The sequence below is a fragment of the Gopherus evgoodei genome, unplaced genomic scaffold (genome assembly GCF_007399415.2).
Source record: "Gopherus evgoodei ecotype Sinaloan lineage unplaced genomic scaffold, rGopEvg1_v1.p scaffold_62_arrow_ctg1, whole genome shotgun sequence".
NCBI classification, from domain to species: Eukaryota; Metazoa; Chordata; order Testudines; family Testudinidae; genus Gopherus; species Gopherus evgoodei.
In genome coordinates this window covers 771254-914778 of record NW_022060083.1, presented here as the reverse complement: position 1 = coordinate 914778, position 143525 = coordinate 771254, and the positions used below count along the sequence as shown (strand labels likewise).

Sequence of the window (143525 nt, the reverse complement as noted above, 5' to 3'; positions counted from 1 at the left end):
CAATCCTCTCCACCACAGCCGCCTTGCAGCAGTGCGGCTCCAGCATGTCCTGCCCTCTGTCCTGTGCTACAAGACGCGGGGTAGAAGGCCTGCAGAAACCTGAGCTGCTGCCCCTCATCCTGTACCCACCAGGAGTGGGGTATAACGGGAGAGAACCTGTTAGCTAGGGACCTTCCTGCCTCACCCACACCAGCTCCAGGGCTCAGGCCTCAATGGGGGATTGTGGGGACCCGCCTAGTGTCCAAATCTCCCACAACTCCTACACAAGCAGGACTGGGAACTGGGACAGTGCCTCTTGGGGCAGGAGACCTCGGCTGTTGTGGGACAAACACCCCCATCTTGCATCCGACGAAGTGAGTATTCACCCACAAAAGCTCATGCTCCAAAATGTCTGTTAGTCTATAAGGTGCCACAGGACTATTTGCTACCCCCATCTTGGGGGTCCCACATCAGGGATGTAAAAGGGCCCCATTAGGGGTGGTGGATCATCAAGGACAAGACCTTCGGCAGGGGGTGGGGATGCTGGGAAGGGACAGGACAATCTTGGTTCCAGCCAAGGTGGGGAACATTTGTACCTTTTCTCTGCGATGGAGCTGCTCTCTGATGACCTTGAGAGCAGCTTCATCTGTGGACATGTCCAGCCATTCCTCCTCCTCTGAATCCCTGGGGGTCCCTGCACCAGGGAAAGAAGGGAACAGTGTGATGTCTGCTGCCACTTGGGGAAGGACAAGGGCATGATGGGGAGAGCAGGATTAAAGACCCCCTTCCCACCTCAGGCACCCAGGGCAGATTGGGCCCCACACATCCCTCTCAGGGATGCCTTCAGCCCCCAACAGCTTCAGAAGCCCATTGCAGAGACCCCTCCGTCCTCCACTGTCCAGGACTCCATGGGATGTGCCGACTCCCCTAGCCCTGGAGCATCAAGGGACAAAGTGGCAGCAGCTCTTGATGCCCCCACCTCCAGTTCCTCTTGCTGCAGGGGCAGATGTGTGACTGCTGCTGATGTCAGTGGGGTTCACGTGGCTCAGACCAGACAACTGGGCTGGGGACCACCCCCTGCCATATCACCGGGAGAGTGTCTGGGCCCAAAGTGTTCACATCTCCATCCTCACCCCTCCCTGAGCCCAACCTGGCTCCTCGCCTGGAACAAAGCGGCAGCGTCCATTGGCGTTGCTGCTGCTAGACCCCCAGGCACTGCTGCTGTCCCGTGCTGAGCTGCTGGTGCTGGGGTTGGGATCTTCTACTTCCTGGCCTGAGGGGGCTGGAAGATCCTCAGTGACCGGGCAGGGCGATGCCCCCTGCTGGGAATGAGGGCTGGGCTCCTGGGGCCGCTGCTGCTCACCTAACAAGCCACAGAGCCTCCCTGCCCTGCGCCCCTCCTGGGCTGGGTCCTGGCTGCGAAACCGCATCCTGAGCCAGTTCCATCTGGGCTTGGTCGGGGTCTCTCCCAGCTCAGCGCCTCTGCCGGGAGCTGGTTTTGTTCTCCAGAAGGCTGGGCACTTCCGCCTTCTGGCCTGGATGGGAGCTGCTTCCCCACCAGAGGGAACAGAGAGGTGGATCGGCCCCTTGGGATGATGGCCGCTGCTTCCCACAGGCTTTGAGGCCACCTGCAAAACCTTCTTCCTGAACATCGTCAGGAGCCTGGCCATCTTGGAATCTAGCGGGGACCAGGTGTGAGTCTGGGGTCACTCATGGGCCTTTTCGGTCCCTCCTCAGCCCTGCTCCAACCACAGCAGCCCCTTCTCCCCACATAGGAGTGCAAGCTACACACACTGGCAGGAGTTCATTGCATGATCTGCTCCCCCTCAATGTTCCCCCTCGTCATCCCTGCTGCTGCAGCAATATCCAGGAAATCTCATCCTTTTAGAGCCATGGGGTCAGTCCCAAAGAGCATTGGTTACTCTGGACAAGCAGCCCCCTCCTTTCATCCCAGGCCCCGCCAAGACTAGAGAAGGAACAGAACCCAGGTGTCCAGACTTCTCCTGGGAAACCATTCCCCACGTCAAAGTCACAAAGACCCTAGGCACAGGAAGCCCAGGGACCTCCTCATTCCCCATTGATTTCCATGCTCAGCAGCTCACAGGGTCTGGCCCCGCTCAGAGACTCACAGCCTGGGGAACAGTGTCCCACAAGGGAAGGGCTGGGAGCCCCATTGCTGGGACCTTTCCAAACACACTGGAGACGGCTCTGGAGAAGCCCCTGCCCAGACTGAGAGTGAGGGGCTCTTGGGGCCTGTTTGCAAATTAAATCCCCCTTTGGATGTTCTCTCCCCCTCTTTCTGCCTCTCTCCAGACTGACAGGGGAAGCCACCGAGGAACCCTAATGTCACTCACTTGCTCTAGGTGATGGTACAATGGATGGCAGATGTTCAGGGTCAGCAGATGTCCTTCGCCCTCCTCCTCACTCTCCAAGCCCAAGGCAGGCTGGAGAGGGTGGTGACCTGAGGAGTTACCCTGCCCAGCCAGCAGGCAGGGTGATGATTCTAGGGCGATCGACTGGCTGCGAAAGCAAGAGTCTGTCTTATTGCCAGGAGATGGAGAAAGTCAGCCAGCAGCAGTGGGGTGCAGAACACTGCCCTAGTGCAGAGGTGACAGCAGCTCCAGGATCCTAACATCCCAGCACTTTACACACCTTCCTGGAGCCTCCCAACCCCCGTGGACTGTAGTGATGGGACCTTAACCCTACTGATGGTAAACGGGCCTCAGCTACCTGCTCAGGGTCACACCGAGTGTCAGAGCCACGGATGGACGCCTTCACTAACCACTGCTCCACACTCCCTCCCACAGCTGGCAATTGCAACCAGGCCCTAATGTCCAGTCCCCCTGCCTTTGAGAGGGAGTGTCACTCCTGGTTCCATTGGTGCCTATTGCTCTTTGGGACTGGGCAAGTTGCTCCCCCTCTCTATGGCTCTCTGGGACTCACATCCCAGAATGGGCTTTAAAAGAGACAATGGTTAAAGTTTCGCCCCAACTATTTCTTGTCTCTCTACACTAGCCATTTTAGCAAAGTTTAGAATTCTTGATGTCCAACACCTGGAAACATCCCTTTCTCCTCCATAGACAGGTTGAGCATCCCTCCTCACCCAGGCTCTCTGCTGCCTGGAATTAGAGAATAGACCCTATTCCCATTGGACCTACCCAAGGAGTCACACAGCAAAGCGGTGCCAGAGCTAGAAAGAGAAGCCAACAGTCCTGACTCCTGTTCTAACTAACAAACAACAATCCCCAAAGAGGCAGGGATAGAGCCCAGGAAATAAGGGGTGAAAATTTTCATGGAAACTGTTTTCTGTCAGAAAATCCATTCAGACTAAACCACTTTGTTTCTTGAAATCAAAACACATAGCATGAAAAATATTTGCAAACTAATCTTTGTTTGCAAAACGAGCATCTCCTGCTTCTCACAGTGAATTAAACTGTCTCATCGTACACAAAGAGAAGACACCGTGATCTAGAAAATTAGATAAGATGCTTCAGTCTGAGCTAAGTAGTTGCTGCCCTTAACAATTTCAAAAGAATAAAATACCAATAAAATAGAATATTACAGTCAATCCTGGCAATAATGCACCCCACCATAATGTGAAATCGCATATAACGCAATCACAGGTTGGCTCCCCTTTAAGGCATAATACAGTACGGTTCTGTACCAATGGTCCCCAACACCATGGTAGGGGAGAGAAGCTGCAGCCTCGCACCTGCTGGGGACAGAGAACTCTGAGGCTGCGGGCGCCGGTGCTCTCTGTCCCCAGCAGGCGCTGGGCCGCAGCTTCTCTCCTGCTTCTCCAGGGCTGCCGGCATCAGTGCTCTCTGTCCCTGGCAGGCGCGGGACCGAGGCTTCTCTCCGGCTTCAAGAGGAGCCGCGGCTCCCCACCTGCCAGGGACAGAGAGCACTGGGGCTGCGGGGGCCAGTGCTCTCTGTTCCTGGCAGGCACGGGGCCAAGGCTTCTCTCCCCCTTCAAAACAAGCCGCGGCTCCCCGCCTGCCAGGGAAAGAGAACTCCTGGGCTGTGGGGCTGTTCCCCACCCCAACTTCTGAGATAAGCAAACTTCTGGAGTGGTCTGCCTTTGCTTCCGGGGTGAGGGTGGAACCTGCTGAGCACTGAATGGGGAGGAGGTTCACCCACCCTTTAGAACACTAGTCACTGGCCCTAGCAATGGGAAAGTGGGATTCTCCCCACTCCCCAGATTCCTCACTGTCACTCCAAGAGGCTCTTTTCTCTCTGAGACCCATTTCCCTTGGCCCCAGTTATGATCCCCAGACAAAACAAGCCATGTTTCTTTCAACCCTCAGGCCAGAGATCAGAGGCCTCACCCAGGCTGAAAAACAAGATCCCTGCATCCTTCTTCCTTAGGGTGTAGAATAAAGCCCTCGAATAGGCTAGGATAGTGGCTCTCAACCTTTCCAGATTACTGTACCTCTTTCAGGAGCCTGATTTGCCTTGCATACTCCAAGTTTTACCTCGCTTAAAAACTACCTGCTTGCAAAATCAAATATACAGATGTGTCGCAGCATACTATTACTAAAAAAATTGCTTTCTTTCTATTTTACCATAATTAAATTAGAATATAAATATTGTACTTACATTTCAGTGTATAGTACACAGAGCACAATAAATAAGTCATTGTCTGTATAAAATTTTAGCTTGTACTGACTTAGCTACTGCTTTTTAATGTAGCCTGTTGTAAACCTAGGCAAATATCTAGATGAGTTGATGTACCGCCCTGGAAGACCTCTGCGTACCCCTGGTTGAGAACCACGGGGCTAGGCAACAGAGCCAGAGGCTCAGCTAGACTGAGTCAGCCTTGCTTGATTGGACTGGCCCAGAGAGTCTTTGAGGTTTCTTCTTTCTTCAGAGGACAAACACATCCAGCCCCTCCCAAGATTCAGTTACGCCTAGAGACAATCCTGAGTTGTCAGTCCTCCCTTCACAAGAATGCCAACTACTGCCAAGCCACCAACAACGCTGGTTTCATGGGAGACTAACCAGAGTCAGCAATTTGTAGACTCTTCTGGCAAGCTCTTTCTTCCCTGAATGCATGCCTCAGATATTGGACCATGCCTAGATTATCCTTAACCTCCATTCCATCCTCAGTGTTTAGTGGTCCCACTTCTTCTTTCTTTGTTTTCTTCTTATTTATATGGCTATAGAACCTTTTACTATTGGTTTTAATTCCCTTTTTCAAGATCCAACTCTACATGGCTTTTAGCCTTTCTCACTTTATCCCTACATGTTCTGACCTCAATAAGGTAGCTTTTCTTGCTAATCCCTCCTATCTTCCATTCCTTGTAGGCTTCGTACTTTTTCTTAATCACCTCTCTGAGATGCTTGCTCATACAGCTTGGTCTACAACTCCTGCCTATGAATGTTTTCCCCTTTCTTGGGATGCAGGCTTCTGACAGTTTCTGCGGCTTTGACTTGAAGTAATTCCAGGCCTCCTCCACCTTTAGATCCACAAGTTTTTCAGTCCAATCCACTTCCCTAACTAATTTCCTTAATTCTTTGAAATAAAAAACCCTAGTCCCAGATCTATTTTTGTTTATCCTTCCATCTAGTTTGAACTGAATTAGCTCATGATCACTTGAACCAAGGTTGTTCCCTACAATCATTTCTTCTATGAGGTCCTCACTAGTCACCAAAAACAAATGTAAAATGGCATCCCCTCTTGTTGGTTCTTCAACTATTTGGCAAAGAAATCTATCAGCTATCATATCCAGAAAAATCTCAGATATAGACTTGTCCTCCAGTCTATATCTGAGAAGTTAAAGTCTCCCATAATCACACAATTCTCATTAGTATTTACTTCATTAAAAACATTAAAGAGGTCTCTAACCATATCCAAATCAGATCCCGGCTGTCTGTAGCACACCCCAAGCACTATCTCAGATGAGGCTCTAGTAACTTTCTTTCCCAATGTGATTTTTGCTTAGACAGACTCTGTCTTATCCATTCAATCACTTCTTATTTCTTTACAGTTAACCTCATAATTGATATACAATGCTACTCCACCACCTTTGCCTTTATTTCTGTCTTTCCTAAACAGCACATAGCCTTCAATACCTGTACTCCAGTCATGAGTACTATTCCACCATGTTTCTGTTGTCCCTATAATATTCGGTTTCACTTCCTGCACCAGTAGCTCTAGTTCCTCCATTTTGTTACCCAGGTTCCTCGCATTAGTGTACAGACATCTTAATTTTTGCCATTTGGCTTCACTCACATTCTTTACCTGGTTAGGCACAGAGATTCCACCACCAGTATCACCAATTAGACTGATATCTACACTACCCTTCCTCCTTATGTCCACTCTTCTGCCCATGGTTGTATCCTCTCTTACTTTGTTTTCTTTCCTTTCATCTCCCAACCATCTCCCCCAAATTCCTAGTTTAAAGCTCTCTTAATCAGTTGAGCCAGCCTCCATCTTAGAAGTCTATTTCCCTCCTTACTCAAGTGAAGTCCATCCCGAGAGAACAGTCCTCTGTCCATGAAAGCTTCCCAATGGCCATACATCCCAAAGCCCTCCTTATAGCACCACTGCCTGAGCCATCTGTTGATCGCCATAATCTTGTCACACCTTTGTGCCCTTCTGTTGGAACAGGCAGAATCCCACTGAAGATCACCTGAGCCTCATTTTCCTAAAGCATCTTCCCCAGTCTGGCATAGTCTCCCTTGATATGTTCCAGTGAGATTCCAGCTGTATCATTCATTCCCACATGAAGGACAATTAGTGGATTCTTTCCCGTTTCCGTTAGGATCCTTTTCAGCCTCAGGTCCACATCTTGTATCTTAGTATCCAGCAGACAGCACACTCTTCTATTCTCTGGATCAGCTCTAGTTACAGACCTGTCTATTCTTCTCAGTAAGGAATCCCCAATCACATAGACCTGCCTTTTCCTGATGTGATTCTCCAGGCTAACCCCTGCTCCCACTGGCTGCAAGTCCTCTCCATTTATGTTGCCCCTTGCAATCCTCTGCAACCCATCCTGTATCCTCCTGGGGTTCATATTTGATGTTGTCTCCATTGACTTTTCCCCTCTTCCTATAGGACTAGCTGCTCTTCTCTTCTTCCTTGCCCTCTCACCTTCAGCAACCACCTGCTGTGCCCCTTCATTTTCCAACTCCACAACCTGTTCTTGAGTTCTATTTCTCCTTCACTGGCCCGTCTTTTCCTCTGCCTGGTTCTCTTAGTCACATGCTTCCACCATCCACTTTCCTCACCGAGCAGTCTCCCCTCATAGTTCTTTGGTCTTGCTTCCATCTGCAAGTCTGAGCCTCCTCATATCTTTGCTCCATCATCTTCTCAGATCTTTTCTTCCATCAGCTCTATCAGGTGACACTTCATGCAAACGAAACTCTTTTCAGGTACCCGCTCCAGGATCATGTACATGACACAGCTTCCACATCCAATCATCCTCATTGTGTCTTTCACTGCTGCCTCTGTATCGGTCATGGCCTTCCCACCTAAACCCTGTCAGTCCAGGAAACACAAACCAAAACAAACCTTCAACAGGCACCAGAACACTGGCAGAACACCATGCACTCCCTTCACTAGCCTGTCAGTTCCTCTGCCTAGGTCTCCAAGTCTCCTCCGCAAACTGCCCCTGCAAATTCCCCTGTTTACAGCTGTGTTTGCTGGCTCCTGTGCCACTGCAGCTGTCTATATAAAGAACTAAAAAAGAGCCACTGTGGCTTAATAACCATGTAAAAGAAGCAGTGCGAGATAAAAAGGCATCTTTTAAAAAGTGGAAGTCAAATCCCAGTGAGGTAAATAGAAAGGAGCATAAACACTGCCAAATTAAGTGTAAAAAAGTAATAAGAAAAGCCAAAGAGGAATTTGAAGAGTGGCTAGCCAAAACTCAAAAGGTAATAACAAAATGTTTTTTAAGTCCATCAGAAGCAGAAAGCCTGCTAAACAACCAGTGGGGCCCCTGGGCGATCGAGATTAAAAAAAGCACTTAAAGATGATCAAGTCATTGCAGAGAAACTAAATGAAATCTTTGCTTCAGTCTTCACGGCTGAGGATGTTAGGGAGATTCCCAAACCTAAGCCATCCTTTGTAAGTGACAAATCTGAAGAATTGTCAAAGATTGAAGTTTCATTAGAGGAGGTTTTGGAATTAATTGATAAAGTTAACACTAACAAGTCACAGGGACTTGACTGGAATTCACCCAAGAATTCTGAAAGTACTCAAATGTGAAATTGTGGAACTATTAACTATGGTTGGAACCTGTCCTTTAAATCAGGTTCTGTACCCAATGACTGGAAGATAGCTAATGTAACGCCAATATTTAAAGAGGTGATCCTGGCAATTACAGACTGGTAGTCCAACATCAGTACCAGGCAAATTAGTTGAAACAATAGTAAAGAATAAAATTGTCAGACACATAGTAGAACATAAATTGCTGGACAAAAGTCAACATGGCTTCTGTAAAGAGAAATCATGTTTTACTAATCTAATAAAGTTCTTTGAAGGGGTCAACAAACATGTGGACAAGGGGGATCCAGTGGACATAGTGTACTTAGATTTCCCTTGACAATGTCCCTCACCAAAGGTTCTTATGTAAATTAAGTTGTTATGGAATAAGAGGGAAGATCCTTTCATGGACTGAGAACTGGTTAGAAGACAGGGAGCAAAGGGTAGGAATAAATGGTAAATTTTCAGAATGGAGAGTGGTGCTCCCCAAGGGTCAGTCCTAGGACCAATCCTATTTAATTTATTCATAAATAATCTGAAGAAATGGGAACACAATGAGGTGGCAAAGTTTGCAGACGATACCAAATTGCTCAAGATAGTTAAGACCAAAGCAGACTGTGAAGAACTTCAAAAAGATCTCACAAAACTAAGTGATTGGGCAACAAAATGACAAATGAAATTTAATGTGGATAAATGTAAAGTAATGCACATTGGAAAAAATAACCCCAACTATGCATACAATATGATGGGGGCTAATTTACCTACAGCTAATCAGGAAAGAGATCTTGGAGTCATCGTGGATAGTTCTCTGAATACATCCACACAGTGTGCAGCAGCAGTCAAAAAAGCAAACAGGATTTTAGGAATCATTAAAAAAGGGATAGAGAATAAGACGAAGAATATATTATTGCCCATATATAAATCCATGGTATGTCCATAATTTGAATACTGTGTACAGATGTGGTCTCTTCATCTAAAAAAAGATATACTGGCATTAGAAAAGGTTGAGAAAAGGGCAACTAAAATGGTTAGGGTTTGGAACGGGTCCCATATGAAAAGAGATAAAAGAGGCTAGGATTTTTCATCTTGGAAAAGAGGAGGGCCTTGCGCTTGTTGCAGTCAGTTTTGGGGACACTCATTTTAGCAGTTCCCTGCCTTTGAACTGCTCTGTGCAGCTGGTGGATGCAAAGTGTATTCTGCCCTGCAGTGTCATGTGTGAGTCCCTTCTCAGTGACCTTTTCATAGGCCAGCCCCAGAAATGGTCTCATTTCTATCTATCTGCATCTCCTATTGCCCTTGCAACACCTTAGCTGGGTCAGGACTGTCCCTGTTGACCTGGGCTCTGAGTATGATTCCTTGTCTTTGCCAAACCTCTGGGCTTCCTCGGGCCTTGTGAGATGTCTGCAATTTCCTTACAAGAGCTGGTCATAGCAGGGCTTGGCCCAGATAACAGCAGTAAAGATCTGCCTGGTGATGTGTCCAGAGATCACTGCTAGGGCCTGGCAGTTTGTATCTGGCTCATGGGAGTGTAGCGAACAGTAGTTAGTTTACAAGGCCCATATGATGGGGATGAAAATAGCATTAGTTCAGATGTCGAAGATTTCCCGTGGTTACATGCACACGTATATTGAACCTAGAGAGAGTCATTTTTTGCCCAAATATTTATTTTGATGTAAAATGGCTTTTTCTGTCACAGAAATAAATATTTTGTGCATTTTTTGTCTCCATTCCAATTGGCTCCTGGCTAAACCACCATAATGGGAAAAAAGTAGGGCCACCTCCTATCCCAATCTTTCTCCTCAACTGGCAACACAGATTTGAGTTCCAGCAGGATTCTCAGTTGTGACTTTAGCAGTATACATGAGACTAGTGTAAAGTGGAAAAAGATGACTAAGACAAATCTGAGAGAAGAAAAGGGACAAATCTCATAGTATAATAAAAGTACACAATTAACCTGAGCTGGGATTTTCCAAGGAGCCTAGGTACACAACTCTTGTAAAACCCAGCCCTGGTTAAAACTTGAATTTTCTCATAAGAAATTTTAAGTGAATGATGTTCACCAGGTTTTGAACAGATCCAGAGAGTGGGATATCAAGGAAGCTTTATAAGAAGGAAGAAAAAAAAGATGCCAAAGATATGGCAAGACACAGCAACACACAGCAATCTCCAGTAAAAGAGTGGAGATATCATGAAGTTAAGCATTTTGCAGTATTATACAGAGTATCAAGAAAAGAAGACACAGTCCGGGCTGGACTGTCATCATGTGTGAATGATTCCATATTATTCTTAGGAGAGAAACTTCAATGAACACATAATCCTGTGGTATACAAACATGAATTGAAAGAGATGATATTGTAAATTTGGATCGGGTACAATAATAAAAATAAATATAGCCTACTCCAACATGTAAAAATATTTAGACACGTGCCTGTGACACCAGCACTGATTAAGCCAATTGGCACAGCCCGAATTAATTCTAAAGGATATATGCTAAAATAAAAATAATAAAAATCTTAGTAACAAAAATTCAGCACAGAACAATAGCTGAGATTTTCAAAGCCACCCAGGGAATTGAATGCACAGTTCTAATTACTCCTTCATGGTAAGTAGCAGAAACTCCAGAAAGACTTCTATACAGACATTGAGGCCACCTTCAGTGATTCCTAGACAATTCTTAACTGACAAGTCCTCAGTTTGAAACACAGCCTCCTGCACAAGGCAATCCGCAGGAAAACTATGACCATAGCCTGAAACACCTATAATCTCTCCTTAAAATGTTTCAGATCCTCAGCTGTTATAAATCCACTGAAGTCACTGGAGGTATGTCAGTTTTCACCAGCTGAAAAACTGGCCCTTAACCTTAAGAACAGAACGATTGACTCCACATTGTGAATTCTTTAATTAGGTCAGAAAAAAAAAGATTTACCTGGAAGTGATCTGAATTCTAACTTCAACTTTTGTGTTTTAATGGCTGATATTATCTGGAATTGTCTGGATTGAAGCTGGGATTTTAAAGTGGATTTAAGTGTGGTAGGTTCCCAAATTCCATAGACGTGAATACCTCACTCCTGTGAACTGCTCTGAAAATCCAGAAACAGAAGTGGGGATGTGCAGTCAATGTCAAACCATTAAACTTAACATGTTATATTTTGAGATTTCAAGGGAAGAGATTCAATCAGCTATGAACCATCCCTTCGTCCCTGGTATCTACTCACCAGGACACAAGCAGATTCTGTTGAACTAAGCAAGAGATTCTCATATGGGACCTACTCCAATGGCCACAGAACTTAGTGGGAACCTTTACCAATTCATTCCATGGTCATTGGATCAATTCCATACTGAAGGGAAAAGGTTCGAGGAAGGGCTGGAAAACTGAGAGGAAGGAGAAAGCACTCACCATTCAAGAAGAAGAAGAGACAGAACAAACATCTTCCCTCCGCTTCAGCATGCAGAAAGGGTGCAGAATTTGCAAAGACAGAGAGAGAAAGAGATGTATTAAATCATAGTTGATAGTTGACCCAATATATCCAATGTTGTCACATAGAGTCAAAAGTGTCTCTTGTGCACCTTTCTGTCAATGTCTGCATCCTGATGTTGCATTTACGTGTCATAATATTACCTCAAGTTAGCATTATTCCATGGCACAATCACTGCAAAGCAACAAAAGAGACCAGGATGGTAAAGCTTTTCTTTGCAGCTTTGTTCAGACACAAAGGGCCAGATTTTTAAAGATATTTGACACCTAGTGGGAGTTTCAAAAGCCCCTGGGCACCTAAAACCCATTGAAAGTCTGGCTAGGTACCTAAATACCTTTAAAAATCTGGCCAAAAGTGACTCTCGATTTCGTAATCTAAGATGTACATCTGCAAATCCACTGCTGTGTGAGATGGACCTAGACACGCTTTGCAGGATTCTAGATGTTTTACTTCTTTCCTCTCTTGTTACTAATGGTGGTTGGGGTTGCTTGGCAACACCATGACAGAATATCTTTGGAGATAATTCCCTTGGGGTCACTAAAACATATATAAGTAATTGCAGTATGGCACTTTGGGAATCCTGCTTAGATTGTGCCATTTGCTTCTATCCAGGTGAGTTAGGCAGAGATTTGTAAGGGGGAGATTGGAGGAAAAAATTCTCTGTTTCTTGTTTCCACTGCCATTTTTAGTAGATTAATTAATGGAACATGTCTGAATCAAATCAAAGCCAGCTGGCCAGATCCTAAGCACGTATAAAGCAGTACAGAAAATGCAGAACTCAATGGAGCTACACAGATTTATGCAAGCTGTGGGTCTGGCCCATTGAATCCAACGTAGCTATGGATGATTGACACCATCTGGGGACCTGGTTCAATATGATAGGGTGCGTTTGTTTGAGTTGGGGGCAGTGCATCTAACACATATCATTGTTTCCTTTCACATGTATTTTCATGTGCTTGTGTGTGGCTAGACCTGTATTGTCAGGAATTTGTATGGATGAGTTTGTAGATATGTGTGAGTGAGATCATATTTTTGTAGGTTTTTTTTGTTCATATGTTTGTGTGCATGATTCTGTTTGCAGCTTTCTATGTGTCATTGGGTTTTTATGATGATATCCTTGTGTCAATCACACCCGTATGTTCATAAGTGTGTGTCTGACTGCATTTGTCTGTTCAGCTGTGTCATTGTGATTGACTGTGGGTTTCTGTGCAAGATTGTCTTTTGTGAATGTATGTTCATCTATGTGTGTTTAATTGGTTTTTGAAAGGGATTTTCCGAAGAAACTAAATGAACAAGGAGCACAAGTCCCACGGAACCACCAGAGACGTGTATCTCTGTCTCTCCAAGCAAACCCCACCCAAAGTCTGAGGATGTGAGTTGGCAGATTGTGTCTTTGTGTTTGTGTCTGTTTGTGTGTCAAAGAATGATAGTATTGGCTAGGACCTTGAGAAGTCATCAAATCCAGCACCCTGCACTGACGTAGGCGCAAGAAAACCTGGACCGTCCCTGACAAGTGTTTTTCCACTCTCTTCTTATACATTTCTAGTGATGAGGATTGCACAACCTCCCTTGGAAGCCTATTCCCTGATTTAATGATAGAGACATGGTGGGTGAGGTAGTATCTTTTATTGGACCACCTTCTGCTGGTGAGAGAGACAAGCTTTCAAGCTGACACAGAGCTCTTCTTCAGGTAATTATTTCATGAGGTTATTGTGTTTGTATCTGTATGTTGTGCAATATGTGAAGGGTATTGGAATTGGAAAAGGTTCAGAAAAGGGCAACAAACATGATTAGGGGTATGGAATGGCTGCCATATGAGGTAAGATTAATAAATTTTCAGTTTGGAAAGAGACAACTAAGGGGGATATGATAGAGGTCTATAAAATCATGACTGGTGTGGAAAAAGTAAATACGGAAGTGTTATTTACTCCTCATAACACAGGAACTAGGGGTCACCAAATGAAATTAATAGGCAGCAGGCTTAAAACAAACAAAAGGAAGTATTTGTTTACACAAAGCACAGTCAACCTGTGGAGCTCTTTGCCAGAGGATGTTGTGATGGTCAAGACTATCACAGGGTTCAGACAAGAACTAGATAAATTCATGTAGGATAGGTCCATCAATGACTATTAGCTAGGATGGACAGGGATAGTGTCCAGTTTGCCAGAAGCTGGAAATGGTCAACAGGGAAGGGATCACTTGATGATTGCCTGTTCTGTTCATTCGCTCTGTGGCACCTGGCACTGGTCTCTGTCAGAAGACAAGATGCTTGGCTAGATGGACCTTTTGTCTGACTCAGTATGGCAGTTCTTATGTTTTTATGTAGTTTTAAAGAGGACAGGATCCATTGTTCTCCATGTCCACTGAGGACAGGACAAAGAGACATTGTTTTTATTTCCCGCTAGACAGTTTCAGGTTAGATATTAAGAAAAACTTTCTAACTAAAAGGATAGTTAAGCACTGGAACAGGTCAGCCAGGGAGGTTGTGAGATCCTCGTCACTCGAGATTTTTAAAAAACAGGTTGGACAAACCTGCTAGACTTGATCTAAGTTTAGTTGGTCTTGCCTCAGCACAAGGAGCTAGACTAGATGACCTCCTGAGATCTCATCCAGCCGTACATTTATGCAATTCTGTGTCTATTTATATTTGTGGATTTGTTTGTGTCAGACTATTGGGCTTGTATGTTTATGACTAAGCCCACAATTTTCAAAGGCAATGATTGGCCAGATTTTTAAAGCTATTTAGAAACCTAGTGGGATTTTCAAACATCTACGTGTCTAACACACATTGAAATCATTTGAACCTTAGTGATTTTGGATGTCTCCATTTTCAGTTGTCTAATCTGTGATGCCTTAAATGGGGAAGATTTTCAGAAACTACTGAGCACCCACCCGCTGAAAAATCATGTCCGTTTACTATGACTTAAATTGGGCGACTCTAATCTTTTAGGCAGCTTTGAAAAATCTTACTCAGAGGGGAAGATTTTTCAAAGGCACAAGAGATAGCTAGGTATCCAGCTCCCATTTCAAAAGCAGCCCATGTCTTTAAAAATCCTCCTCGTCCACCAGTGCCAACTCTGAATGCCATATTAAATATGTTATCTGGGCTTCTGCTCATCTGGGCAGCCCCATATTTTACAGTTCCCATCCCTCCCTTATGTCTGCCAGGCCTCTGCATCCCAAGGCAAATCTATAGTTTCTGGGAACTCAGTATAACTTAACTAACCATGTGAGTCAGGTCTTCTCTAAATAAACACTTAGTTTGCCACAAGCTGGGGTGTTCTACCATGCATAAAATATCTAAGTGGATGCTGCTGCTGTGCAATAATAGCTCCCAAGTACACTTTGAGCTGCAAAGCAGACTAGCTCAAAGCACATTAGGGGAACTGTTAGCATGTGGCAGCAATGTCCAGACGTACTCTGGGTACACAGCAGGCTAGTGTGGAGTAGGTTTACACCCCATCACTTAGTGTCCACATAGCTGCTCCCTCAGTGGTGGTCTGAAAGTCTTGTGGTTTGCGTGCTTTATAGCACAGGTGAGAGAGGGATATTAATTAGGTAAGGAAGTGAGAGTAGGGAGTGGCCCTAGAGAGGAAGGAAATAGCAAGTGGGAGAAAGAAAGAAAGAAAGAAAGAAAGAAAGAAAGAAGGCTAATACAATCCTGATAAAGATGGTAGATAGATAGATAGTGAGTGAGTGAGTGAGTGAGTGAGTGAGCAATTAAGAAGAGATGTGGGGAACGAGTTCATTCATTCTTCTACTGCTTAATAGTATTATTCAGTTTATCTATGTCATATTCAGTGATGTACCTGGGTATGAACCCAGGTGGGATGTAGACGAGGAAATGGTGTGCACTGACTGTCTGGGAGGTGGCATGGAAAATGCACAGAGGCGGCAGTGGGAAAGATTGGTATGAAAATGTTCCACACACCAGCCATGGGAGAATGTTGCAGAGCTTTTATGAATTTGGTACCAGATCTGTACAGAAGGACTGTCCTGAGACAGGATTCCTCCTGTTTGCCCAGCCCTGAAATGCAATAGTGTCCCACAGTCCTATAGATAGGGGTTAGTCTCGCCTAGATCAATGAGGAATTTGTCTGCAACTCAAAATTGTATTGAGTAGAAATAGCTAAGCACACAAAACCACAGACATGCACAAACATATGCAGACACAGAATCCACGCAAATATGCTACTGCACTTACACACATGCAAACACAATTAAACACACGCTGACATTACAACAAATACACACATAACACACACAAATACATGCACATTGAAATACACGTATGCAGATACTACCAGAATCACACACAAAAGCACACACAACTGATCAAACATCTACATACAAAGTAGCAAAAATTCATACCTGTTTGCAAACACAATTGAACACCAGTAAGCACTACCACAATCACACAGAATCACATATACAGTCACATATGTGAACAACACCACACACAGCACAACCATATCCATATACAATAGAAAACAGGCACTACTGCAATCACACACACAAAAACAAGCATACACCTAAGAACATAAGAACGACCATGCTGGGTCAGACAAAAGGTCCATCTAGCCAAGTATCTTGTCTTTGAACAGTGGCCAATGCCAGGTGCCACAGAGGGAATGAACAGAACAGTAATCATCAAGTGATCCATTCCCATTGCTCATTCCCAGCTTCTGGCAAACAGAGGCTAGGGACACCATCCCTGCCCATCGTGGCTAATAGTCATTGATGGACCTATCCTACGTGAATTTATCTAGTTCTTGTCTGAACCCTGTGATAGTCTTGACCATCACAACATCCTCTGGCAAAGAGCTCCACAGGTTGACTGTGCTTTGTGTAAACAAATACTTCCTTTTGTTTGTTTTAAGCCTGCTGCCTATTAATTTCATTTGGTGACCCCTAGTTCTTGTATTATGAGGAGTAAATAATACTTCCTTTTTTTACTTTCTGCACACTAGTCATGATTTTGTAGACCTCTGTCATATCACCCCTTAGTTGTCTCTTTTCCAAGTTGAGAAGTCCCAGTCTTAGTCTCTCCTCATACCGCAGCCATTCCATCATGTTTGTTGCCCTTTTCTGAACCGTTTCCAATTCCAATATATCTTTTTTGAGACGGGGTGACCACATCTGCATGAAGTATTCAAGAACTGGCATATAATGGACTTATACAGAGGCAATATGATATTTTTGTCTTATTATCCCTTTCTTACTGAGTACCAACATTCTGTTCTCTTCTTTGACTGCCGCTGCACAGTGAGTGGATGTTTTCAGATGACTGCTGGTGCATACTGAATGGATGTTTTCAGAACACACACAATCACATATATGCACAATAAAACTCTCTCACACACAAACACACACAACCAGATACACTAACAAACACAATTATGCAATCAAACACAAATACACACATGAAGAGACACACGGATTCACTTTTCTGCCTTTATATTGCACAATTTAAGCTGAAATTATCCCCTAAAGTGTTCTGTCTTACTTCATAAACAACCTAAATCTGAGTTTTTCAAAAACTACCTAAGGGATTTAGATGCCCAGTCCCCATAAACTGTAATAAGGTCAGGGCATCCAAATCCTCTACATTGCTTTGAAACCTCAGCCTCATTCTTTAAATGTATTGCCTTTCAAGTCATCCCTCTCAACTGTGAAGAAAATGGCAAATGAAACTGCCCCAACTGAGTTCATCATCATGGGGTTCTCCAGCCTCCATCAGCTGCAGTTTTTGTCTTTGGTGTCTTCTTGGTCACCTACCTGTGCACCCTGGTGGGGAACATCTCCATCAGCACCATAGTCTGCAAGGATGCCCAGCTCTGCACCTCCATATACTTTTTCCTGGGGAACCTCTCTTTCCTGGACTTATGCTACACCACCACCAATGTCCCCCAGATGTTGGTTCACCTGCTGGTGGACAGGAAGAGGATCAGCTATGCAGAATGCATTACCTAGCTCTATTTTTTCCTGGCCTGTGTGGGCACGGAGTGTATCCTCCTGGTGGAGATGGCTTATGACCACTATGTGGCAATATGCAACCCCTTGCACTACTTGGTCATCATGAGAAAATCCCTCTGCTTCCAACTGGCTGGTGCTGCTTGGGCCAGTGGCTTCCTCAACTCTGCAGTGCACACATTTTTCACCTTTCGGCTGCCCTTCTGTGGGGCCAACGAGATGAACTACTTCTTCTGCGACATCCCGCCCCTCCTCAAGCTCTTCTGTGGAGACACCTCCCTCAATGAGATTATCCTGCTTGCCGTCGGAGTCTTCATTGGGTGGATCCCATTCCTGTGCATCGTCCTGTCTTACGTCTACATCATCTCCACCATGTTGAAGATACGCTCCACAGAGGGGAGGCTCAAAACTTTCTCCAGCTGAGGGTCCCACCTGACCATTGTCCTGCTGTATTATGGGAGCTCCATCTTCACCTATTTGTCAGGCCCATATCCAGCTAATTGCTGGACAGTGACAGACTGATCTCAGTGCTTTACAGCATAGTAACCCCCACGTTGAACCCAATGATCTACACGCTGAGGAACAAAGATGTGAAGGGGGCTCTGAGAAAAGTTTTCATGGGGAAATTGTGTTTGCAATGAAAGTAGCAAATTTCCACCCATTGGTCTAGGGGGCTGCTCGATATTATCTGAGTTCTAAAGTTCTCTCCTTTGTGCTTTCCTATCTATGTTCAGTAGAATTGCTGAAAACACACAAAAATAAAATTTACATTAATATACAATAAAAACCTAGACATTATTTTAATTTGGAACATTTAAATAGTCTGATTTTTGTCTTTTTTGATTAAACTTTGTAATGTATTACTAATAACAGGGTTTTTATTTACAATATTTAAGTGAAATTGTGTTCAAAATAATTCTCAAAATGGTTAGCACAATTTTTCATTTACTGAAACTGCTTAGGTAAATATAAAAATAATAAACTATTTCAATAAATATTTATATCACAAAAATAATTGCAACCCCCCTCCCCTCCAGAGGATATATGAAACACTCAAATATGTTACTGATCAGCAGGGAAAGGGGAGGCTGTGAATATTTATGGGTTTAATTATTGACTCTCTATTAAAATTCTAACTTCATCAAATTTATAGTGCAGAGGTTTTGTTTATTTTTTTCTATGCACTGTTCATGGACTTTGCAGAGTGAGAAATCAAACAGTGACAGAATTCATTCTCCTGGGATTTGGGGATCTCCCAAAGCTGCAGATATTTCTCTTCCTGCTGTTTCTAGTGATCTACATTGTTACCATGGAGGGGAACATCCTCATCATGGCACTAGTTGTGGCTGATCAGCACCTTCACATCCCCATGTACTTCTTCCTGGGGAACTTGACCTTCTTGGAGACCTGCTACACCTCCACCATCCTGCCCAGGGTGCTGGCTAGTCTCTTTACTGGGGATAGAACTATTTCTGTTAACAGCTGCATCACTCAGTTCTATATTATTGCTTCTCTGGTGTGTACGGAATGTTATCTCTTATCCATGATGGTTTACGATTCGTATTTAGCCATATGTAAATCGTTATTTTATGCAGCCATCATGAATAGTAGGTTATGTCTACATTTAGCAGCTGGGTCTTGGATGAGTGAGTTTCTGGCTAGCACCATAGTGATAATATTGCTGTCAGAATTGACTTTCCTCAGCGAAAATGAAATCAACAGTTTCTTTTACGATTCTTTTGTGGTCAGCTGCACTGAACTCAGTGGGTTGAAGGTGGTGGCTTTCATATGCTCCTTAGCTTTTTCCCTGGTTCCGTTTGTATTAACCCTGACATCCTATGTTTGCATCATCAAGAACATCCTGAGAATCCTGTCCAGTACCGGGAAACAAATGGCCTTTTCCACCTGCTCCTCTCACCTCACTGTGATTACAATTTACTGTGGGACCTTAATAAGTGTCTATATGCTAACAGATACCAATGCACCAAGAGCCCTATACACAGTGTTCTCTGTCTTTTACATTGTCTTGACTGCTCTGGTCAACCCACTTATCTACAGCCTGGGACACAGAGAGGTCAAGGATGCCCTGAAGAAAGCTATCAGTAATATCATGGGTTTCTCAGAATCCAGATATTCAAGCTAACATGTTTACGGTAAAATAAAATACAAGGAGATTGGTCTGTGGTTCTTCCTTATTTATGCATGTGCCCCAGTGAAGTCACCAGACTCTGCATGTGAATAAAGATTATGCACGGGATTTTCCATGGAGCCTAAGGAAATTGAGTAGGCTCACTGAAGGCTTGTCTACGTGGGCTGGGTGGTGGTGTTGCAGTATGGCAGGTGGGAATTCTAAAGCACATTAACATGCTGTGCATTCATTGATCTCTGGAGGTCCTCTAGGATGCTTTAAGGTAATGCTGTTTGCTCTTTGACTCCATTACAAATCCCAACTTCTGCACATAAAACCCTCTAGAAGAGATGGACAAGGGTCCAGTCTGCAGGTGAGGGAGCCAGTGCTGCAAATTAAATTAATTTATAACATGCTTCTGCATTTCATAGCATCAGTGAAACTTCCATGAGTGTATGTAGAGCAGTGTGTTTGCCCCTTGTTATAAATTCCCAGATGAACGATCCCTGTGTACACAGTAAACGAGTTTGTACGTAACATATGTGAATATTTCTTTAATTTGTACGTGACTGCTATTACTACTACAAATAGATCTTCTCCCTTCTGGGCTTCTCCTCTGATATCATCCACCACCACCAGGCTTCATGTTCTAGGCTCCTCACTTTCTGGCCTCTTGTCCCAGTCTCTTAGGCCAGTCAGTCCACGTTTTCTCCCTGAATCCCAGAGGCTCATCAGATGTGTTTTCCCTCCTCACTGAACACTATCCCTCTTCTCCACTGGCTCCTAGTCCCAGACTCCTTGTCTAGTCAGTCCCACGCCCCTACATCCTCATTCATGTCATCTGATCTACCTGTTTCCTGCCCTTCATCAGGTCCCAATCCCAGTTCCTATTTTCAACCAGTCTTCCTTACCCAGCTAACAACCCCAGTCTCTCCCTTCAGCTCTCAGATCCAGTCTTCTTTCCAAAATCATTTCAGTCTCTCTTCACCACCTCCAACATTCCGGGCCCAACTTTGCCACAACTCCCAGGACCAGTTTCTATTCCCAGACACCACAGTCCCAGTCTCCATGTTCCTGCCTACTGCATTCCCTCATCCATGGCCTTGATCTTCTTCCCTATGCATTTGACTGAGATGATGTCCTCCTCCAATGTTTTCTTGGCTTAGTGGAGTGAGGAGGGGGGCGTCTATGAGAGCACAGGAGAGACAGGTTCCCTGATGTCATTTCTGGTGCCTGATATGAGTTGGGACAGACTGTTAAGCATAAGGGGTAAACATATTTTTGGGAGACCACTTAAAACAAAGTGGGCAATTGTTATGGCCTTCAAACAACCCCCCAGCCTCTCCAAATCATCATCAGAAGCATGTTCACCACAGACCAGGACTCACCAACTCAATGCAGCATCAGATTCCTCGAGAAGAGCAGATGCAAACCTGGCAGCCATATCTCCACTGCTACAATGATCAATATTCATAAATCTGTAAATCATGGACTCCACAGAGACACTGGTTTTATGGCTCATTGCAACAATTTGCAACACATCTCTCTGCCTGCTAATCCTTAGTTTCCCACTTAATATTAAATGGCCTCCCACAGCATGTGTAAACCTGTTATGCTTAAAAATCTGTCCTAACTTGTATTTAGTTCAGACACTCTTCTTTCCTTCCTCAGACCTGAAGAAGAGCCCTGTGAAGCTCAAAAGCTTGTCCCTTCCACCGGCAGAAGTTGGTCCAAAAAATATATTGCCTCATCCATCTTGTATCTCTCATACTCTGGGACAAACATGGCTACTAAACTACTGCAAACAGACAGATGGAGATAGTTTCCTCATTACAATTAAAAAAAAAAAGCAAAATTTGATCTAACTGAAAAGCAACACTGAGTAGATGATCCAGTCATGCCAGGTGCTAACTGGAGCTGCCTGGAAAAACAAAGTAACATTCGGACAAAATGTCCTGCGGGGGAAAATGTTTCCTCTTATTCACAGAAAAATGTTTTGATGGAAGTTTTTTTTTCCCTCTACCGGCTCTGATGCTCAGCCCTTCCTAAAAGGTGATGAGTGAGCAAAGAACCAGGCCACATGTCTGTTAAGCATTGAACAAAGGGTTAAGTTATGGATTTCCCTCTCCACACATGTCCATTATACACTGCAGCAGTTCCGCCACAGGGAGAGACTGCTGTGCACCATGGGAGATGTAGTGTGGCCAGATAGGAAGGCCCATGGAGGAGAATGAAAACATGTGGGACTTGGAACTGCAGTTCCCATGGGATACAGCAGCAACTCCGAGAGACACAGAAGACAATGTCTACCAACCCAAGTCTACGCAAAACATTCAGTTTAGGGTCAACAAATGGAAATGTATAATTTAGATTCCAGAATGTAGAAATCCTTTGAAGTTCACATATCAGTTGTGAGGGTTTTTTTGGTGTATGTGTAAGTGTGTAAAGGGGAGAGTTAACATCTTGTTCTGTGAACATTTTTCATATATTAATGGAACTGTCGTGCCTTCACTTGAGTTTCTCTTTTGTTGCACGAGCATAAGTGAGAATAAAATTTGGGCCCACTGATTTCATTAGTTATTTCTAATTCAAAGTGTGCTGTGTGAGTGGAGCATCAAGCTTCATGGCTTTCGGTGGTGTTACTCCTCCTTTACTACCGGATGAGTGACAGGAGAATATGACCCATTGACCTCAGTGTAGTCACTCTGGATTAACACCAAAGTGAGCCTCCGAAGAATCAGTCCCCTTGACTGTAATGGGATTACTGCTGTTATATACTGGGGCGAGTGAGAGGAGACCTAGACCCACCATACCTGTCCATGAGGGGTAAGTGAGATGAAAATCTATCTATACAGAAAGCTATTCAAATGTTGAGCTCTTTAGACTTCAGTGAATTTACTCTTGCTTTATATCCCATTGAGCTAAATCCTCAGATGATATAACTCTGATGGTTCACTGAAATCACTATCTGGGGACCTGGGCATTTGACTTCATGTGCTACTCTGGGTATATCCTGATATGATTATTTTCTCCACAGAGTTCAAATTTCATTGGATTCAGTTACTTGTCCTGGACAAATATTCTGCTTGGAGACCTGCTACAGCTCCACCATCCTGCCCAGGATGCTGGCTGGTCTCTTGACTGGGGACAGGACTATTTCATTTATGGAGTGCATCACACAACTGTATTTTTTGGGTTCTATGGTATCTGTGGAACGTTGCCTCTTATCAGCGATGTCTTATGATCGGTATTTAGCGATATGCAAACCTCTGTATTATGCAGCCCTTATGAATGGTAGTGTCTCCTTCCGCCTGGCAGCTGGGTCGTGGGTAAGTGGGTTTGTGGCTTGCATTATCACGACATCTTGGATATCACAAATTATTTATTGTGGCCCCAATGAAATTGACCATTTCTTTTGTGATTACGCCCCATTAGTAAAACTGTCCTGCAGTGACACCCGCCTGATGACTCTTGTGATCTTCCTGTTCACCTCCATATTAACACTACCTCCCTTTCTATTAACCGTGGCATCCTATGTGTGCATCATCACCACCATCCACAGAATCCCTTCCACTGCCGGGAGGCAAAAGGCCTTTTCCACCTGCTCCTCTCACCTCATAGTAGTGACTATCTTCTATGGGACCCTGATCATTGTCTATCTGCTACCAGACACCGACACACTGAGAGACCTGAACAAAGTGTTCTCTCTCTTCTAAACAGTCCTGACTCCCCTGGCCAATCCACTCATCTACAGCCTGAGAAATAGAGAGGTGAAGGAGACCCTGAGGAAAAGCTGCTAATGAGGCTATGAATTTCATAACAAATAGCAAACTATTTTGTATATAGTTATTGCACACTGCAATAAAGTCAAGATAATGGGAGCTCATCTCATTGTATGAGACTGTAAATCACAGCTTGTACAGACAGCTCTTACCCAGTAGGGCAGTTCTGTTAAATACAATGGGACCCCACTGTCAGGAAGAGCTATCTGTACAAATAAGGGCAGCAGAGCCAAGCAATTCCTCACTCTGGGATGGATGGACCCTAGATCTGCCTGGGGAAATGTGAGCTAATGGGCCAGAACCCATCCAGTTCCTACTGCAGTCAACTCCATTTATTACCCACTGACATCTATGGGAGCAGCAGGGGGTTGGAAATGGTGAATTTCCTCACAGTGTGGAGGGTCTACCTAACACATATGTGTCATTCATTTCCCCACCGAGGCCCTGTTTTCAGCAGTGAAGTGTAAAAGAAGTGGCCTATAGCCTTTATGTAGACCCTTTACCAAGGGGTGGATTTCATCCTCTCTCAGAAGTTGTCTTTCACTGGAGTTGTATCAGCAGCATCCGCTAATACTTTTTGAAGACTGATATTGACCTGTTTGTCTGGTTGATTTAAAAACAATATATGGTGGTTTTTTTAGGTTACCCTAATTGCTCTTTATCTCTCCAGTCTTGGAATCACTGGGGTTTAGAACAGCAGCATGTGTCAATAAAATTTAGGACCTCTCTCTCTCTCTCAGATTAATTTTGAAATAAAATGGTTTTTTTTTATGCTACTAATGGTGGTTTAAATTATATAAATATTATAAGATGTTATGTTAAAATGTAGTAATAATAATAATGCTTCAATTTAAACTTTATTTTTATTATTCTTATTATCCTTCAGTATTAAATCATGGGGATTTTCCTTAAACAAATAGCCTTCACAACATACAAGATCTTTAAGCTTAAAAAGGAGAAAGACTGTCTAAATGTATCCCCATGAGTCACCAATAAATGCTGACCACAAATCAACTCCATAGGTCTGGGTAGTCTGGAATTTTGTTAAACCCTCTGCAGAATTCCTGTGCTTTAGCTCTTGCTCTCCTTTGACTCCCCTTAACATTTTCACTGTGTCTGTCTTCAGGAGGTCACTGATCACGATGTCTTGCACCCCCAATGTGTTCTTGAGCAGCTAGTTCCTAGCCAAGTGCTCCAGTAATCACTGGGATCATCTTTGTTCTAGATCTCTGTAATGATTCCACTTCACACTTCACCTCCTTCACTTCTTGTTCCTTTTAATGTCTTTCTGCTGGGTTGGCAATACTAATAAACATGGGCTTGTTTGTCATAATGAGTTTTATTTGTATATTATTGAGCACAGAATCTCTCTCATTGACTCTGTGTGAAATTGGCATTCACACTCTGATGTGTTCTTAGAAATGCGAAATCAGAATAACCTTCCTGTTCTTCAAAACTAAGATCATAACAGCTATACCCTCATGTGACTATGTGAAGGTTAATACATTAAGATTCAGACTGGACTTTGTGTTTACTGATCATGATACAACAGCTTCCTGTTTAATGGCTTTGACTTTAGTGGGTCTACATCAGTGTAAAATCACCGGGACAGTTTTGATTTGCTCTCACTGTATGAGGCTGTGTGTAAATATTATGATAGGCGGCAGCAGGGTGCCTGGAATCTAAAGTAGGCAGCACATGAATGGCTTCCTTTCCAGTGAGTAGAATTAATGTGGACAGAATCAAATCAACAGCAGTGTAAACAGGAGGAGAACAATACCCTATAAACACATTATCTAGGTAAGGAACCCTCATGGTGCTAGGCAATTACCCATGAGGTCGGGAAGAAGCAATTCTTCCATCCCCTCCCTGCCAGACATCACAGAGTCTGGTTCTCCTCTCACTTATTGCAGTTTTACAGCAGTGTACATATGATGAATTCACTGGATTTACTCATAATTTACACCTGCATAAGTGAGGGATTCTCACTCCAACGAAAATCAGCAAGGAATCAGGTGGCACTTTAAAGATTAACAGATTTATTTGGGCATAAGCTTTTGTGGGTAAAAACTTCACTTCTTCAGATGCACGGAGAGATAATTTCAGTTGCAGCCATTATTATACTGACACATGAAGTGAAGGGAATTAGTTCACAAATGGAGAACCAGTGTTGACAGGGCCAATTTGATCATGGTGGATGTAGTCCACTCCCAATAATTGATGAGGAGGTATCAATTCCAGAAGAGGTAAAGATGCTTTTGTAGTGAGCCAGCCACTCCCAGTTCCTATTCAAACCCAAATTAATGATGTTAAATTTGAAAATGAATTTTAGTTCTGCAGTTTCTCTTTGAAGTCTGTTTCTGAAGGTTTTTGTTCAAGAATAATGACTTTAAAATCTGTTATAAAATGTCCAGGAAGATTGAAGTGTTCTCCTACTGGCTTTTGTACATTACCATTCCTGATGTCTGATTTGTGTCTATTTATTCTTTTATGTAGAGACTGTCCGGTTTGGCCAATGTACATGGCTGAGGGGCATTGCTGGCACATGATGGCAAATTATCTAGCTAGCTAGCTAGCTAGCTATCTGATGGCACACCAACCAGTCAGTTTAAGTCCCCAGGGCCCCATGATGACAACTATTGTGTCCAGATTCGGGCACCACACTTTAAGAAAGATGTGGACAAATTTGACATGCTGTGGGTGGGAAGGATCAAGGAATGGCAGAATGTTAGTTTCCAGTCCCAATGACCTGGCCAGCAGCAAATTACTGCAGCCAGGTAGGAAGGAGGGAGCAGAGAGGAGGGAACTGTCTTCTTGAGTCATAAATCCTTCCCTTGGCTATGTAGCAGAGACCCACCACCTCTCTGATGAAGCACGGGAGTGGGTAGCTGATGGCCATGGAACCCTGAATAACACTCACAAGGGTCAAGGCATGAATGAGAGCTCTTGGCCCCCCTGCACATTTACCTTCCCTTAATCAGTCCCTTCAGGTAACAGAACTGCACCATTCACATTAGCAGGAGATGAAGAGTGGGGATTGATTGATTTACCTCTGATGTCACCAGGGTCCAATTTAAAAGAGTCCTGAGCTATTCCTTTGGCCATGTGTATAATTTATTTTCAATCTAATGATTAGACACAACTTTTCTAAAAAAAAAATCTTCATTAAAACCTAATATCTTCACATGTAGCCTACTCTTATGTTAAATGAGGATTATTATTACGGATTGTAGGAAGGGTATGTTTTATTCCAGTTTTAAAATCACTCAGGAGAAAACAAGGAAAAGGCAAATGCTAAATTTCAAGCAGAGTACTTTTTAAATTATTTAATTCTCATTAATGCATTAAGGTATTGACTTTCAACGTCACTCACACTCAAAGAATGAGTAATCCAAGGTCAGGCAGATCATGTACTTGATACACCACAATCATCAGACCTTAAAGTGGGGTGGGAGAGGTATTTTTAAGGATTTGTCTTGTCCTTCCATGGATATGGATAGAAATAGCTATTAGTTTAAAATATCTGTATTCTTGTGAAAGAAAAAAATCTAACAGCTTTTCTTAAGGCTTCCCTCGCCTCCTGGTTTCTCAGGCTGTATATGAGGGGATTGACCAATGGGGTGTGGACACCATAAAAGACAGAGAACACTTTGTTCAAGTCCCTCAGTGCATCAGAATCTGATAACAGAGACACAATGACTATAGTCCCATAGAAAATTGTCACCGCAATGAAGTGAGAGGAGCAGGTGGAAAAGGCCTTTTGCCTCCCGGTGATGGAAGGGATTTGCAGGATCATGGAGATGATACAAACAGGATGCCAGAATCAACAAAAATGGAGGAAATGTGAATATGGAGTGATAATCAAGATGGCCCATTTCAGACAGTTGACAAAAAGGTGTGAGGATACTTAACATGGAGAAATAGAGTCAATTTGTGTAATGACCCAGCCACTCCCAGTCTCTATTCAAGCCAAAGTTAATGGTATCTAGTTTGCATATTAGTTCAATTTCAGCAGTTTCTCATCAGAGTCTGTTTTTGAAGCTTTTCTGTTGCAAAATTGCCACCTTTAAGTCTGTTACTGAGTGACCAGAGAGATTGAAGTGTTCTCCTACTGGTTTTTGAATGTTATGATTCCTGATGTCAGATTTGTGTCCATTTATTCCTTTGCATAGAAACTGCCTGGTTTGGCCAATATACATGGTAGAGGGGCATTGCTGGCACATGATGGTATATATCACTCTGGCAGATGTGCCAGTGAATGAGCCCCTGATGGAGTGACTGATGTTAAATATCCTCACACCTTTTTGTCAACTAAAGTCATCAAGGGCCACCAATATGGCTCACCCCAGGATGAAGCAGTGGGAGTTTGCTCAGAGACAGCGATCAAGGAACAGTGACCAATCATTACCTAGATCAGGGGCTCAGAAGAATATGGGATTCTGTAGAGACTCTGGCTGTTAGACCACTCTGCCCTGCACCAAAGGGTAGCTCTATAGCCCTTGGCCCCTAGGCCACTCTGCCCTGCATTGAAGGGCTACTTTATAGCCTTTGCCACTAGATCACACTACCCTACACTGACAGGTGCCTCTATAGGCTCCAGCCACTAGGCCACACTGCCCTGCACCAAAGGGTGGCTCCATAGATTCTGACCACTAGGCCCCGATGCCATGCACTGAAGGGCTGCTCCATAGACTCCAGCCGCTAGACCGCACTGCCCCACACCGAAGGGCTGCTTTACAGACAGTGACCGACAGGCCACACTGCCTTGACCCTAGGGGAGTGGACTGTCACACTGTCCCAGTGGTTGAGTCGAGACTCCATATAGCAGAGGTATGCTGGGTAAAATTTCAAAAGGGCCTATGTTAATTGACATTGGAAATGATACTGCTGCCTAGTATCTCTGTGGTTGAATACATCTCACCTTCAGCTTCCTGAACACGCTTCTTTGTTACATTAGCCACAAGGTCTGATATTATCATTGTAGGTTGAAGGAATTCTATTTCATTCCATTGGCTTCATGTGAAAACCTCAGATAAACACTGTTGCTGCTCTCATACCTCTTTTACCCATATTTCCACTGCAGAGTCCACCAGATTCCAGTGGAGTGGACAGTGAATCTGATTGCAGAAATCTGAGTTTTATTCCTTTCTCTTTCTTTCCCTGACCTTTGGCTTACAATTCCTTTCTCTGAGGCTTTGTTCCCGCCATTACAAAATAGCTGATGATGATATCACTTACGGTTTTCTTAAAGTGACTTGAAATCATAGAACTGAAAGGGACCTCGAGAGGTCATCTAGCCCAACCCTCTGCACTCGTGGCAGGAATAAGTATTATCTAGACCACACCTGACAGGTGTTTCTATAACTTGCTCTTAAAATTGTCCAATAAGGGAGATTACAGAATCTCCCTAATCAATTTATTCCCGTGTTTAACCTCTTTGACAGTTAGGCGGCTTTTCCTAATGTCCAATCTAAACCGCCCTTGCTGCTATTTAAATCCATTGCTTCTTGTCCTATCATCAGAGGTTAAGAACTATTGTTCTCCCTTCTCCTTGTAACAACCTTTTATGTACTTGAAAATTATTATCATGTCCCCTCTCAGTCTTCTCTTTTTCAGACTAAACAAACCCATTTTTTTCAGTCTTCCTTCATAGGCCATGTTTTCTAGACCTTTAATCATTTTTGTTGCTCTTCTCTGGCCTTTCTACATTGTGCCCATAACTTTCCTGAAATGTGGCACCTAGAACAGGACACAATACTCCAACTGATGCCTAATCAGAGTGGAATAGAGAAGAACTACTTCTTATATCTTGCTTACACCAGTCCTGCTAATACATCCCAGAATGATGTTCGCTTTTTTTTGCAACAAATAGTATATAAATTGCAAAAAAAAGTGAACATCACTCTGGGATGTATTAGCGAGTGTTATAAGCAACCCAGTAAATCCAGTCACACATAATCCCTAACCAGAACACAAATTGACGAAGATTTCTAACCATTAGAGGAGTAAGTTCTGGAACAGCCTTCCAAGAGGAGTAGTGGGGGCAAAAGACATATCTGGTTTTAAGATTAAGCTTGATAACTTTATGGAGGAGATGATATGATGAGATAGCCTAATTTTGGCAATTAATTTGGCAATTGATCTTTGATTATCAGCAGGTAAGCATGCCCAGTGGTCTGTGATGGGATGTTAGATGGGGTGGGATCTGAGTTACTACAGAGATTTCTTTCCTGGGTGCTGGCTGGTGAGTCTTGCTCACATGCTCAGAGTTTAACTGATCGCCATATTTGGGGTCAGAAAGGAATTTTCCTCCAGGGCAGATTGGCAGAGGCCCTGGAGGTTTTTTGCCTTACTCTGCAGAATGGGGCACGGGTCACTTGCTGGAGGATTCTCTGCAGTTTGAGGTCTTCAAACCACAATTTGAGGACTTCAATAACTCAGACATAGGTTAGGGGTTTGTTATAGAAATGGATGGGTGAGATTGTGTGGCCTGCATTGTGCAGGAGGTCAGACTAAATGATCATAATGGTCCCTTCTGATCTTAAATCTATGAGTCTATAAATCCCTTATTTACCACCCACACAAATCAACACAAATGTCCCAGTACAATACAATCCACACAGAAATCAACACAAACAAATACAGAGCTTCATCAGCACACACAATAAGCTTAAACATCACTCTGAACACCAGACTGTCTTTTGAGTCTGTATGACATGACGCAAAGAATGGTCACATGACAAGACAAGAATGGTTCAGAGCTCTGTTAGTTTCCATTAACACTGAGATTCATGGTCTGTTGTTGGCCAGTTTTTAAGTTCTCATCCATTTGGGGAGTTCTTTAATACACATGAGTTTCCAAATTACCCTAGTGTGACAGCACAGGCTTCCAGCTACTAGCGAATGAATAAGCCAACTTCCTGCAGTGATTAATGGATGAAAACTGAGATATCAGCATCCTTTCCCCTCCATGTCCACCTACCTCCCTCTTTTTGCCTCCCATCCAAATCCTTTAACTTTCTGATCTTTTTTGTCTTCTTTCCATTCTAGCTTTGTTCTGTGGGGGAAGTCAATACATCATAAACAAATCAATAAATATAAAGAAATGTGCTAATTTTGAAGGACATTACAATGACTGAGTTAACATGGAAAATAAATGTCTACTCCCCCCGTCATCTATTGATCTATGACTGAGTTAACATGGAAAATAAATATCTATTCCTTCCAGGGATAGAATCCTGCCCAAAAAACCTGGCTGACAGGGCAGCTAAAGAACAGGTGATATTTAGAATAAGAAAGATCTCACACAAATTTTCAATAATTAGCCTTAACTTAATAAAGGCTTTGATTAATCACTAATGGATGGAAACGGAGATGACACTCTCCATCCCCTCCCTGCCTGCCTTCCTCCCTCTGCTTCCCTCCCATCAAGATCCTTTATCTTTCTTTTCTTCCTTTCTTCTTCTTTCCATTTTGCCTATATTTTTGTTTCATGGGGAACATCAATAAAATATAAATAGAGAAATGTGCACACTTAAAAGTGCATTACAATGACTGGGTTAACGTGGAAAATGAATGAAGATTTAAGCATTTTAAGGAGTTGATAGGAAAACAATTCCTTCCCCACTTACCCCAGTGTAAATCAGGAATGGCTGCACTGAAGCCAAGAGAGATGCCCTGCTTGAAAACTGGGAAAAGTGAGAGGAGAATGATATCAAAGGAGAGGTGTCTTCTTCTTCTGTTGTATAATGTCCCTATATAAAGTCCTACCTAATGTAACTAACACACACAGATTATCACTTTCAAAGCACCATTCCCCATGTGCTGTGATGCAATCATATCTATATGCTTTGGTGCCCACATGGGAATTATTCCCAAATAAAATCTACTGTGGCATTGCCAGTCAACCTGAGCCACCTTGGAAACAAATGAAGAAAAGGTTGGCCTTCCAGAACAACACAAAGTTGTCTTCGGTGTCCATTAGAGGTATGAGTTTAGAATCACAGAGTCAGAAGGGATCTCAAGAGGTCATCTAGTTCAACCCCTGCTCAAAGCAGGACTGATCCCCACATTTCTATCCCAGTTCCCCAAATGGTCCTCTCAAAGACTGAACTCACAACCATTGGCTTAACAAATTAATGCTCAAACCACTGACCTATCCCTCCCCCAGCTTCAATCACTGGACAGTTTCAATCTGTGGTGACTGGAAAAGCTGAGACTGAACTGACTAGTCATGAGGCAAAGCAGTAGAGAGTCCTGATATGAATGTGGTTGCAAAGGCATGGCTTTGCAGTGACTGAGATGTAGAGTGGTGCCATGGTGCTGTTATGCGATGAGGACATGCTGATAGAGAATCAGAATGAGCAGCAATTAATCAAATTGGGACTTTTCAGCTTGGAGAAGAAAAGAGACAACAAAGGGGAGATATGATAGAGGTCTATAAAATCATGACTAGTGTGGAAAATGTAAATAGATTCATAGATTCTAGGACTGGAAGGGACCTCAACAGGTCATCGAGTCCAGTCCCCTGCCCTCATGGTAGGACCAAATAATGTCCAGACCATCCTTGATAGACATTTATCTAACCTACTCTTCAATATCTCCAGAGATGGAGATTCCACAACCTCCCTAGGCAATTTATTCCCGTGTTTAACTGCCCTGACAGTTAGGAACTTTTTCCTAATGTCCAACCTAAACCTCCTTTGCTGCAGTTTAAGCCCATTGCTTTTTGTTCTATCCTTAGAGGCAAAGGTGAACAAGTTTTCTCCCTCCTCCTTATGACACCTTTTTAGATACCTGAAAACTGCTATCATGTCCCCTCTCAGTCTTCTCTTTTCCAAACTAAACAAACTCAATTCATTCAGCCTTCCTTCATAGATCATGTTCTGAAGACCATTAATCATTGTTGTTGCTCTTCTCTGAACTGTCTCCAATTTCTCCACATCTTTCTTGAAATGCAGTGCCCAGAACTGGACACAATCAGTAGCGTAGCTGGTGGGATTCAGTGGAAGCAGCTGCTTCTGCTCAGGCCGGCAGGCGCAGAAGTGGCGCCTGCCGGCTGCATGGCCAGAGGAGCTGCAGGGCAGCAGCCAGGCGCAGAAGCAGCGCCTGCCGGCCGCGCTGCCCACTGCACGGCCGGAGGAACTGCACCTGCCGGCCGATACTTCCCACCGCACGGCCGGAGGCGCCACGGGGTGGCAGGCTGGCTCAGAAACTGAGCCTGCCGGCTGGCACTAGCCACCACACCGCTAGAGGAGCTGCGGGGCAGCAGGTCGACACAGAAGCGCAGGAGGGAAGGTGAGCCGGGGGGAGTCCAGTCTGGGGGCATGGCCAGAGCGGGGGAGCCAAGGGGATGTGGCCAGAGGAGGAACCAAGGGGGGGGGACCTTTTTTATGTTTTGTGCTCCCCCTAAGCCGAAAACCTGGCTACGCCACTGGACACAATACTGCAGTTGAGGCCTAAGCAGCGCAGAGTAGAGCGGAAGAATGACTTCTTGTGTCTTGCTCACAACACACGTATTAATGCATCCCAGAATCATGTTTGCATTTTTTTGCAACAGCATCACACTTTTGACTCATATTTAGCTTGTGGTACACTATAAACCCTAGATCCCTTTCTGCTGTACTCCTTCCTTGACAGTCTCTTCCCATTCTGTATGCGTAAAACTGATTGTTCCTTCCTAAGAGGAGCACTTTGCATTTATCATTGTTAAACTTCATCCTGTTTACCTCAGACCATTTCTCCAATTTGTCCAGATCATTTTGAATTATGACTCTGTCCTCCAAAGCAGTTGCAATCCCTCCCAGTTTGGCATCATCTGCAAACTTAGTAAGCATACTTTCTATGTCAATATCTAAGTCGTTGATGAAGATATTGAACAGAGACAGTCCCAGAACAGACCCCTGCCGAACCCTACTTGTATTACCTTTCCAGCAGGATTGGCAACCATTAATAACTGGTCTCTGAGTATGGTTATCCAGCCAGTTATGCACCCATCTTATAGTAGCCCCATCTAAGTTGTATTTGCCTAGTTTATTGATAAGAATATCATGTGAGACTATACCAAAGGCCTCACTAAGGTCTAGGTAGGTATACCACATCCACCACTTCTCCCTTATCCACAAGACTTGTTATTATATCAAAGAAAGCTATTCAGATTGGTTTGACATGATGTTTTTTACAAACCCATGCTGGCTATTCCCTATCACCTTACCACCTTCCAAGTGTTTGCAGATGATTTCCTTAATCACTTTTGCCAGTATCTTCCCTGGCACAGAAGTTAAACTAACTGGTCTGTAGTTTCCTGGGTTGTTTTTATTTCCCTTTTTATAGATGGGCACTATATTTGCCCTTTTCCAGTCTTCTGGAATCTCGTTTGGAAGTGTTATTTAGTACTTCCCATAACACAAGAACTAGGGATCACCAAATGAAATTAATAGACTGCAGGTTTAAAACAAAATTAAAGGAAGTATTTGTTCACATACTACACAGTCAACCTGAGGAACTCTCTGTCAGAGAATTTTGTGAAGGCTAAGAATATAACAGGGTTCAAAAAAGAGCTAGATATATTAGTGGAGGACAAGTCCATCAATGGCTATTAGCCAGGTTGATAGCGATGCAAAACCATGCTCTGAAGTGTCCCTAAACTCTCTTTGCCAGAAGCTGGGACTGGGTGACAGGGGAGGGTTAATTGAGGATTTCCTGTTTTGTTCACTCCTGCTGGGGCACCTGGTATTGGCTACTGTCAGAGACAGGACACTGGCTAGATGGACCTTTGATCTCATCCAGTATGGCCATTCTTATGTTCTTACGTAGAATGCAGATGTTGTAAAAGGTCAGCCAGCCTGGGGAACCCTAGTAATAGGTGACCCTCCATCAGCCCTATTTCCACCTTGGAAGCACATTCATTCCTCTTGTATCTCCCATGTCTCTGATGAAGTTAGACCTTCATTACCTCTTTCCTATTCCTTCTTTCCTTCAACATTTCATGCTCTCCTTAACCTTTTCTGTATGCATGAGAGAAGGTAAATATTACCTCTCTCTCTTCCTCCTCCTGAATGCTGCGTATCTTCATTTCCTCTTCATAGAATCATAGAATATCAGGGTTGGAAGGGACCTCAGGAGATCATCTAGTCCAGGGGTCGGCAACCTGCGGCAGACCTGCCAAACATGGCACGGGAGCCAATTTTGAGTAGCACCCAACTGCCTGCTGCAGTCCTGGCCTCAGCCCCACTCAGCCCCCTTGCTCAGCACTCTGGCCTGCCGGGGCAGGAGGCAGAAGCTTGGTTCTGTGGCAACCAAGCTTCCCCCTTCCCCGCTTCTTCCCCTAGCGTGATGCTTTCCTGCCCCATCCCCCACTCCTTCCCTGCGCCAATCAGCTGATGGCCCTAGCGAGGGGAGGGGGGAAGAGAAACAGCGTGCAGGCAGTTCCCTAGAGGGGACAGAGAGAGGTAGGAGCAGAGCCTTGGGGAAACGGGGAAAATGGGCTTATCTTTTCCAGCCACCTGCCATCAGCCACTCGGGGCAGGTGGCTGGGAGCATCCCTACGAGCCAAGCACCCCAGCCCTCTGCCCTAATCCCCCCCAACTGTCTTCTGACCTACACCCCCCACGCCCCCCAGCCCTCTGCCCTGACGCCCCACACACTCAGCATTCTGCCCTGCAGCCCCCATAACCCCCAGCCCTCTGCCCTGATCCTTGACCCCCCCACACCCAGCCTTCTGTCCTGCACCCCCCCACACCCCCAGCCTTCTGCCCTGACCCCCCCCCCACACTGAGCTAAAACCCCTCCAATGCATCATCAAGGATCTACAACCCATCCTGGACAATGATCCCACACTTTCACAGGCCTTGGGTGGCAGGCCAGTCCTTGCCCACAGACAACCTGCCAACCTGAAACATATTCTCACCAGTAACTGCACACCGCACCATAATAACTCTAGCTCAGGAACCAATCCATGTAACAAACCTCAATGCCAACTCTGCCCACATATCTACACCAGCGACACCATCACAGGACCTAACCAGATCAGCCACACCATCACTGGTTCATTCACCTGCACATCCACCAATGTAATATACGCCATCACATGCCAGCAATGCCCCTCTGCTATGTACATCCGCCAAACTGGACAGTCTCTACCAAAAAGGATAAATGGACACAAATCAGAGATTAGGAATGGCAATATACAAAAACCTGTAGGAGAGCACTTCAACCTCCCTGGCCACACTATAGCAGACCTTAAGGTGGCCATCCCGCAGCAAAAAAACTTCAGGACCAGACTTCAAAGAGAAACTGCTGAGCTTCAGTTCATCTGCAAATTTGACACCATCAGCTCAGGATTGAACAAAGACTGTGAATGGCTTGCCAACTACAGAACCAGTTTCTCCTCTCTTGGTTTTCACACCTCAACTGCTAGAACAGGGCCTCATCCTCCCTGATTGAACTGACCTCGTTATCTCTAGCTTGCTTGCTAGCATATATATACCTGCCCCTGGATATTTCCACCACATGCATCTGAAGAAGTGGGTATTCACCCACGAAAGCTCATGCTCCAAAACGTCTGTTAGTCTATAAGGTGCCACAGGATTCTTTGCTGCTTTTAATTTTAAATGACGCTTCTTATACATTTTGAAAACTTTGTTTACTTTACATACAATAGTTTAGTTATATAATATAGACTTATAGAAAGAGACCTTATAAAAAGGTTAAAATGTATTACCGGCACGCGAAACCTTAAATTAGAGTGAATAAATGAAGACTCAGCACACTGCTTCTGAAAGGATGCCAACCCCTGATCTAGTCCATCCCCCTGCTCAAAGCAATACAAATCCCTAGGATTAATTTCCAAGATCCTCCTATCTGGGGTGTGATCCCCCTACCACAATGCGTGAATAGTTCAAAGTGTGTTGTGCACTGTTGCCCTCAGGAATAACAAGGGTGTGGGTGGGATCCAAGTGGAACTTTTCTGTTTCTCCAGCACACCCTGAACTTTCCCATCTGTCACATTCAATAATAGTGATTGCTCCTCTTTGCCATTCATACATCACTCTTCCTTCATTCTACCACAGCCTGGAAAGAGCATCTCCAATATGTGCTCTCCATGACAGCCACATATGGCAACCCCCAAATCCTTGGAAAAGCCAATGCCACACATTAAGGGACATACTGAATTCTTACTGAGGCAAACTTCCAGGAAAGATATTTGAGCAACTTACATGAGTCACAATGAGGCCCGAGGTCTCACAGACAACTGAAATTTGACTTTATGCCCTAATCCTGTCTCCCTGAAACTTAACATGTAAAGATGTATAGCACAGGTTTGACATCCCTCAGCTCTAGAAACTTGTCCCACGGCTGAGGGCAAGTGGAATGTCTGTGCATGTTGCAGCCATGCTGACTCCCATCTCTCCTCTTTTGGTGGATCAAGAAGACTTCAGACAGCTTTGTGAATGTGGTGCCATAGTGTAAATATACCCCATTGATGTGCATAAAATTCTGTCTCCCTCTAGAGTCTGGACCAAGCATATATAGCAGCCTGACATTAATTTACATGTACAGATATTATTCCTTTAAATCCAGGGGAGGGCAACAAAAATGATTAGGCATCTGGAGCACATGACTTGGGAGGAGAGGCTGAGGGAACTGGGATTGTTTAGTCTGCAGAAGAGAAGAATGATGGAGGATTTGATAGCTGCTTTCAACTACATGAAGAGGATGGATCTAGACTATTCTCAGTGGTATTAGATGACAGAACAAGGAATAAAGGTCTCAAGTTGCAGTGGTGGTGATTTAGGTTGGATATTAAGAAAAAAACTTTGTTCTATAGGAGGGTGGTGAAGCACTGGAATGGGTTACCTAGGGAGATGGTGAAATCTCCTTACTTAGAGATTTTTATGGTCAGGCTTGACAAAGCCCTGGCTGGTGTGATTTAGATGGGAATTGGTCCTGCTTTGAGCATGGGGTTGGCCTCCTGAGGTCCCTTCCAACCCTGATATTCTATGATTCTATTATTCTAACACTTGGATACAGGAAGTTCTGATTCTGACAGTAATGACTTCAGCAATCACATAAAAATGTGTATGGGTTACTGACGTAGAATCACAGAATCATAATGTATCAGGGTTGGAACGGCCCTCTGGAGGTCACCTAGTCCAACCCCTTGCTCAAAGCAGGACAAACCCAAATAAATCATCCCAACCAGGGCTTTGTCAAGCCTGATTTTAAAGACCTCTAAGGAGGGAGATTCCACCACCTCCCTAAGTAACCCATTCCAGTGCTTCACCACTGTCCTAGTGACATTTGTTTTCCTAATATCCAACCTAAACCTCCCCCTCTGTAACTTGAGACCATTGCTCCTTGTTCTGTCATCTGGTACCACTGAGAACAGCCGAACTCCATCCTCTTTGTTACTGCCTTGCAAGTAGCAGAAAGCAGCTATCAAATCCCCCATCATTCTTCTCTTTTGCAGACTAAACAATCCCAATTCCCTCAGTCTTTCTTCATAAGTATGTGCTCTATCCACCTAATAATTTTTGTTGCCCTCCACTGGACTCTTTTCAGCTTTTCCACGTCCTTCTTGTAGTGTGAGGCTGAAAACTGGACACAGGACTCCAGACCAGGCCTCATCAATGCCAAATAGAGGGGAATTATCATGTCCTTTGACCTGCTAGCAATACAGCCCAAAATGCCATTTGCCTTCTTGTCCACAAGGGCACACTGTTGATTCATATCCAGCTTCTCGTCCACTGTAACCCCTAGTTTACATGAGTCAGAATGTGGAAGATCATAACCCATGACTGACTTATGTATATTGTGACATGTTCAGTCACAAAGACCCCTTGGAACTGTCACCTGATGAACTGAGACTATCTCTGAGCCTATTTTCTTTGTGAGTTTGGGCCACTATAACCCTGCCTTCTTGAGCCAGACACACCACTCTGCTCCAGCACAGACCCAGTGTCTGAACCACGCACTGAAAAGCTGCAGCCTTAACTGAAAACAGATTAAGATGTGCTCTTGTGTCTAGTACCCAAACACCCAGATCCCAATGGGACCTCAAACCCCAAATAAATCTGTTTTACTCTGTGTAAAGCTTATACAAAAATTGTCCACCCTCTATAACGCTGACAGAGAGATATGCACAGCTGTTTGCTCCCCCGGGTATTAATTATTTACTCTGGATTAATTAATAAGCAAAAGTGAGTTTAATAAGAATAAAATGTAGGATTTAAGTGGTTTCAAGTAATAACAGACAGAACAAAGTAAGTTACCAAGCAAAATAAAACAAAACACGCAAGTCTAAGCCCAATACATTAAGATACTGATTACAGATAAAAGTCCACTCTCAGAGATGTTCCAATATGCTTCTTTCACAGACTGAACTCCTTCCTAGTCTCAAACCAATCCTTTCCTCTTGTACAGTTCTTGTTAGCTCCAGCTCAGGTAGTAACTTGGGGATTTCTCATGACTGGAATCTCCTTTTATCTGTTCCTCCCCATTACATAGCTTTGACACAAGGCAGGAATCTTTTGTCTCTCTAGGTCCTCACCCCTCCTTCTAAATGGAAAAGCACCGGGATTAAGATGAATTCCAGTACCAGGTGACGTAGTCACATGTCCTATCAGATCCCAAGCCTCCATTCTTCCAGGCCTGACTCACAGGAAGGTTTGCATGTAAACAGAGCCATTTACAAACAATTGTCGTAGTTGATGGGACATCAAGATTCCAAACCACCATTAATGGCCCATACTTTGCATAATTACAATAGGCCCTCAGTGTTATATTTCATATTCTAGTTTCAGATACAAGAAGGATGCAATCATACAAATAGAATGAGCACACTCAGTGGATTATAAACTTTGTAATTATATCTTAAAAGAGACCTTTTTCATGCAGCATACTCAAGTTACATTATATTCACACATTAGAATATTTTCATAAAATAATATGGAATGCAATATCACATAAATATTAGCTTAAAAATTTGAATTCCTGAAAAAGACAAAAGATCTAAGGAGAGCTTTTCTCAAGGCTTTCTTTACCTCCTTGTTTCTCAGGCTGTATATGAGGGGGTTAACCAAAGGGGTCAGGACTCCGTAGAAGACAGAGAACACTTTGTTCAGGTCCCTCAGTGCATCAGAGTCTGATAGCAGATACACTAGGATCAATGTCCCATAGTAAATTGTCACCACAATGAGATGAGAGGAGCAGGTGGAAAAAGCCTTTTGCCTTCCAGCGGTGGAAGGGATTCTCATGATGTTGGAGATGATATAAACATAGGATGCCACTGTCAATACAAATGGAGGCAATGTGAACATAGCGCAAGATATTAAACCAGCAACTTCTACTATGTGGGTGTCAGTGCAGGAGAGTTTTGTTATTGGATGAAAACCACAAAAGAAATGGTCAATTTCATTGGGGGCACAGAACTTTAATTGTGACAACATAAATATAAAGATGGAAACAGACATAAATCCACCTATCCACAACCCAACCACTAGCTGGAGGCACAACCTGCCATTCATACATGTTGTATAATGCAGAGGTATGCATATTGCTAAATACCGATCATAGGACATCACAGATAAAAGCAAACACTCTGTCCCTGCCAGAGAACCAAAGAAATAAAATTGAGTGATGCAGCCCATAACAGAAATAGACCTGTCCCCAGTCAGGAGACTGGCCAGCACCCTGGGCAGTATGGTAGAGGTGCAACAGGTCTCCAAGCAGGACAAGTTCCCCAGGAAGAACTACATGGGGGTGTGCAGGTGCTGATCAGTCACAACAAGTACAATGACGAGGATGTTCCCAGCCATGGTCACAATATAAATCACTAGGAACAGCAGGAAGAGAAGAATATGAAGTTGAGGGAGATCCCCAAATCCCAGGAGGATGAATTTTGTGATGGTTGTTTGATTCCCCTCATGTATGTTTGTCATCAGTTTTATCTAGGGGAGATAAAAGAAATTATGCAATTGAGAATATCACTTCCATTACAAACGGTCATATTTTCTATTACATTTTCTTCCTGCTGGTAGCCATCCCAACAGTTGAGTCAAGATTCCAGAGAGTGAAGATAGCTGGGGTACAAATTTGAAAAAAATGCCAAAGTTAATTGATATTGGAAATGTAACTACTTCCTGGAATCTCTTGAATACATCTCATCTTCAGCTGCCTGACCATGTTTGTTTATTTCTATAGGCACAGTGTCTGAGATTATCAATGTAAATTATGATGAATTAAATGTCACTCCATTGGTTTTATATGGAAACCTTAGAAAAATCCTATTGCTGGGCTGATAATTCATTTACCCATATTTACACTGCAGAGTCCACCATATTCCAATGGAGTAACAAAATAGTTTGACTCCAGAGACATGGGTTTTATAACTGACTCCACCACTCCTTGACCATCAGTTCATCACTTCCTCTCACTGTGCCTCTCTTTCCTCCTTTATGTGATAATTGATGTTACCACTTACTGTTTTCATAATGTGACCTGAAATTTAGCCAACAAGAGTGCTCTACATATGCCTACAGGATCTTGTATAAAATTGAAATATGATTCTGAAGATACTGTACAAAGTTTAATAGTTTCATCAGTGAGTTTGCCTTATAATTTCTCAGTGTTAGCAAACTGCTGTGAAAATATGTATAACTTTCAATACATTCTTCGAAAAGAAACTAAACATGCCTCAATGTCATATTTCCACCTCAATCTCCGCAGATTTGGCATCAATTTTTTGTTTAAAAACACAGAGTTTTCAGATATTTCCTTTCCCCCAGCCCCACATGACAGAGAGCTCTCTCCCAAATCTGTTCTCAAGGTAATCAGATAGTAGATTTCTTTCTTTGCAAGGATTTGCCGCCTTCTTTTTGAGAGCTATTCAGCGCCTAACATTTATGTGTAATATTTCCCAAAGTGCCCAAGGCCAGTTTTTTAAATTTTTCCATGCACTTACAACTGCAGATTGGACTTTCTGTCCCTTTTGAACATCTGGCCCTGAGCTACCATGTGAAAGAACGTAGGATGGATCATTAGATTAAGGAGGTCTGCCAGTGCTTCCTTGGCTAAGGTTGCTGTGATATTTTGGGGAACATGTCCTTGTCTTTTTAATATTTTTATAAATTTTTTTATAATTGAAATTATCATTCTGGATCAGATCAACTCTTTCGGAAAAGGAAATATGGAATGGGTCATGGGTAAGCCATACCTCTGTTGCAGTGACAAGGGACATCAACACTGAATGTCGTGGAACCGTGGGACCGTCGAGATCCATATCTAGGAACATTGACCATCCATTACCCATATCCAAGTGCCTCAGCAGCACATGGGATTAGAATTTTGATCCAATAATAACAATCTAGTGTCTGTTTTGAGAAGGGAACTGGTCCAGGATGTTCTGTTTGAAGCTGGGTTTTCCTCTTGACTAATAATTGAAATTGTCCCAACAAATAAACCTATAGGGACATTCATTAATCCAAAGTGGTGAGTTTGTCTGTTTGTTTGTTGTGTGCTTGCTGCTTGACTGAAGTTATAGTGTGGTCTTTTTGGGGAAGCCATGTGCTGAACCTAGTGGCCTTTCCCAAACCCAAGGCTGAGAACTCTTTAATGAGGCTTTGATCCCTAAGCCCTTTAGCACCCATTAAGCCGTAAGCAGGGGGCAGGGCTACTCAGAACAGGGGTTTAGAAAGCCAGCTCCTAAGTGACTGGAGGAATTCACGATCAGAAGCAGCTAATGAGAGTTTTCTGAGGGAGTTTAGAGAGGGAGCGGAAGAGCTAGATACACTTCATTAACATTCTTTAAACATAAGGCAATAAACCTCCCCTGCCTCGTTCCTTCCAAAAAACCCACAAAGAAACAACATCTAACAAAAATAGCCGAAAGAGGAAAAAGAGAATGTAGGTAGAGGTCCAACAGCAGAGTAGGAGCTATCCAGTTAATTTCATATAATGCAGCATGTTTGATTATCTGCCTTGTGGGCAGGTGGCATATGTGCACATTTTGTGCAAGGACTTCCTGGCCCTCAGAGACCGAGTACAGGCTCTGGAGACCAGAGTGTCTGAGCTGGAGGGGCTAAGGAAGACAGAAAAGGGACACAGAGAAGACTTTCCGGGGCACAATAGAACAGTCCCAAACCCGGGTCTGACAGCCTCTGTGCTGTTGAGGAGGATGAAAATCCCAGGGAAGGGGAACACCAAAGTGGAACAGAAAGAAACTGTTCCATAGTTGAGACCTTCTCTCCAGATGATGTCATGGTAGTATCCTCTTGCACTGAGAATACCTGTCCTAGGGAAGGATCCACAGTTACTAGAAAGAGCCAGGTAACAGTAATGGGGAATCTAAAAACATAGATAGCACAGTTTGCGATGACTGGGAGAACCGCATGGTGAATTGCTTGCTATTGAGAAGACTGCAGATCTCTGAAGACCTCTAGATAGACTTATGTGTAGTGCTGGGGAGGAGTTAGTGGTCATGGTACATGTAGGTACCAGTGACATAGGAAAAGATAAGAGAGAGGTCCTGGAGACCAAATTTAGACAGCTAGGTAAGAGATTAAAGTCAGGGACCTTCATGGGAGCATTCTTTGATATGCTTCCAGTTACACATTCAGGGCTAATTGCACAATGGAACTGCAGGTTCTCAATGCATGGATTAAACAACAGTATAGAAAGGAGGGGTTTAGTTTTATTAGGAACTGGAGAATATTTTGTGGAAGGAGGCACCTTTACAGAAGGATGGGCTCCACCTAAACCGAAATGGAACCAGATTGCTGGCATTTAAAATTTTAAAAGGCTGTAGAGGAGCTTTTAAACTAAGGATGTCATAAACAGATAGCTAAGGGTTAATGTCTCTTTCACCTGGAAAGGAGTAACCTGAAACACCTGACCAGAGGACCAATCAGGAAACAAGACTTTTTCAAATCTGGGTGGAGGGAAGTTTTGGGGTGTGAGTTCTTTGTTCTTTGTCTTGTATCTGTACCCTCTCGGCTCGGAGAGTGATCTTTCTGTCTCCTGGCTTTCTAATCTTCTGTTTCCAAGTTGTAAGTACAATGATAGTAAGACAATAGGTTTATATTGTTTTTCTTTTGTTTTTACATGTGTGTAGTTGCTGGAATGTTTAAATTGTATTCTTTTTGGATAAGGCTGGTTATTCATTTTTTTCTTTTAAGCAAATGACCCTGTATTGGTCACCTTAATATAGAGAGACCATTTTTATGTCCTTTTCTTTCTTTTTATATAAAACTTTCTTTTTAAGACCTGTTGGAGTTTTTCTTTAGTGGGGACTCCAGGGAATTGAGTCTGCAGCTCACCAGGGAATAGGTGGGAGGAAGAAGTCAGGGGGAAAATCTCTTTGTGTAAGATTTACTAAGCCTGACTTTGCATACCCTCTGGGTGAGGGGGAAAGAGAGATTAGCTCTCTCGGTACTTGTGTTTCCAGGGCTGGAAACAGGGAGGGTGGAATCCCTCTGTTTAGATTCACGGAGCTTGCTTCTGTATATCTCTCCAGGAACCCAGGGAGGGAACACCTGGAGGGGAGGAGGGGAAAGGGAAATAGTTTATTCCCCTTTGTTGTGAGACTCAAGGAATCTGAGTCTTGGGGTCCCCCAGGGAAGGTTTTGGGGAGACCACAGTGAGCTAGGTACTGTATAAATCCCTGGCTGGTGGCAGCTTTACCAGGTCCAAGCTGGTAACTAAGCTTGGAGGTTTTCATGCTAACACCCATATTTTGGACTCTAAGGTCCAAATCTGGGAAAAAATGTTATGACAAAGGGTTTGGGAAAGCCAACAGGTACGTCACAGAAATTTGGTGGAATGATGATAATCAGTGGGACACTATAATACCAGGGTACAAAATATATAAGAACAACAGAGTAGGGCATGTTGATGGGGGGGTGGCACTATATGTGAAAGAAAGTCTAGAATCAAATAAAGTAACAATCTTAAAGGAATCAAACTGTACCATAGAGTCTCTATGGATAGTAGTTCCATGCTCTAATAATAAGAATATAGCAGTACGGATATATTACTGACTGCCTGACAAGGATGATAATAGTGATGGTGATTGTGAAATGCTCAGGGAGATTAAAATTAAAAAAAACCTTAATAATAATAATGGGGTAGTTCAACTATCCCCATATTGACTGGGTACATGCTTCTTGGAGCTGCTAGTCCTGGAACCCACAAGAGGAGAGACAATTCTTGATTCACTCCTAAATGGAGCACAGGATCTGGTCCAAGAGGTAACTGTAGCTGAACTGCTTGGTAATAGCGACCTAAATTAATAAATTTAACAGCCTTGTGTGGTGGCAAAAATCAAAGAAGCCCACCACAGTAGCATTTAACTTTACAAAAGGGGACTGCACAGAAATGAGGAAGCTCGTTAATTGAAAATTTAAATGAACAGTCCCCAAAGTGAAATGCCTGACAATTTCATGGAAACTTTAAAAAAAAACATAAGAATAAAGGATTAAATCAAATATTTACCCCAAATTAAAAAAAAATAGTGAGAGGATCAAAACATGCCACCATGGCTAAACAAAAAAGTGAAACATATTGTTAGAGGCAAAAAGATATCCTATTAAATTTGGAAGTTAAATCCTACTGAGGAAAATAGAAAGGAGCACTAACTCTAGCAAGACAAGTGTAAAAATATAATTAGGAAGCCTCCCTCACCCTCTCCCCCAAAAAGAAAAGAAAGAAAAGAAAAGAAAAGAATCTAAAGAGCAAATTAACCAAAATATAAGAGCAAAAATGTGTTCAAATGTCTAAGAGTCAGGAAGCTTACCAAACAATCAGTTGGGCCACTGGATGATGGAAGTGCTAAAGGAGCATTCAAGAAAAATATGGCCATTGTGGAGACATTAAATGAATTGTTTTCTTCAGTCCTCACTGTAGAGAATGTGAGGGAGATTCCTCATGCATAAGCCATCCTTTTTAGGTGACAAATCTGAGGAACCGTTACAGATTGGGGTGTCAATAGGAGAGGTTTTGGATATAGATACATTAAACATTAGTAAATCAACAGGATCAGATTATATTAATCCGAGACTTTGGAAGGAATTCCAATACGAAATTACAAAATGACTCTGTGTGGTATCATTTAAATCAGCTCCTGCACCAGATGACTAGAAAATAGATAATCTGACACTTATTTTTTTTTAAAAAAGGCTCCAGAAGAGATCCTGGCAATTACAGACTGGTAAATCAAACTTCAGAACCAGGGAAATAGGTTGAAATTATGGTAAAGAGAATTGTCAGACACATATCTATGAACATGATTTTTTGGGGAAGAGTCAATATGGCTTTTTTAAAGGGACATCATGTCTCACCAATCTACTAGAATTCTTTGTGGAGGTCAACAAGCATGTGAACAAGGGTGATCCAGTGGATTTAGTGTACTTAGACTTTCAGAAAGCCTTTGACAAGTTCCCTCACCAAAGGATCTTAAGCAAAGAAAGCAGCCTTGGAACAAACAGGAAGGTCCTCTCATACATCAGTTACTGGTTAAAAGATAGAGAAAAAAGGGTAAGAATAAATGGTCAGTTTTTAGAATGGAAAGAGGTAAATAGCGATGTCCCCTGGGGTCTCTACTGAGACCAGGGCTGTTTAATATATTCATAAATGATCTGAAAAAAAGGGTAAAAATTAAGGTGGCAAAATTTGCAGATGATACAACGTTATTCAAGATAATTAAGTCCAAAGCAGACTGTGAAGAGTTACAAAAGGACCTCACAAAACTGGGTGACTGGGCACCAAAAGGGCAGATGAAATTGAATGTTGATAAAAGCAAAGTAATACACACTGGAAAATATAATCCCAACTATACATACCAATGATGGGGACTAAATTACATGTTACCACTCAAGAAAGAGATTTTGGAGTCATTGTGGATAGTTCTCTGAAACCATCCACTCAATGTGCAGCTGCAATCAAAAAAGAGTAAAGAATGTTCAGAATAATTAAGAAAAGGGTAGATACTAAGACAGAAAATATGATATTGCCTCTATATAAATCCATGGCATGCCCATATCTTGAATACTGAATGCAGTTCTGCTTACCCCATTTCAAAAAAGATATTTTAGAATTGAGAAAGAAAATAGTGAAGGGAAACCAAAATGATTAGAAAGAATTTCCATGTAAGGAGAGATTAAAAAGGACTTTTCAACTTTAAAAGAGAGCACTAAGGGGGGATATGATAGAGGTCTATAAAATCATGAATGGTGTGGAGAAAGTAAATAAGGATGTCTTACATATTCTTTCACTTAACATAAGAACCAGGAGTTACTCAGTGAAATTAACAGGCATCACAGAGTCATAGAATATCAGGGTTGGAAGGGACCTCACATGCCTAGGTGACCCTTTCCAGTGCTTCACCACCCTCTTAGTGATATTTTTTTTCCTAATATCCAACCTAGACTTCCGTCACTGCAAATTGAGACCATTACCCCTTGTTTTGTCATCTGCTACCACTGAGAACAGTCTAGATCCATCCTCTTTGGAACCCCCTTTCAGATAGTTAAAAGCAGCTATCAAATCCCTCCTCATCCTTTTCTTCTGCAGACTAAATAAACCCAGTTCCCTCAGCCTCTCCTCATACATCATGTGCTCCAGCCCCCTAATGATTTTTGTTGCCCTCCACTGGACTGCTTCCAATTTTTCCACATCTTTCTTGACGTGTGGGACCCAAAACTGGATGCAGTACTCCAGAGGAGGCCTCACCAATGCCAAATAGAAGGGAATGATCATGTCCTTCAATCTGCTGGCAATACCTCTATTTATACAGTCCAAGATGCCGCTAGCCTTCATGGCAACAAGGGCAAACTGTTGATTCCTGCGTATCTATCACTCCTCCCCAGTTTAGTGTCATCTGCAAACTTGGTGAGGGTGCAATCCACGTCATCCTCCAGATCATTAATGAATATATTGAACAAAACTGGCCCAAGGACCAGCCCTTAGGGCACTCCTCTTGATACAGGCTACCAGCTAGACATGGAGCCATTGGTCATTACCCATTGAGCCCTATGATCTAGCCAGCTTTCTGTCCACCTGTGACCTGTATCGATTGGCCCACCGAGCTGCTAGGGGTTGTGGGGAGCTACTGACTCACTGGCTGTCCTGGGTCATGTCGTCTGTCACTAGGGAATTAGCGAAGGGAGGGGCACTGGCAAGAGTGTGTAGCCCCCCTCAGGCACTTAGAGATTTTTAAGGCCAGGCTTGACGCAGCCCTGGCTGGGATGATTTAGTTGGTCTTGGTCCTGCTTTGTGCAAGGGGTTGGACTAGATGACCTTCTGAGGTCTCTTTAGGCACTAATCTTCTATGAGTCTCTGATTCTGTAATAACAGGGTTCAAAAAAGAATTAGACATTTTCATGGAGGACAGCTCCATCAATGGCTATTTGCCAGGGTGGGAAGGGATGGTGTCCCTAGCCTCTGTTTGCCAGAAGCTGGAAATGAGCAACAGTGGGTGGATCATTTGTTGATTTCTCTTTTCTGTTAATTTCCTCTGAAAGTTCTGCCACTTGCCACTTTTGGGAAAGAGGTCCCTGGGCTAGATAGACCATTGGTCCGATACAGTATGGCCATTTTAATGTTATTAAGGATGAGAACAGACCTCTTGAAAGATTTGCTGATATCTAAAATCACCTACAAGACACAACCCTTCTGATAACCAGGAGAGATTTGCTGCTAAGAGTACAGCTGTCATGGTTGGTTATGTGAACCTCACCTTTTTTGTAATCACCTTGCTGATGTCAGAAAGCACAGACAGGGGTGAAATTTGGTAACATGATGTAAAAACTTAGTATATGTGGAAATATTCTTCATCGATTCAACATGAGTACAGACATAATGTGGCACACAGTTAATGCCCAGCCCCTATTCATGAACCCAGCACTTTAAAAAAATCAAGTATACGGCTAGAACCCAACATTTCAGAATTCAGACAAAGACTTTGGAATAGTGACACATACACACACAGAGGCGCACACACCCATATGCACAAATTACTCTTGTCTCACAGCAGAGCTTTTCACTTCCTAGTGAAGGACTAAGCCGATTGCCTCTAGAGATAGAACCCTGCCAGAGCAACCTGGCTGACAGGGCATCCAAAGAGCAGGTAACATTTAGAAGAAGAAAGATTTCATACCAGTTTTGAACAATTAGTTCTAACTTAATAAAGGCTTTGATTAATCAGTAATGGATGGAAACTTAGAAGACTCTTTCCATTCTCATCCTTGCCCGCCTTCCCCCCTCTGCTTTCCTCCCATCCAGATCCTTTACCTTTCTTCTCTTCTTTTTTTCTTCTTTCTATTTCCCCTAAACTTTTATCTTGTGGGGAACATCAATATAATATGAATAGAGAAATGTGAACAGTTAAAAGTGAATTACAATAACTTAGTTAACATGGAAAATAAAATGAAGTTTTAAGCTTTTTAAGGAATTAATTGAGAAATAATTCCCCTCTCACTCACCCCAGTATAAATCAGGAATAACTGAACTTAATCCAAGAGAGATGTACTGCTCGAAAACTGGGGTAAGTGAGAGGAGAATGACATCAAAAAAGAGTTGTCTTCGTCTTCGTCTTCTATTGTTTAATGTCCCTATATAAATTCTTGCATAATGCACCTGGAGAGATACAGATTATCACTTTCACAGCACCATTTCCCTTGTTTTGTGTTTTGGAGACCACATGGGAATTGTTCCCAAAGAGAATCTAGAGTGGTGTTGCCAGGCAACCTGATGCACCCTTAGTAACAAACGGTGAAGAGGTCAGTCTTCTGGAACAACACAGGATTTTCTTCTCCATCCAATAGAGGGATGGGTTTAGAATGGACAGCTTCAATCTGTGGGATTTAGAAAAGCTGAGACTGAGTTGACTGGTTATCAGACAAAACAGCAGAAAGCCTCGATACGATAGTGGCTGTGACACACTCTATATGATTTTATAAAAAATATGCTAATGAGTGTGAATATAATGTAAATGGAATATGCTTCATGCAAAAGGTCTCTTGTAAAGTATCAGTACAAAACTTATAATATACTGTAAGTGATCATTCTATTTGTATAAGTGTACCACTCTGGTATTTGAAACTAGAAATATGAAACCTAACTCTATAGGCCTATTGTAGTTATGCAAAGTGTGGGCCACTAATGCTGGTTTGGAATGTTGATGGCTCCCATTAGTCAGGAGACTTGTCTGTTGATGGCTTTGTTTTACTGGTAAGTCTTCCTGTTTATGTGTATGCTGGCAAGTGGGTAGTGAAGTCTTACAGTGACATGTGATCATGTCACCTGAATTAGAATCCATCTTTAACCTGATGCTTTTCCATTTAGAAGGAGGGGTGGGATCCCAGGGAGGGACAAAAGATTCCCGCCTTATGCAAAAGCTATGTAAGTAGGTGGAACAGAACAAAGAGGAAAGAGGAACCATCATGAGAAATCCTCTAGCTACCACCTGAGCTGGAACAAGGGTTGTACTAGGAGAAAAGATTGTGCCCAGACTAGGAAGGCATCCAGACTGTGAAAGAAACTTACTGATATATCTCTGAGGGTGCGATTTTATAGGTATTCAGTTTTAATACAGTATTAGACATACACTGGTGTGATTTATTTTATTTCACTTTGCTCTGTCTGTTACTACTTGGAACCACTTAAATCCCACTTTCTGTGTTTAATAAAATCACTTTTGTCTTATTAACTAACCCAGAGTATGTATTAATACCTGGGTGGGGAACAAACAGGTGTGCATATCTCTCTATCAGTGCTATAGAGAGCGAACAATTTATAAAAGGTCATTCAGCAAACAGATTTATTTGGGGTTTAGACCCCACTGGGAGTTGGGCACCTGAGTGTTAAAATCAAGAACACTTCTGTAAGCTGCTTTCAGGTTAAGTCTGCAGCCTTGGGGGCATGTGGTTCACACCCTGGGTCTGTGTTGGAGCAGACTGGCTTGTCTGGATCAGCAAGAAAGGATGCTGGAGTCCCAAGCTGGCAGGGAAAGCAGGGGCAGAAGTAGTCTTGGCACATTAGTTGGCAGTTCCCAAGGGGGGTTCTGTGATCCAACCCATCACAGTGGTTCCTAAGTCATTGCTTTGCAGTTACTGTGCTGTAGAGTGGTGCCCCAGTGCAGTAATCTGATGTGGACATGCTGATGAAGCATCAGAGTGTAGACGTTGTAAAAGGGGAGCCAGCCTGGGCATGATGGTTATAGGTGACCCTCCATCAGTCTTATTTCACCTTTGGGAGCACATTCATTCCTTCTGTATCTTCAGTGTCTTTGATGGAGTTAGATCTTCATTACCTCTTTCCTATTCCTTCTTTCCTTTCAACATTTCAGTATCTCCCTTACTCTTTCTCCAGGCAGGAGAAAAGGCAACTGTTTACTCTCTTTCTTCCTCCTTCTGAATGCTGAGTATCTTCATTCCCTCTTCATCTCTGAGCCCTTCCTGGAGTGTGATCCTCCCATCAAAATGCATGAATAGTTCAGAGCATGTGGTGCATTGTGGCCATCAGGAAGAAGAGGACCCTGGGTAGGATATGAGTGGAGCTGTTCTTTTTTCTTCAGCATACCCTGAACTTTTCCATCTATCACATCGAATGATAGAGATTGCACATATCAGCCATCACTCCTCCTTATTTCTATCGTGGCCTGGAAAAAGCCTCTCTAATACATGCTCTCCATGGGCAACCCCCAAATCCTTGGAAAAGTCAGTGCCACACATTGAGGGACTCACTGAATTCTTACTGAGGCAAACAACTGGTGAAGTTAATTGAGCAACACACATGGGTTACAATGATGCCCAAGAATACACAGGCAATTACATTTTAATCCTAAATCCTAACCCACTTTCCCTCAAACTCAGTATAAAAAGATTTATAGCACAGGTTTGACATCTCTCAGTTCTAGAAATTTGTCTCGTAGCTGAGGACAATTGGAATTTCCATGCATGCTCCGAGCATGCTGGCTTCCTTCTCTCCTCTTTGGGGGATCAGTAAGACATCAGACAGCTTTGTGAATGTGTTTCCATGGTGTAAATATACACCATTTACATGCAGAAAATCATTTATCCATCTCTTGGTCTGGACCAAGTATGTATAGTAGCCTGCCACTAATTTACATGTACAGACGTTATTCCTATAAGTCAGCTTATCGGCCAGAGTTTTTGTTACTGGTTATTCTGGAATTAATATGATGCCTCCATTTCATATAATATCTTTCTTGGACCATACACATGCATCTTATATAATAATTGTTATAAAATTTGGAGATGACACCAAACTGAAAAGACAAAAATAGACAATTTTGGCAGTACAATTTTAGTTTCCAGTACCATGACCTGCCAGAAGAAAATTACTCCTGCCAGGGAGCAAGGGAGAACCCAGAGGAGGAAACTGCTTCTTTCTGACTCAGAAATCTTTCCCTTGGCTGATCCTGGAATAGAGTAGCAGAATCTCACCAACCCTGTGATGAAGGTAGCTTGTGGCCATGGAAAATCCAATAACACTGATGAGTGTGGCGATATCAATGAGAACTCTTGCCACACCGGTTCATCTACTTTCTTTGTGCAGTCATTTCATGTAATAGAATTGAAACATTCAAATGAGCAGGAGAAGACAACTGGAGATTGGTTGATTTATGCCTGATGTCACCAGGGTCCCAGTAGAAAGTAATCTGATCTACTAACCTGATCATGAGTAAAATGTATTCCTAATCTGGCTATTTGACATTTTTCTTAACCCAGAGTTTCATTACCACCTAATGTTTTCAAATGTTTAACCTACACAAATATTTTAAATGAGTTCTAACATTAAAGAAAGTGTGAAGAGTATGATTTTGTACAGTTTTAAGATCACTTGGGACAAAACAATAGATGACAAATGCTAAATTTCTTAAGTATCTTATTTTAATTATTTTATTCTCATGAACTCATTAAAATATTTACTTGCAAATTCATTCACACTCAAACGAGAATAATCCCAATTCAAGGAGGATGCACAGCGTTCTTCAGACTTGAGTCTGGGTGTGAGAATGCAGTAAAAGTCTAGATGTACAACTCACTCTTCTAATTTTCCTCCAAAATAAATCAGAAGCCCACATGTAAGCAACACACAGACTTGACACTTGCATAAAGGAAGTTCTGATTCTGACAGTCATGAGTTCAGCAGGCACACAAAGATGAGTATGGGCTACTCATGTGAGTCAGAATTTGCAAGATCATGACCCCATGATTGGCTCATATATATAAGCTTAAAAATTTCAATTCTTGTAAAACACAAAAGATCTAAGGAGAGGTTTTCTCAAATCTTCCTTTACCTCCTTGTTTCTCAGGCTGCAGATGATGGGGGTCAACAAATGGGTCAGGACATAAAAGACAGAGAATACTTTATTCAGGTCCCTCAGTGCATCAGAGTCCAATAGCAGATAAACCTGGATCAATGTCCCACAGAAAATTGTCACCACAATGGGGTGAGAGGAGCAGGTGTAAAAAGCCTTTTGCCTCCCAGTGGTGGAAGGGATTCTCAGGATGGTGGAGATGATACAAACATAGAATGTCAATGTCAACAGAAATGGAGGTAGGGTGAATATGGAGGAAGATATGAAATCAGTAACTTCTACCATGTGGATGTCAGTGCAGGATAGTTTTATTACAGGATGAAAATCACAATAGAAATGGTCAATTTCATTGGGCTGATGGAACATTAATTGTGACAACATAAATATAAAGATGGAAACAGACATAAATCCACCTGTCCACAACCCAGCCACTAGCTGAAGGCACAACCTGCCATTCTTAAGTGCTGCGTAATGCAGAAGTTTGCATATCACTAAATACAAATTATAAGACATCGCTGATAAGAGAAAACATTCTGTGCCTGCCAGAGAACCAAAGATATATAACTGAGTGATTCATCCAGTGATAGAAATGGTTCTGTCTCCATGCAGGAGACTGGCCAGCACCCTGGGCAGGATGGTGGAGCTGTAGCAGGTCTCCAAGCAGGACAAGTTCCCCAGGAAGAAATACACAGGAGTGTGAAGGAACTGATCAGCCACAACTAGTGCAACAATTAGGATGTTCCTGGTCATGGTTGCAGTTATGAGAAACAGCCCAGGAATAGAAGAATAGGAAGTTGAGGGACAGCCTCAAATCCCAGGAGGATTAATTCTATGATGGTTGTTTGATTTCCCTTGTGTATGTTTGTCATCAGCTTCATCTAGGGAAAATAAAAGAAATTACGCAATTGAGAATCTAATGTGCATTATAAAAGAGTCATATTTTCAATACTGGTTTCTCCCTTCTGGCAGTCATCCCAACGATAGAGTCAAAACTCCAGATGGTGGAGGCCTTTGGGGTAAATGTTTTTCAGAATGTCCATTGGTTTCATAAGGAAAACTCAGAAAAATCCTGTTGCTTGGCTGATACATTTTTTAAACCATATTTACATGGCAGAGTCCACCATATTATTATGGAGTGGACACTAGAATTTGATTCCAGAAAGGTGGGTTTTCTACCTGGCTCATCCTCTCCCTGACCTTGGGTTTATCACTTCCTCTCACTGTGCCTCTCTTCCCTCCCTCATGTAATCGATGATGATCATACCACTTCCTGTTTTCTTAATGTGACTTGAAATTTAGGAAACAAGAGCTGTCTATATGTGCTCACATGCTCTTGTGTAAAACAGAGATATGATACTGAAGACACTGTACAGCATTTTAATATTTATGTAAATGAGTGTTGTATAAATTTTCAGTGTTAACATACTGTTATGAGAATCTGCATAAATGTCAATACACTCTATGAAGTGTAAACGTGCCTTAATGTCATATTTCCATCTGAATCACAGCAGAAATGCATCATTTTTTTGTTTAACTACACACAACATTTTTTAGACATTTCCTTTCCCTCCACCACATACTACAGTGAGATATTCCTTGAATGTCTCGTAATGGGAATCAGAGATTAAGTTTCTTTATTGGCAAGGATTTGGAACCTTCTTTCTGAGAGCTATTCAGTGCCTAACATTTATGGGTAATATTTTCCAAAGTACCCGAGGCCAACATTTTTTAAAACTTTCCATGCATCTACATCTGCAGAATGAACCCTCAGTCCCTTTGAACATTTGGTTTTGAGATACCGTGTGAAAGATCATAGGATGGATCATCAGATTCAGGAGGTCTGCCATTCCTTTCTCGGCTATTCACCCACGAAAACTCATGCTCCTAAACGTCTGTTAGTTTATAAGGTGCCACAGGACTTTTTGCTGCTTTTACAGATCCAGACTAACACGGCTACCCCTCTGATATTTGGGGAACATGTCTTCGTCTGTTTTATAATTACATTTTGATTTTATAAATGTCATTTCTAATCAGAACCATCATTCCAGATGGGATCAACTCATTTGTAGTAGGAAATATGGAGTGGGTCCTGGGGAAGCCATGCCTCAATAGCAGTGAAAATGTTATTAGGAGTCATCAAGACTGAATGTTTCACGCCCAGAGAAACAATGGGAGTTTGGAGATATCCATGTCTAGGAACTTTGATCTTCCATTACCCATATCCAAGTGTCTCAGCAGCAGGAGGGATTTAGAGGCGCGATCCACTCATAACAATCCAGTGTCTGTGTTAGGAAGGGAACTGGTCCAGGAGGTTATGTGTGAAAATAGGTTTGACCAATATTTGAAACTGGACCAACAAAGAAACCCACAGAGACATGTGTTAATCTAAAGTGGTGAGTTTGTTGTCTGTGAGTTTTTCTATATGTTCTTTGCTTGCTGCTTGACTGACATTATTTTTTTTTTCATTTTCTTTTCTTTTCCTTTTTTTGAGTGTGTGTGTGTGGCGGGGGGTGGGGGAGAATCTGTTTACTGAGCATAGGGGCCTGATAGACCAATCTGCAGTCTTCCTCATGAGACTTTGAATCCTAAATCCTTAAGCATCCATAAACCCTTAACTAGGGGGTGAAGCTACTGAGTGGGAACAGGGGTTTAAAAAGCCAGCTCTAAGTGATCAGAGGAGCTAGCGACCAGGAGCAGCTAAGAAGGGAGGTTTGCGAAGGAGTTTAGAAAGGGAGAGGGAGAGCTACATACACATGATTAGCATTCTCTAAACTTAGTGCAATAACTCTCCCCCACCCCATCCGTCCAAAAATCACAGAGAAACAATGCCCAACAAAAAAGCTGCAAAAATAAAAATAATGCAGGCAGAAGTCCATCAGCAGAGTAGGAGCTATCCAGTTCATTGCACTGAATGCAGCATGTACCAATACCTGCCTTGTGGGCAGGTGGGGTAGATATGCATTCGGTATTGTAGTGGGGCGGATGCCCCACTCCTGGAGGATTTAAGCTGCAGCAGGCCAGTAGGCCTGCACAGATAAAAAACAAATAGGAGAAGTGCTTATTGGGAGCCAATCAGGGCCCAGATTGGAGACAGCCAATCAGGGCCGGGATCAGCCCTATAAAAAGGCTGCCCAGGAATGGAGCAGGCAGTCTTTCCCAGGCTTTTGAGAGAGGAAAGTCTGTCTCCAGAGCTGGGAGACTAGTGCCTGGGACAGTGCAGTGCTGGGCAGACTCCGGAGAGCAGAAAGGAACTCCAGCCCAGTGTCTGCCAGGCTGCAGGCTCTGAGGGGAAGGACATAGCCAGTGCGAGGGGCCGAAGGGGAAGTGGCTCAGAGATGGGGACAGACAGAGGGAGAGAAGGAGAGCAGGATGGCTGCCACTAGAGAGTCCCTGGTTTGGGACCCAGAGTAGTGGGTGGGCCTGGGTCCACCCCCTTTCCCCTTGCCTTACACCTGGTTGAGGGGAGCGGCTGTCTAGAGCGGCACCAACCCCCTGCCAAGAGGGGTTTGACTTGAGGGGTACAATTGGCCACATTGGCTGGGGCGCAGAGAGACAGCTGATTGACACCCCTATTCCAGCTAAGGAGGTGAGGATGGACTAAAGGGCACTGCCAGAGGGCAATGGCTCGAAGAGGGTGCCAAGTGGGAAGCGACGCGGGTTCAGATGCCAATCAAGGGCAAAACAATGGGGGGGACACCACCAGGAGAGGGGGCTCCACTAGACTGAGCTAATTCCCAAGGCTGATCAGCAGGAGGTGCTATGGTGGTGAGTCCCAACACCCTTACAGGTATAAAGATCTTATGACTTTCAGACACCACTTATGGGTTCTGGACAGCAGAGTGGCTGAACTGCAGGAACTAAGGGAGATAGATAGGTCCATAAATAAGACTTTCTTGGGCACAGCAGAGCCATTCCACTCCCAGTCTGATAGCTGCTCTACAGTTGAGGAGGACAAAAGTCTTAGAGAAAGAGAACACCAAAGTGGAGCAGAGAGAAACTCTCCCATAGTTGGCACCCTCACAATAAAATAACTATATCTCACAATAACCGCAAACACACAATCTCTCACTGCAGCACTCACACACACAGATCAACCCAGACCTGCCAGAATATCACAACCTTCACACAAATCATTACAACCACTCATACCGCTCAACCAGCACACCCAATAAACACAAACATACATAGCTGCTAACTGGAACACAAATCCCTTATTTACTGCCCACATAAATCATCACCTTCATTTCACCTGTGGGAGCACAATCATTCCTCCTGTATCTCCCATGTCTTTGATGGAGTTAGAACTTCATTCCTTCTTTCCTATTCCTTCTTTCCTTCAACATTTCAGCCTCTCCCTCACTCTTCCTGCCTGCAAGATAAAAGGGAATTTTTTCCTCTTTCTCTTCCTCCTCCTAAATGAATGTCTCTGTTCTCTCTTCATTTCCCATGCCTTCCTAGGGTGTAATCCTTCTACCTCAATGCATGAATATTTCAAACCATGTTTCACGCTGTGGCCATCAGGAAGAACAGAGCCCTGGGCAGGATCTGGGTGGAGCTGTTCTTTTTCTTCAACACACCCTGAACTTTCCCATCTATCACATTCAATAATAGGATTGCTCCTGTTTGCTACCCATCCATCCATCCATCACTCTTCCTTCATTTTACTACAGCCTGGAAAGAGCCTCTCCAATACGTTCTCTCCATGACAGCCACATACAGCAACCCCCAGATCCTTAGAAAAGACAGTGCCACACATTGAGGAACTGACTTAATTCTTACTGAGGCAAACATCCAGTGAAGTTAATTGAGGGAGTCACATGAGTCACGAGGCCCAAGGATTCACAGATGATTGAATTTTGAGCCTATGTCCTAACAATGTAAAAAGATTTATATCACCAATTTGACATCCTGACAGCTCTTGAAACTTGTCCCATGGCTGAGGTCAATTGGAACGTCCATACATGCTGCAGCCATGCTGGCCCCCATCTCTCCTCTTTCATGGATCAATGAGACTTCAGACAGTTTTGTGAATCTGGTGCCATACACTATTTAAGATAGATAGATAGATGTATCCATGCTTAACAGAATCAGTATTTCTTGAATCCAAGTGTCCAGTCTGGGTGTTGCCTACCTGTGGCCATCTGACTCATTCTGGAGGAAAATTAGGACACCGAGCTATATCCATTAGCATTCAGTGAACCCTCACTCCCACACTCATGTCTGAAGAAACCTTTGCATCCTCCCTCAATTTGGATTATTCTCCTTTGAGAGTAGATGAATTTGCAAGTAAATATTTTAATTAATTTATGAGAATAAACTAATTAAAATGAGATCCGTCAGAAATGTAACATTTGTCATCATTAGCTTTGTCCCGAGTGATCTTAAAACTGGACTAAAACATACTCTTCACACTTTCCTTAATGTTAAAACTCATTTAAAATATTGATGTAAATTACATTAGAAGATATTAGGTTGTAATGAAGCTCTATGTTAAGCAGAATTTTGTCAAATCACTAGATTAGGAATAAACTTTACTCATGGCCAGGTCAGTAGCTCAGGCCATTTTATACTGAGACCCTGGTGACATCAGAGGTAAATCAACCAATCCCCAGTCTTCATCTCCTGCTAATTTAAATATTTCAGTTTTATTACATGAAATGACTGAATAAGAGATGGTAAATAGACAGCTGTGGCAAGAGTTCTCACTGATATCTCAGCCCCCATCAGTGTTATTCATAAGATGCCAGGGTAAACAGAAATGGAAGAAATGTGAATATTCTGGAATGTATGATGGCTGAAGCCTCCAGGCAGTGACCACCTAACTTCTATTTCAAAGCAAACAACATTTCAATTTCGGCTTTCCCCTGCTTATTGCCATCCCAATGGTTAACTCAAGACTCTGTAGGGTGGATGCATTCTAGGTACAATTTTTGAAAAGAGCCTATGTTAATTCATATTAGAAACATTGTTACTGTCTGGAATCTCTATGGCTGACCACATTTCACCTTTTGCTTCCTGTTAGGATATAGATATTCAGGCCTGTCTGCAAAGGCCTATACTTTAATAATGTAGGTGTAGTCTTGTCGCTTAGCTAGTTATAGAAGTATAAAAGAAAGAATCAAAGATCACTATCTGTGTAATGGCCTTCTCTTACTGTGCCAGGCTAAGGCCATCAGCTAAGATGTAGTTAGGCAGCCATAAGCTGGGAAGTGTACGGTCACATCCTCACATTCCAAACTAGTCACATTGAAATAAGGTGCTATTGGGCTATTAGTAATATAATCCTGCCCTGATATTCCTATCACCTCCAGAGAAATGGAAGAGCCTAGAAGACAGCATCCTGTCTGGCAAGAACTCACTTATCAATAGACACAGCTGGAAAACCCTTATGTCTGTATAGATGTAGTTGTGAAATTCTCGCTTCTGTATTGTTTTGTATGTTTATTTGCATAGTTTCTGTCTGGTTCTGTAATTGTTTGTCTGCTGTATAATTAATTTTGCTGGGTGTAAACCAATGAAGGTGGTGGAATATAATTGGTTAAATAACCATGTTACAATATCTTAGGATTGGTTAGTTAAATTTCAGTAAAATGATTGGTTAAGGAATAGCTAAGCAAAACTCAGGTTTTACTATATAGTCTGCAGTCAATCAGGAAGTAAAAAGGCGGGGCGGGGGAAATGAGAACAGGGACCGGGATGGGGGAATTAAAATCATGTCTTGCTAAAGGGGAAAATGGGAACAGGGAATAGGAACAGAAACAGGGACACAGGCAAGGCTCTGTGGTGTAAGAGCTGGGAAGGGGGACACTGAAGAAGGAAACTGGAATCATGCTTGCTGGAAGTTCACGCTAATAAACATCGAATTGTTTGTGCCTTTCGACTTCAGGTATTGTTGCTCTCTGTTCATGCGAGAAGGACCAGGGAAGTGAGAGGGTGAACATGCTTGTGTATTACTTTAATCACAATGTCTGAGATTAGCATTGGAGACTAAGGGTATTAAATACCATTCCATTAACTTCATAAGAAAATGCTAGAAGAAACTTCGGGCTGGTCTACACTACGGGGGAAAATCGATCTCAGATACGCAACTTCAGCTACGTGAATAAAGTAGCTGAAGTCGAAGTATCTAAGATCGAATTACTCACTGTCCTCACGGCGCGGGATCGATGTCCGCGGCTCCCCGTGTAGACTCTGCAACTCTGTTGAGGTTGGTGGAGTTCCGGAATCGATATAAGCGTGTTCGGGGATCGATATATTGCGTCTAGATGAGATGCGATATATCGATCCCCGAGCAATCGATTGCTACCCACCGATACGGCGGGTAGAGAAGACGTAGCCATAGTTGCTGGGCTCACACCTCATTTATCCATGTTTTCATTACAGAGCACAGCTGAATAAGTTGGAGTGGACCCTAGATTTTGATTCCAGAAACCTGGGTTTCATTCCCAGCTCTCCACTCCCTTCCCCTGGGCTTGTCACTTTCTGTCTCTGTGCTTCTGTTTCCTTCAGTGTAATGTCACTTTCCATTTCCTTAATGTGTTTTGAGATTTAGGAAACAAGTATTCTCTGCATATGCTTATGTTCTCTTATGTAAAATGGAGATAGTAATACTCCATCCACTAGGCAAAGTTCTTTAATATCTATGTTAATAAGTGCTATATAACTTTTAAGTATTATCATATTGTAATGAGACCAAAGCGATCTTCGAAGAGAAACCAAACATGGATCACAGTCACATCAAAGTTTTCTATTTGATGCTCAGTTTCTGCAGAAATGGCATCAGTCGTTTGATTACCAATACATAGTTTAGACGTTTTCTTTTCTCATTCATATTACAGAGATATATCTCCCAAATCTCTCCGAAAGGTAATCAGATAGTATCAGTTTATTTCTCTGCAAGGATACGCACAATTCTTTTTGAGATCTGTTCAGTGCCTAACACTTAAGGATAATATTTTCAAATATGCCAAAGGCCAAATTTGGAAAACTATCCATGCATCTAAACCTGCAGATAGGGCGCTCGGTGCCTTTGAAAATCTGCCCTTGAGATACCGTATTAAAGAACATACCATAAGAAAATAAAAACATCTCTACTGGGTCAGACCAAAGGTCCCTCTAGCCCAGTATCCTGTTGTCAAGGTTCCTTCCCCACTCTGAACTTTAGGGTACAGATGTGGGGACCTGCATGGACACTTCTAAGCTTAATTACCTGCTTAGATCTGGTATCGCTGCCACCACCCCCAAGCACTATTTTTCTTCCCTAGGTAGTCTTGAGAGACTTCACCAATTTCCTTGTGAACACAGATCCAAACCCCTTGGACCTTAAAACAAGGAGAAATTAACCATCCCTCCTTCCTTTCTCCCACCAACTCCTAGTGGATCCAGATCCAACCCCCTTGGATCTAAAAACAAATTAAAAATCAATCAGGTATTAAGAAAAAGGCTTTTAATTAAAGAAAAGAAAGGTAAAAGAAAACCCTGTGGGAGAGATTAGCATACCAGCTACTCTCACAGACAACAGATTCCAAATACAGAGGATGTTCCCCTGGGCAAAAACCTACTACACACAAGAATACCCAATTTGATAATTCCCTTAATGGTACCAAGACAAGTTACAAAGAAAATAAACATAAACCTGTTTATCCTTTTCTAAAATTTACTACTCTGATAAGAGGCTGATTCCTTGATCTTTTTCACTCTGGCTGAAACTGAAACTCTCAACAAAGGAAAACTTCCCTCCTTCCTTTTGAAATGTCTTGTTCCCCATTGGTTCCTCTGGTCAGGTGTCAGCTAGGCTAGGTGAACTTCTTAATCCTTTACAGGTAAAAGAGGCATTAACGCTTAATTATCTGTTTATGACACCTGTCTTCCAACAGTGGCCAATACCAGGTGCTCTAGAGGGAATAAACAAAACAGGTAATCATCAAGTGATCCATCCCTTGTTTGCTCATTCCAAGTTTCTGGCAAACAGAGGCTAGGGACACCATCCCTGCCTATCCTGGCTAATAGCCATTGATGGATCTACCCTCCATGAATTTTATGTTGTTCTTTTTTGAACTCTATGATAGTCTTGGCCTTCACAACATTCTCCGGCAAAGAGTTCCACAGGTTGGGTGTGTGATGTGTGAAGAAATACTTCATTTTGTTTATTTTTAACCTGCTGCCTATTAATTTCATTTGGTGACCCTTAATTCTTGTGTTATGGGAAGGAGTAAGTAACATTACCTCATTAACTTTCTCCTCACCAATCATGATTTTATAGATGTCAATCAAAGCTCCCCCCTTAGTCTTCTCTTTTCTAAGCTGAAAAGTCCCAGTTTTATTAATATCTCCTCATAAAGAAGCCGTTCCATAAACCAAACCATTTTTGGGCCCTTTTCTGAATCTTTTCCATTTCTAATATATTTTTTTTACCGTGGGACACCCACATCTGCTCGCAGTATTCAAGATATCCATGGATATATATTGTGGCAATATGATATTTTCTGCTTATCATCTATCCCTTTCTTAATAATTACCAACCTTCTGTTACCTTTTTTGACTGCCACTGCACGTTGAGTGGATGAGAGAATTATCCATAATGACTCCAAGATCTTTCTTGAATGTTAATAGCTAATTTAGACCCAATCATTGTATATGTATAATTGGGAGTATGTTTTCCAATGTACATTACTTTGCATTTATCAACAATGATAGCAGTTATCAATCATGTATAACTAAAGAGGCCTTCTTCAGTGGTTTGGGAAATACATTTTTGTCCAGTTAATTCCATTTGGTTTTGTGAATGTTATTTCTAATTGTAAGCATCTTTTTGGAAAAGATTATCTCTTTTGTAGCAGAAAATATGCCAGAGGTCATGGTAAATCTATGCCCAGAAATCAGAGGCACTGAATGGCTCATCTCTGGTGAGCAACATGAGTGTTGAGATCTCTGCCTCTAGGAACAGTGACCGGTCACTATTCAGATCTATGACATGCATCTGATGAAGTGAGTATTCACCCACAAATTCTTATGCTTCAAAACATCTGTTAGTCTATAAGGTGCCACGGGACTCTGCTGCTTTTTACAGATCCAGACTAACACAGCTACCCCTCTGATACCATACAGATCTAGAGGGCTCAGCAGCACATAGGATTCAGAGAATTAATCCAATGACTACTTCTCAGTGTCCTTTCAGAGAGGAGAAACAGACCAGGATGTTACAGTTGTGTGTAGGTTTCCACCATGATTAATATTTGGAATTACCCCAGCAAAGAAACCTGTTGGGATATTCAATATTCCAAAACATAGAAAGGGCTTGCTGATTTCTAAAGTCACCTATTAGACACAAGGCTTTTGATGACCATGAAAGATTTGCTGCTACAAGTTCAACTGTCATGGTTTGTTATTTCACTCTCACTTTTATTGAAACTCCATTACTGATATCAGAAAGCACAGATAGGGTTGAAATTTGGTAACATGATGTAATAACCTAATATATGTGAAAATGTAGAAAGATGTTCTTCATCCATTCAATGTAAGTACAGATGTAATCTGGCACACTGTTAGTGCTCATCCCCTATTCATGAACTCAGCTCCTACAAAATCACACACACAACTAGAACCCAACATTTCAACTTCCAAATAAACATTTGGGAATGGTTACACACATCTTCACAGACAGTCACACTCTTATTCAGGTGTGGATGCTCTAGTCAGGGGAAGCTAGTAATTTCCCAGTGGGTGCAGGAGAATGACTCACAGACAGTGAGAACCTGAAATGCAAGAAATGGGGCCCCCTAGAAGGAAATTTACACTGTTTGCAGTTTTTATTTCATCCAGAATGAAGGAGTTGACGTTTTTGAAATGCTTAAAATGTTTCAATGGGATTTATTCACTTAATTGTCAGAGATTTTTGTTTTTTTTCCAATGGTAAAAGTAGGGCAGTAAGTTGAAATTCCAAATATTGGTCATGATTGGCTTCGTTGAAATTGCAGACTATAAAACTCGAGGATTGTGTCATCCTGAAGTGTGTTCAGCCTGAAAATCAAAAAAGAGTCATACAAAAGTTGAGTACAAAAGAACAACACAAGCATGTCAGGACAAAATCAGAAAGACTATAGGACAAAATGAGTTTCACTAGCAAGAGATATGAGGAAGAAGAAGAGGAATTAGAAGTACATTAGGAGAAAAGAAAGATGAAAGAAAGTTTAGGTCCCCCATTTAGCAGGGAAAAAGAGTTAATCACAGATGAAATCAGGAAGGCAAAGAAATTAACACAACTACTCACACAACAACAGAACCACCCACACAATACCCCTGAGAATGCATAGCCTTTCTTCACAGCCCACACCCGCACAAATCAACCCAAATCTCCCAGCATAACACAACCACCATATAAATCAACATAATGGCAAAACAGTGCAGTGAGCATGCACAGTAAACCCAAATACACAAAAAATCCTCTCTGCAGCACAAACCCCTCACATGCCACACACTCAAATCAACATATGTCCCAGTACAACACAATCCACACACAAATCAACAACAAGCACTCAGACAACTCAACCAGCATGCACAATAACTGCAGACATGGTTCTGAAGCCCAGAATGTCTACTGAGTCCATACGAAATGATGGAAACCATTCCAAGAATAACTGATAGCTCTTTCTATTTGGAATAGCACCAGGTTCAATTATCATTGACATTCCCAGTCAGCAATCGGCCAGTTCTTAACTTCTCTGTCATTTGGGGGCTTTTTAACACACAAGTTTACATATTAGACTCGTGTGACAGCAACTAGACTAGAAATCAGCAGGTTGCCCTCAGGGAAAGAAGCGACCTGGCTGACAGGGCAGCTAAAGAGCAGGTAACGTTCAGAAAAGAAAAGGCATTAGACAAATTTGATATGATTAACTGAAACTTGCAAAAAACTTTGATTAATCCCTAGTGGATAGAAACGAGATGTTACTCTCCTTTTCCTTCCCTGCCCCTCTTCCTCCCTTCTTTCTCTCCCGATCCAACTCTGTTACTTTTCTGTGGTTTCTGGGTGTTTTTTTTTAATTCTTCTATTAGTTTGTTTTGAGGGGGGGGCAATGAAGAGTCATTAAGAAGCTAGTTGAAAGTGGCCCAGATTAACAAGGGGGCAAGCTCCAATGACTCAGAGTTCTAAAGCTGCCTTCCTAGGTTCTCTCAAATGTTTTCATTCTGGTGTCATCTGAAAATTTTATAACACTTAACATATAAGGTAGAGGTATATTAGGTAGATAGATACTATCTATCCTTTTATCTACCTATCTATCATGTCTGAATCCCTGTATTCATTTAAAAGACAAAAACTCTAAGGAGAACTTTTCTCAAGGCTTCGTTTACCTCCTTGTTTCTCAGGCTGTAGATGAGAGGGTTAACAAAAGGGGTCAGGACTCCATAGAAAACAGAGCACACTTTGTTCAAGTCTCTCAGTGCATCTGAGTCTGATAGCAGATACACAATGATGAGGAATACATAGAAAATTGTTACCAAAATGAGGTGGGAGGAGCAGGTGGAAAAGGCCTTTTGCCTACCAGTGCGGGATGGATTTCTTATAATGGTGGTGATGATGTGAACATAAGATGCCAGGGTCAACAGAAATGGAGGAAATGTGAATATACAGGAATGTATGACAGCCAAAACCTCTAGCCCGTGAGTATCACTGCAGGACAGTTTTATTATTGGATTAAAATCACAAAAGAAATGGTCAATTTCGTTGGGGCCACAAAATGTTATTTGTGACATAGATATTAAGATGGAAACAGATGCAAATCCACCTATCCGTGACCCGATCGCAAGCTGGAGGCACAACCTGCCATTCATTAGTGCTGTATAATGCAATGGTTTGCATATCGCTAAATACCGATCATAAGACATCACAGATAAGAGACAACATTCTGTGCCTGCCAGAGAACAAAAGAAATATAGTTGTACTATACAGCCAGTAACAGAAATGGTTTTGTCCCCAGTCAGGAGCCCGGCAAGCAGCCTGGGCAGCATGGTGGAGGTGTAGCTGGTCTCCAAGTAGGACAAGTTCCCCAGGAAGAAGTACATGGGGGTGTATAGGTGTTGTTCAGCCACAACTAGCACAATGATGAGGATGTTCCCGGACATGATCGCGATGTAGATCACTAGGAACAGCAGGAAGAGAAAAATCTGCAGTTGAGGAAGATCCCCGAATCCCAGGAGGATGAATTCTGTCACAGCTGTTTGATTTCCCTGGTGTTTGTTTGCTGTGGGTTCCATCTAGGGGAAAGAAAACAAATTCTGCCATTCCAAGTGTAGTTTCCATTGCAAAACAGTCGCATTTTCATTATGGCTTCTCTCTGCTGGTTGTCATCCCAATGGTTGAGTCAACACTCCAGATAGCAGAGGCATGCTGGGTAAACTTTTAAAAGGGCCTATGTTAATTGTCATTGGAAATGTTACTGCTGTCTAGTATCTCTATAGTTTAACCCATCTCACCTTCACTTCCTGAACATGTCTGTGTGTTATGTTAGCCACCATCGCTGAGATTATCATTGTAGATTGAAGGAATTATATGTGATTCCATTCTCTTCATCTAAAAACCTCAGATAAATACTGTTGCTGCTCTCATCCCTGTTTTACCCATCTTTCAACTGCAGAGTCCACCAGATTCTAGTGGAGTAGAGAGTCAAATTTGATTAAAGAAACCTGGTTTTATTCCTGGCTCTTTCTTTCCCTGACCTTGGGCTTACACTTCCTTTCTCTGTGGCACTGTTCATTAGTTGATGATCGTATCACTTACCGTTTTCTTAATGTTGAAATTTAGAGATTTCTCTATGTGTCAAATCATAGAATCATAAACTGACAGGGACCTAAAGAGGTCATCTAGTCCAGTCCCCTGCACTCATGGCAGGACTAAGTATTATCTAGACCATCACTGACAGGTGTTTTTCTAAACTTGCTCTCAAAAATCTCCAAAGATGGAGATTCCACAACCTCCCTAGGCAATTTATTCCAGTGCTTAACTACCCCGACAGGAAGTTTTTTCTAATGTCCAACCTAAATCTCCCTTGCTGCAATTTAAGCCCATTGCTTCCTGTCCTATTCTCAGAGGCTAAGAAGAACTAATTTTCTCCCTCCTCCTTGTAATAACCTTTTATGTACTTGAAAACTGTTATCATGTCACCTCTCAGTCTTCCCTTTTCCAGACTAAACATTTTTTTCAGTCTTGCCTGATACATCACATTTTCTAGACTGTTAATCATTTTTGTTGCTTTTCTCCGGACTTTCTCCAATTTGTCCCATCTTTCCTGAAATGTGGAACCCAGAACTAGACACAATACTCCAGTTGAGGCCTAATCAGCACAGCGTGGAGAGGAAGAATTCCTTCTCGTGTCTTGTTTGCAACACTCCTGCTAATACATCCCAGAATTATGTTCGCTTTTTTTGCAACAGTGTTACACTGTTAACTCATATTTAGCTTGGTGTCCAAATAATTTTATAACCCTTTCTGCAGTACTTCTTTCTAGGGAGTCATTTTCCATTTTGTACGTGTGCAACTGATTGTTCCTTCCTAAGTGGAGTACTTTACATTTGTCCTTGTTGAATTTAATCCTATTGACTTCAGACCATTTCTCCAGTTTGTCTACATCATTTGGAATTATAATCGTATCCTCCAAAGCACTTGCAACCCCTCCCGCCTGGTATTGTTCACAAACTTTATAATTGTCCTCTCTATGCCGTTATCTAAATCACTGATGAAGATATTGGTCAGAACTGGACCCAGAACTGAACCCTGTGGGATCCTAATCATTATCCCTTCCAGCATGACTGTGAACCACTGATAACTACACTATGGGAATGGTTTTCCAACCAGTTATGCACCCACCTTATAGTAGCTCCATCTAGATAACATTTCCCTAGGTTGTTTATGAGGTCATGAGAGACAGTATCAAAAGCCTTATTAAAGTCAAGATATACCACATCTGCTGCTTCCCCACATCCAAAAGGCTTGTTATCCTGTCAAAGAAAACTTGCAAGTTGGTTTGACACAATTTGTTCTTGACAAATGCATGTTACTGTTACTTATCTTATTATCTTCTAGATGTTTGCAAATAGATTAGTTAATTATTTGCTCCATTATCTTTCCGAGTACAGAAATGAAGCTGACTGCTCTGTCATTCCTCGGCTTGTCCTCATTTCCCTTTTTGTACATTGGTACTATATTTGCCATTTTCATCTCTCCCGTCTTCCATGACTTTTCAAAGGTAATTGCTAAAGGCTCAGATATCTCCCCCATGAACTCCTTCAGTATTCTAGGATGCATTTCATCAGGCCCTGGTGACTTGAAGACATCTAATTTTTTAAAGTCATTTTTAACTTGTTTTTTCCATATTGTAGAAACTATCCATCCATCCATCCATTCCCTATTTTAGCATCATTTTCACTGGTATTCACTATGTTAGATGTCCAACCACCACCAACCTTCTTGGAGAAAACCAAAACAAAGAAGTCATTAAACATCTTTGCCATTTCCACATTTTCTATTATTATTCCCCCCCCCATTAATTAAAGGGCCAACCTTGTCCTTCATCTTTCTCTTGCTTCTTATGTATTTGTAGAATGTTTTCTTGTTATCCTTTATGTCTCTAGCTAGTTTGATCTTGTTAAGTACCTTGGCCATTCTAATTTTGTCCCTACTTGTATTATTTGTTTATATTCATCCTTTGTATTTTGACCTAGTTTTCACTTTTTGTTGGACTCTTTTTAATGTTTAGATCATTGAAGATCTCCTTGTTAAACCAGGGTGGTCTCTTGCCATACTTCCTATCTTTGCTATGCACAGGGATAGTTTGCTTTTGTACACTTAATGATGTTTCTTTGAAAAACTGCTGTCTTCATTTTTTTTCCCCTTTAGACTTTCCACGGTCTCTTACCTACCAAATCTTTGAATTTGCTAAAGTCTGCCTTCTTGAAATCCATTGTCTTTATTTTGCTGTTCTCCCTCTACCAGTCTTTAGAATCATGGCCTCTACCATTTCATGATCATTTTCACCCAAGCTGCCTTCCACTTTCAAATTCTCAACCCATTCCTCCAATACATTCTGAGAACTTGCTGGATAATCTGGGCCCTGCTGTTATTTTCCCAACAGATATCTGAGTAGTTGAAGTCCCCCATCACCACCAAGTCCTGTGCTTTGGATGATTTTGTTAGCTGTTTAAAAAAAGCCTCATGCACCTCGTCTTTCTGATTAGGTTATCTGTAGTAAATCCCTACCGTGGCATCACACTTGCTTGTTAACTTTTTTTATCCTTATGCAGAGCCTTTTGACAAGTCTGTCTCTTCTTTCCATCTCAACCTCAGTCCAAGTGTATACATTTTAATATATAAGGAAACAAGTCCTCCTTTTTTTTTGCCCTGCCTATCCATCCTGAGCAAGCTGTACCTTTTTATACCAATATTCTAGTCATGTGTATTATCCCACCAAATTTCTGTGATGCCAACTATATCACAGTTGTATTTATTTACTAGCATTTTGTGTTCTTCTTGCTTATTCCCCCTACTTCTCCCACTAATATATAGATATTGAAGACACTGATTTGATCCCCCCACCCAGTACTCTCCTGTCTCTCCCTTAGCCCTGCTATAACAGCCCATGCTCCCCCCAAATTCCGACCCTTCACCTAGTTCTCCAAATCTTCACTAAAGGTTCATTTCTCACAATCATACACAACTGTCTTTTTGAAACCTGTCCAATATCTAACATTTATTGGTATTATTTTCAAAGGTGGGTGCCACAGCATGACTCACATACAGTGAGAATATGAAATACAGAACATGAGGCCACGGAGAAGATAATAAACCCATCTCCGAATTTTGACCAAATGCAGAAACTGAAGATTTTGAAATGCTGAAAGGTATTTCAATGAGCCATATTCATCAAATAGCCATAGAGAAATTTCAATGGGAAAAATGGGGCAGTTTGGTTGAAATTCCAAACGTTGTCCATGACTGACTTTGTGAAAATCTCTATAAGATTCCAGGATGGTGACTCTGTGTCATTCTGAATAGGGCCGGTTCCAGGGGTTTTGCCACCTCAAGCAGGCAAAAAAAAAAAAAAAAAAAAGAAGCTGTGATTGCGATCTGCAGCAATTCAGCGGGAGGTCCTTCAGGCCCAGCGGGAGTGAGGGACCCTCCGCCGAATTGCCGCCGAATACCTGAAAGTGCCGCCCCACTCCGGAGTTGTCGACCCAAGCTCCTGCTTGATAAGCTGGTGCCTGGAGCCAGCCCTGATTCTGAAGCATATTAATCCAGAGAAAACAAAAGGATTCCTGTAAAAGGTGGAAACATGGACAAATAGCTGAAGATGAGTACTAAAGAAAAGCACAAGCGCACAGGAAGAAAATCAGAAAGACTAAGGCACAAAATGAGCTACATTTAGCAACAGGCATAAAACCCATAAGAGTAAATATAAGTACATTAGCTGGGAAGGTGGAAAGTAGATGACATCAAGAAGGCTGACAAATGAAGACAATGACTCTCACAATAAAACAACTATGTCATACAATAACCACAAACACACATAGCCTCTCACTGCAGCACACATCCACCCAGATCAGTTAAAAACTGCCAGCACAACAAAAACACCACAGAAATCATCACAACCACTCACACTGCAACTCAACCAGCATACCAATCACACATAATCCCTAACTGGAATACAAATCCCTTATTTATCACACAAAAAAAACCAGCCCAAATGTCCCAGTACAACACAATCAATACAGAAATCAACACAACCAAATAGAAAACTAAACTGTTACACACAATAACCCCAAACATTGCTCTGAACACTAGACTGGACTGTCTATTGAGTCTGTGTGACATGATTGAAACAGCTGCAAGAATGGTTGAGAGCTCTTTCTGTTTAGCAAGTCCCCAGGTTCCATTATCCCTGGGATTCACAGTCTGTTGGACAGTTCTTATGTTCTCAGCGATTTTTGGACTTTTTAACACACATCAGATTCCAAATTACTCTTATGTGACAGCAGAGGTTTTAAGCTTCTAGGGAAGGGCTAAGCCGATTGCCTCCAGGGATAGAAGTGTGGCACAGTGACCTGGCTGAGAGTGCAACTAAAGAGCAGGTAACATTTGGAAGAAGAAGGTCCTCAGACAAATTTGGAAGAAATAGCTCTAATTTTTAAAACCCTTTGATTAATCACTAATGGATGGAAACTGACCTGTCACTCTCCTTTCCTCTCCTTGCCTGACCACCTCCCTCTTTTTCCCTCCCATCCAAATCCTTTAGCTTTTTGTTCTTTTTTCTCTTCTTTCCATTTTCCCAGTAGCTTTCTTTTGTATTGAAAATAAATAAAATATAAATAAATCAATGAATATAGAAAAATGTGCTCACTTAAAAGTTCATCAAAATAACTAAGTGAATATGAAAAATAAAATGAAGATTTAAGCATTTAAGGAGTTAATTGTGAAAGAATTGCTCTCTCATTTACCCCAGTATAAATCAGGAATAACTGCACTGAAGAGAGATTCACTGCTAGAAAACTGGGGTAAGTGAGAAGAGAATTACACCAAAAGAGAGATATCTTCTTCTTCTTCTATTGTTTAATGTCCCTATATAAATTCCTGCCTAATGCTCCTGCACTGACACAGATTATCACTTTCACAGCACTATTCCCCATGTGCCATGTTGCGATCACCTTTATATACTTTGATGGCCACAAGAGAATTTTTCCCAAAGATAATCTACTGTTGTGTTGCCAGGCAACATGAGCCACGCTTATTAACAAAGAATAAAGAGGTCAGCCTTCCTGAACAACACAAGGTTTTCTCCTACGTCCGATAGAGTGATGGGTTTAGAGCAGACAGCTTCAATCTGTGGGAGCTGGAAAAGCTGAGACCAAGTTGACTGGTTATCAGACAAAGCAGTAGAGAAGGCCGATATGATCCTGGCTCCTAAGGCATTACATTACAGTGACTGTGTTGTGGACATGGCAATGCAGCATCAGAGTGCAAATGTTGACAAAGGGAAATCAGCCTGGGGCATCATGATTATAAGAATCCCTCCATCAGTCTTATTTCCCCTTTGGGAACACATTCATTCCTCTTGTATCTCCAGTGTCTTTGATGGAATTAGACCTTCATTTCCTCTTTCCTATTCTTCAACATTTCAGGCTCTCCCTCTCCCTTCCTGCATGTGGGAGAGAAGACAGATATTTCTTCTCTCTCTTCATCCTTCTGAATGCTGAGTATCCTCTTTCCCTCTTCATTGAATCATAGATTATTAGGGTTGGAAGGGACCTCAAGAGATCATCTAGTCCAACTCCCTGCTCAAAGCAGGACCAATCCCCAAATCCCTCAAGGATTGAACTCACAACCCTGGGTTTAGCAGGCCAATGCTCAAACCACTGAGCTATCCCTCCCCCCCGTCCTTCCTGGGGTGCAATGCTCCTACCATAATGAATGAATAATTTAAACCATTTTGTGCACTGTGGCCATGTGGAAGAACAAGACCCTGGGTGGAATCTGGGTGGAGCTGTTGTGTTTCTTCAGAACACCCTGAACTTTCCCATCTATCACATTCAATAACAGGAATTGTCTTTCTTTATCATCAATCCATCACTCCTCCTTAATGTTACCACAGCTTGGAAAGAGCCTCTCTAATATGTGCTTTTCATGACAGCCACATACAGCAATCCCAAATCCTTGGAAAAGCAAATGCCACACAAAGAGGGACTCACTGAGTTCTTATTAGGGCAAACTTCTGGTGAAGTTAATTGAGTAACTCACATGAGTCACAATGATGATTGAATGTTGATTCCATGCCCTAACCCATTCTCCCTGAAACTTTACATAAAAAGATTTATAGCATTGGTTTGACAGCTAGAAACTTGTCCCATAGCTGAGTGCAATTGTCATTTCTGTTCATGCTGCTGCCATGCTGGTTTCCATCTCTCCTGTTTGGTGGATCAGTAACATGTAAGACACCTTTGATAATGTGATGTCATAGTGTAAACATACCCAATTTATAATAGATAGATAGTATCTATCTAGGCCCGTACACATGTTGCTTATATGCTAATTGTTACACCATTTGCAGATGACACCAAACTGAAAAGGGCTGCATGCACCTGGGAAGACATTTAGAATTCCATGAGTCATTGGAGTTTGCTTTGCTACTCTGGCCAGTTTTGATCTGAGTCAGTTTCAACTAGCTTTTGAATGACTCCTTATTCCACTCAGAGAGGAAATGACACACACACCTATGTCTCTTAGGTTGCCCTGAGAGCAAATTTATCCCTTTTTCCATGACTAGGTCATAGGGTTTCCAAGTGTCTAATCCCACGAACCCAAACACCCTTGCTCCAACCCCAGCCCCACACCTCCCAAAGCCCTGCCCTGCCCCGCCCCTTCTCTGAGGTCCTGCCATCTGCTCACTCCATTGTCCATCCCTCCATTGCTCACTTTGTCCCACCCAGACTCACTAAGGGTGGGGCAGGGGGTTGCAATGTGGGAGTGGGTCTGGGGTGTGGGCTCTGGGATGGAGTTTGGGTGTGGGCTCTGGGCTGGAACAGGAGTTGGGGGGCAGGGACAGGGAGGGAATTTGAGTGTGGGTAGTGGCTCAGGGATGGGGAAAGGCATTGGGGTGCATGCAGGAGGGGATATGGGCTCTGGCCAGGTGGAGCTTACCTCGAGTGGATCCCAGGAAGCAGCCAATGGGAGACGTGGAGTTGGCACTTGGGATGGAGGCTACAGGCAGAGACACCCTGACTAACTCTATAGCTAAGATCTAGACGTGCTACTTGCTTCCAGGAGCCACGCAGAGCCAGGGCATTCTGGGAGCCTGCCTTAGCTCGGCTGGGCCACTGAACTTCTAGTGGTATAACATCTCCTGGATTGGGTTCAGTAGCATCCTGCAGATCAAACTCGATTCTGGGAGACTCTCGGTCAATCTGGGAGGGTTGACAACCCTACTGAGTTGTTCTGAAACTTAGAGAGGAAAGTAAGGCACACATAGGCCTCATAAAAATATTACAAAAATTCCCACTTTGATAGAGGCAAATTAATATGTGCAGGTGATGAGGGAGAATTGTTCTGCTCTGGTGCTGGTGAGGATGTAGATGGAGTACTGTGTCCAGATTTGGGCACCACACTTTAAGGAAGAAGTGGACAATTTTGGCAGTGGTAAGTGGGATGGATGAGAGAATGGTAAAATTGCAGACCCAATGACCTGTCCAGCAGCAAATTTCTGCTGCCAGGGAGCAAGGGGGAGCAGAGATGAGAGACCAGGGAACTGCATCTTTCTGAGTCAGAATCCCTTCCCTTGGCTGGTCCAGGGGCAGTGTAGCAGAGAATTACCACCCCTCTGATGAGATACAGAAGCAGGTAGCATGTAGCCATGGAAGCTTTAACAATATTGATGGATGCCAAGTCATCAGTGGGAACTCTTGGCCCACCTGTCAGGTAATAGAACTGCCATAGGGAAATTACCAGTAGAGAAAGCATGAAGATTGGTTGAGTTACCTCTTATGTAACCATGGCCCCACTTAAGAGTGACCCTGGGCTACAGAGTTTGTCATATGCACCATCTATTCCAAAACTATTATTTAATCACAACCTTTCTTAACAATTTAAAATGTAAACTATACAGTATTTAAAATGTGTTCTAATTGAACTGTACTTTTTTCCACTTTTAAGATCACTCAGGACAAACGAGGAGCAAGGGCAAATGTTAACTTTCTGAAAGAGCACATTTTAACTTATTTCATTAGCATGAGCTAATTACCATATTTATTTGAAAGTCATCCGCACACCAGGAATAAGTACTATACATTCAAGGAGGATACACTGTATGCTTCAGAGATGGGAGTGGGAATGGAGATGCAGTGCATTTCTTAAGATTTCATATACTAATTTTTTCCAACATATGTCACACAGGCAAAGTAGAAAACTGCCAGGCTCTGCCGTTGGACACACAAAGTCCTGATCCTGCTAGTCTTGAGTTCCACTGGCACAGTAACATGAATTAGGGCTACACACATCAGCCAGAGTTTACAGGTTCATATATCTATGATTGCCTATTAAATATATATTATTAGCTTGAAATGCAGGTATTCCTGTAAATGACAAAAAAAATCTAAGTACAACTTTTCTCTATGCTTCCTTTACCTCCATGTTTCTTAGGCTGTAAATAATGGGGTTAACTAAAGGGGTCAGGACTCCATAGAAAACAGAGCACACTTTATTCAGGTCCGTCAGTGAATCAGAATCTGATAGCAGATACACAATGATGAGGGTTCCATAGGAAATTGTCAGAACAATGAGGTGGGAGAAGCAGGTGGAAAAGGCCTTTTGTCTGCTGGCGCTGGACGGGATTCTCAGGATGGTGGATACGATGTGAACATAAGATGCCAAGGTCAATAAAAATGGAGGAAATGTGAATATGGATGCATGTATGACAGCTGAAATCTCCAGCCAATGAGTGTCACTGCAGGACATTTTCATTATTGGGCTTGAATCACAAAAGAAAAGATCAATTTCATTGGGGCCACAGCATGTTAATTGTGACAACATAAATATTAAGATAGCAACAGATATAAAACCACCTATCCATGACCCAACCATTATCTGGAAGCAGAACTTGCCATTCATTAGTGCTGCATAATGCAGAGGTTTGCATATTGCTAAATAACGATGATAGGACATCAGAGATAAGAGAGACCATTCTGTGGTTGCCAGAGAACCAAATAAATATAATTGTGTGATGCAGATGGAAATAGAAATTGTCCTTTCCCCAGTCAAGAAACTGTCCAGCATCATGGGCAGGATGATGGAGGTGTAGCAGATCACCAAGCAGGACAAGTTCCCAGGAAGAAGTACATGGGGGTGTGAAGGAGCTGATCAGTCACAACTAGCACAATGATGAGGATGTTCCCAGCCATCATTTCAACAAATCACTAGGAACATCAGGAAGAGAACACCATGCAGTCCAGGGAGAACCCCAAATCCCAGAAGGATAAATTCTGCAGTGGTTGTTTGATTTCCCTGAAATTTGTTTTCTGTGGGTTTCATCTAGGGGAAACAAAACAAATTCTGCAAATTGATCATCTAAATTCTATTTCAAAACAATCAACATTTTAATTTCAGCTTCCCCCTGCTGATTGCCATCCCAATGGTTGACTCAAGACTCTGTATGGTGGATGCATTCTAGGTAAATTTTTTGAAAAGAGCCTATGTTAATTTATATCAGAAACAGTGCTAATGTCTGGAATCTCTACGGTAGAATACATCTAACCTTTTGCTTCTTGAACATGCTTGTGTATTATTTTAGCCACAATGTCTGAGATTATCATTGGAGACTAAGGGAATTAAATATCATTCAATTAACTTCATAAGAAAATGCTAGAAGAAACATTGTTGCTGGGCTTATACCTCATTTACCTATGTTTCCACTATAGATTGCAGCAGTGCAATGGACCTGAGTTTCATTCCTGCCGCTTCACTCCCTGCCCCTGGGTTTGTCACTTTATGTCTCTGTGCTTCTATTTCCTTCAGTGTAACACCGCTTTCCATTTTTTTAATGTGATTTGAGATTTTAGGAAACAAGTAGTCTCTGCATATGCTCGCATACTTTTGTGTAAAATGGAGACAATAATACTTAATCCACTTGGCAAAGTTCTTTAATAGCTACGTTAATAAGTGCTATATAACTTTTTAAGTATTGTCATACTGTAATAAGACCAATGCAATCTTCAAAGAGAAACCAAACATGGATCACAGTCATGTCAAACGTTTCTATTTGCTGCTCAGTTTTTGCAGGAATGACATCAATTATTTGTTACCAATAAATATTTTAGACATTTTCTTTTCTCATTCATATTACAGAGATATATCTCCCAAATCTCTCCTAAAGGTAATCAGATAGTATGTTTATTTCTCTGCAAGGATACACACAATCCTTTTTGAGATCTGTTCAGTGCCTATCACTTATGGATAAAAAATTCAAATATGCCCAAGGTCAAATTCTGAAAACTATCTATGCATCTAAACCTGCAGATAATGCCTTCAGTGCCTTTTAAAATCTGCCCTTGAGATACCATATTAAGAACATACCATAAGAACATAGGGACATAAGAACGGCCATACTGGGTCAGACCAAAAGTCCCTCTAGCCCAGTATCCTGTCCTCCAACAGGGGCCAATGCCAGGTACCCCAGAGGGAATGAACAGGTTATCATCAAGTGATTCATCCCCTGCTGTCCATTCCCAGCTTCTGACAAACAGAGGCTAGGGACACTATCCCTTCCCATCCTGGTTAATAGCCATTGATGGACCTATCCTACATGAATGTATCTAGCTCTTTTTTTAACCCTGTGATAGTCTTGTCCTTCACAACATCCTCTGTCACAGAGTTCCACAGGTTGACTGTGATGTGGGAAATAAATAATTTCTTTTGTTTATTTTAAATCTGTTGCCTATTAATTTTCATTTGGGGACCCCTAGTTCTTCTGTTATGAGAAGTAAATAACACTTCTTTGTTTACTTTCTCCATACCATTCTTGATTTTACAGACCTCAGTAATATCCTCCCTTAGCCATCTCTTTGCCAAGCTGAAAAGTTCCAGTCTTATTAATATCTCCTCATAAGGAAGCTGTTCCATACCACTAATCATTTTTGTTGCCCTTTTCTGACCTTTTCTAAATTCCAGTCTATCTTTTTTGAGGTGGGGTGACCACATCCAGGAGTCGCGCCAGGGTTTTTGCCACTCTAGGCAGCAGCGCTCCTCCTCTGAGCATTCGGCAGAGGTGGTCCTTCTGCTTATGTCTTTGGGGCACTTTGGCAGCGGGTCCTTCACTCGCTCCGGGACCCACCACTGAATTTCCACTGAAGACCCGGAGCGGAAGGACTCCCCGCTGCCGAATTTCTGCCAAAGGCTGCAAAATGCCACCCTCCAAATCCTGCCACCCTAGCCCACTGCCTAGGGTCGCCTAGTGGAAGCGCTGGCCCTGACCACCTCTGCTTGCAGTATTCAAGCTGTGGGCATACCATGGGTTTATATAGAGGCAATATAATATTTTCTGACTTATTATCTATCCCTTTCTTAATAATTCCCAACATTATGTTTGTTTTTTTGATTGCCACTGCACTTTTAGTGCATGTTGTAAAGGAACTATCCACAGTTACTCCAAGGTATCTTTCTTGAGTGGTAACAGCTAATTAATACCCCATCATTTTATATGTATAGTTGGAATTATGTTTTCCAATGTGCATTACTTTGCATTTATCAACAATGGATAGCTAGATAGGCCTCTTCACCAGTTTGGGAAATACATTTTTGTCCAGTTAATTCCATTTGGTTTTATGAATGTTATTTCTAATTGTAACCATCCTTCTGGAAGAGATTATCTCTTTTGTAGCAGGAAACATGCCAGAGGTCACGGGTAAACTATGCCCAGAAAACAGAGAAACTGAATGCTTCATCTCTGGTGAGCAATGTGAGTGTTGAGAACTCCACCTCTAGGGACAGTGACTAGTCACTATCCAGATCTAGAGGGCTCAGCAGCACATAGGATTCAGAGAATGGATCCAATGACTACTTTCCAGTGTCCTTTCAGAGAGGGGAAACAGACCAGGATGTTACAGTTGTGTGTAGGTTTTCACCATAATTAATATTTGGAATTACCCCAGTAAAGAAACCCATAGGGATAGTCAATATTCCAAAGCACAGAAAGGGCTTGCTGATTTCTAAAGTCACCTGTTAGACATGATGACAATGAAAGATTTGCTGCTACAAGCACAACTGTCATGGCTTGTTTTTTCACCCTCACTTTTTTTGAAACTCCTTTACTGATACTGGAAAGCACAGACAGGGTTGAAATTTGGTAACATGATGTAATAACCTAATATATGTGAAAATGTAGAAAGATGTTCTTCATCTATTCAATGTAAGTACAGATGTAATCTGGCACACTGTTAGTGCTCATCCCCTATTCATGAACTCAGCTCCTACAAAATCACACACACAACTAGAACCCAACATTTCAACTTCCAAATAAACATTTGGGAATGGTTACACACATCTTCACAGACAGTTACACTCTTATTCAGGTGTGGATGCTCTAGTCAGGGGAAGCTAGTAATTTCCCAGTGGGTGCAGGAGAATGACTCACAGACAGTGAGAACCTGAAATGCAAGAAATGGGGCCCCCTAGAAGGAAATTTACACTGTTTGTAATTTTTATTTCATCCAGAATGAAGGAGTTGACGTTTTTGAAATGCTTAAAGTGTTTCAATGGGATTTATTCACTTAATTGTCAAAGGGAAAGATTTTTTTCAATGGCAAAAGTAGAGCAGGTTGGTTGAAATTCCAAATGTTGGTCATGACTGGCTTGGTTGAAACTGCAGACTATATCATAAGATTCCAGGATTATGAATCTATGTTTCACCCTGAAGTGTATTAAGCCTAAAAATCAAAAAATGGAGTCCTACAAAAGGTGCAAACATGAAGAAATAGCTAAGGATGAGTCCAAAAGAACACCACAAAATCAGAAAGACTGTGGGACAAAATGAGTTTCCAAGAGATAAAGGCAAGAAGAAGAGGAATTAGAAGTACCTTAGGAGAAAAGAAAGATGAAGGAAAGTTTAGGTCCCCCATTTATCAGGGAAAAAGAGTTAATCACAGATGAAATCAAGAAGGCTGACAAATTAACACAACTAGCCACACAACAACAGAACCACCACACACAATAGCCAAAAGTGCGCATAGCCCTTCTCCAAGCCAACACCCACACAAATCAACACAAATTACCCAACACAACACAACCACCACACAAATCAATACAACTATCCACGAAATATTGCAATGAGCACACACAATAAACCCGAACACATATAGAACCCTCACTGCAGCACAGACTCCTCATATTCCACCCACACAAATCAACACTTATGTCCCAATACAACACAACCCACACACAAATCAACAACAAGCACTCAAACAACTCAACCAGCATGCACAATAACCACAAAGATGATTCTGAAGTCCAGAATGTCTACTGAGTCTATATGAAATGATGGAAACAGTTCCAAGAATAGCTGATAGCTCTTTCTATTTAGAATAGCACCAGATTCAATTATCATTGACATTCATTAGCTACTTCCCAGTTCTTAACTTCTCAGTCATTTGGGGGCTTTTTAACACACGAGTGTACAAATTACACTCATGTGACAGCAACAAGAGCAAGTAGCATTTAGAAAAGGAAGGGCATAAGACACATTTGAAATGATTAGCTCTAACTTGCAAAAAAAACCTTTTATTAATCCCTAGTGGATAGAAACTAGATGTTACTCTCCTTTTCCTTCCCCCCCTTCCACCCTTCTTTCCTTTCACATCCAATTCCTTTACTTTTCTGTGGTTGCTGTTTATTATTATTATTATTATTATTATTATTATCATTATTATTATATTAGTTTGTTTTGAGGGGAGGAACCAATAAAAATAAATAAATAAAATATGTGCTCATTTAAAAGTGCATTACAGTAGCTTAGTTAACCTTTAAAATAAAATGAAGATTTAATCATTTTAAGGAGTCAATTAGGAAGTAATTCTGCTTTCACTTCCCCCAGTATAAATCAGGAATAACTGAACTGAAGTCAATAGACCTGGACAGCTATAAAACTGGGCTAAATGAGAGGAGAATGACACCAAAAAGAGGACTCTTCTTCTTCCTCAGAATATCCCTTTCACAATATGATTCCCTGTGTCCTGTGTTGCAATCACCTTGATATATTGTATTGACAATGTGGGAATTGTCCCCAAATAGACTCTGCTGTGACGTTGCCTGGCAACCAAGTAATAAATGGCAGAGAGGTCAATCTTCCTGAACAACACAAAGTTTTCTGCTCCATTTGATACAGGGATGGGATTTCGAACAGAGAGCTTCAATCTGTGGACATGGAAGAGATGAGGAGGAGTCAATTGGTCATCCAAGAAAGCAGCAGAGAGGCACATGATTGTGGTTCCCTAGCCAGTGCTTTGCAGTGACTGTGCTGTAGAATGGAGCTGTGTTGCATGATATGGACATGCTGATACAGCATCAGAATCCAGATATTTTCAAAGGGCAGCTAGCCTTGGGGATCATAGTTATAGGTGACCCTCCATCAGCCTCATTTCACTCTAGGGAGACTATCATTCTTGCAGTATCTGCAATGGCTTTGATGAAATTAGTCCATCGTTGCCTCTTACCTATTACTTCTTTTCTTCAACATTTCAGGCTCTCCCTCAGACTTCCTGCATGTGGGAGAGGAGGAAGATTTTTCCTCTCTCTCTTCCTCCTCCTGAATGCTGTCTTCTTTCTGCCTTCATCTCCCAGCCCTTCCTGTGCTACTATCCCCCATCCACAGTGAATGAATAGTTTGAACCACTCTATACACTGTGGGAGGCAGGAAAAGCATGGCCCCTGGGTGGGATCTGGATGCAGTTGTATTGTTTCTTCACCATCCCTTGTCTTTCCCTGTGTATCACACTCAATAACAGGGATTACTCCAATTATCAGCCACACTCTACTCTGCCTCCATTCTGCCATCACCTGGAAACAGCTTCTCAATCTGTGCTTTTCCTTACAGGCATGGATGACAGCCCCCAGATCCTTCTAGAAGTCAATGCCTGTGGCAGAGCCAGGGGTTGAGCAGTGAGCACCCCCCAGCACATTGGAATGTTGGCACCTGTAGCTCCAGCCCTGGAGTCCGTGCCTATACGAGGATCCACATATTATCTTCTGAAGAGCCGCATGTGGCTCCAGAGCCAAAGGATGGCCACCCCTATGTTAGAGAATATGATCATACTCTTGCGCTTGTTTACGCAAGGGAAGGGCTTGTCAAAGAAATTCCATACAAATTCTTTGTGGATGGAATTTATTTTTTGACTAAAATATTTTCATGCAAATTGTCTGTGTTCTTCAAAAAATAAAATGTCATTAAGAAATAAAATAAAATAAATCAGTTTTTAGCACGTTTCAGATGAAACTTTTGATTTCCAAAAGTTTTATTGAACACCTGAACATTTTCAGTTTTCAAACATTCAACTAACAGTTTTGACAACTACTTTTTATTTTCATTTTTATTGAAAATGTACATAAATTAACAGTTTTCTGACTGGCTGTCCTCAAGAGTGTAGATACATAATGAAACATGTCTCTAATACACATCATGGACTCCTCTGTAGCCTGACCTATCTTGCTGCCTCACAACACAGGAAACAAACTAGATAGCTAGAGGAAAAGGCCCACAAAGATTTGCCAATGAGAAAAGAGGAAGGTGTGGCCTAGAGAAATATGGGAGGAATTGGGGAAAATCACTTTTAAACCTACAAGCTACTTTTGAGTTTGCACAGAATCTAGCACAATGGAACACTGACAATAAAAAAAATAAAGTCTGAGGTTTTTAATGGAGACACACAAAGTTAGGATAAAAATGCAATGTATCCACATATAACGATATTAACATGCAGCAGGGTAAATATTTAGGGCCTGATTTTCATTTACATTAAGGCCACTTTACAACTTTTTGGCACTGAATGCAACTATGATTATACTCACTTTACACATTCAGAGCAGAAGTAAAGGAAGCTTAGATCCCTTTGGAAATGATTTGCTAGGATAGCTTTGCCAGAATAGTGTAGAGACAGCTTACACCAGCCAAAATGTGTTTTGTTGGTATATCTTATAGCAGTTCCCCCAAATGAAATAATCTGGATCAGCAGAAGCTGATATGTCAATATAATTATGTATTTTTGTCAGCATAGACATGTCCCAGATAATCACACTCCTTAGCAACATTACTAGACCAGCTGAAGTTTCGAGTGTAGACCTGAGTTTACAGAAAATGAGTCAGGCTATCCATACTACTACGTACTTAACTAATGACTTTCAAACATCCTACTGATACTACATAAGGTACTGAGCATCTCTTTTGACAGTCTCAACGCAAATCATGGATGAGTATGGTCACTCAGAGCTTGTCTTCTCATTTATCTAGGTTGGGATTGACACCTACTCACTGGGCAGCAGAAAGAATCTTGTTTTGCCACTGACCATAATATGTATCTATTCATAATAATTATTATTATTTTATTTGTTTTACTTGTTGTACAGGGTTTCATGATGTGCTAGCTGCCTTGCAGTACAGCTGCAAAGATCCCTGAACCATTGTGGTTACAATGAATTTCAGGCAATACATGGTAAAGAAGTTAAAACATCAGTAGAGAGGGCAGGTGCATTGACTTGCATGCATGCACATTTGTGTAAATGATATTGACATAAAAATTGCAAAACCATGGGAAAAGAGAATGTCTGACTACATCACCTGCACTTGGCCCAGTCACCTGCGCTCTACCCATGTCCTCCCATAATTTTTAAATATTTGAAAAAAGTTCCTTCCAGAGTCAACCTGACAGAGAACAGTTACTTTCTTTCACCCTTCGTACACCATTTCTCCACTCCACCAGAGTAACACTGGGCAATGTTCCATTGCGCACCCATGACAGTTTGATGGTGGTTACTATTATTTATTGTTTTTGTTGCGTGAGCACCTAGAGCTCCCCAGCTGAGACTGTGACCTCATTGACCCAATGTGTTTGTGTTTTCCCCATCTAGCACCATGGAGGGGTGACAATAATGATAACAAAAAGTGAAAAACAGTCCACAAAGTTTACAGTTTAAATGGAAAAGACAGACAGAGCGAGGTAGGGGAAACAGACATAGAGCAGCAGATCAGAGGCAGAGTTGAGAATACAATCCAGTCCCCTGACACTTTGCGCAGGATAGAAATCTCCCGGTTTCACTGGAGGACACACTGCTATCCATGGAAGCGACCTTTTCTCTCTCTGTCTCTCTCCTTAGACACGCATCTATCTATCTATCTATCTATCTAAACACGTGTGGCAGATACACAGCCTGGTATTTTTAAAGGATCTTTATCTGACACAACCAGAATACACAGTGTGGTGGCATGGCATCACAATGTTTCTGACATGACTAGTCCCACTAAGGGATACTGGCCACTCAGTGAGCCCCCACCACTCAGCTGATTTCACTGAGACAGAAACGCAGTGATCTGAGTGTCTACTGAGGGTGATCTACCCATCTCAGGACTGTGTGGACATTGGCCTGGAAGATATAGGTTAATGTCCCTGCTCTGTCTGATCCAAAGCAGAATTTTTCATCCCGGATTACTGAGAATCTGAAGGAACAGGGACTGGGCCCTGGGCATCCCCCTACTCAAGTCATTTTCATAACCATGAGACACACAGAATTCCTTGGAAATGTTCTGACCAGCGCTAGTCATACTGAAAGGCAACCCAGACTTTGCTTTCTGATTCTGAAAGCACCAGCCCCTGGCGCCCTTGTTGCACATCCACCTCTTTCACTCCATTTTAACCTAGAAACATCACCTTCAATTTTGTAAATACTTGTGGTGAAGACAGCATTTTACTGTAAGCTTTCCTCAGGGCCTCCTTCACCTCTTTGTTCCTCAGGCTGTAGATGAGGGGATTAACGATTGGAGTCAAGACTGTCTAGAAGACAGAGAACACCTTATTGAGGCTTCTCAGTGTGTTGTTTTTTGGTAGCATGTAGACGATGACTAGAGTTCCATAGAAAATTGTCACCACAATGACGTGGGAGGAGCAGGTGGAAAAGGCCTTTTGCCTCCCTGTGCTGGACGGGATTCGCAGGATGGTGGAGATGATGTGAACGTAGGATGCCAGGGTTAATTCAAATGTTGGCAGCATGAACAATGAGGAGAAAATGACAGCTGTAACTTCCAACATGCAGATGTCACTGCAGGACAGCTTTATTATTGGGCTTAAATCACAAAAGAAATGGTCAATTTCATTGGGGCCATAGAATGTTAATTGTGAAATCATAAATATTGTGATAGCCACAGATATAAATCCACGTATCCAAGACCCAGCCACTAGCTTGGTGCAGAACTTGCCATTTGTAAGGGATGCATAATGAAGTGCTTTGCATATTGCTAAATACCGATCATAAGACATCTCAGATAAGAGACAACATTCTGTGGCTGCCAGGGAACCCAAATTATAAAATTGTACAATGCAATGTCTAACAGAAATGGTTCTGTCCCCAGCCAGGAGACTGGCCAGCACCCTGAGAAGGATGGTGGAGGTGTCGCAGGTCTCCAAGCAGGACAAGTTCCTCAGGGAAAAGTACATGGGGGGTGTGAAGATGCTGTAGGAGAAAAACTCAGTTGTCGCTTTTTGTTTGGGTGCAGCAGAGTCAGATACTTTATTATTTCTCAAGCAATTGCGATAGAGGGAGGGAGTGCCCTAGGACACAGGGTCGCCCCAGTCCCGGACAGGTCTCTCTACAGGTAAACAATTACAGCAAGCATTTATACCTTTGTTACAGACAATAACAAGCAGTAATACAGACACTAATAAGCAATAACTGCATTTTGTTTATACATAGGCCATCCTGCTATCTTATTTTTCTCACTTCTGGAAGGCACCAGTCTACATATTTGGTTATTAGTGCAAGGTCGTGACAACTTCTCACACAGTTCTTTTCCACTCGCCTCACACTATCCTCGCTTCTACAAGTCTCCCGTCATTAGGGTTACAGCTGGCCTAACTTTTGCTAACAAACTGACATGCATTAAGATCCCCTACAAATCCTTGTCAATTCTTTCCCTTCTTCCACAATGCTGATCAGTCACAATTAGAACAATGATAAGGATGTTCCCAGCCTTCATCACAATGTAGATCACTAGAAACAGCAGGAAGAGAAGGGTCTTCAGTTTAGGGAGATCCCCAAATCCCAAGAGGATGAATTCCGCAATGGACATTTGATTTTCTCCCATTCAGGTTTTTTTATGTGTTCTATCTAGGAAAATTGAACAAACTCATCAATATAATTTACAATATGAGAACTTGGATTAATACACAGTGTCAATATCTCACTCGTAAATGTCTGGCCTCTAGTTCCGGGCCTACCAGTCACTGTGTTACTTCGGATAAGTCACTCACTTATCAGCTGGCCATTTGTCCTATTTATGCCAGACAGTCCTGTTTTGGGAAGAGTTTTATCTTGGTCTGATGCCGGACATGGTTTTGTCCAGTATCATCAAGGTAGGTGCCATTTTGCAGAGCGCACTGCTCCACCCCTGCCAGCATGCATGTGAGGTGACACCAGAGGGGGTGGGCTTATGCTGTTCTGGAAGTACAGAAAACTTTGGTATTCTTGTGATGTGCCAGTGGCTACCCTAGTCACTTAATATCTCACACCAAGAATTGTAAAAGTATGTAGACATTACGCTGCTCAGTGCAAAAACATGTAAATGATTTAAGGGCTTAAGACTCATTTTCAACAGGAATTTAGGTCAAATTTTTAAAGGTATTTAGGCACCCAACTTCCACTTATTTCAAAGAAAGTTGCTTTGGAAAATCCCTCTAGGCAGCTATTTGTATCTTTAGGTGCCTAAATACCTTTGGAAATCCTGCCCTGGGTCACTTTGGAACATAAGACATAGTTATAATTGAAAGCGTTTAGGATTTTGCCAAACAACAGAAAACTTGCAACTATTTTTTTATTTCATTTTATTTTTGGTATTTTGGCACCTGAAAATTAACATTTTTTCAGTTTTTTTTTAAAAAACATCAGTTTTTAATTAAAACAAAAATAAAAAATTATATGAAAATGAAAAAAAAATTGGAATTTCTGACATGGAAAAAATAATTTCCTCACCAGCATGAATCATTATTTTTTATAATGGGACTGTGAGTTGCGTGGCCAGATGTTAATGTATGTTACTATATCTGTATGTCCATAGTTATATGAGACTCGTGTGTATTTGTATGATCAAGATTTGCACACAGAGCCTGCAAATTAATGGAACCAATATAAATTTCCATTTTTGGAGAAGATCCATTTTGTGTTGAAAAAATATTTCAGTAGAAAATATTTGACTGACTCTAATAATAATTACATATGGAAACACACATACACAATTCTATGCATATACATAATAAAACATCAATTAATATTCTGGGCCAGAAGCTTAGCTAATGCAAACTGGAGCTAACACCAAAAGAGTTACACTGATTTACACCAGCTGAGGATCTGGCCCACTTATGGAAATACATGGACATATATAAACATAAATTTGCTGCACACAGAAAACAGAAGATTCAATGACTTTTATTAAGTTCAAAGCAGTGATCGTGAAAGCATTTGAAAGAAATTCAGATGTTAATGTTACAATTTGGATGAAATTTCCAAATTAATGAAAATTTGGTCCACAGACCTCTTAGCATCTTTGAAAATATCAACCTTCATATGTAGGCTTGACAGAATTAGATTTTTATATATAATTTTGTCAGAAATATTAGTGTTTATTTTGAAGCATTTTTTCAAGGTTTATCAATTTAATTTTTCACAATTATGCAAAATTATGGGTGTTAAGCTTTTTTTTTCAATTTTTATCTATTTAAATTTTCACAGTTGCAGGAAATTGTGGGTAGGGGTGGGCAATGGAGAGGGTCAGACAATAATTATATAATGACAGTAGACAACGAGATATAAAAAGTTAAAGTTTTATAATTGTTCAAACACAAACTGTCAACATGACGTCAAAATATACAACATAAATATTCTTAAATGAAACTCTAATAAGTTGTCAAGTTACTTTGTCTATGTTTAAATTCTGATTATTATCAATGGACATTTTTTTTGTTGGCTTGTATGTGTTCGGTGCAATCAACATTTACCAATAAAATGCTAATCCATACAAGCCTAGATGTCGAGTTATGCATCCAAAAAACAAAGAGATAATTCTTTTCTTTTTTTTTTAATGCCACTAATACTAACAACTGTCTAACTTACCTGCTAATTATCTGCCATCACGTCAGCACAGTTGCCAATGTGCTACAAGGCAGTCTATTATATATCTAAATAATTTCTACTGTTGTGTTGCCAGGCAATGTGAACAGCAATTAGCAACAAGAGATGAAGAACTCAACCTTCCAAAATCACACTGGGCTCTGTCTGCCTTGGGGGTTGGGTGTTATCATCTTTGATCAGTTGGGTTTAGACCTGAAAAGATGGAGAGTCTCCTTGGGTTTGAACCAAGCTGCAAAGAGCAATGGTGCCAGTCTCACCCTTCTTTGAGATGGTAGGGTGGTGTCTGCCACTGTTGTGCAATACCATGAAACACTGATGCAACTTCAGCACTGATTGCACCAGGGATATAGCACCATGGGCACATTGGGCTAGCCCCACAATTGAGGCTGGGCACCTAGAAGCTTCAGAAAATCCCACTAGGGACCTAAATACATTTAAAACTCTGGCCCTTAGTCATGGCAACACTGAGAATTTCAATGCCCATGTTTTAGGTGCCCTGCCGCCCAATGGTGAACCCTCAGCCAGGCATGGGGAGAGTTAGGCACCTAAAAATTGGACTCTCAGAGTCTAGCACATGGAGCGAGGAGCTGTAAAACTAGCCAACAGGAAATGCCGATAAATGGACTACAGTCTAAGCCCCTGTGGTCCAAGGGAGTTGGGCACCTAACTCCATTCATAACGTGCGGCTGGCAGCCCTTTCATGGAAGTAGGTAACCTATTCATATTACGTCAGCTCTTTCTCAGGAAAAAAACTGAAAGAGAAAGACCCTCCCATTGGCTTATAGGCCACTGGATAGAGCACTTATCTGGCACATGGGAGATTTGTTTTAATTTCCCTGCTCTTCCTCATTTGGAACAAGGGACTGGACCTGAGCCTTCCATATCCCAGAAGAGGTTCCTGACCAGCAGGCTATGTTCTAGGGTATGACTTTTACAATCTCTTCTCTTGAAGCTTTTCCACCAATTAACTACTCATTGGAGCAGGACCTAGAGCACAGGTTTCCCACATGCCCGGTGAGTGCCCAAACCATGGGTCCTATCGCCATTCCCATTAGGTTTCTTTCACCCTAGTAAAGGCCTAGGACTGCATTTTGCTAAGCACTGCACAAACACAGAATTAAATAAAAAAAGTCCCTGCCTATTATTTATTATTTGATTGATATTAATCAGTGCCTAGGCAATAACCAAGATGGGAGCTCCGTCCTGCTAGGTGCTGTACAAAAAGAGTAGCAGTCAGTCTTTGCTTCGAAATTCTATCCATCCAAATGTCAGCAGTTCCTGCTTGCCCTGGAGGACACATGTGAGTCTCCTGCACTAGTGCACAGGGCAATGTCCACCTATGTTAACTGCTCACATTCACTGATGCTGTGGCTAGTAATTTCCCCCTATATTCCCCCTCTGCAAAATTCTATCCATGTGAGCAGGCAGCTCATAAATCTTGATTTAAAGACCTGTCTGAGGAGTAATCAGTGGGGGCCCCCATGGAAACAGAGCATGGGTACATAAGAACACACTGTGTCAGACCAAAGGTCCACCTAGCCTCATATCCTGTCTTCTGACAGTGGGCAATGCAAGGTGCTCCAGGGGGAATGAACAGAACAAGTAAACAGCAAATCACCTATTCTCAGCTTCTGGCAACAGAGGCTAGGGACACCATCTCTGCCCATTCTGGCTAACAGTCATTGATGGACCTATCCTCCATGAACTTATCTAGTTATTTTTTGAACCCTGTTAGAGTCCTGGCCTTCACAACATCCTCTGGCAAAGAGGTCCACAGACTGACTGTGAGTTGTGTGAAAAAATATTTCCTTTTGTTTGTTCTAAATCTGCTGCCTATTAGTTTCATTTGGTGAACCCTGGTTCTTTTGTTATGAGAAGGCGTAAATAACACTTCTTTATTCACTTTCTCTACACTAGTCATGATTTTATAGACCTCTATCATATCTCCCCTTAGTCGTCTCTTTTACAAGCTGAAAAAGGAGGAATATCCATAGGCCCAGATGTGATGGAAATAGCATCACAGCCTCAGAAGAAGGTAACACTCCTTATGATGGCCACAGGGAGCCCTGGGCTTTCTGTCCAAAGATGGATCAAGAGACCCACCTGTCATAAACAGACAGTTAAGGGTTAATTCCTCTTTTACCTGTAAAGGGTTAAGAAGCTCACATAGCCTAGCTGACACTTGACCAGAGGAACCAATTGGGGGACAAGATGTTTTCAAAGAGGGAGGAGAGAAATCAGTTTTTGTCTGTTCAGAAAAGTTTGTGCCAGAGTGAAGGATCCAGGAATCAGTCATCTAACATTTCTTAAAAGTAGTAAGTGTTTAGAGAAGGAATGTATTAGATTATGTCTATTTTCTTTTGTGACTTCACTTTGCATAAGAAGGAGAATCATATTGGGTTTCTTTTGTATAACTTAAATTTTTTCCCATTCTTTGACTTACATGGAGAAATCCTGGCCCCATTCAAATTAAAGATGAAACTCTCATTCAATTACCTGCAGTCAGAATTTCACCCTGTGTTTGCAAAATGGGGACCTAATCCTGACTGCTGCCTTTGGGTAAATAATAATAAAGCAGAGCATATAGTTGAATCTGTCTCCCTTTTCATCCCTCCCTGCTCCGGAGCAGGAGAACACTTGCACTATGTCTATACCAAACACAGCTCTGCGCTTCCTGACATGCCAGCCAAGCAACATCCCTGGGTGCACTGGTGGAAATGAGTGCAAACCACACCATACATCCCCTTCTACTTGCCCAACTCCATGAGTAGGGGGGTGTAGCAGTTCTGCCGTGTCATCTTGCTTCCTTACACTAGAATGCAGGACAGATTGTAATCTGGATTTACAAGAAGAAGAAGAAGAAGAAGAAGAAGAAGAAGAAGAAGAAGAATTGCTGCCCCAACACAGCCTACAAACAAATAAGAGATATAAATAATAATGGGCTTAAACATGGACCTACTGTAAGCCCTGCCCTTGAGTGGACAAAGAGGCTGGTGAGTGATCCCCTGCTACACCAGGAAAGGCCTTTGACTGGCATACCATCTGCTTCCCCTCCTGGCCCTCTACCATCCTCCTGCATGAGGAGGGAACATAGCCGCTGTGTAGGTAGCCAGCAGAGAAGTGTAAAGGAGTGCCTTGTGCCCTTCACCACAGCATAACCCAAGCCATGATAAAGTCAGCTACTTCTGCTGCTGAGTAGAATGGCAGTAGTAGAATCAGAGAAATGCAGGGCTGGAAGGGAGCTCAATAAATCATCTAGTCCAGCCCCTGCACTGAGATAGGACTAAGTAAACCTAGACCAGCCCTGACAGCTGTTTGTCCAACCTGTTCTTAAAATCCCCAGTGATGGGGATTCCACAACCTCCCTTGGAAACCTGTTCCAGAGCTCAGCTACCCTGAGAGTCAGAATGTTTTTTCCCCAAATATCTAACCTGAATCTCCCTTGCTGCAGATTAAGCCCATTACTTCTTGCCCTATGTTCAGTGGATATGGAGAAAACTGATCACCACCTTCTTTAGAACAGCCCTTAACATATTTGAAGACTGTTCTCAGGTCCCCGCTCAGACTTGTTTTCTCAAGACTTAACATGCCCAGCTTTAACATTCCTCATAGGTCAGATTTTCTGAACTTCTTATCATTGTTTCCTTTCTTCTGGCGTATCTCCAATTCATCCACACCTTTCCTAAAGTTTGGTGCCCAGAATTGGACACAGTATTCCAGCTAAGGCCTCACCAGTGCCAAGCAGAGTGGGGCAATTACCTCTTACATACAACAATCCTGTTAATATACCCCAGATTGATATTAGCCTTTTTTGCTACTGCAATTGTCATAAACAGATAAGTAAGAGCTAATAGAACAGAAGTATTTCATATCTCTTTTGCCTGTAAAGGGATAACAAGATCAGTGAGCCTGGCTGTCACCTGACCAGAGGACCAATCAGAGGACAAGATACTTTCAAATCTTGAGAGAGGGAAGTTTTTGTGTGTGCTGTTAGTTTTTGGTTGTTGTTCTCTCTGGGTTCTGAGAGTGACCAGACGTGCAACCAGGTTTCTCTCCAATCTCCCTGATACAGGTTCTTATAGATTCAAAATAGTAAGTACTAGGTAGATAAGGCGAGCTAGGGTTATGTTTGTTTTCTTTATTTGCAAATGTGTATTTGGCTGGAAGGAGTTCAAATTTGTATTTTACTGAAAGAATTTTAATTTGTACTTGTATACTTAGGCTGGGAGGGTATTCCCAGTGTCTATAGCTGAAAGACCCTGTAACATATTCCATCTTAAATTTACAAAGATAATTTTTACTGTTTTTTCTTTCTTTAATTAAAAGCTTTTCTTGTTTAAGAACCTGATTGTTTTTTTATTCTGGTGAGACCCCAGGGGACTGGGTCTGGATCCACCAGGGAATTGGTAAGGAGAAAGGAGGGAAAGGGAGGAGAAAGGTTAATTTCTCTCTGTGTTAGGATTACTTTCTCTCTCAGTGAGAGTCTGGGAGGGGGAGAGAGAAGGAGGGGGGAAGGTGAATTTTCCTCTCTGTTTTGAGATTTCAGGAGTTTGAATCACAGTAATCTTCCAGGGTAACACAGGGAGGGGAAGCCTGGGAGAGGCAACAGTGAGGGAAAGGGTTTACTTTCCTTGTATTAAGATCCAGAGGGTCTGGGTCTTGGGGTTCCCCGGGCAAGGTTTTGAGGGGGGCCAGAGTGTACCAGGCACTGGAATTCCTGGTTGGTGGCAGCGCTACAAGTACTAAGCTGGTAATTGAGCTTAGAGGAATTCATGCTGGTACCCCACCTTTTGGACGCTAAGGTTCAGAGTGGGGATTATACCATGACAGTAACACATTGTTGACTCATATGCACTTTATGATCCAATATAACGCCCAAATCCTTTTCAGCATTACGACGAGTCAGTTATTCCCCATTTTGTAGCTGGGAATTTGATTTTTCCTCCATAAGTATAGTACTTTGCATTTGTCTTTATTTAAGATCATCTTGTTGATTTCAGACCAGTTCTCCTATTTGCCAAGATGATTTTAAATTCTAACATCCTCAAAAGTTCTTGCAACACCTCTCAACTTGGAGTCATCCACATATATTATAAGCATACTGCCCATACAAGTCTTTAGTGAAAGCATCCAAGTCATTAATGAAAATATTTGAAAAGCACCAGGCCTGACCTCTGCACACATCCGCTAGATACACCCTCACAGTTCAATACCGAAACAGTGATAATGTTTTGAGTATGATCTTTCAAACGGTTGTCTACTCATTTAATGGTAATTTCATCTAGACCACATTTCCCTAGTTGGCTTATGAGAATGTCATGTGGGACTATGTTGAAAGCCTTACTATGCAATGGGATAATATCTTTGTGCATTGCTCCTACTCTTTTTACATAGACAGACTTTCATACATTACATTCCAAGTCCAGCAGAAATACTAAAATAGGCTTAGATTACCTTTGCGTCATCAAGACCAGTCCAGGCTACCACAGGTATCCCTATCATATAATCTCATTCATATTCCAGTTCCCCATATTACATAAGCTATTGTCGTGGAAAATGACCACCACCCAGTTGAGTTGATCAGACAGCCTGAGGCTCCTTTATTGATTAATCAAAGAATACAAGCATATGCAGGGAGAGACGACTAGTCCTCTAGCAAGAGGTAAGTCGCTCTACCTTACAGCAGTGATACCTGGGTTTATATAGCCAAAAACCGCACATTACCATATGAACTTATACATCCGAAGATACCATATTTGGTTAATACAATGACATCTTTTAACCATCTGCTAAAAATATATCGGTTATGAGCTAATTTGCAAGCTTGCTCTTTGCAACTTCCCCTTTTTACGAGTTTTTGTGTTTGTCAGGACTTTGACACCTGTTGTCCACCTACTTGCGGTTTTAGCAGCTGTGTTCCAAAGCAAAATTTTGAGGAACTTGGGTTTAAAAATACATGTTTGTTCCTTTGGCCAAGTTATTAGAGGTTATTTTTATGCGTGCACAAGCTACTTAATAAACTATAGTAACCTAGCAGTTGTCAGTCTATTTCGGCAGTGATGGATGGGTTATTTAAAGGACTTTATGTTAGTTTAACCCCTTAAAAGCAGCATTTTGATTGTTTAGCAGCATTTAATAGTATATGTAGCGTATTAAAGCCTCAGGCGAGTTAGTGATTGATTATTTTTCTACTTTTCTCTATGTTAGTATGATTGAGGCCTATTGTCTTGATTTAATTTTGGCAGCATCAAGACCTGGCTTTTGGGCCTGGAGTCGGCTTTCTTTATCACTATTCAAGCAAAAGGGTTTTGGGTTTTTTTTGCTTTTGTTTTTGCTGGTGTAATTGTGTCTATCCTAGGGGCTTGGGTGTTACAAAAATGTCTTTAAAATCAAAGCCCTAACCAATATTATTAAATCAGCAGCTCTTTCTAGTTTAGACCTGGCCTAATTAATGTCCACAAGAGCTAAGGTGGGTACATTTCAGGTGGGAAATTTTTAATAGCAGAACCATAGAGTTAGAAAGGACAACAATGCTTTGTGTAAGAGAACTCTTTCTTCTAGAACCACAACTTACACTAGAAAAATCAATAACCATTGCTACTCAGATTGAGTCAGCTGCAGCTGAAGTCAAAATAATGAGCAGGGATACAGGAGACACAATCCAGGCTGTGACTGCTTTGCAGAAAAGTTCATTATCGCTGCAGACAAACAATTGAAGGAGGAAACCTAATGAAAAGCCACTGAATCAGCAAATTCAAAGTACAGTAAAAGCATGCTTTCATTGTGGATCCCCACAACTCCTTGCAAGCTACACAGGATGTCCAGCAAAAGTAGCTCAGAGCAATCACTCCAAAGTGTTTGGGCATTTTGCTAAAGTATGTCACAGTAGCCAGTTCAATCAACAGGTGAATGCAGTTACAATACCTCACGTTACTGTGCTGAGCATGAACAAAACCACTACTGCACATATTCCAGAACAAGTAAAGTGCACTGTAAACGTTTCCGCCATATCCTCAGGCAAATCACACTCTATTCAGCTATTGCTGGACACTGGCTCAGCAGTATCTATACCACCTGATTCCATCTATTTGCATTTCTTTAAAGATGTGCCTCTGATGGGTTTCTGCATAAAGTTAAATGTGGAATAATGTGATGTCTGTACGACAGAAATTATGGCGCTTACCATTTTCAGTCAGAGAAGCTGTTTCAGAGGAACTTAGAAAACTAGTTCAAAATGACATTATTGAAGAGAATAATTTCTCAGAATGGGTTGCACCTATAGTAGTGACTCAGAAGAAGGATGGGGGCATTCGCCTTTGTGTGGACTTAAGGGAGCCAAATAAAGCTATTGTAATTGGAAGCCATATTCTTCCTCACATAGAAGAAGTATTTGCAGAACTCCATGGAGCAAAGATGTTTTCTACTCTTGATTTGCAGAGCACATACCACCAGGTTATGTTGCATGAAGATAGTAGAGGCCTCGCAGCATTTATTACACAGGAGGGACTATTACATTTTAAACGTGTTCCATACTGTCTCACATCAGTCCCAAATGCCTTCCAAAAAATGTCATTGATTCTGAAGAATCAACATGGAGTTCAGTGTTATTTGGGTGATATTATTGTGTTTGGAAATGCTACTGAGGAGCATGACAATAACCTGCAGCCTGTACTAAACAGCATCAGCAAAGCAGGTCTCAAGCTCAATAGGTCCAAATGCAAATTTAGACAAACTGAACTCTCTTTTATCGGGCATACAATTTCACAGGCTGGACTAAAACCTGATCCAGATCATATCCTGCCAATTTCAAATGCTGCTCCTCCCACAGATTTGCAAACCTTATGTTCCTTGTTGGGTCTTACATCCTGGTATGCAAAATTAATTCCCAATTATGCTTCTGTCTGTTATGTAAAGCCTCCGTTCAAATGCAGTTGTAAGATCTGTAACTTATATCAATAAGTTCTGCAATCTTTTTGCAGACTTTGTAACTTCAGCCATTGTTAGCATAGCCTTTTAAGTTTTGTAACCTTTGCAAGCTCTGTGGCCTTTTCAGGTTGCCACTTGTATGAACTTCCAAGCTTTGTAATATCCTATCCCTCAGAGAGAGTGTGAATTAGGGAGTGTGAACAAGGGAGTGTACGTGGGACTGGGCGGAAAGGAATTGCAAGGAGAGAGGAGTCCGGACACAGAAGCGAGGAGCCAGATGTGTCTGATATAATCTGCCCTGAGAAGGCAGTCATGAAGTGCTGTAAAGTAAAGAAGAACCTGGTATGCATGAAAGGAACTGGTCTGGGAATGCTCCTCAGTGATGGACACAGAAAGGAAACTCAGTGTACATGACAGGAGCCGCCCAGTTCCAAAATAAGAGGAAGAAGGCATGTACACAAGCCCCTGCTTCTTGACCCTCTCAGCAGCCTGGATTTGTGATCGCAGACAGACACACCAGATCTACCATGCTTCAGCTTCTTGGCCTCCATGCTGTATTTCCGTCACTCTCTCTCTGTGTAAGTGTGTGGGTGCATGAGGATATGAATGCTGTGAATGTGTGCTTGTATGAATAAGCTCCATCTCTTTTCTATCTGACCTAACAGCAGCATTGTAACAAAACTAATACAAGTGTGTCAAGATTTTTTCCCCCACTTTGAACTTTAGCGTCCAAAAAGTGGGGATCTGCATGGACCCTTCTAAGATTAATTCCTAGCTTAGATCTGATAATGCTGCCACCAGATAAAATATAGTGTTTGGCACACTTTCTGGTCCCCCAAAACTTTCCTTGGGGAACCCAAGACCCAATCCCCTTGGATCTTAAAACAAGATAAAATAAACCATTTCCCCTCCTTTCCCCCTCCCAGACTTTCCCCCTCCCTGGGTTACCATGAGAGGCTACAATGATCAAAAGAACCCAAGACCCAAACCCCTTGAGTCTTAAAACAAGGAGACATAAACCATTCCCCCTCCTTTCCCCCTCCCAGACTTTCCCCCTCCCTAGGTTACCCTGAGAGGCTACACTGATCCAAAGAACCCGAGACCCAAACCCCTTGGGTCTTAAAACAAGGAGAAATGAACCATTCCCCCTCCTTTCCCCGTCCCAGACTTTCCCCCTCCCTGGGTTACCTTGAGAGGCTACACTGATCCAAACTCCTTGGATTTTAAAACAAAGAGGCATTAACCTTCTCCTCCCTCCTTTCCCCCCACCAATCCCTGGTGAGTTCAGTCCCAATCCCCTTGGGTCTTAAACAAGGGAAAAAAATGAATCAAGTTCTTAAAAAAGAAAGCTTTTAATAAAGGAAAGAAAAAGTAAAAATTATCTCTGTAAAATCAGGGTGTAAAATGCTTAAAGGGTATTCAGATTCATACAGACTAGAGGGACTTCCCCCGCCCCCCAGCCTGAGATTCAAAGTTACAGCAAACAGAGGTAAAAATCCTTCCAGCAAAATACACATTTACAAGTTAAGAAAACAAACATAAGACTAATCCGCCTTTTCTAGCTAGTACTTACTATTTTGAAACATGACAGACTGATTCAGAAAGATTGGAGAAAACCTGGATGCACATCTGGTCCCTCTTAGCCCCTAGAGTTAACAACGAACAACACAAACAGCACAGACAAAGACTTCCTTCCACCAAGATTTGAAAGTATCTTGTCCTCCGATTGGTCCTCTGGTCAGGTGTCAGCCAGGTTCACTGAGCTTCTTAACCCTTTACAGGTAAAAGAGACATTAACGCTTAACTATCTGTTTATGACAAAGTGTGACCCTGGGTTGTTTTTTAGGGGAACTTAGGTAACACTGTCTTTGAACCATTACGAGAATTACTACGGAGAAGTTCAACCTTAGTGTGGACAACGAATGCACAAGCTAGTTTCGAAACAGTGAAAGACTTGATTGTACATAGTCCAGTACTTGCACACTCCAGTCCTGCATTGCCTACAATTGTAACTACTGATGCTTCCGACTGTAACCCTTCTGCCCCTCTGAGTTGGCAGCAACAAGGGCCGGATTCAGTATCCAGGAGTTCCGTTTCAATAACACAATGCATAAGTGGCTCGAGCCCCCAGCCAGTGACCTGGAACACTTACATAACACCCCCCCGGGCGTCTCTAGGAGGTAATACTTCCCCTCTTGCATGCACGGAGTCTGAGTGTAGCAAAATCCTTTTAATAAAGGAAGGAAACAATGCAGCATCACATTGGAGAAACATCACAAATAGGATTATAACACAAACCATAAGCAAAAGCCCACCTCCAAGTATGTTTGGCAATGTCCTTTCCCCCTTAGGGTCTTAAGTCCAATTACCCCAAAGTCCAACAACTCCAAAGTCTCTAGTCAGTTCCACTCCAGAGTTCAAAAGTTTATCTGCAGAGTTTTACTCCCTCTCAGCCTGGGTGGAAATGGGGGGTGGGCACACAGAGTGGTGGGGCCCACACAGAGTGGTAAGGGGCACCTTACGTGGGCCAAGGCCAACTGCTCCACCTCTCCGTGGAGGTCTGCTGCAGCCTTCACCACGACCAGCTCCACTTCACCAGCTGTGCCGCTCCTCCAGCCAACCCGCAAGCCACTCCAGCTGTCCCCACAAACCGCTCCACTCCACTCACTGTTCCATGGGCTGCTCTAACATGCTGAAAACTGCTCCACTCTGCCAGCCGCTTACCGATAGGTCTTCAGGCTCCCCCACTAGTTAGCACAGCACTCAATGCTCTCAGCTCAGTAATTCCAGCTCTTTAGTGATTTCAACTCTTAGTGATTTCAGCTCATAGTACGGGAGCCCTGGTGCTGGTGCACCATTGGTCCAGCATGAATTCAGCTCAGCAGCCTTTATATGGACTCCTAATGGAATCATAATTAACTCTACTTTTTTAACAGTAGAGAGAGGAGGATGTGCAATTGGTGTCCCAGGCCCTCAAAAGGGGCAAACACACCAGTCCCCAACCTCTCTCAATTCACTGGGTTTTGGAACCTATGTCCCTGATCTAGCAAGTACTACTTAATTTAGGTTGAGTCATTTCTGTTATAAAGCAGTCTCATAGTTCCTCATTCACATAATTAGGGTGACAACACTTTTTTTCCTCCTGCCCCAATAACAAAGAAATTGGGGATCCCAGCTGTCAAAATAACCATCCCAGGCTGCCGTGGGCTTATGCATAGGTGGGGAGGGTCTGCCAATGCAAATATCTGGAATTCCTTTTCACACTCCTTGAGATTCTTTCCACACTCCCCATAATTCACCACCAGATGTCAGGGTAGAGCTCATCCTGACTCTGCTTACTCGACTATGGACTTGGCGCTATCCTCACACAACTTCATGAGGACAACACAGAGAGGAATGTTGTGTTTGCTTGAAGGCCACTAAGTAATGCTGAGAGAAAATATTCTACAGTCAAAAAAGAAGCATTTGCTTGTGTCTGGGATACTGAAAAATGAAGAACTTAACTGTGGGGCCGCATGTTCAAGTTGTGCACAGCCCACAGCCCTTTGACGACATTGCTCAGTGCGAAAGGACTGGGAACAGCAGGATATCGTATTGCTAGATGCTCTGCAAGGCTACTTTCTTTCAATTATGAACTGGAATGTAAGCCTGAAAACAAAAATGTGGGAGCTGATTGCCTTTCTCGCCTGCCTTTGCCTTCACCAGATGGTCCACTGGAGGATGAGGATGTAGTAGTTGCGCTTATTACAAGCACTCTTACTGCAGTTACAAGAGAACAATTTCAAGCTGCTTGTTCAGCGTGTCCAATTCAACAAAAACTATGGGAATTTCTGGCAAAGAGCTGGCCCAGTAACCCTAAAAACCTTGACCCAGTTTTGCCGCCTTATTTTAGAGTTCGGGATTAACTTTATTTGCTCGATGGCTGTGTGCTACAAGGTACACACCAGCTACTTGTGCCAGAAGAATTACAGTCAAAATTCATACACCTGGCACATGATACTCATCAAGGAATTGTCAGAACCAAACAATGACTACGGGATCTGTATTGGTGGCCAGGGATGGACTCTCAAACTGAAGCACTCATAAAATCCTGTGTCACTTGCCAAATGCATGATAAGACAGCACTGACATGTACCCGTCCATTACAGCCTGTTCCTCTTCCTGAATCTGCATGGGAAAAAGTGATGATTGACATTGTAGGACCCTTTGATACTGCTCCAATTGATTGTTGTTAGGCAGTCACTTTAATAGACTATTTCAGTAAATGGCCTGAGGTAGCATTTACATTGCAAATCTCTCTTCAGTTTTTAGCAGGGAAGGTAACCCTGAGGAACTGGTTTCAGATAATGGTAGTCAATTTACTTCCCTTGAGTTTGAAACTTTTCTAGGAGAGAGGAACATTTTACACAGAAGGTCATCCCTATATTACCCTCGAGCCAATGGGGAAATCAGATGGTTTAACAGAAGTTTGAAAAAGAGTTTGCAAACGACTAAACTGGAAGGGCAATTGTGGGTCCCCTTCACTATTGATTTCTTGCAAGCATACTGGGCTACATGACATGCCACAAAGCAAAGATCACTTGCAGAGTTACTGCATGGGAAACAGATGAATACTAAACTGAATATTGCTGGATTGTTAAAGTCACGACCTGAGACCCTACCCGAGGATGATGTGAGAAAAACAGTTAAACAGAACCAAGCAAAGTATAAGGCTTTCACAGTCAAGCTGTGGGGTGCTAAGGAACCAAAGTTTGAGTTTGATTCTGTTGGAGAAAAACTCAGTTCTCACTTTTTGGTTGGGTGCAGCAGAGTCAGATACTTTATTCTGTTTAGCAGCTACAACGGGGAGAGAGTGCACTAGGACATAGGGTCTCCCCTACCTAGACAGGTCTCTCAACAGGTAAACAATTACAGCAACCATTTATACTTTTGTTACAGACAATAATAAGCAACAGCTGCATTTTGTTTATACATAGGTCATCCTGATATCTTGTTTTTCTCACTTAAGAGACTCCAGTCTACATTTTGTATTATCTACACAAGGTCGAAAAACAACTTCTCACACAGTTCTTTTCCACTCACCTCACACAATCATCGCTTCTACAAATCTCGCGTTATTAGGGTTACAGCTAGCCTGACTCTTGCTAACAGAGACTGTCATACATTAAGATCCCCTAAAAATCCTTGTCAGTTCTTTCTCTTCTTCCACACTCCCCCCTTTTGTACTTCTAGTATAAAAAGTATTTTCAAACCTCTATTTGCATTAAGCCATGGATTTCAGATTCTACATCAGATGTTTTAACCTTAGGGGTTTTGATTAGATGTAATGACAATGCACGATTAGCATGGACATGAAAGGTATTACTTTTAGTACATCCTTTACAACAATAATAACATAATCCTAAACTAACTAATAGCAATACAAGCAATAACATTTCCATAGCAATGATATGACGGGGTTGTTGTGCAGTTTTAGTCATAAAGCACAATACATCATACTTAGTACATAAAGTAAACACTCTATAAGCTGTATGAAAGGCATACTTTTCAACTTGATATATATATTGAAGTATGTGAACTTGCCCTTGTATTTTAGAGATTCTTTGAACCTCTGGTAACACTGAAAGCAAATTTTGAAATCGATCAGATACTAAGCTGGTCCAATTAAAGGGTATCTGGAACCTAAGGCTACTTACAAAATTCTATCTGCAGGCTAGTAAATAATATGATTGCCTGCAGCAGCGGTTAGATTGATATGCATATCTCGCAATGTGGTGGCTTTGACATACACACAGCTGTCATTGGCTTGAAAAAATAAGTGTCCTGTCAGGGTAGTTCCTGTTCCCTCTACCCTCCCAGCAAACATTGCCATGAACAGTGACAACTTCCCTTGGCTTCAGTTTATGGATACACTGAAGCTGTGGGGTTTATAATGGCCAAAATGTCCATTGACTCCCTATTACTATCCAAAATGTCAGGTGTTATTCTAGGGGCACTGATCATGAATCAGTTAGGTATAACAGGTGGTCTAATTTCCCAGATGTCTTGGTGAATAACCCAATCCAACATGAATCTTCCCCATGGACCTGGAAGGATTCAGTATGTGGGAGCCCACACCCTCCTAATCGGTCCATATGCTTGGAAGGAGCACTGTGAATGTCCACACTTCCACCCAGAAAGTCTTCAAGTATGTCTCCATGGCCACAGATCAGATGGTACTCCTGATGTGTTTGTAAGGGAAGTGGGCCAAGCCTGGTGCTCAAGATCACTCTGAATGGCCATCAGCTGGTCATTTAGCAAATCTTGAATTTGTAAACATACTAGATCCCACTGCAATGCCTTCTCAGCCTCAGTGATATTCAATACCATCTCTGTCAGCAACTTCTGGGTCATAGAACTAAGGGCGGAAATGATATGTAACTCAACCGTACTTGGGTTAGTTGAGCCCCAGAGATAAGGCTAGTGGAATTATATGGAAAGGGGACCATCAATTCACAGCTCCTCTTAAAATCATAGAGAAGAAGGGACCTTACACCTATCGACTTTCTGATGGGCAGGTATGGAATGCTTCTTATCTTGCACCTGCCCGTGCACCAAGAAGAGATTATGTTAACACCCAGTCTGCATTGGATGACTTTACCGTAGTCAACACTACAAGACATCTCATTGGAACCGGGGCTTGAGAGACGGCCTGTCAGACCCAGACGACCACATGTCTGGACTAGAGACTATGCTATGTAGTATCTACAGTGTTTTCAGTGTAATATTTCTGCCAATAGTATAGTATCTTGTTTCCTATTTGTTCCTGTGGTTAGAACAACAATGTTTATTTTAATTGGGAGAGTTTTTTAAGAGAGGAGGGAATGTGGTGTTTAGATGTTGCTTGTAATTATTAGAACTGGGAGCACTGGCTGTTGGGAGTCTGAAAGAAGAGGAAACAGGAAGGCGGGGGAGGAGTTGAGGAGGCTGAGTGAGCATTACAGAGGGTGCAGCAGCAGCTTGGTAAAGAGGTTTCCACTTTAAAAATAAAGTCCTGTTGAAGTTTGTTAGTACCTTGCCTGGTTGATATAACACCTAAGTCCTGTTTTCAAGCTCCACTGCAGACCAGATAGCTCCTGCCAAGCCCTGGAAACACCCAACTTCATCCAGCACCTAATTCTTTGCAGTAAATAAGTTCTCTCAGCACCTATGTTTTGCCTCTGGCCATACATGCTAGTGCCTCACTTTAGGCCCCTGGGAGTGTCTATTTCCTGCCAGATCAGTCCACAAACCAGGAGGCAATAGGTGAAGAAGCACCATTCTCATCGGCTGGATCCAGGCTGTTACGTGTGCTCAGAGGCTTCCTACCAGATTGCATCCCTCAGGCAAGTTTATACAAAATGGCTGGTGTGGGGCATCGACTTATCAGCATAGCTACATTGCCATATGAGATCCTAACTCTGTAGCTTAGATGCAGCCTACACAATGGAGGGTTTTTTCCATCGTTGTAGGAGTGCCACCTCCCCAAGTGATGGTAGATACATCAACTGAGCGTCTATCTAACTGTAAGTGTAGGTAGACCAAGCCAAAGGCTCCATTTAACAATATGGAAATCAGGCCTAGAGAGGCATAGGAAGTTTGGGAACTTTCAGAAAATCCTGCTTCCCTGGGAGAGGGAGAAAAAAACTGAAGCTGACAGTTTTGCATTTTGAATGCAGGGTCACAACACTTAGAAGGCTGAGAAATATTGCTTTGCATTACAGGGAAATTTTGTTTTCTGATTAAACAAAGAATTTGTTTTCCTTTAAAGTGCATAATCCATTGTCAGAGAACAAAACGCTCAACATTAAACACAATGGGAAGAAAAGCACCATTTTTTTTATTTTGTGGCTGAAACATGTTCTGTTCTCAGAGGGAAATGCTGCTAACAACCAAACATTTTTTTCCATTAATCCATTAATCTCCAACTAGCTACAGCTGGGTAGCAGGAGAAACCACTTTGAACGTTGTGGTCTCTTTACAGCAGTCAGCATCCCTCCCAGTATCAGAGGTTTACAGGGGAGGGTCTACAATGAAGTGGGGTATAACTCATGCTTGATCTCTCTAGACACTGCAGCATAACTCAGTCCAGACAGAATGTATCTTCTGTATGGGAAAGTGCCAGCTCCTTCCTTTAGTTCTCGCAAAGGGTGAGCATGCTGGCTTCAGAGTGGTATTTCCCTTGGAGCAGGATTGTGCCAGAGCATCCTACACCCCACACACCTCTGGGTTCACTGCCCTTGCTTCTCTTCCACAGGGCTGCAACCAACAGCAGCATTTCAGTGAAGAGGGTTTCCCAGCTTGTTTTATTGTCACTGAATCTGTTTCTCCTGTCAGTCACCCTTGTATATCCTCAGGAGAACCAACAGGACAAGGAAAGAGTGCGTGAGAGAAGGAGGCAGGGAAGTCGCACGTGCCACAGCACCCCAGGCCAGGCCTTGGGTACGACTCAACTCTAGATCTAAAAGCCTAAGGTACAGAAGCAGCTGCTTCTCCAGAAAGGCTTTGGCAGATTCATAAACTTCCAATTATGAATAAGCAACTGGAGTCACAGTGGGCAGCAGAGGGAGAGGGATGTGAAGGAGCAGCTATACTGTACAATGGGCACTAGGGAAAGCAGAAGGTGTGGATGGGGAAGGGACAACTATGCTGTATAATGGGCACTAGGGGAAGCAGAGGGTCAGGGGTGGTGAGGGGGCGACTATACTGCATAATGGACACCAAGGGCAGCAGAGGGTGGAGGTGGGGCAGGGGCAGCTACACTGTATAATGGACACTAGGGGCAGCAGAGGGTGAGGATGGGGAAGGGGTGACTACACTGCATAAGGGGCAGCCGATGGTGGGAATGTGTGAGGGGTGGCTGTACTGTGTAATGGGAACTGGGAACAGCACAGTATGGGGGCTGGAAAGGGGTGGCTATATTGCATGATGGGCATTAGTTGCAGCAGAGGGAGGGGTTGTGGATAGGGCAGCTATACTGTATAATGAGTTATCATAACTCTAGTCCCAGATTTGGACCTTAGCGTCCAAAATATGGGGGTTAGCATGAAAACCTCCAAGCTTAGTTACCAGCTTGGACCTGGTACTTGCTGCCACCACCCAAAAAATTAGAGTGTTTTGGGGCACTCTGATCCCCCTGAAAAACCTTCCCTGGGGACCCCAAGATCCAAATCCCTTGAGTCTCACAACAAAGGGAAATAATCCTTTTTCTCTTCCCCCCTCCAGGTGCTCCTGGAGAGATATACAGACACAAGTTCTGTGAATCCAAACAGAGTGACTCCCCCTCTCCGTTCCCAGTCCTGGAAACAAAAGCACTTTCCTATTCTCCCAGAGGGAATGCAAAATCAGGCTAGCAAATACAACCCACACACAGATCTCCCCCTGATTTCTTCCTCCCACCAATTCCCTGGTGAGTTGTCATAAACAGATAGCTAAGGGTTAATGTCTCTTTCACCTAAAGCACCTGACCAGAGAACCAATCAGGAAACCGGATTTTTTCAACTTTGGGTGGAGGGAATTGTGTGTCTGGGGGTCTTTGTCTCAGTCTGCCTGCTGTCTCTGAGCTTTGGAGAAGTAGTTCTGTTTTCTAATCTTCTGTTTCTAAGTGTAAGGACAAAGAGATCAGATAGTAAGTTATATGGTTTCTTTTCTTTGGTATTTGTATGAATATAAGTGCTGGAGTGCTTTGATTTGTATTCTTTTTGAATAAGGCTGTTCATTCAATATTCTTTTAAGCAATTGCCCTGTGTTGTGTCATCTTAATACAGAGAGACTATTTGTATTTTTTCTTTCTTTTTATATAAAGCTTTCTTTTAAGACCTGTTGGAGTTTTTCTTTACTTCAGGGAAATTGAGTCTGTACTCACCAGGGAATTGGTGGGAGGAAGAAATCAGGGGGGAGAGCTGTGTGTGGGTTGTATTGGCTAGCCTGATACTGCATTCCCTCTGGGGGAATAGGAAAGTCCTTTTTGTTTCCAGGACCGGGAACGGAGAGGGGGATTCACTCGGTTTGGATTCACAGAGCTTGTGTCTGTGTATCTCTCCAGGAGCATCTGGAGGGGGGGAAGGGAAAAAGGATTATTTCCCTTTGTTGTGAGACTCAAGGGATTTGGGTCTTGGGGTCCCCAGGGAAGGTTTTTCAGGGGGACCAGAGTGCCCCAAAACACTCTAATTTTTTGGGTGGTGGCAGCAAGTACCAGGTCCAAGCTGGTAACTAAGCTTGGAGGTTTTCATGCTAACCCCCATATTTTGGACGCTAAGGTCCAAATCTGGGAATAAGGTTATGATATGGTGTAGCAGTGGTGGGATCTAGACAGAATCCAGAAGCCAGTAGGAATATTATATTTTTCTTTTCTCTGCTAAGGGCTTTTTAGCAGAGAGAAACAGTTTGGTTTTAAAAGGGAACCAGAGAGAATTTTTTTTTTCTGCTCTCTCTAGCAGTTTGTGGTTTGCATGTTAAGCGAGAAGCCATTAAGAGACTGTTGAGGGTCTTTTGTCATGCAATAGCCCTCCCATTAGGAGGCAAGTACCAGCACTTATATGCATGCAAATAAAGTGGTTTTTCTGGTTTCCCTTCATTGAACATTAGCTAGAGAGAGAAAGGGAAAAAAGCACTGTTGCTAGGCAGACTCCAGGAGGGAACAGAGCCTGCAGTTCAGAAGATAAGCACCGGAGGGCACCCCAACACAAGAAAACAGGAACCATGACTTCTAAGGCAAAAATTGACGCCGAAGTACAAATCAAAGAAGCTGAACACAGGCGACAACTGGAAATAAAACAAAAAGAGATGGAGATAAAAGAAAAGGAAGAAAGCATCAAACTGGCAGCCTTCCAAAGAGAACAGGCAGCCCAAGAGGCAGCACACAAAAGAAAACTAGAAGAAGAAGAGGTAGCCTACCGAAGGAAACAAGCAGAAGATGAGTTGGCCCACAGAAGGAAGCAAGAAGAAGAAGAGGCGGCCCACCGCCGAGACATGGAAAAACACCAAAAAGAAATGGAAAAACAACAAAAAGAAATGGAAAAAGAAAATGAAGAGAAGGAAAAACAGAGAAAACATGAACTGGACTTGGCAAAAGCTGGGCTGCATGTGCCAGCCAACCCTAACAACCCAGCGCCAATTATTGCTCCACAGCACAGGAAATTTCCCACCTACAAGGCAGGTGATGACACTGAGGCCTTCTTGGAAAATTTTGAAAGAGCCTGTCTTGGGTACAGCATCCCCGAAGACCAGTACATGGTAGAATTAAGGCCACAACTCAGTGGACCTTTAGCAGAGGTGGCAGCTGAAATGCCTAAGCCGCAAATGAATGACTATAAACTTTTTCAAACCAAGGCCAGATACAGGATGGGGATAACCCCAGATCATGCCCGTCGGCGTTTCAGAACCCAAAAGTGGAAACCAGAGGTGTCATTTCCCAAACACGCCTACTACATTGCAAAAAACTATGAGGCCTGGCTAACAGGAAACAACATTCAAACCTTGGAAGAACTGAACCTCCTCATACAAATGGAGCAGTTCTTGGATGGTGTTCCTGAAGACATCACACGGTACATACAAGATAGAAATCCCAAAGATATCGCTGAGGCGGGGGAGATTGGAGCCAAATGGATGGAACTGGCAGAAAGCAAGAAAGCTACTGTCAAGGGGAACGATTACCCCAGGGGGCACACAGACCATAAACCCTACAACCGAGGACAGCCAAAGACCCCACATACCACCCAAGTAAAGCCACAGATACCCTACTCTTCCACCTCACCAGTCTCCAGTAACTCACCTCGGCCCAGTGACCCATCAGATGGAAGATGCTTTAAGTGTAATGAACTGGGTCATATCAAGGCCAACTGTCCCAAGAACACCATGCGAGTGCAATTCATTACACCACCATCACCCCAAAGATCCCCAGGCCCGGATGCCTCTCAAATACCCTTGGAGCGAAGGGAAAATTTGAGAGTGGGCGGAAAGAAGGTTACTGCGTGGAGAGACACGGGGGCACAAGTGTCAGCTATCCACCAATCCTTCGTTGACCCCAAATTCATCAACCCAAAGGCCAAAGTTACAATTTACCCCTTCATGTCACAAGCTGTAGACTTGCCTACTGCTCAACTGCCTGTCCAGTACAAAGGCTGGTCAGGAATGTGGACTTTTGCAGTCTATGACAATTATCCTATCCCCATGCTACTGGGGGAAGACTTGGCCAACCAGGTGAGGCAGGCCAAGAGAGTGGGAATGGTTACCCGTAGCCAAACCAGGCAAGCTTCCAGACCCATTCCTGTTCCTGAGCCGTCCACAGACGCCCCGTCTGTGTTACCAGAGACCCAGACAGAGGTAGTGGACCCGGATTCCATGCCTACCACCCGGGTTCCATGCCCAGGCCTGGAACTGGAACAGCAACCAGCAAGTGCAACCCCATCTTCAACCTCAACGCCAGAGGGCGCCAGCGAGCCAGAACTGGCAGAAGCAAAACACAGCCATACCCAAAAGGCTCAGCCAGAGCCTGAAATACCCTCAGGTGCACCAGCGGAGAGCGGTTCACCAGCAACGGAAACAACCCCATCACCTACATCGCTTCCAGAGGGACCAAGCCCAAGTCCACAGTCTGAGGAAGAACTGGTGACCCCAGCCTCAAGGGAACAGTTCCAGGCTGAGCAGGAAGCAGATGACAGCCTTCAGAAAGCGTGGGCAGCAGCACGGAGCACCCCACCGCCTCTCAGCTCTTCTAATCGATCCCGGTTTGTTATAGACCAAGGACTTTTATACAAGGAAATTCTTTCTGGTGGACACCGGGAAGAATGGCAGCTGCAAAAACAGTTGGTGGTTCCAACTAAGTACCGGGGGAAGCTCTTAAGCTTAGCCCATGATCATCCCAGTGGCCATGCTGGGGTGAACAGAACCAAGGACCGGTTGGGGAAGTCCTTCCACTGGGAGGGGATGGGCAAGGATGTTGCCAAGTATGTCCGGTCTTGTGAGGTATGCCAAAGAGTGGGTAAGCCTCAAGACCAGGTCAAGGCCCCTCTCCAGCCACTCCCCATAATTGAGGTCCCATTTCAGCGAGTAGCTGTGGATATTCTGGGCCCTTTCCCAAAAAAGACGCCCAGAGGAAAGCAGTACGTACTGACTTTAGTGGACTTTGCTACCCGATGGCCAGAAGCAGTAGCTCTAGGCAACACCAGAGCTAACACTGTGTGCCTGGCCCTAACAGATATCTTTACCAGGGTAGGTTGGCCCTCTGACATCCTTACAGATTCAGGGTCTAATTTCCTGGCAGGGACCATGGAAAAACTGTGGGAAACTCATGGGGTGAATCACTTGGTTGCCACCCCGTACCACCATCAAACCAATGGATAAGGTTATGATATGAGTACAGACTCAATTTCCCTGAAATTTCCCAGTAAAGAAAACTTTAACAGGTTTTAAAAAGAAAGCTTTATATAAAAAAGAAAGAAAAATACATACAAATGGTCTCTCTGTATTAAGGTGACAAATACAGGGTTAATTGCTTAAAAGAAATATGAATAAACAGCCTTATTCAAAAAGAATACAAATCAAAGCACTCCAGCACTATATTCATGTAAATACAAAAGAAACAAACTCTTTGGTACTCACAACTTGGAAACAGAAGATTAGAAAGCAGAAACTACTTCTCCAAAGCTCAGAGACAGCAGGCAGACAGAAAAAAAAGACTCAGACACAAAACTCCCTCCACCCAGAGTTGAAAAAAAAAATCCTGTTTCCTGATTGGTCCTCTGGTCAGGTGCTTCAGGTGAAAGAGACATTAACCCTTAGCTATCTGTTTATGACATGCGTGTAGTAAGAGAAGGCCCTGATAAAGGCCCAGTATGAGGCCTGAGGCCTGAACTAAAATAATGGCCAAGACTTTGCTAACATAAAGCAAAGTGAAACTGTGAGCCAAAGGCAGGCCCTGCTCACAGAAGCTGGCAAGGAAAGGGCTGATGCTGCAAGAAGATACGTACCTAAAAGGTACTGAACACTAGAGATCAGAACATTCACATACTTGCACATTCCACACAGATAACAAGGAACAGACTGACCCATCTCAATGACAGGGGCAAAAGGGTAATATGATGGACAGAGTTGTTTTGTTCGAACCAACATATACAAGGTGAGAGGCGGCACCTTACTACGTAGAGGGTTGTACCTTACTACGTAGAAGGGTTGTACCTCAATATGTCAGGAGTGATGTGTAACTTGTTTGTACCTGTGTATAAGAATGCATCCCTGGGGCGATGTCTTTGTCCGGCCGAGGGGGCAGTGGAAAGTCCCGCCACTAACTGAGCTGAGTCCATTGACCGGGGGTACATATTCGTAGTATGCCCTGAATTAGGCTAAGAAACCTACAGGGAACTCTGCTCTCTCCTTGTTGGTATCACTCGGCTGCGTGCGTGTGTTCCCTCTGTGTGCTGCCCCAGCTCTGCGCAGATAGCTGACACAGCATACCCGAAGAGAACCCCCAATGACCACAGAGTCTAGTAAGGTATGAAGGCACGTCGGCCAGGTTTATTGCCGCATTGGATACAATAATAGTTCCCTGTAGGTTTCTTAGCCTAATTCAGGGCATACTATGAATATGCAACCACGGTCAATGGACTCGGCTCAGTCAGTGGTGGGACTTTCCACTGCCCCCTCGGTCGGACAAAGACACCGCCCCAGGAATATATTCTTATACACAGGTACAAACAAGTTACACATCACTCCTGACGTATTGAGGTACAACCCTTCTACGTAGCAAGGTACAACCCCTCTACGTAGTAAGGTGCCGCCTCTCACCTTGTACGTGTTGGTTTGAACAAAACAACTCTATCCATCATAGTACCCTTTTGCCCCTGTTATTGGGATGGGTCAGTCTGTTCCTTGTTATCTGTGTGGAATGTGCAAGTATGTGAATGTTCTGATCTCTAGTGTTCAGTACCTTTTAGGTATATATCTTCTTGCAGCATCAGCCCTTTCCTTGCCAGCTTCTGTGAGCAGGGCCTGCCTTTGGCTCACAGTTTCACTTTGCTTTATGTTAGCAAAGTCTTGGCCATTATTTTAGTTCAGGCCTCAAGCCTCATACTGAGCCTTTATCAGGGCCTTCACTTACTACAATGGGCACTGGGGCAGAAAAGGGTGGGGGGGAAGGGTCAGCTATACTGTACAATGGGCAATAGGAGCATCAGAGAGTGGAGGCAGGAAAAAGGTGTCTATATTGTATAATGGGCACTAGGAGCAGCAGAGGGTGGGGGGGGAAGGGGCAGCTATATAGTATAATGGGCACCAGGGAGTAATGGGTGGGGGTGGGGGTGGGGAAGGGGCGGCTATACTGTTTAATGGGCACGGGGAGCAGTTGGTGGGGGTTGGTAAGGGGCGGCTATACTGTAAAATGAGCTCTAGGGGCAGCAGAGGCTGGTGTGGGGAAGAAGTGGCTTTACTGTATAATTGGCATCAGGACAGCAGAAGGTGGGGTGGGGAAGGGGTGGCTATACTGTAGAATCAGCATTAGGGAAAGCAGTGAGTGGGGAAGGGAAGGTTATACTGTATAATGGGCACTAGGGGGCAGCAGAAGGTGGGGTGGGGAAGGGGCGGCTATAGTGTATAATGGGCACTAGAAGCAGCAGAGGATGGGGGCGGGGAAGGGGCGGCTAAACCGCATAATGGGCAATAGCAGCAGCAGAGCGTGGCGGGGGTGGTGGTGCCGCTATACTGTATAGTGGGCACTGGAGGCAGCAGAGGGTGGTTGCAGGAAAGGGGCGGTTATATCATATAATGGGCACTAGGGGCAGTAGTGAGTGGACAAGGGGCAGCTATACTGTATAATGGGCACTAAGGGAAGCAGAGGGTGAGGTTAGGGAAGAGGCGGCTACACAGCATAACAGGCACTATGGGCAGCAAAGGTGGTGGTGGGGAAGGGACAGATATACTGTATAATGGGCACTTGAGGGTGGGGGTGGGAAAAAGGTGACTATACTGTACAATGGGCACTAGCAGCTGCAGAGGATGGGGGCAGGGGAGGGTTGGCTATACTGTATAATGGGCACTACGGGACAGTAGAGGGTGGGGGTGGGGAAGGGGTGGCTACACTGTATAATGGGCACGGGGGTAGCAGAGGGTGGGGGTGGGGAAGGGGCGGCTATACTGTATAATGGGCACTGGGGTAGCAGAGGGTTGAGGTGGGGAAGGGGCGGCTATACTGTATAATGGGCACTAGGGGTAGCAGAGGGTGGAGGTGGGGAAAGGGCAGCTATACTGTTTAATGGCACAGGATCTGGGCTGGGAGAAGTAAGTTTGTATGTGAATCACTGGAACGGCCCCAGTAACCAAATCCCCCTCCACCCCAAGACGTCACCATGGGTTATCCACTGTATTGCTTTTTCACACCCACTAATTCCCCGTTGGTAGGTTTAGTACCAATCCCTGATATGCCGTGTTTGGTTCAGACAATTACACCTCTTGTGTGTGGTGAGTGGGCAGTGAGCTCAACTATATTAATGAGTCCTCATTTACACCGGGTGGGCAGGATGCGAATCTGCCCCTATGATTTTGAGAGATCTCAGATTTGGCAAAGTCCAAAACATTTCTGGAGTGGCATCTCCTGTATTCCCATGGCCAGCCCCCCAGCTGGCCATCTTGACTGAACACGAAAGTGGTGACTCGGCTCACATCAGCTGTGTGTCTGGCCTCTGATGTACATTAGGAATAAACAGGGCCAAGTGGTTCCCAAATCACTGCAGAGCCTTTGATGCTCAGCTGATATCAGTCAATGGAATGATTAAGAGTTAGGTCTGGTAGACACATTAACATTTCACCAGCACAACTGTGTGAATCAGAGGTGTGATTTTTACCGACATGTCTGCCAAAGAAAACTCACAAGTATTCAGGCACCTCACTCCAATTGATTTCACCAAGAAACCTACTCTAGGTGCAATCCCATGGGTGTAACTGTGCTTGGACTAGTACAGCTTGTTCTGGTCAGGAAATGCAGTAGAAGCTACTCCCGCAGAGGCATGTCTATAGAGATACAGCCGTGTCCAGATAAGAAAGTGTTGCTGGTGGAGCTATACCAGCAGAACTGCTGACAACACCTTCATAGTTTAGACAATGCCTGTGAGTGCTGGAAATCAGGGATCAGAATCAGTGCGGTTACCAGGAAGGGTTTCCAACCCAGCTACAGAGATCTTAGGATACATCTGCACTAAGAGATGGAACTCCCAGCTGCAGAGTAGACGTGCCAGCAATCAGTGGGGCAAGCAGGTTGTATTGTAAACTGAGTGTAAATCCAAACAGGATCCAACTTAAGGCTTTGCTCTTTAAGTTAATGATCCATAGTCTCAAGGCCTATCTCTGCCGTTGGCTTTCTCACACACACACACTTTGCTCTGCACCCCCAGGACTCTGCAGTTTGCTTCAAGTTGCGTTGTTGATTGATCCCACTGGGCCGGAGTTTCAGCCTGTTTTAATGAGGCCTCTGTGCTCAGCCCAGCACCCCCGAGGGAGTTAACCAGAACCTTGGGCCTGCAGGAGGGTGGGCAGTGTGCTAATCTCTAGAAGGGAAGCTTCCGACTCCCAGTTGTGGCTCTAACCCCCAGGTGCCTCATTAGCAGCATTCCTAGTTAATTGCCTGAGGCCTCTCGTTGAAGGCAAAGGACTTTCCTTTGTCTGAGTTGGACAGCAGAATTGCCGTCAGTGTGATTGGTGCTAGTAAAGCTCTTCCAGTGGACAGAAAGCACTGGGGTCTACTCCTTTCATGAAGTGTGAGCGATGGACCCTCATGTAACTGGCTCTGGGGCCCATCCCCCTGGGCATTTGGGCAGATTTCCTGCATGCAGGTTTGGTCCTTCTTGGTACACACCCATCCCAGAACTGGCTGGCAACTCAGATGCTCAATGGCCGCTGTGTGGCCTCTTGCGGCCAAAGGGGCTGAGAACTTTGAGGGCAGTGGGCTAACCAATGGCTACATCAGTGCTAGGCGTGGCTATACAGGGCCACATCCCTGGCTAATGTAAACTGCCCTGATGCAAAGCTGGAGAAACTCAGTGGAGAAGCAGGACCTAAGCCTGTGATCTCACACACTCTGGTGTAAATCAAGAGTAACTCTACTGGAGTCAATGCGGCTGGTTCCGCTCTCTCTCAGCTCATTGTAGATCAGGAGTGATTCCACAATGCAGCTCCATAGTATGAGTGAGAGGAGAATGGGGCCCCATTGTTCTAACCCAGCCGCAGTTTACGCCAACATTGCATGCATGAGCCAATGGACAGGGGACATGGCACAAGAGGCAGGAGGCTGTGGAAGCAGGCCCACGCATGCAGCGGTGGGAATCATAGGGGAGAGAAGGGTTCTTTTCTCGGGCATGGCTTCCATTCCAGCCCTGGCTGCGAGGGGGAAAAATCCCCTGCTGCCTGGCAGCAGTTTGGTGACTCCCTGTGAACTGAGCTGGCAGGTCTGTGCACACAGGGCTCCACAGATACAGCCCAGCCCTGGAGTCAGCTGGTAAAGGGAAGCTTGCATTGCTCAGATATCAATATACCTATTGTGAGATAAGCAGAAGGGTTCAAGGTTGCAATTGACTCTGAGATGGTGGTGTAAATCCAGAGTCATACCAATAGATCCCTAGAGTTTTGCAGCAGTGATTATGCTCTAGGGATATTGTGCCTGATCCTCTTTCTCCCACCTGTGACTCAGAAATCGCTCCACTGAAGTCAGGGCCTGAATCCTGCTTTCAGATTCCTCGGTGGCTGGGTCTCTGTGGCATCTTGAGCAGGTGCATATAGCTTAGCAAAGTGAGGCTGAAATACCTCCAGCCGGACTGGGAGCTCAGCCGCGTTGGTTCAAGTTGGGAGTTACTCCACCGAAACTGGTGCAAGGAAGAGCATAACCAGTCCAGGATGGATGATTGCACGGCCCCAATCTCTGTAACATCTGAGCACCTCACAGTCTGTAACAGAGCTGATCCTCACTCACCCCTGGGAGGTAGGCAAGTGCTGTTATCTCCATTGTACAGATGGGGAAAACTGAGAGATGGAGCAGTTTCAGTGATTTGCCCACATAGACAAAAGGAACGTCGGGCAAGGCTGGAAATTGGACCCACAGATGCTGCACCCCAAACCAGTGCCCAATCCACTAAACTACCTTTCCCATCCAAATCAGGCCTTGTTATTTGCACTGGGTGCTATTTGGCAGCCATTTTGTCCCAGTGTAAATCATCACAATCTGCAAAGCATGGGAGAGTCTGGCCTGATTAGCTCTAGTGCAAACAGTCAAGATACCCCATCTTTACACCAGGGCAGCCGAAGGCCAAATGTAGCCTGGAGTGGATCCACTGACATTAATAGAGCAAGGCAGATTGACACCAGCTGGGGATCTGGCCCCTATACTTTAAGGATTGTCATCTGGCTTGAATCCACTGGGCTGTTTCCTTGCACATTTCAAGTTCAGCAGCCTGACTCAGGTTACACTTGTATAAACGTGAGGAGAATTCAGCTTTAAGACTATTTACATTAACAAGGAGAAAGTTAAGGGGTGACTTGATTACAGTCTATAAGTACCTACATGAGGAACCAATACTTGAAAATGGGCTCTTCAATCTAGCAGAGAAAAATATAACACAATCCAATGGCTGGAAGTTGGCGCTACATACAGTGCTGCCTTGCCTAGTTTACCTGACAATAAAACTGCAGTGCCTTGTCTTCACAGTGTTTTTATTTCACAGTAGCTCATACACATTAGTTACCTCTTGGCATAATAAATCCACTTCCACAAGAAGCTCTCATGCCAGCATAGCACTGTTCACATTGGCGCTTAGTTTGGTGTAACTTACATCGCTCAGGGAAGGGGGTGGTGGCTTATTCGCACCCCTGAAGGATGTAAGTTGTACCGAAGTAAGTTATAGTGTAAACCTGGCCTAAGGGAGAGTGGTGGCACCAGTCTACTAGGCTGGACTACATCTCCCATAGTGCATGAGGGTTGACGCTCCCGTGATGCACAGTGCAATTCAAACCGCTGGATCCACTTTGCATTGTGGGAGATGTGGTCATCCAGAGAGCTCAGCCCAGAGGCGACAAAGGGGGCTTGAACTATATAAGTCAATGTGCTAGGGAAATGGTGTTTTTTTTAATTTTTAAGTTATTTGAAATAAAATATTGTGGACTTTTTTTTAAATGAGATATAACAATTTGAGTAGAACTGCTCACCCGATATGTTTTTAAAATATTTTCCTGATAGATTTTTTTTTTATTGGCGAAATTTGAAATTTTGTCATTTGTCACAGGGCAGTCACACCTGTACTGCCCTCCAGCAGCAGGCCATGGCAGAACAGCTGCACCTGCCTCCGTTTCCCTCCTTTATAGTCTCCATTGACTCCACAACAAGATCTCTTGATTAAATATTACCTCTCCTTGGGGGTAGTTTATTACCAAAACTTTGTTCAAATGCTCCCCCCAAAAAATCCGGAACATAAATCCATTTCTCACATCCAGTGTATATAGTCCTTAAAACCCCCACTCTTTAGGGTGGCCACTGACACATCCCCAAATTCAGGACATACCAATTATTGTCCCAATTGCTGACTGCATGACAATCTGGATTAAACTGGGCAAAAGGCCTGCCTATCAGTCTTCTCAACATGAATGCCCACCACCCTTCTGCTGAGGGTGCTTCAGCTCTGCAGTGTGGAGATACTGGTGGGTGAGCCCGTTGGCTGCTATCCAGACATCAGCCTGCCCCAGCTCTCTGGGTCGAGCAGCTCTATCTGCTGCTGCTCCTGCCTTAAATCCTCTCCACCCTCTGGCCCCGACTCTCTGGCTGGAGGACACCAGACAGCAAAACCTTCTTGCTGCTCTTCAGCGTTCCCCCTAGAGAAAAAAAAACGTACAGCTTCCTTCAGGATCTCCTGGCAGGTGGGGATGGCTGTGTGGCAAAGAGATATTCTAGGTAACAGGAAGAACCATCCTGAAGGAGGACCCCCTGGGAGGGGTTTTTCGTCTTCCTCTGCAGCATAGGGCACTTGCAGGTTAAACTAGAGCAGATGGAGGATTCTCTGTATCCTGAAATCTTTAAACCATGATTTGCAGACGTCAGTAACTCAGCCAGCAGTTAGGGGTCTGTTTCAGGAGTGAGTGGGTGAGCTTCTGTGGCCTGCAATGTGCAGAAGGTGAGACTAGATGATCATGATGGTCCCCTCTGGCGTTAAAGTCTATGAGTCCATGAGTCTATAACCTATATCGAATTGAAAGGTTCCGTATTGGGGGAGAGTTTGGGTCTTACATCCTAGACCAGATCCTCCAGTGATGTACGTCAGTGGTGCTCCATTAACTTCCCTAACATTTCAGCCTCTACGACTCAAGACAAAGGATAATTCCATCAGCTGATAACCATAGAAGATCCTTATGTTTGTGTGAATGGATAGCTAGTTAGATTGACTGATTGATTGATTTTCTACAGTGTCCCTCAGCCTAGTATGTAAGTCCTCAATAATTCAGCCAAGGTTAGAAGTTTGATTGCCTTGAGAGTTAATATTGCCAACAAATGAAATGTTCTCTTAATTAAGTCCCCCATCACTTTAACTAAAATATCCAGTGGTAGGTGCGTCAAAGGAAGATGACGTCTTCCTTTACAGGGGATATAAATGTCAAAGGATTCATTATTCTCTTTACAAATCCTTGTAGAATGAAGCAAAGCTATCCTACGTATTGTTTTAGTTTTCTTTACTGAGGAGAAAAAAAGTACATGACAGGTTCTGGGAGAAAATGTAGACAATTAGAAAATGACAATGCGAAGAGGAGATGTCACAGCATCAGTCTAGTAGGCCTGCACCTTTGCAGGTAATATTTATGCTTCCTATTAACCAAAGAGGGGTTCTTCTTCTCCATCATTGATTGTGTCTTAATGACTCTGCACAAATCATATGAAAAGCAACCAAGAGCAACATGGAATAAAGTTTAGAGTTGGTCAGGAAATGTTCCCCCCCGCTCCCCTCCCCAAAAAATTATGGGAAAAAGAAAAAACAATCATGTTCATCAACTTTCAACTATTTCTCCCAAAAACAAACACTGAAAATGTTTCACTTGGGGCCAGATTTTCAAGGCTATTTAGTCACTTGCAGATGCAAAGAGATTTTCTAAAGCACCAGAGCAGATTAGGCACCAAAATCCCTTTGATTTTAATGTAGGTAAGGTGCCTACCCTGCTTACTTACCAATCTGTGTCTTTAAGTGAATAAATACGTGTGGAACTCCAGCCCTTTGAATGAGGTTTCAACCTAAAGGATTGATCTTGTTTGCCACTTAGGGCTGAGATAGTCATGTACTTAGAAATATTTGTGGTTTATCTACTGCTGTAGGGCTATACCATAATAATTCACACAGAAAAAAATCATGGCAGATTTGTTAAGGGTGCCCTGTTATAGTTCAATAAGATTTTCCTTAAATGATAAGAATATAGAGAAGACACTTTTAAGAACATCCACCGTACTTTTCCTTCTCTGCCTCTGCCAATATAAAACTCATTGTTTGGCTTGGAAGGATTCGATTTTTATTGATGAATGTCAGCAAATGTAAATTTCCCAGTGCACACACCCACTGACAAAAAAAAAATTCCCACTGATAACAATCAAAATTTACAGATGGCAAAGTAAGACAAATGCTGCCTAAGAGTCCAAATCCAGCTATTTAGACTTTTGAAGTAAGCTTGTTACAGAAGGATGAGGGGAGAAATAATAAAACCAGGTGTGATAAAACCAGTTGATTTGAGGTGATTTACTCTTTATGTTCTGACATGTGATGTTCATCATTTGTGTTTCAATGGTTATAAAACTGTAACATTTTGAATCTCAGTGACTTCTGTCATTTAATAATTGTCTGTATTCCCACAATGTCCCATGACTGTGACAATTTAAATCAATACATATCTTACCAAATGCTTAAAATAAACATTGATATAATCCATTGATATTACCACAAAAAAAAAAAAAAGAAAGAAAGAAAGATTCTATGAAGCCTAGATATCAGCTTCTACCTATTATTGGATTGTTAACGTCCTGGGCTTTACAAATTTGCACTCTAACTCTGACTTGCATAGAAGAAAGACACATGTGAAAAGTATATGACCTTGCTTTAAGATATGCTTTTGCTTTGGCTTTCTTTGAAAGGAAGAGAACAACTTTTAAATTCAAGGATTTATGTATATACAAAGAGTCAGATGTAAAAAGTACAACTCCTGCTTTCAATATAGGTTTCAGAGTAGCAGCCGTGTTAGTTTGTATCTGCAAAAAGAACAGGAGTACTTGTGGCACCTTAGAGACTAACAAATTTATTTGAGCATAAGCTTTCGTGGGCTACAGCCCACTTCATTGGATGCATGCAATGGAAAATACAGTAGGAAGATTATCTATCTATCTATCTATATCTATATCTATATCTATATATACACACACACAGAGAGCATGAAACAATGGGTGTTACTATATACACTCTAATGAGAGTGATCAGTTAAGGTGAGCTATTACTAGCAGGAGAGAAAAAAACTTTTTGTAGTGGTAATGAAAATGGTTCATTTGCTGCAGTTGACATGAAGGTGTGAGGAATGGTAGGAGGGAAAATAAACTTGGGGAAATAGTTTTTCTTTGTGCAAGGACCCATCCATTCCCAATCTTTATTCAAGCCTAATTTAATGGTGTCCATTTTGCAAATTAATTCCAATTCAGCAGTCTCTCACTGGAATCTGTTTTTGAAGGTTTTTTTTGTTATAATATTGTGACTTCTAGGTCTGTAATCGAGTGACCAGGGAGACTGAAGTGTTCTCCGACTGGTTTTTGAATGTTATAGTTCTTGACGTCTGATTTGTGTCCCTTTATTCTTTTATGTAGAGACTGTCCAATTTGGCCAATGTACATGTCATAGGGACATTGCTGGCACATGATGGCATATATCACACTACTAGATGTGCAGGTGAACGAGCCTCTGATAGTGTGGTTAATGTGATTAGGTCCTATGATGGTGTCCCCAGAATAGATATGTGGACAGAGTTGGCAATGGGCTTTGTTGCAAAAATAGATTCCTGGGTTAGTGTTTTTGTTGTGTGGTCTGTGGTTGCTGGTGAGTATTTACTTCAGGTTGGGGGGCTGTCTGTAAGCAAGGACTGGCCTGTCTCCCAAGATCTGTGAGAGTGATGGATCATCCTTTAAGATAGGTTGTAGATCCTTGATGATGCGCTGGAGAGGTTTTAGTTGAGGGCTGTAGGTGACGGCTAGTGGCCTTCTGTTACTTTCTTTGTTGGGTCTGTCCTGTAGTAGTTGACTTCTGAGTACTCTTCTGGCTCTGTCAATCTGTTTCTTCACTTCAGCAGGTGGGTATTGTAGTTCTAAGAACGCTTGATAGAGATCTTGTAGGTGTTTGTCTCTGTCTGAGGGGTTGGAGCAAATGTGATTGTATCATAGAGCTTGACTGTAGACAATGAATCATGTGGTGTGGTCTTTTCCATGGCTTCAGATGATAAAGATGTCATCAGTGTTGTCCCAATGTATACATTCAAATCAGTGGCACTGCTATGGGTACCCGTATGACCCCACAGTATGTCAACATTTTTATGGCTGACTTAGAACAATGCTTCCTCAGCTCTTGTCCCCTAACACCCCTGCTCTACTTGCGCTATATTGAGGACATCTTCATCACCTGGAGCCATGGAAAAGAAGCCCTTGAGGAATTCCACCATGATTTCAACAATTTCCACCCACCATCAACCTCAGTGTGGACCAGTCCACACAAGAGATCCACTTCCTGGACATTACAGTGCTAATAAGTGATGGTCACATGAACACCACCCTATACTGGAAACCTACTGACCCCTATACTTACCTACATGCCTCCAGCTTTCATCCAGACCACACCACACGATCCATTGTCTACAGCCAAGCTCTATGATATAATAGCATTTGCTCCAACCCTTCAGACAGAGACAAACACCTACAAGATCTCTATCAAGCGTTCTTACAACTACAATACTCACCTGCTGAAGTGAAGAAACAGATTGATAGAGCCCCAAAAAAACCCACATTTGTAAGTTGCACTTTCAGGTCAAAGAGATTGCAGTATAGTACTTGTATGAGGTTAATTGAAAAATACTATTTCTTTTGTTTATCATGTTTACAGTGCAAATATTTGTAATAAAAAATTATATACACTTTGATTTCAGTTACAATACAGAATACACAATATATGAAAATTTAGAAAAACATCCAAAATATTTCAATCGGTATTCGATTGTTTAACAGTGCGATTAAAACTGGGATTAATCACAATTAATTTTTTTAATCGTTTTTAATTTTTTTGAGTTAATCACGTGAGTTAACTGCAATTAATTGACAGCCATACTATTGATTAATATGAGCAGACTGCTGCAATATGGAGATGTGGGTCTCTGCCTAGCAGAGAGAATCATCATATCATTAATGCAACTTTTTCAATTTAATGCAGCTCAAATCAGTGATAAAATAAAATTATTTGTCTCAGAAATAGCAAAACAGAAAAATTTGAATGATATTTATATAAATTACAGATATACAGTAACCTCCTCTGGAAGTCTCCTTTAAAATCTCTGCACCTGCATGTTCTAAAAGGGTTAAAAAAACAGTGAGACATTATGGACTCAATTTCAAAAGGCATCTGCTTCTCTGTCCATAATATCTTTAAATACATGACTCTCCGGCAAATTCCAATGGCACTGAAAATTCAAAGCTTTCCGACACTTAATGATATCTGTTTTGTTTTGTTTTTCTTATAGAATAAACCATTCTAGAGATATTCCCATTCTTTTTCCTGGCTAATCACTATTCTCTGATGCAACAGCATGTATGGCTTTGCTATCACTGCATCTTCATTCACCTTCAGCAACATCCTCCGAATGAACGAAAGGGCATCCAACTCTGACATGGCTGAATGGAATATGAGAAAAGAAACTGTGAAATGTGGAGGCTTATTTTCCTCTGCCTAAATAAGTAAAATATTGTCTCTGGACCAAAGAATTGTTGAATGACTAGCAAGAGTGTTTTATGATTATTATTAATTTTTTTTCTTTTTCTTCTCCCAAATTTTCCTCTAGAGAAATCACATGGAAAATGTAGAGTGGAAAAATGAAACAACCATCACAGAATTCATCCTATTGGGATTTGGAGATCTCCAGGGACTGCAGACCCCTCTCTTCCTGCTGTTCCTAGTGATCTACATTGTGACCATGGCTGGGAACATTCTCATTGTGGCCCTAGTTGTGACTGATCAGCAGCTTCACACCCCTATGTACTTCTTCCTGGGAAACTTGTCCTGCCTGGAGACCTGCTACATCTCCACTATCCTGCCCAGGATGCTGGCCAGTTTCCTGACTGGGGACAGAGCCATTTCCTTTAACGGCTGCATCACACAACTATCCTTCTTTGTATTCATGGTGACTGCAGAGTGTTTACTCTTATTACTCATGTCTTATGACCGCTACTTAGCAATATGCAATCCCTTGCATTATGCAGCACTTATGAGCAAGAGGGTTTGCATCCAGATATTGTCTGGCTCTTGGGGCAGGTCCAGACTAGAGCTTTAAATCGATTTAAACAGCTTTAAATCGATTTAAAGCTGTAACCATCCACACTACAGAGTACAGTAAATCGATTTTAAGGGTCCCTAAAATCGATTTCTGTACTCCACCTAAACGAGCGGAGTAACCCTAAAATCGATTTTATAAAATCGATTTTATGCTAGTGTGGACGGAAACAGAAGTTAATGGCCTCCGGGAGGTATCCCATAGTGCACCAGTGGCCGCTCTGCACAGGGAAAGGAACTCTACTGCTGGCCAGGTAAACAGGAAAAGCCCCGGGAACTTTGAAATTTCAGTTCCTGTTTGCCCAGCGTGGAGCTCTCAGCAGCAGAGATAACAATGCAATCTCCTGAGAATAGGAAAAGAGCTCCAGCATGGAACACACAGGAGTTACAGGATCTGATAGCTGTATGGGGAGAAGAGTCAGTGCTTTCAGAACTGAGGTCCAGCAGAAGAAATGAGAAAACCTTTGAAAAGATTTCTAATGCCAGGAGACAGAGAGGACACAGCAGAGACTCGTTGCAGTGCAAGGTGAAAGTGAAGGAGCTCAGACAGGCGTATCAGAAGACCAAAGCAGCAAAGGGCAGGTCAGGATCTGGCCCCAAAACATGCCGCTTCTACAAGGAGCTGAACGCAATATTGGGGAACTGTGCAACAACAACCCCCCCCTTGGTCTGTGGATTCAGAGGTGGGGGTAGTGATCTCTGCCACTGCCAAAGATTTAGAGGACAGCGAAGATCACGATGAGGACCAAGAGGAGGACGAAACAGCAGAGAGCACAGAGCATTCAATTCCCCCTAACAGCCAGGATCTTTTCCTAACCCTTACAGAAGTACCCTGCCAGCCCTCTCAAGCCAGTAGCACAGAAAATGATGCTGTGGAATTGTCCTCTGGTGAGTGCACTTTTTTTATTAAAAGCGTAGGCTGAATGAATGCAAGCCTTTTTTAGTGAGTGATTTGCCATGAGTGCTTGCATGCAGTAGCTGGAATTAGAGTTACTGGAACAGTCCGTTAACATGTCTGGGAACAGAGATGACCATTCATTCCTTTCTTCTGTGCTGAGCCAGTAAATGAAAAACCTTTCCTAAAACAATGACCCAGGTGGTGGTTGTTAGAAAGCTGTTCATTCCTACGGGGTAGTGTCCCCTAGCACTTGGCCAGCATGAATCATCCCTATTAACTGCCATGGCAGAGGGGGGATGGGGTTAGGTAGATGGCATTAAAGCTAACTCCAAAGTGCAGCACAGATGATTGTGGGAGGGAACTTGTATTTCCCTGTGCTGCACCTTTTCCATGGCTTAAGAAAAGAAACCAGTGTTGTTCCTTAAAGCGCTTTGCCTCACTACTGTTCATGCTACCTGATAATAGCAGGGGGTGCAGGGTACTACAAGCCACTGCACGGTTCACTACCAAATAACTTACCATTGTCTCCGGACACGGTCTGTGTGCTCCCCTGACCTGCGGCTGAGCTAAAATCTCAGTCCTCAGCCACAAGCAATAAGTATTAAAAGAATCCTAAGGCGACCTTGTGGTAAAGTTACATGCTCAAGGTACGGTGAATAGCGCAGTTCACTGAGAAAGACTGTATCCATTGTTCTATGAAATGTCTCTTATGATTCTTCTATCACTCTTTCCACCCCCACCCCCCCACACAGCTGCACATTTCTCCAGCCTCCCTCTCCCTTCTCCTGTCCGACGGGGAGGTCACATAAGAAGGCTAAGAAAAAAGAGGACGCGTGAGGAGATGTTCACAGAAATTATGGCAGTAACCCGTACTGAGAGAGCTCAGCAGGGGGACTGGAAACAATTGGTCGCAAAGTACAGGGAGGCTGCCAATCAACGCGAAGACAGGAGGGATGCTAAAAATGATTTCAGGTGGCAGGAAGAGCAGCGCTGGCGGGCAGCAACGCTGGATCTTCTTCGTGATCAGACCGACATACTCCGCGATATGCTGGAAGAGCTGCGTGGTCTCAGGTTGCCTCTGCAGCCCATGTATAACCTCCCTCAGTACTCACCCTGTCCCACACCTTCCAGAACCAGGCGTGTAAGAACGCGTGGGGGAAGGCTATCTGCACCAGCCAACTACACCCCTGTGGACAGTCCAACCAGAAGGCTGTCATTACATTGAAAACCCCTTAATGTTATGTTTCTTCCCTCCTGTACTCCTCCCAAACCTCTCCCTTGGCACCATTTACTTACTTTACTCTCAGGACATGCTATGCAAAGGCAGTGTGAGGGTGGGTTGTTAAAGAAATAAAGCATGCAGCTTTGCAAAGCTTCAGGGAAGCTAGTTTGCAGCATCAGGAGTAAACACATGGGAAGGTGGGTAATACAGGGAAAATAAACAAAGCAGTCATACCGTACCATGGTCTATGATAAATCTTGTTATGTCTTCTCTGATGCGCCTTCTTCTTACCAACCTCCCTCCTCCTTCCTCCAAACCTCCCTCACTCCCTTCCCCGGAGAACCCCGAGTTATGAAATGTCATGCACAGGATTGTAACAGCAAGCATGATGATTGATTGCTGAAAGGGTCTGATTTTTAATAAAGAACTCAATTTCTTTAACAAATACCAGTAACTTTATTTTCAATAAGCAAGCAGTTAAGGAAGGGTGCAGGGAAGCTCGTTTGCAGCAGCCAGAGTCAAGACATGGGGAGGTAGGTAATAACAGGGAAATAAACATACCAATCACACTGTTCCCTGGTCCATGAAGCCACTTCTGGGCTTCCTTAACTGACTTTGTCTTTCCTTCCTACATCCCTCCCTAACCCTAGCCATTTACTATTCTTCTCCCAAAAAAACCCTATTACTGTAATTCTATTCACAGGCTTCTAAATGCAAGAGGGAGGGTGCGCTGCTTACAGTGACTGTCTTTTAATAAAGAATTCAATGTTTTCCACAGACACAGATGGCTATTTTAATTACCGTAAGCAAGCAGTTGTGGAAGGGTGCAGGGAATGCAGCTTGCAGCAGCATGACTGAATACATGGGGAGGGTGGTAATCAATGGAAAAGAAACTCAGCATTCAAACTGTACCCTGGCCCATGAGGAAGCTACTTTTCAGGGCTTCTCTGATGCGCACAGCATCCTGGTGTGATCTTCTAATTGCCCTGGTGTCTGGCTGCGCATAATCAGCGGCCAGGTGGTTTGCCTCAGCCTCCCACCCCGCTATAAAGGTCTCCCCCTTACTCTCACAGAGATTGTGGAGCACACAACAAGCAGCAATGACAAAGGGGATATTGGTTTGGCTAAGATCTGAGCGAGTAAGAAGCGTTCGCCATCTTGCCTTCAATCTGCCAAATGCACATTCTACCACCATTCTGCACTTGCTCAGCCTGTAATTAAACAACTCCTGAGCACTGTCAAGGCTGCCTGTGTATGGCTTTATTAGCCAGGGCATCAAGGGGTAGGCTGGGTCCCCAAGGATAACTATAGGCATTTCAACATCTCCAACTGTTATTCTCTGGTCAGGGAAGTAGGTCCCTTGCTGCAGCCGTTTAAACAGTGTAGTGCTTCTGAAGACACGTGCGTCATGAACCCTTCCTGGCCATCCCACGTGGATGTTGGTGAAACGTCCCTTGTGATCCACCAGGGCTTGCAGCACCATTGAAAAGTACCCCTTGCGGTTTATGTACTGGGCGCCCTGGTGCTCCGGTGCCAAGATAGGGATATGGGTTCCATCTATGGCCCCCCCACAGTTAGGGAATCCCATTGCAGCAAAGCCATCCACAATGGCCTGCACGTTTCCCAGAGTCACAACCTTTCGAAGCAGCAGCTTAATGATTGCTTTGGATACTTCCAGCACAGCAGCCCCCACAGTAGATTTTCCCACTCCAAATTGATTACCGACAGACCGGTAGCTGTCTGGCGTTGCAAGCTTCCAGATGGCTATTGCCACTCGCTTTTCCACTGTGAGGGCTGGTCTCATCCTGGTATTATGCCGTTTCAGGACAGGAGAAAGCGAGTCACAAAGTTCAAAGAAAGTGCTCTTACGCATGCGAAAGTTCCGCAGCCACTGTGAATCGTCCCATACCTGCAGGACTATGCGGTCCCACCAGTCAGTGCTTGTTTCCCATGCCCAAAAGCGGCGCGGAACGGGTAGAACCTCCCCCAAAACCGTCAGGAGCTCCAAAGTGCAGGGGCCCGGGGTGTCGGAAATCTCGTTCTCCAAGTCCTCATCACTGTCATCCCCGCAGTCAAGCATTCTCTCTTGCATTTCTGACTCATGGTTCAGCATGAATAGCATGAGAATGCGTGAACTATTTACAGCATTCGCGATCAAGGATAAGAGCACTCCTGGATCCATGCTTGCTGCAAAATGGCGTTTTCTCACTGCAGCCAGTAAAAACTGCGCGAAGTGACTGTGTTCCGCTGACAGGAAGGGAGGGGGTGAGGCTGTACCCAGAACCACCCACGACGGGGATTTTGGCCCCATCATGCACTGGGGTAGTAACCCATAATTCCAAAGGCCAGGGACCCATGCAGGAACTGTGGGATAGGTACCCAGTGTGCAACGCTCAGGGAAAAGATGGATGCCAGGGAACATGGACGCTCAACATCGATGTAAGTAGCCCTAGTGTGGACGCGCAAAATCGATTTTATAAAGCCTGCTTTATAAAATCGATATTAATAACATCGATTTTACCCTGTAGTGTGGACGTGGGCTTGGATAATTGCCTTCTCTTGCAGCACTGTGATAACTTTTATGATGGTCGGGTTAACATTCTGTGGTCCCAACAAAATTGACCATTTCTTTTGTGATTTCTCCCCGATGCTCAAACTCTCCTGCAGTGACACCAGCCTGATTGAACTGGTGGATCTAATCCTGTCATTTGCAATTATACTTCCTACCCTCCTGTTAACCCTGACATCCTATGTTTGCATCATTGCCACCATTCTGAGAATCCCATCCACCACTGGGAGGCAAAAGGCCTTTTCCACCTGCTCCTCTCACCTCATTGTAGTTGCTACTTTCTATGGGTCACTCATTATTATTTACATGGCACCAAAAGCTGGCACTGCAGGAGACCTGCGCAAAGTGTTCTCTGTCTTCTACACAGTCCTGACACCCTTGTTCAATCCTCTCATCTACAGCCTGAGAAACAAAGAAGTCAAAGAGGCCTTGAAGAAAGCTGGAGGCAAATTGGCTGCTTTGATAAGGGGCTGAATGAAATTCCTGTGGTCTCTCTTTTAGACTGAGTTGATCCCCATTTTGTCCCTTGACTTGCTGAAGAAAATGGCATCACGCTTGGACTGGGTGTGGGTGGTAGAATATCTCCCCTACTGAAGTTAAAATCAATTGAGCATACTTCCATTTGCTCCTACTCTTTCACCACATCCAACAAAAATTTCTTGTCCTGATTTTCAAAGCCAGAAATACCACCCCCTTTTCCTGTCCAAACTATCCTCACAAGGCCAGCTCCCACTTTCCCTTTGCCAATGATGAAGCTCTGGATCTCTGAGTTCTCTGCTTCTTCAACCAGAACCTCAACAAGAACTTGAACTGTTATGGACGTTGGCCATCTAACTGTCATTAATTCCTATAAAAATCTTAACAAGAATTGTTTGATAGTCCCTCTTTTGTTTTTCAATAACACTGCTAAATTTAACAGTAATCTTGCTCCTTTAACACTAACTTCCTGTGGAATATAGAGTCCTGAAGACTCTTACGGTACATCTTCACTGCACGCTTCTTTTGGTGGTGTGTAGAGCATATACATGGGTAGTCCCCACTCCCAGCATACGTATAAATAGTGATGTAGACAGAGACACACTGCTTAGGTGAATAAAAACATCCTGTATAGGCTCGATATTTATGTGAGTACATACCCTATATGACTTTCTACACACCCAAGCTGTGGCCTCTTGCCCACTCTGCTATTTTTAGCAGTGTAGTCAGAGATGGCTCTAGGCACCAGCATCCCAAGCATGCACTTGGGGCAGCACTTCTGAAGGGGCGGCACCATTGCTTTGCTGTCGGTACTCCAGCTTTTTTTTTTCCGCTTGGGACGGAAAAAACCAAGAGCCGGCCATGAGTGTAGTGTCCCTCTTCCTTCCTGCTGCAGGGGCCTCTCCCCTCTGCAGGAAAAGACTACAGCAGTGGGGAAACAGTCCATCAGCTTTCCACTGCCAGAGCCTTTCACTGACCCATGTAGCTTGTGCAGCAATGTGGACACAGCGTGCTTTCTATTTCCTCAACACTAGTGTGTAGCGTAGACATAGGAGGACAAGATGTCCGAATTTTATAGGAACAGACCTGATATTTTGGGATTTTCTTATATAGGCACCTATTACCCCCCTACACTTTGTCCCGACTTTTCATGTTTGCTATCTGCTCATCCTACGGAGACATAGCCTCAGTTCAGCCCTGTGGAGCTTAGAACTTCTTCAGCACTCATGATTCCCATTATCCAAACACTGTTTTTCCTGTTCATTTGGATGTCCCTGAGATTCTTGGAAAATTGAATTTCACTTGTATTTGCGTGACCATCGTTCAGTTTCAGGTACACTCTTCACTTTTCCACTTATCACAGCTTTGAGGTAGTGTCCCTAGGAATGTGCTATTATGCCAGTATCCCACATCCAAGCACGCATGGGGAACTGAATGGACTTAAGGCAGACATTGGTAGCATCATTGGTAGGTTCACACCTCATTGATGGTCATAAATGCAAGACATTACTATAAATAAACTCTATTCTTTCCACACGGAAGAACATGAGCAACATCTACAGGAAGTTCTACCATATCCTTGGTACTTTGGGGAACTGCTGTGTCTGCAAGTAGAACTGACTGGGAATTTTCCATCAAAATGATTTTTCCATGGGATACGCAGTTTCTGAAAAATTCAAATTTTCCGTGGTGTCAGAGGGTCCCCACAGCAAGCCAGTCACTGTGTTTCAATAAGCCGATGTCTGTGCTCTACACCGTGCCAACTCCTGTGGAGAACCCCATCATATACAGCCTGAGAAACAAGGAGGTCAAGGTGGATCTGAGAAGACTTTTTGAGTAGAAGATTCTAGTGGGTTATGCGCCTTTTTCTGGCCTTGTGCCCAGGGATGAATTTCCCTCTTTGTGAGCTGTAAAAGGAATAGCCATTTGGAGTTGGAAGAACTGTTTGCAGACCCTGAGCCAGATGGTCAGTTTGTTTAAAAACCCAGAGCTCCATTGACTTCCCTGGAACTAAACAGCTGATGAAGTGACCCAATGTTTGGTTCCAGGAGTCAACCAGTCTGCCCAATCTGCAATGCAAGAAATGATCAACTGTTATTAACTAATTGTCCTGTTGGGAACATCAGCTATACTCTAGAGTGACTCCAGGAAAGTCAGCAGAGTGGCTCCTGATTTGCAGAAGTGTGTGTGTGTGTATGCAAGGAGAATCACACCCTCTCAATCCAAATAAGCAGGCAGCACTGCTCATGTCTTTAGCATATTCCTGACTCTTAGGGATTTCCTTAGCTCCCTGAGATGTCTCTGCTGTCTTCCACTTCCTGAATCTCTCCATTTACAATGTTCTGTATCTCAGCACGTGGAAAATGGCTGATATAAGAGTAACAAAAATCTATCTTTTGTAAGTACCCGTGTGACCCTTCACCATTGTATCTTAGTGTCCCACAGGTATTAATGTATTTGTCCTCACAACACCTTCATGATGTAAGAAAGTGGTATGATCCCCATTGTCCCAATGGAGAAACTGAGGCAGAGGGCGAGAGAGAGACAGACTATCCCAAGTTCACACAGTATGTATAAAAGCAGCCACTTGAATTAGAGAGACATTATTTTACATCTCTATTTTGTTCTGCTGTGACCACTGCTGGAATATGGTTTCCAGTGCTGGTGTTTGCAGTTAAATTGAAGAGGGTTCAAAGAAGAGCCACAGCAGTTATTAAAGGATTAGAAAACCTGTCTTACAGTGATAGACTCACAGAGCTAAATCTACTTAGCTTAACAAGGAGAAGGTTAAGGGGTAACTTGATTACAGTCTATAAGTACCTACATGAGGAACCAATATTTGAAAATGGGCTCTTCAATCTAGCAGAGAAAAACATAACACAATCCAATGGCTGGAAGTTGACGCTACATATAGTGCTGCCTTGCCTAGTTTACCTCACAATAAAACTGCAGTGCCTTGTCTTCACTGTGTTTTTATTTCACAGTAGTTCACACATGTTAGTTACCCCTCGGCATAATAAATCCACTTCCACAAGAAGCTCTCATGCCAGCATAGCACTGTTCACATTGGTGCTTAGTTCGGTGTAACTTACATCGCTCAGGGAGGGGGGTGGCTTATTCGCACCCCTGAAGGATGTAAGTTGTACTGAAGTAAGTGACAGTGTAGATCTGGCCTAAGGGAGAATGGTGGCACCAGTCTGCTTGGCTGGACTACATCTCCCATAGTGTATGAGGGTTGAGACTCCCATGATGCATGGTGCAATCCAAACCGCTGGATCCACTTTGTATTGTGGGAGATGTAGTTCTCCAGAGAACTCAGCCCATATGCGACAAAGGGGACTTGAACTACATAAGTCAATTGGCCAGGGAAATGGTGGGTTTTTTTATGTTTAAATTATTTAAAATAAAACATTGTGGACAGCTTTTTAAAAAAAATTACAATTTGAGTGGACCTGCCCACCCAACATTTTTTAAAATAATTTTCCTGATAGAAAATGTTTTTTTTGATTGGCCAAAATTTGAAATTTTCCCATGTGTCACAGGGCAGTCTCACCTGTAGTGCCCTCCAGCAGCAGGCCATGGCAGAACAGCTGCACTTGCCTCAGTTTCCCTCCTTTACAATCTCCATTGACTCCACAACAAGCTCTCTTGCTTAAATATTACCTCTCTTTGGGGGTGGCTTATTACGAAAACATTGTTCAAATGATTCCCGGAACATAAATCCATTTCTGACACCGAGTGCATGAAGTTCTTAAAAATCCCGCTCTTTAGGGTGGCAACTGACACATCCCCAAATACAGGACATTCCCTTGACTGTCCCCACCGCTGTCTGCATGATCCTGCTCCTCCTCCCATAACCTCGTACGTGCAGTGGACGCAAGGTGGTGCCACATGGAGGACATCATGTCACAGATCTTGTTGCTCCATCCTGCGCTGGCGGTGCATGTGAAGTCACACCGATGGGGCAGAGTAGCAGGATCTGCAACATTGCCTCTTGCATCTGTGATACCAGGCAAAATCACATCTGGTTTTATATCTTTACTGGAGGGGGGACAAAGCAGGACAGTCCAGCTTAAAACTGGGCAAAAGGTAAGCCCCTTGGCTGCCATCCAGACATCGCCTGCTCCAGCTCACTTGGTCGGGCAGCTCTCTCTGCTGCTGCTTCTATCTTTAATCCCTCTACCTTTGGCCCCACTCTCTGGCTGGAGAATGCCAGGGAGCAAAACCTTCTTGTTGCTCTTCAGCATTTCTCCTAGGAAAAACTACAGCTTCCTTCAGGGTCACCTGAGAGGTGGGAATGGCTGAGAATTTAATCTCTTGTGCTCATAGGACAAACCTCTTTACATCAATCAGACAAACAGATAAACAGCGAGCATGTAATATCCTTGAATTATCTCATATCACAGCCTATCAGAAGAACAAAAGGGGAGTATCATATGGGGAAGTATTATTTATTGGATGTGGTGAAAGAGTAGGAGCAAATGGAGGTACCCTCAATTCATTTTAATTTCAGTAGGGGAAATATTCTACCCACCCACACCCAGTCCAAACATGATGCCATTTTCTTCAGCAAGTCGAGGGACTGGATAAGGTTCTACTCAGTTTAAAAGAGAGACTGTACGAATTTCATTCACCTCCTTATGAAAGCAGCCAGTTTGCCTCCAGCTTTCTTCAAAGCCTCTTTGACTTCTTTGTTTCTCAGGCTGTAGATGAGAGGATTGACCAAGGGTGTCAGGACAGTATAGAATACAGAGAACACTTTGTGCAGATCTCCTGCAGTGCCAGCAGTTGGTATCATGTAACTAATGATGATAGAGCCATAGAAAGTAGCAACTACGATGAGGTGGGAGGAACAAGTGGAGAAGGCCTTGTGCCTCTCGGTGGTGGAGGGGATTCTCAGGATAGTGGCAATGATACAAACATAGCAGATCAAGGTTAACAGGAATGTAGGAAGTATAATTGCAAAACACAGTATCAAATTCACCAGTTCAATCAGGCTGGTGTCTCTGCAGGAGAGTTTGAGCATCGGGGCAAAATCACAAAAGAAATGGTCAATATTGTTGGGGCCACAGAATGTTAATCTGGCCATCAAAAGAGTTATCAAGGTACTTGTAAAGAAGGCCATTGTCCAAGAGCCAGACACTAGCTGTATGCAAACCCAGCTTCTCATAAGTGCTGCATAATGCAAGGGATTGCATATTGCTAAGTAGCGGTCATAAGACACAACTAATAGGAGGAAACATTCGGCAGTCACCATGAATACAAAGAAGTACAGTTGTGTGATGCAGCCACTATATGAAATGGTTCTGTCTCCAGTCAGGAGGCTGGCCAGCATTCTGGGCAGGACAGTGGAGGTGTAGCAGGTCTCCAAGCAGGACAAGTTCCCCAGGAAGAAGTACATGGGGGTGTGAAGGTGCCGATTAGTCACAACTAGCACAAGAGTAAGGATGTTCTCAGCCATGGTTATAATATAGATCACTAGGAATAGCAGGAAAAGAGGGGTCTGCAATTCTGGGAGATTCCCGAATCCCAATAGGATGAATTTTGTGATGAATGTTTGATTGCTCCACTCTACATTTTCCATTATTTTTCTCTAGAGGAAAAGAGGGAAAAGAGAAATAATAATAATAATAATAATAATAATAATAATAATAATAATAATAATAATAATAATAATAGCTTTTAAAAAACCCTGCTAGTCATTTGACTGTTCTCTGGTACAGAGAAAATTTGTTTCTTATTTAGGCAGAGGTAAATATGCATCCACGGTTCACATTATATTTTCTCTTCTTCCATTCAGGTGTGTCAGAGTTGGATGCTCTTTCATTCATCTGGAGGATGTTGTTGAAGATCAATTATGATGGAGTGATAGCAAAACCGTACATGCAGATTAGTTTAAGCAGGCTTGGCACCTAAATACACATAAAAGTCAAAGGGAGTTAGGTGTCTAATCTTCTCCCATGCTTTTGAAAATCCCTCAAGATGCCTTTCTGCATCTTCAGGTGACTAAATACCCCCAAGGAAAACATTTTTACTTTGTTATTCTTGGACAAAAGGTTGCCATTTTCCACTGAAAACTTTGATCAGGATGAAAAAAATTTCATTTTCATAGAATTTTACACGGGGGAAAGGGAGGACATTTTCTGACCAACTTTAGATTTTATTCCATGTTTCTTGTTCTGAGTTTCTTCATATTATTTGCAAACTCAGCTAAGACAAAGTAAATGACAGAGAAGATTAACACCCTTTTGGTTAATAGGGAGCATAAATCTTACCTGCAAAGTTGCAGTCCTGCTAGACTCATCATGCTGTGACATCTTCTCTTAGCCTTATCATTTTCTAACTGCCTGAAGTTTCTCTCAGAACTTTTCACATATTTTCTTTTTCTTAGTAAAGTGAACTAAGACAATTTTGCAGGAGACATTGATTCATTTTAGTAGCATTTGTAAAGGGAGTAATGCATCCTTTTATATTTATATCCTTCACGTCATCTTCCTTTGAGACAGCTACCGCAGGATATCTTAGTCAAAGTGATGGGGGACTTAATTAAGTGAACATTTAATTTGTTGGTAAGTTTAACTCTCGAGGCAATCAAACTTCAAACCTTAGCTGAATTATCAAGGGCTTACATACTAGGCCAGTGGGTCTCAAACATTTGTGCTGGTAACCCCTTTCACATAGCAAGTCTCTGAGTGCAATTCCCGCACCCCTTATAAATTAAATGCACTTTTTTATATATTTAACACCATTATAAATGCTGGAGGCAATGTGGGTTTTAGGTGGAGGCTGACAGCTGACAACACCCACCCCTGATATAAGAACCTTCAAACCGCTTGAGGGGTCCTGACCCCTAGTTTGAGAACCTCCTGTGCTAGTTTGAGGGATACTATAGAAAATCTATCTGTCTGTCTATCTATACAGATGTATAAGAATCTTCTGGAGTTACCAGTTAATGGAGTTATCCTTTATCTGTTTTTTAGAGGCTCAAATGTTAGGGAAGTCAATGAAACACTGCTGACATATATCACTGGAGGATCTGGTCAAGTGTGTAAGATCCAAACTCTCCTCCCAAATCAAACCTTTTCATTTGATATAGATTATTCTAGGGTTCCTCCTTCAAGACTGCTCATCCCACTCCCTAGATCATCTCTCCACCACAAAGCTATTCCCCAATCCCTTATACACATATGGGGCAAAGAATCACCTATGTCAGTAACTCAGGAGAATGGTATAAGTCTAGTGACCGACTCTTTTGAGTGCTTCCACTATTCCTTAGGCTGGGCTACTCCAAGAATTCCTTCCTCATTAATTCCCAGCCCATACCCTATATCCGTTGTCACCCACTCATTCCCACACCCCTTAATATCATGGCAAAACTATGAATCACCTGTATGAGTGAGGCATCAGAATGGTATAGCTCTGCTAGCTAGCTCCTCCATTCATGAGTGACTCCATTCATGAATCACCATGTAACTCATAGGATGACTCCTGGTTTACAATATTATAGCTATAATTAACATATTAACATACAGTTATTACCATAATATATTGGTAACTGATGAAAGGGCCTATTTAGTGCAGGTCCATGGGGGTCAGTCCTGGGTCTGGTTCTGTTCAATATTTTCATTAATGATCTGGATAATGGAGTGGAGAGTATGCTTATAAAATATGCAGATGACACCAAGCTCTTTGGAAGACAGGATCAGAATTTAAAAATCCTTGATAAACTGGAGACTTGTTCTAAACTCAGCATAAAGAAATTCTGTAATGCTAAGTGCAAAGTACTTCATTTAGGAAGGAAACATTAAATGTAGAACTACAAAATGGGGAACAACTGGCCAGGGCCGGCTGCAGGCCTGTCATAAACAAATAGTTAAGGGTTAATGTCTCTTTTACCTGTAAAGGGTTAACAAACAGTAAACCAAAAACATCTGACCAAAGGACCAATCAAAAAACAAAATACTTTAAAATCTCGGTGGAGGAAAGCCTTTGTTTGTGTTTTTTGGGTTTTGCTTTGTTCTCTCTGGGTCCTGAAAGGGACTAGACATACAACCAGGTTTCTTGCCAATCTCCCTGCTACAGTCTCTTATATATTTAAAATAGTGAGTATTAAGTAGGAAAGGAGGTTATAGTCTTTTAATTGTTTTCTGTATTTGCAAATGTGTAGTTTGCTGGAAGTATTTTAAATTGTATTTTTGCTGGGGGGAGGCTTCTCTCTAGTGTCTATAAGCTGAAAGACCCTGTAACTTTTACCATCTAAATTACAGAGACAACTTTTACTTTTTTTCTTTCTTTTTATTAAAAGTTTTGCTTTTTAAGACCTGTTTGATTTTTTCCCCCTTGCTGAGGCTCAAGGGAATTGAGTCTGTTCTTACCAGGGAATAGGTGAGGGACAGGGAGAGAGAAGGGACGGGGGAAGAGGGGAATCCCTTTGTTTTAGATTCACAGAGCTTGAATCTTTCTATCTCTCCAGGATAGCCCAGGGAGGGAACGCCTGGGAGGGGGAGAGAAGGGGGGGGGAAAACCTGATTTCTCTGTATTGTGATTCAAGGAGTTTGAATCACGGTGATCTCCCAGTGTACCCAGGGCGGGAAAGATATGGGAGGAAAAAAAGAGAAGGGGAGGAAAAGTTTTATTCCCCTTGGTTGTAAGACTCAAGGAATTTGGGTCTTGGGGTCCCCAGGGAAGGTTTATGGGGGAACCACAGTGCCCCAAAACACTATATATTTTGGGTGGTGGCAGCTTATCAGATCTAAGCTGGTAATTAAGCTTAAAGAAATTCATGCTGGTACCTCATTTTTTTGGACTCTAAGGTTCAGATTGGGAATAGAATACCATGACATGGTGGCAGTGTGTGGGAAAGATGGCATCCAAAAGCCAGTAAGATTATTATTTTTCTTTTCTCTCTGCTAGCTGTTTGTAAGCAGGAGAGAGGGTTTTTAAAACTACAACCAGAGAAATTTTTTGTTTCTTGCTCCTTTCTGGTTGTCCAGAGAGTGCCTGAGGGCACACACATTAAGGTTTAACAAGGGTCTTTTGTTAAACAAAGCAGGCTTAAGTGGTCAGCAACAGACTCCAGCAAAGCACATCTGCAAATGAAAGGGTTTTTTATTTCTTTTTACTTTACCGTGAAAGGCTAGGGAAAAAAGTTAGAAAGGTACTGTTGCTAGGCAACCTGAAGGAGGCAACAGAGAAGCAGCAGTTCAGGCAATAAACACCAGAGGGCGCCCCAACACAAGAAATCAGAAACCATGAGTACCAAGGACACCCTGAAGCAGGACCGGGCAAGGCTAAAAGCCATAGAGAAAGACAATGAACATAAGAGACGGATGGAACTCATTAATGCAGAAATAGCCAAGGAAGAGGCGGCCTACGAAAGAGAACAAGCAGCCAAAGAGGAAGCCCACAGAAGAGAACAAGAAGCAAAAGATGCAGACCACCGAAGACAGATGGAACTTCAGAGGGAAGCTACCAGCAGGCCCTGGCATTAGAACAGGCTAAGCAGCAGAACACAGCCAATCCTAACAATACTTCGCCAGTTGTTGTTCCACATCCCAAAAAATTTCCCACCTACAGGGTAGGTAATAACACTGAAGCCTTCTCAGAAAATTTTGAAAGGACCTGCCATGGATATAGCATCTCTGAAAACCAGTACATGATAGAGCTGGGGCCACTGCTCAGTGGACCCTTAGCAGAGGTGGCGGCTGAAATGTCTAAGGAGAACATGAATGATTATAAACTTTTTCAAACCAAGGCCAGAATCCTAATGGGAATAACACCTGAGCATGCCCATCGACGATTCAGAACCCTAAGGTGGAAACCAGATGTGTTATTCCCCCGACACGCCTACCACATTGCAAAGAATTATGAGGCCTGAATATCAGGAACAAAGGTTAACAATATGGATGAGCTGCACCTCCTAATACAAATGGAGCAGTTCTTAGAGGGTGTTCCTGAGGAAATAGAAAGGTACATCCTAGATGGGAAACCCAAAATGGTAACCGAGGCGGGGGAGATTGGAGCCAGATGGATGGAAGTAACAGAAAAGAAAAAAGCTACTGTCAAGGGGAGCGAATACCCCAGGGTGCACACCGACAATAAACCCTACAACCGAGGGCAGCCCAAGACCCCACCTACAACCCAAGGAAAGCCCCAGACTACCTATTATCCCACCTCACCAGTCTCCAGTAACCCACCTTGGCCCAGTGACCAGTCAGCTGGACGATGCTTTACATGGAATGAACTGGGACATATAAAGGTCAACTGCCCAAAGAACCCCAACCGAGTGCAAGTCATTACAGCACCATCACACCAAAGATCCCCAGGACCACATGCCTCTCAAATACCCTTGGAGCAAAGGGAAAGTTTGAGAGTGGGCAGAAAGAAGGTTACTGCATGGAGAGACACGGGGGCACAAGTGTCAGCTATCCACCAATCCTTGGTGGACCCCAAATTCATCAACCCAAAGGCCCAAGTGACAATTTACCCCTTCATGTCAAAAGCTGTAGACTTGCCTACAGCTAAACTACCTGTCCAGTACAAAGGCTGGTCAGGAATGTGGACTTTTGCAGTCTATGACAATTATCCCATCCCCATGCTGCTGGGGGAAGATTTGGCCAACCAGGTGAAGTGGGCCAAGAGAGTGGGAATGGTTACACATAGCCAAGCCAGGCAAGCTTCCAGACCCATTCCTGTTCCTGAGCCTTCCACAGGGGCCCCGTCTGTGTTACCAGAGACCCAGACAGAGGTAGTGGACCCAGATCCCCTACCAATGACTGAAACAGCCACAGTGCCTCCAGTCCCAGACCAGGAACTGGAAAAACAAACAGCACCAGAATCGTTGCCAGCACTGACGCCAGCGCTTGCAAACCCATCTTCAACCCCAATGCCAGAAGGTGCCAGCGAGCCTGAATTGGCAGAAGCAGCAGACAACCACACCCAAGAGGCTCAGCCAGAGCCTGAAAAACCACCTGGTGCACCAGCGGAGAGCGGCTCACCAGCAACGAAAACAACCCCATCACCTACATCGCTTCCAGAGGTACCAAGACCAAGTCCACAGTCTAAGGAAGAACTGATGTCTCCAGCTTCAAGGAAACAGTTCCAGACTGAGCAGGAAGCAGATGACAGCCTTCACAAAGCTTGGGCGGCAGCACGGAGCACCCCACCGCCTCTCAGCTCTTCTAACCGATCCCGGTTTGTTATAAAACAGGGACTTTTATACAAGAAGACTCTTTCTGGTGGACACCAGGAAGACTGGCACTTGCAAAAACAGTTGGTGGTTCCAACTAAGTACCAGGGGAAGCTCTTAAGCATAGCCCATGATCATCCCAGTGGCCATGCTGGGGTGAACAAAACCAGAAATCGGTTGGGGAAGTCCTTCCACTGGGAGGTGATAGGCAAGGAGGTTGCCAATTATGTCCGGTATTGTGAGGTGTGCCAAAGAGTGGGAAAGCCCCATGACCAGGTCAAGGCCCCTCTCCAGCCACTCCCCATAATTGAGGTCCCATTTCAGCGAGTAGCTGTGGGTCTTCTGGGTCCTTTCCCAAAATAGACCCCCAGAGGAAATCAGTACATACTGACTTTCGTGGACTTTGCTACCTGATGGCCGGAAGCAGTAGCTCTAGGCAACACCAGGGCTAAAGCTGTGTGCCAGGCCCTAACAAATATTTTTGCCAGGGTAGGTTGGCCCTCCGACATCCTTTCAAATTCTGGATCTAATTTCCTGGCAGAAACCATGAAAGAACTGTGGGAAACTCATGGGGTGAATCACTTGGCTGCCATCCCTTACCACCATCAAACCAATGGCCTGGTCGAACGGTTTAATGAAACTTTGGGGGCCATGATACATAAATTTGTCAATGAACACTCCAATGACTGGGACCTAGTGTTGCAGCAGTTGCTTTTTGCCTACAGGGCTGTACCACATCCCAGTTTAGGGTTTTCACTGTTTGAACTTGTGTATGGCCACGAGGTTAAGGGGCCAATATAGTTGGTGAAGCAGCAATGGGAGGGCTTTACGTCTTTTCCAGGAACTAACATTCTAGACTTTGTAAGCAACCTACAAAACACCCTCCAACACTGTTTAGCCCTCTTGGGGTGGCATACCATGGGGGGCGCTCTGCTGGTTGCCCGAAGGGCAGCAGGCGGCTCTGGTGGACCTCCCGCAGGCGTCCCTGCGGAGGGTCCGCTGGTCCCGCAGCTCCGGTGGATCATCCACAGGCACGCCTGCGGGAGGTCCACCGGAGCTGCGGGACCGGAGAGCGGCAGAGCGCCCCCCGCGGCGTGCCACTGTGCTTGAGGCAGTGAAATGGCTAGAGCCGGCCCTGCAACTGGCTAAGTGGTTGTACTGCGGAAAAGGAGCTGGGGGGTTCAGTGATATGTGATGTTGACAATTTGTGTTTAAATGGTTATAAATCTTTAACTATTTGAATTTCAATGTCTTCTGTCATTAAATAATTACTGTCTGAACCCTCTCCCCCCCCAATTTCACTCAATTGTTAACATTTAACTAAATAAAAATTGAAAAAAAAACATGCTTAAATCCCATCATTTTGTGCAGATGCGAAAATTTTACATGTACAAAAATCTAAAATGACAAACAAAGAAACACTTAAAAACTATGGCCCCAACAGAGATACTGTTTTTATGAGTCATTACAAATATGTGTAACCCCCTAACCTTCCTTTTTCCTATGACTGCAGAAGCGTAATTGCCCATTTCATCTTAAATGTTCCCTTGCAACATGTGTTTACCCCTTATGCTACACAATCTGTCCCACTGTTGTATTGAGCTCTGACACTCTGATTACATGAAGAACTGAAGAAGAACTCTGTTTAGCTTATGGGCTTGTCTCTCTCACTAACAGAAGTTGATCTCTCTTAAAAATAAACATTGATATTATCGGCTGAAATGATCAAAAAAAAAATAATTTTGCCAAGCCTAATTATATGTGGCAGCTCTTTATCTATGGAGATAGCAACAAAAGTATTACACAACTTAAAGAGTCCTATGGCACTGTATAGACTAACAGACGTATTGGAGCATAAGCTTTCGTGGGTGAATACCCACTTCGTCAGACACATATGCACGCAAGAATCAGTTTAGAGATAATGAGGTTAGTTCAATCATGGAGGATGAGGCCCTCTTCTAGCAGTTGGGGTGTGAACATCAAGGGAGGAGAAAGTGCATTTGTAGTTGGCAAGCCATTCACAGTCTTTGTTTAATCCTGAGCTGAAGGAGTCAAATTTGCAAATGAACTGAAGTTTAGCAGTTTCTCTTTGGAGTCTGGTCCTGAAGTTTTTTTGCTGCAGGATGGCTATCTTTAAATCTGCTATTGTGTGTCCAGGGAGGTTGAAGTGTTCTCCTACAGGTTTTTGTATATTGCCATTCCTAATATCTGCCATACCCATTTATCCTTTTGCGCAGGGATTGTCCAGTTTGGCCGATGTACATAGAGGAGGGACATTGCTGGCACATGATGGCGTATATTACATTAGTGGACGTGCAGGTGAATGAAGCGGTGATGTTGTGGCTGATCTGGTTAGGTCCTGTGATGGTGTCGCTGGTATAAATATGTGGGCAGAGTTGGCATTGAGGTTTGTTGCATGGATTGGTTCCTGAGTTAGAGATACTATGGTGCAGTGTGTAGTTGCTGGTGATTTTACAACTACTACTAGGGGAATTCTGCACCCCAAATAAAAAATTCTGCAAGAACAACAACAACAAATTCTGCGCATAATATTTCAAAATTCTGCATATGAACTCCCAGCAAGGAGGCGGTGCACGTTTTTGCTGGGAAGAGCAGGGATTTTAAGGCCTACACTGCACTGAGTGTGAGAAATGGATTTAGGTTTGGGCTTTGTACCAGGGATCATTTGAACCATGTTTTAACAGTAAACCAGCCCAAAGGAAATGTATTATTTAAGCAAGAGAGCCTGTTGTGGAGTGAATGGTGACAAAGGGTAAGGGAAATTGAGGCGGGAGCACATGTTCTTTTTTTTCCCCCTTAAAACACCAGATAGAGGAGAGGAAAGGGGAAGCAGGTCAACCACTCCTCCCCGCTAGGCTGCAGGCAGGGGAGGAGGATGCCAAAATGGGGATGAGCAGATAGGGGGGCTATCAAGGACTTGAAAGTGAGGAGGGGTCAGTCACCGAAGTAAGATGGAAGTCCGGCTCCTCTAGTTGCACCAGGGAAGGGACAATTATGATAACACGGGGGATGCAGTGATCAGTCAAAATGGGGGGGAGGCACAAGTGCATGGTTGGGGGCATGGGCACATGAAGGGAGGGGCCAATCAGGGCAAGGGGAGCTGCAAAGGAAGGGGAGCAACCAGGCTGGGAGTGGGGCAGAGGAACCAAAGGGGCCAACTGTAGTGCTGGGATGGGATAAACAAACCAGGCTGTAGAGGGAAAAGGGCAGGGCAGGCAAACAAACTGGGCTAGCAAGGGGCTTAGGCAAATAAGCTGAGGGAGGGGCAACGGGCTGTAATTGGAAAGGGGGAGACTGATACAGGGGTGGGGGGGCAATAAAAAAGAGGGGGCTCGTGCACCCACATGCGCATGCGAAAAGTCAATATTTGGGCTGGCTGTTGCTGCAGGCCCAAGAGGTGGAAACGGCGTGGCAGGCCAGGAGAGCTGCCGAGTCCCAGAGGCTGGGGCTCAGGCAGATGGTAAGTAGCCAGTGGGGGTGATGGAGGGGGCAGCAGTGGTAGTGGTGGCTGTGGGGGACACAGATGGACCGGGGGCAGGCTCTACATCACAACCCCTGTGTCCCCACAAACACAGTCTAGATCCCAACCACAAGAGCACAGTTCAAAAGTTACTCAGTCCTTGAAGGCCCCCTCCACAGCGGTCTGCAGAATCCCTGCGCGTTTCCCCAATAGCAGAAGGTCCTCATCGTCTTCCCACTCCTCTAGGCTCCATCAGCTCCCGGGAAGCAAGGACAGCAGCAGCAACTCCATCAGCTCTGGTGGCCAGGCAGAGAGGTCCTCTCACAGGTGGTGGAGGTGGTGGTGAGGTCCTGGCTTCTCCCTCCAGAGGTGTGGGGGGGCTGGCCAGCAATGCCCCCCATCCCCGCTCAGCAGTGGTAGCAGCAGTCCAGGGAGGGAACTCCAGCCAGCAGAAGCAGCCTAGGAAGGGAGGAAGAAAGAGCTGCAGCCAACAAGGCAGCCGGAGAGGAGGGAGAATAGCCAGAGCACACTGACTACTCACTCCCTGTACCTGTTGGGTTCTGGGAAGTGGGTGGGCGAAAGCTCACCCAGTGCTGAAAGACACCCCCACCCCAGCCTAAGGAAAGGATCTGGAAACCAAATGATTCTGGGGGCCAGCTAATGAAATAACAGGGACAGGAGTGTGATCAAAGGGTCAAAAGGAGGGAGCCTGATGGGAGCTCCTGTTCTGCCATGACCTGCTGCTGGAGGATGCCCTAGGACCAAAAGTGTCGACTCCGTGGATTCTCTCTGTCCCAAGAGCCCACCAAAAAAAATAGGGGGTGCTCAGCAATCTTTTGTGGGCTCTACCCCTGCTCTGCCCACACACCACTCGGCTTCTTCCCCAGGAGGCCCCGCCTGCCCCTCGCATGAGGGGAGGGGACAGAGAGAGGAGCACCCTCCCACAAAAACAAAAGTCAGCACCTGTGCCCAGGACACATGGGAAAATTTCAATTTTTACCCAAACATTTCAATTTTCTAACAGGAAAAGCAAAAATATATTGGGGAGGAGGAGCAAGATGGGAGGTTCAGTCCCACTTAAACTGTAATTTTTTCGACCTAGCATGTTTTATTTCAGCTCTGTTCTTTGCAGTGGTGTGAGTATAAATCACATCTTGCCAGTACTGCACTCATGGGGGGGACACAAAGAGGGGGGAACATGACCTCTGCACGTGACTCTCCATGTGACTTCTCCCCACTCTGCCCCCAGCCCGGGTCTCCCACATTCTCTCCGTCCTCTCTGACACAAACAGGTGCATTTGTAAAATGATGCTTTGGGCCCCTGGTGCCACCGGTATGTCCAGGTGTCATTGAGAATCCAGCAGAACCCCAAATTGAAAACT

The 143525-nt window shown here is 43.3% G+C and overlaps 1 protein-coding gene and 2 pseudogenes across 1 annotated transcript; 2 read left to right on the top strand and 1 right to left on the bottom strand.

The window, feature by feature from the left end:
• The first annotated feature begins 17344 nt into the window (after nucleotides 1-17344).
• Nucleotides 17345-18278, top strand: LOC115643566 (annotated as a pseudogene).
• A 21246-nt stretch (nucleotides 18279-39524) lies between these two features.
• LOC115643565 lies at nucleotides 39525-66007 on the bottom strand (annotated as a pseudogene).
• Nucleotides 66008-85999: 19992 nt separating this feature from the next.
• LOC115643564 (olfactory receptor 6B1-like) lies at nucleotides 86000-127471 on the top strand. Its single transcript, XM_030547589.1, has 5 exons — nucleotides 86000-86023; nucleotides 89749-89829; nucleotides 94962-95180; nucleotides 121821-122272; nucleotides 126994-127471. The coding sequence occupies exons 1-5, from the start codon at nucleotides 86000-86002 to the stop codon at nucleotides 127469-127471; spliced, it is 1254 nt and encodes a 417-aa protein (XP_030403449.1).
• The last annotated feature ends 16054 nt before the right edge of the window (nucleotides 127472-143525 follow it).

Excerpts from the sequence above, each read along its gene's own strand:
- LOC115643564 (XM_030547589.1), top strand. The coding sequence starts at position 86,000 with ATGGTTTTGTCCAGTATCATCAAG. Across the intron at positions 89,830-94,961 it reads CATCACAGCCTCAGAAGAAG|AAATTATGGCGCTTACCATT; the intron begins GTAACACTCCTT and ends TCTGTACGACAG. Across the intron at positions 122,273-126,993 it reads AGGGTTTGCATCCAGATATT|CACTGTGATAACTTTTATGA; the intron begins GTCTGGCTCTTG and ends CTTCTCTTGCAG.